The sequence below is a fragment of the Girardinichthys multiradiatus genome, chromosome 14, assembly GCF_021462225.1.
Source record: "Girardinichthys multiradiatus isolate DD_20200921_A chromosome 14, DD_fGirMul_XY1, whole genome shotgun sequence".
Lineage (NCBI taxonomy): Eukaryota > Metazoa > Chordata > Actinopteri > Cyprinodontiformes > Goodeidae > Girardinichthys > Girardinichthys multiradiatus.
This window is the reverse complement of record NC_061807.1, coordinates 29,575,291-29,719,469: the sequence shown is the minus strand read 5'-3', so window position 1 is coordinate 29,719,469 and position 144,179 is coordinate 29,575,291. Positions and strand designations below refer to the sequence as shown.

The window sequence follows — 144,179 nt, the reverse complement described above, 5'->3', positions numbered from 1 at the left end:
TCTGTTTGTTACTGCATCATCAGTGATACGTATGCAAGAGTAGCTTGGTAGATTACCAGTGATTACCTTTACAGCTAGAAGGCAGCCAAAAAAAGTTTTTTTGTGCTTAAAAAAAAGTTTTTTTTTTAAAACAATATCAGGAGGATTGGGACAAAAGTTATTGTTAGACAAGAATACTTGAAACGTAGGGTTAGGGTTAGGGTGGGTTTAGGGGTTGCAGTTTAAAAAGTTATTTTACAAAATTCTAAGAAAATGTATAAATGCCTTTTAAATCAGGAAAAAAAAATCTAAAAGAAACGGGGGCTATTATTTAAAAAATAGAAACATTCCTAAGAATTAACTCAGATTTATGTCAGACAATGATGAAAAAATGGTTGGGTGTCTTTTTTACAGTGTATGTAAATATCTGGGCATAACTATATTTCTATAAAATTAGATATGAAGATTATATTTTTTATCTGGTAAAGTATTGTGAGATAACAGTTGGTGATGAAGTAAATAAAAAAAACTGGAATATGGTATCTTAGTTACATGGGGTTTAACTTGCTGTTAATGAATTTATCACATTTACTATACATCTATGCACTGTGTCAGAAAAGGAAGAGAAGGTTGACTTTTAATCAGCTCTCATGGAGGAAAGTTGCTCTGATTTGTTAGTGTATTTACTCTTACCCTTAATTACATGAATATCAAGAATACAAATTTTCTTTAAAGAAGTGAACAAACAGGTTTTAAAAGTATACCATTGGGGATCTAATTCATTTAATCAGAAATTTACTCTGATTTAATAGAAGACGAGGAGAGCGGGAGTAACTTTGAACTAAAGGTCATGCATCAACATACCAAATACTCAAGGGGTTTTATGTTATTTTTTGTGACCGAGCCTATTTGAAATGGATGCCAGAAAAACTGGCTCATATCTATTGGATGTTATACATCTCTCTTGGCAGCACTGTTATATTACATTCAAAGGGCTGAGAGTGACAAATATTTACAAGTTTAATTTAAGACAGAGCTATGCCCACCATAGCGGGGGGAGATTTTGACAAATAGATCTGATGTTAGCTTGAACACAGGGGATATGGCAATTCATGATTAGAAATGTATTTATGTTTCTTTAACCCCAGGTTCAATTACAGAGGTTTTGCATTTGGTCAGGACTGTATCTGCAAATATAGTCAGTTGCAACTCTGGCTTCTTTGTTTTCTCTTCCATCAGGTTTGATCAAGCTGTAATAGATTGCCTAATTGTCTTTAATTATAGAATAAATGCCTTGTTTCTGCTAGAGAAGTTAAATTATCTGTTTTGGGGGGATATCAAAAAAGAGGAGATAATACATTGGATGTTAGTGTTAACGATCATGTTCAGTGCTATAATTCTCATTAGATCCCAATAAGGTTTCAGAAATTTAATTATACCATCAAAACATAATTACTCTGTGTAACACCCTCTGCAATCTTGATAACAATTAAACCAAAAGCATTTGCATGATTAAACCTAAATCAATCGTCTGTTACCTTGGATCTTTTCACGGACATTGTTTTTTCTAAAACTATGTGTCACTTTTTCTTTGTGTTTGTTCTCAGGTGGGGCCACCTTCACCCACTTTTTAAGAGTTTTTATAATTCTAACATGTAAGAAATGTGGTTGAACTGTTCCAGTCTTTGTTTTGGCCACTACACTGTTAACAAATCAGAAATTACCTACTGAAGGCCCTTGACTCTGAGCTTTACTCATATTTGTGCCCCTTCATCAGAGTTCTGCCTTTGATACAAAATATAATATTCTCCTAATCAGGTTAGGATGAGTTGGTTTTTCTGGCTTTTTTACAGGCCTGGTTTAATTTGAACCCCTCACATGGTAAGAACGCACTGTTAAAACATTTCGGATAGTAAGGTCAACCAGTTGTAAGTGGTGTTCCCCAGGGCTCTGTTATATGTCCCATTCTGTTTGCTTTCTGTCTTTTACTCCATGGCCACATTTTTTGGAAATATATCATGTGGATGTGGAAGATGACACCTACCACTACTTATGTAGTAAATATAGATAAGTAGTGCTGGGTCTCCACTGAGTTAAAATAGTCTCGGTTGTGTGTAAAATTCGACAGTGAAAAACTAGAAGCACTCCTGTTAGGAACCTAATCTATTTTGGAAAAGTCTAATAAATTATCTTTGTTAAAAATGTTCAAATCTTTTCTTGTTTTTCCCAAACTAAGAGTTCAGGTGTCATTTCTGGTAGCCCCTACAAGTATAAAAAGAAGATCACAGCCATCATCATCTACAACAAATTTTTGAAGGAGCTTGGATAATATGGGTCACAACAACATTTAATTTCCCTTTGTGATTAATAAACTACCTTTGAATTAAACATTAATTAGACACACTCGTTCCTTTCATCTAACGATATTGTTATTGTTCATGCTCTGGTTAGATCATGACTACTGCTATTCTCTTCTTTTAGTTCACCACATAAAATTCAACATAAAATTCAACTGGTACAAAACAGAGCAGCATAATTACCAGAACAATTCCATTTATTATATTTTTCTACTTTGAAATATTTCTATAACCTCTCACCTCCACATTTCTCTGATCTTTAGCAAATGGACATTCCTTCATGGACTCTGAGATCCACCACCCCTCCTTCTCTCACTATCTGTGCACCTGGCTATCATGGACGTTCGAGCATGGAGTCAACAGGCCGGTCATCTCTGGAACTCTTTCCCACATCAGATTTACAAGTTTTTCTTTATATTTTCCAACTTGCGCTGAAAACAGATCTGTTCAACATTGTTTGTAATGTTTGATTCAGATGGTTTTACCTGTATTTTTAATGTTGTTTTGACATCACGATTGATGAAACTTTTAATATAACAATGTTCATAATATCTGCAGGGTGATGAAGTTGGTAGCACTGTTGCCTTGCAGCAAGAAGGACATGGGTTCGACTCCCGGCCGGGGGTCTTTCTACATGGAGCTTGCATGTTCTCCCTGTGTATGCATGGGTTCTCACCAGGTACTCTGGCTTCCTCCCAAAAACATGACTGTTAGGTAAATTGGTCTTCCTAAATTGCCCTTAGGTGTGAATGAGTGTGTGCATGGTTGTTTGTCCTGTATGTCCTCTGTGTTGCTCTGCGATGGATTGGTGACCTGTCCAGGGAGTACCCTGCCTCTGCCCCTTGACTGCTAGAGATAGGCACCCGCTCCCCTGTAACCACTATGGAATAAGTGGTATAGAAGATGAATGATGGATGAATATCTCTTGGATACTTTTTTTTTTGTCCTTAAAGGTCTTGAAAGGTGCCTTTAAATGCATTTATACAGTATGCTGACAAAATTCTGTACACATCTAGATTGTTTCTAAACAGTCCTCTGAGTATCTTGCAATGCAGCTTGAACAATCTCCAACATGCCTTCTCCAATATCTGTCTTCTTCTAAACACAAATAAAACTAAACTCATGATTTTCAACAATAATTTAACTCAGATTGCCATTTTAAAATCTCCTAGAATGGCACAGCTTAACAACTATTTAGCTCCTACAAGTATGTAAATGTCTGACTTGACAGATAATTTCTTTTGCTATTCACATTAATACATTATCTAAAGTTAAAACAATAATATGTTTCCTGTACTTCCACAAATTATTCTTCACCAATTTTGAAAGGCACACAATCACTGTCCTCTACATTCTAGATTATGATGGTATGATTTGTATGATATCCTCCCAAAACCTTCTCCATAACCTTGATGTCATCCATTATTTTGCTTTCCTTTTGTTACTGGCACAAATTCGGAACTCATCATCTGTACTCACTGTCAACTGGGAGTCACTAAATTCCAGCAGGATGTAGCAACCAGTTCATTTACAAAATGATTATAGGCTACCTAGACTTTCACTTACTTCTCAACTCTTCCAAAAATCACTACAATGTCACTTCCAGTAACTTAATCAAAGTGATACTTCCAAAGGTCAGCGCCTCCTTTGTCTGTTCCTCATTCCAATTTACTGTCCCTAACAATTGGGTAGAGCTGCTGAATTTTCCATTGTCTTCCTTCCAATAACTCATAATGAACCAGATCAGTGCTCCTGCTTCTGATTGCTCTCAGGATTTCCTTGTTATGTATTGTTTAGGTTGTGTGTGAGAATTGTCTCCATGTTTTTAAAGTTTTATGAGAGTGTTGTTAGTGATATGATTGTGTTTTTGTAATTAAGCCTTTGTTGCTTACTTGTGGCCTTGATAAATAAAGGTTAAATTAAAAAGTATTAAATAAAAATAAGTAATGTAATCATTTTGATTATTATCAATTTTATGATTAAGGGTATTCTTCTTTTTTTGGCTGCTCTCCTCAGGGGTTGCCACAGCGTGTTACCTGCCTCCATCTTACCCTATACTTGCATCTTCAGCTGTGATGCCAGCCACCTGCATAGTTCTTTCATTAAGTCTATAAATTTTTTCTGGGGTCTTCCTCTTTCCCTCCTGCCTGGCAGCTCCATCTCCAGCATCAACTTACCAGTGTATCCACTATCTCCTCTTAGAACTTGTCCAAACCATCTCAACATTGCATCTCTAATTTTATCTACAAATGCCAAACTGTAGCTGTTCCATTATGGTTATTATTAAAAATAATAAAATGTTTTATTAAAATGTTTATTATGTTTTTTATTTTCAAAGTGGTATGCCAAAATTGAATCAATCTGAACCTTGGAATGCTCTTTCAAGGTTTTTTGTAATACCAGTATTTGCTCAAATAAATAAACTGCTTAAATGGCTGCCACAGAACAAAAATCTAGAAAAGAACCAAAAGACATCCGTACAATTTTTGAAGGATAGCTTACAAGATTTTTGACTACTACTTTTCTAACTTCCTATAGCAACTTACAGGAAGTTGCTACAGCACTGCACAGTGCTGCAGTGGTAACACTACCTTGTGAATACAACTACAATAAGTAGTTATTTGGTGGGACTTTTTTTTATTTCTTTCCACAACAACATAGTTAACATTTTTGTTAGCATATCTGCCTAATGAATAAAAACAATTCTTTGCTGTGCAAAAACATTGTTGAAATTCTATATTCTTCGGCCACAAGACATGGGGGATACTACCTTGCTAATGCCTAATATCTAAGTGAACACCTTAAGACTTCAGCATGATTTGCTTTGCCTTTCCCCCTGTTAAATAATTAACTATAGTGCTTAAGAAGAAAAGGAGAACTGTCCTCTCTGCACTTGACTATCCATGAATATACTATGGACATCTGTTCACACATAAACATGTCCATTACCAGCTTTCCACCTTCCAAATTCTCATATGCTCAATTCTCTGAAACTATTCATATTTATTCTAAAACACAAGCTCATGATTCCCCCATGGTATGCACAGCCTTTTGTGCCACAGAGCATATGTGCCATAGTTACCATGCACATAGATTTACATCAACGCGCTAACGCATTAGCTCAATGCTTCAATGTTTGAAAAATCTCAAACAGCTATAGGTGTTCTTCTTGATAGTATCATTAATAAATGTTGGATGTGAGCAAAAAAAAAAAAAAGTTTTTATTTTCCCACTTGTGGACCAAATCGTGAACACGTAACACTGTCAGCAGCAGCGAGCTCTTAAATCCCGAACATCATCGCACACAAACAGTCGATGGGTGCTTTCTGCACAATGAAACATTCACTGATAAGAACCACATGCATAATTGAAACCATTACAGTTAAAGGCAGGAGTACAAAAAAAAACATTAACACAGCTGGGCACTTCTTTTTCCTGTCTCAAAAATAAACAAGAACATAAACAAGAGTGGAAACCTGGAAAAACCCGGCATGAAAAATTATTCAGCAGATACAGTTTTGCTTTGCTGAATGTCTTCTCAACAGAGATTTTATTTCTTTCATAGTTTCTTTTTCTTTTCTGGGTGCATGTTCACTTTGTGGGAGGTAGCCTGAACTGCTTCTAATTTTTGCAGTCATAAACACGCTAAACACAAAACAAAGATTAAAGAAAAATATCAGTGAAATGCAAATTCAAGAAAAAAATATTGGAACTTACAGTGAGTACAGCAGAAAACAAAATTACTCTATCGAAATGGTGATTTCACAAATCTTTGCACAGCATTTCGATAAAATCAGGGTGTGAAAAAATCTCTTCTTCATATATATCTTAACAAATCCCTGCAACTTATAAGACCAATGGATCAGGTGTTTTGAGACTCCTCAACCTGCAATAAGCTTTGTAGAAAATTGGAACAAACAGCATGACTATCATACACCTAATTTGCAAAAAGTTGCTTATTTACACCACAGATATCCAGGAAGCAACATTATCATTAAAACCAAGCATCTATCTGTGTGGTGCAGTTTTTAAAGAAATTGCTATTGATTGTTATTGATTTTCTTTTATTGTCCATTTTCTTATTCTATGTAACATGGACCATAAGTCTGTATAATCATCTATATAATAAGCAGTTATCCCTATTCCTTTGTCTTTAATGAGAGTTTTGCAGCTTTATCTTTTAAAAATCTCCCCTCTCTGTACAGAATGCTGACGATTCTCATAGTATGGTGGTTGATCACTGCTGTCAAAATCAAAGCCATGCCTTTAATTACACCAGTACTAACAATTAGTTGTCTAAATGGTTGCCATGTGAGAAAAATCAAAGAATCTACATCTTAAACAGTACTGTGATTTTATAACAGTTGTTTACAAGTGTTGTCAACTGCTACTTTTCTAAATTCCTGTAGCAGCTAACTGTGCTGCAATGCCAATCTTTGGACAAAAAGTAAAGATTTGGTTTCTGTTGTGGTATGTTATTTATAGTTGTGCTCTATAAAAGTGTAAAGCAAACATTTTTTGTTGATCTGCTTATAAAAAAATATTATGTTCAACATGGAGTTAGTGTTGAATTCTATATCCTTTGGCCACAAGAAGTCGAGAAGTGCTGCCCTTGTTAATAACCAGCATCCACACTAACTGAACCTTTGAAGACTCCAACACTGAAAGTCTTGCTGCTCCAAACAATCTTGTCTAGTGCTAAAATGCTAATACAGACATGCTAAGGTCTAGTTTCTTAAACAAACAAAAAGAATGGTAGCACACAGACTGAATCTACATCGGATTTACTGTTTGTTCCTTTGCAATATTAATGACGTGTAGTAACTGCTTAAAGATTGCAGCCACAACAAACTGTGCGCCAGTGATTACATAATCCTCTTTACACTGTCCACCAGTTGTTTTTTTTTCCCTCTGTCTGTTTTGCAGATTTGCTTTCCTCAGTAGAAGGTTATTTGCACCAATAGACGGATGCCATCTGTTCAGTAACCACCAAGGCCATTCATCTGATTTCCAACATAGCTGGCATGTTAATGATGGATTGGCTGATTAGAAAATTGTAATTGGAGAATACTTAACTCTTCACCTAGTTCAAAAAGTGTTGAAAAGTTATTTAGGATGCTTTTAGATTTTATGTGGTGATCCATTTCTTCGGTATTGCTTTAGCTGTGTTAGTGCTGTACATTGGGTTATAATGGCCATACAACCAATGCAGACTTCACAAAATTAGAAAAATGTGTGTTATACAAGCTAGTAAATTTTTTACACAAAGAACTGCTGGGTTATTTGGAACCCTGTTCTCCCACACCAAACCTCTCAAAAAATGCCTTAAGGAAGGCAGTCATAAGCTTTGTCCAAATCCACAAGGAACACAAAGATTGGAAAACGAAACTCCATGACTCCTTAAGCAGTTCTGGAAAGGGAAAAAAAGATCTGGTCCACTGCCTGGGACCACCAATCGGCCTCCCACTCTGCCAGCTGTTGTCATTTTTTTTATCTGATAATTTTTTAATGCTGAAAATCAAAGTGATATGGTTTTCAGAGAACTCGTTGGTACTCTTAACCTATATATTGGTCTCAAAATCCCAACTGTGATGTGTTAAATCAACCCAGGGATGAATCAGTCTATATTTGACCCAAGACTGTGTTAGCAAAATAACACAAGTTGGATTTTTATTTAGCTGAGCATTCTTTAGAGTGTAGAAAAATTGACTTTCCACTACAGCAATTATTTCCTTTTCCAACTGTAATTCAGCACCAGAATGATCTGCAAACAAACTGGAAAGAACAACAAAGGAATCTTGAACTTGGTAGCTCAACTGCAGTGACTAGATCTAGTTGTATTTCCTTTTCACACACACAGACACATCGGCATGTTTTTTGTGAGTGATCAAGAAATGATCAAGCACAAAAGGAAGACTTTTTGTATCCCACTGTTACAATCAAAGTGTTCTGCTGTTGAATTAAATTATTTTTTTGAGAATTTTTGCCACTTTCTTCTTAAACAAAACACCTGGCAAAAAATGTCCTTCCGTTTTGTGAACAAATCACCTCCACAGCTCTTTTGTAGTGTATGTTATAGCACTATAATGTGTAGAGTATGTTGTTTACTCATGATTTAGGGCCAATTTAATTTTCTGCAGGGATCAACGTAATGTCAGTGTTAGAGTGACAAAGAAGAAAGACCAGCTCCAAGTGTGAGTGCAGGAGATGATATTTCTGCCTCTTTTTAATTAATTACAGCACCCTCAACATTTTCTGGCACCCCGGGTGAAGACAAGTAAGGTGTTTTCAAATAACTTAATCTTTTACTGAAACAGTATATTCTCACACTGGAGCAGAATCTTATTGTTACAATCTGTAAGACTGAGTTTTGCTGTAACCTTGATTTTTAGGTTTTTGTTATTTTTATATTAATTCCTATGTATTGTCTTGTGGTTACTTTAGTTTTTAGTCATGTCCTTTTCAGTTACAGTTTTTCCATCCCTGGGTTTACAGTCTGTGAGTTTGACATTTAGTGGATTTTTTTTTGGCTTAAATATTTCCTTAGTTTGCTCTGATTTCTGGGTTTCCCTCACATACTTTAGCAGTCATTCTCTTTCTCATTAGTTTTCCACCGTTGTCTCTAGCCTTTTCATCCCTCACAGCTGCAGCACATTCAGTTATTCAGACTCACCTATCCATTATTTCACTAATCGTCCTTGTAAAAACCAGAACTTTTGCATACATATGCAGAAACTTGCACATATTTCACATTCTAAGACTTTTGCTGGAGGACACCAACAATAGATTAAATTGAACTGAAATGATGTTTTACTCCAGAAATTGTGTTCGTGAGGTTGTTGAAAATACAAAACATTTTGAAGTGTTATGATCAAAACTGTTATTTTACATGTCTCTTAGTACATATTATAGTATTTCTTAAAGTGAATGCTCTTATTCTGTTAGTGTAGAACTCAGAAAGCTCTTGAAATGAATGCACTCTTGTGTTTTCTTGATTACAACATTTTTGTGCATGTCTTGGACCTTGAGCACAAACTGCCTCCAGGCAGGGATTCAAATTATCATGTCATTCAGAACACTCTGATCCAGGTCCACTCTAGTTCATTGAGAGGTATAACAACATGATTATTTCCCCTGCGTTAGGTTAGGTATTTTTTAACTCCAAATTATGGCTGACTGATTTGAAAGAAACAGAGAAAGAGACATTGATCTACTTTTGATGAAGCGAGATCATTAATCAGATGATGATACTCTAAACATTCATTTTTAGTTCATCTCCTAATGTCTTCTTAAATACAATCATGTCAAATAATTAGGACAACCACTGGAGTCAACATGCTTTGACATTTATTATCACGTGTTATAACACTGAGAAATAAATAACAGCAATTAAAAGTTAATACCTTTTAAGATTTTCTGTAAAATGTTATACAAATGCAATTTTTGGTAAGGATTGAATCCCCACTTAAAATGGTTAAAATGTCATATAACCATACCACATCAGGTGGACATAATTAGAACATGGTTACTCTGTTATGATTCTGGCCTGTCTGACTGCTCTGTCTTCATGTAATTGGCTAATCTGCTTCACCTGTCTGCTGCTGCGCTGGAGTGCAATCAATCAAGCCATGCACCTGTTTTTCTGCAGTTATATTCAGCCCTCAGACAGGCAGACGGTGCCAGATTTTCGAAAACCTACCAGTTAGTAGATGTCCAGCATTCCTTCCTGCCTGACCACGTTTTTTGACCACTTTTGCATCTTGGATTTTCCTGTCTTGCCTGACCCTCATTGGATGTCTCCTGCCTCTGGATCACGACCTTGTTTCTGCCTCTCGACCAAAGCCGCCTGCCTCACCCCTGGATTTGTCTGCCTGAGTCTGCCTCCCTGGTTTCACCCAGTTACTGCCCCCCCTTGACCACCGAGCCTTGGATCTTTCCCCCTGTCGGCAATCCGACTTCTGGCTGCGGCGTGTTCTGCACCGACCCCCCCGGTCCGGAGATCGCCAGGACCGCACCCCGCAAAGGAGCCTATTCTGATTCCTCCGCCCTACACGGACTCTGTTAAGTGATCCCAGGTCCCCGGTTGGTGGAGTCCTGAGTATCTGTGCGCTGCTCCTGAATAAATCTTTTAACTTTTATTCTGTTTCTGGCTAAAATTCTGGGTCCTCCGTCCTGAACCTCACATACTCAGCATTTTGAAGGAGATTTGCCCTTTATTAACCTCCGACAACTTTGTGTTCGTGCTCCTGACTGTTTAGGTGAGACCGACCACCATGCTGATTTCAAAAGAACTGTCTGAGGCCTTCAGAAAGACGATTACAGCGGCTCGTGGATCTGGTAAGGGATTTAAAGAGGAAAAGTAGCCATTCTGCTGCCCAGAAAACAGTCTGGGGGAGAACACTCAAAAAACTGCCAACATCTGACCAGGCAAGTTCACCCTGAGAGCAGACTGTAAGATGCTAAAAGACGTTTCCAACCAAAATGTGTTCAAGGTGTCTAGAACAGCCTCTTGTCACTGTTGATAGTGAAAGTGCATGCCTTTACAATCAGAACAAGACTGCACAAATTTAACTTTCATGGGTGGTGTGCAAGTAGACCTTTGCTTTCTAAAAGAAACATCAAGCCCAGCCTGTGACAGAAACTATAGACAAAGATCAGGAATTCTGGAATAATGTTCATTGAACAGATAGTTGAAAACTAAATATTATAAATATCTATCAGTCTCTGCATGGCAGATAGATAAAACATCTCAAGGGGGTAACTTTAGCTATAAAAGGGTATATTTTTCCTATGAACACACTTTTTTAGTAGATATCTTATGTTTACTTTTTGACGTGTATATGCAATTAAATCCCTTTTTCTTCCATAGATACATTAAAAAAGATTAGTCATCAGTATATAAACTTTTTCTTATGAAACACATAAATGTTTGTTGTGCTATCCTACTTTTTTCACCTGACTGTAATTAGCCCCCTTTCCAATGAAAGTCCTTAAATTTAATTCCGTGGATTTTTTGTTTTTACCTGGGTAAAAGGCAAGGTAGTTTGTGTGCCTTCTGTTTCTGCTGCTCTGAAAGGCTGCAAAAGATTTATCTAAATCAGCCCAGTGACGTATGGGGAAGTTGTGAAGAAAACTGCACTACACCTCCAGTCCAGCAGGCGGCAGTAATAAGATTCGGTTTTTGTTTGGCATTTTTTAATACACCCTATCATTCTGTGTCGCTGTCTCAAAGTCCCGCTGAACGTCTTCATCAAAAGAGCCTGGACCTCATCGTCTGTCCACCTATTGTCTGTCCTCTTCCTTTGGTTAAATCTTGATCGCAAAATAGAGCTTAAATATGAATCTTGTATAAAGCAGAAAACAACAACAAGATGCAGCCTCTAAACTGAAATTACTCAGGTAAAATTGTGTGGAAATGCGCAGAGGGCATTCAGAATCCCTGCAATAGAAAAGGCACTATTGCTAGTTTTCTATGTGATTGACAATTTGTTTTCGTTTCTCAACTCAATCATTAAATACATTACTTTAATTACTAATAGGTTTAGTATTGATTCTATAAATGACTTTAATATGATGATTCAGTTATTTCAAGTGTCAACATTGTGATTCTATAAATATATTTTTATAGTATAAAAACCTCAGTCCTTTCAATAAAGTGCCCTGATTCAGAAAAAAAACTGTTTATTCCAAAAGCTTGATTGTTGAAAGATTGGGTGAGTTAATTTTTCATGTATCACCATCATAATATTATCATAAGTCATAACGTTTTTAAATAGCCCCATTAACCGCTGCACCCTGGGGAGTATTTTCCTGGGGATCATTGACTCTTGTTACTATACTCATGTTTTGCCAGTTGCTCTTTTTTGTTAAGGAGACTTGTTGATCCCAAGAAGGTAACTCTTTGCAGTCAGTTGTTTGGGAGGCATGAAAGCTTTTTTTTTTTTGTCCTACCATCACAAATGTAAACCGGTTGAGTTTTCAAAGTGGTACTGGGACTTTAATCGGATAGTGTTCTTTGGTCATAGTAAACTAACAAAAATGACCCTGTGGGGTTTGTTACACTGAGCTACATCTCGGTGGGGCTGCTCCCAAAGCTCCGCTCAGCACCATATTATCACTTGTTGCCATAACTGCTGGTTGGATTTTCATACACACTCAATGTTGTTTTGTTGTTTTGTTTCATTGTGTTTAGTTAGATATTTTACCCTTTTATGTAGAACTTGCATGTTTGATTAGGTGAAGATTATTGAATCGGAAGAGCGTGGTGTATTAGGGCTGTTGATTTAATAAATATTCACGTAGATAAAGAGAAAGCGTTTGTGTTTATTTTGAGCAAGAGTGATTTGTCAGTCAAAATAATGTCGAAGATCCTCCACCTGCGGTGAAACGGTTGATTAAACAGTAACATCTAGTAATAGTTATCAATTATTACTGAGAATTTAACAATTGTAATTATCAAGGGCTTTGAGTCACAAATTACACCAGACGACATCTCTGGTTTCAATGAATAAATAAGGATTTTTGGTTAAGGAGTACATTTTTCTCAAATTATGATTTTAAATTATAATTCTTGATAAATATTAATTAATCAAGAATCATAATTCTAACACCGGTTGTTTAAAAAAAAAGGTGAAAGACCCCTCATCTATAAGGTCCATTAACAGCATTATGTATCACTATGTGATTCTTTTTTTTTCCAGTGTGAGTTATGCTACTGCAGCAAATATAAATTTGTTTTAAGACTTTTATCTTTACCAGAGGTGCCCATAGGTATGGAGAATGCTGTATCTGTTTTTAACATCATTATAAATAACAATAACACATTCACGATAAGCAGTTAACATGAAATATCTCAGTAGTTTTTGCCCACAAGAGGCCAAAGAATGTATGATACCAGATTAAACATGAAACCAATGAATGTGAAGCTCTTAAATCCACACCCCAAATAAAAATGATTTTATATGATCTTTCCTTATCCTATCCTATGCTAATTTGCCCAAGTTGCACATTGGAGTATACAGCTGACAGTTCCCCAGTCAATCTTTTCTTACTTTTTGTCTCCATCTACCCTGTCAGCTGTCTAATATAACTCCTCATTCAGTGGCTGATTGACTCAGACCCACTGACAGACTAGCTGCTGCACTGCAGGGCTAAATTATTCCCTGAATTGAAGCATTTTGCAACCATGGTAAAAGCTCCCAGCCGTTGAATGTAATGCATGCTAAACACTATGCATATATGAGTAGGTTGTACTTTCAGCGTAATGCCATCATAAATATCACTAGTGGAAATGATAAACAGCAGAAGTAAATGTAGATGTGGTTTACAGCTACATGCATAATTAGGAAATGCAAAAGCAGAAATGACACGGTGTGAAGGAAAATATATTTCCAAACTGAGTCAGCTGCCAGAATGTTGTCTTCTCTGTTGCTTTCTGTTTCCTGACATTACCATGCTGAGAATGTATTGCAAGGTATAACATTTAATCCACTGAGAGGATGTCTTGGACTACCACGAGGGGAGAAAAAAGCTGCTTCAGCAAACAGCAAAGTACAGGGGCCTTGACAAGTCACCCCCTTCCAACACACTTTACATAGAAATAGCTGTCAAAATATAATTGCCTATTATGAATAGGAATATGCCCAGGACAAAAACACAAACATATGGAAGGACAAAGCAGCCCAGTGGAACAGACAGCGAAAGCATGAAATAAGATATTAATGTGAATGTAAATTGAAGGACACTGCATTGTGATTTTGCAAATCAAGTAAACTCCTGTCAGTTTCATCATCTTTTAATATGAATGCCATTGTTGTTGATTGTCCTTTCCTGGGTGGCTTCCAAAGCAATGTTCTTTATCAAAAAAACAAAACAAAAAAAACACTGAGACCTCTATGCATAGAGTTCAGTTAAAAACTGATGTTTTGGGAAAAAAGCATGATTAACACTAATATTAATGCTTATTAAATTGGAATATTTTGTTTTAGAAGATAATACTTTTTGTCTTTGCAAGGTTTCTGCAGGATCCTAAAGATTATTAAAAAGCTGTATATTTTATGATCTTTAGGCCTTACAAACTCTTTAAAAAGCACAGGTTTTTCATACAAGTTATTAAAGCACCTTTAATCAGGTCTTAAAGTTGTTGTTTTATTCATTTGTATAAACTTTTTTTTTTAAGTTTTGGAGAAAAACTTTAATTTGTGTCATTTGCTGTTGTGCTGGTTGAGGAATCAAGATATTATTATTCTTTGTCAAAACTCCAGCGCATTTAGTATCATGTGTACACAGCACTGTTGGAAGGAATTTAAAACTGGACATCTAACCCTCTTGTGATCCCCTGAAAAGGATTATCCTCCTAAAATGTGGCTATTGTAATATCTTTAGGTGTCAAGGTTTGCAGTTTAGGACTAAAGCGCAGACAGGATCTCGGGAACAGCATGATGGTTTGAAAGATTTTTATAGAAGAAATGGCAAAGATTTTACTACATAACATGAGGAAAACAGGACATGGAGCATGGAGGAATAAACAGAAAGAAACACAGGGAAAAAACAGGCATGGAGACAGTAAATACAAACACAGAAACGGTAAGAATCTAGCAAACAAGAGAGAATATGGGGAAATAACAAGCAAACCACAAGAGCATTCCTAGTAGGTTCGGAGCAGCTGTGGCAGAAGGAAGGCTGGGAAGCTGAGGTAGAGATACTAATTAACAAGAACTGGACATAGATACAAATAATCTACAAAACATGGGGAAAAAACCGTCACAGTTTCTGTTACTTATATTTAAGTACATACTAAGTACACATGAGATGGAATTTAAGTCTAAGTCGGACCTGTTCCTGGTGCATGTTGGACCCGGGCAGGGCTGCCCTTTGTCACCGGTCCGGTTCATAACTTTTATGGACACCATTTCTAGGCGCAGCCAAGGGCTGGAGGGGGTCTGGTTTGGGGAGCTGTGGATTTTGTCAGTTCTTTTTGCAGACGACGTAGTCCTGCTGGCCCCCTCTAGCCAAGACCTACAGGTCCTTCTCAAAATATTAGCATATTGTGATAAAGTTCATTATTTTCAATAATGTCATGATGAAAATGTAACATTCATATATTTTAGATTCATTGCACACTAACTGAAATATTTCAGGTCTTTTATTGTCTTAATACGGATGATTTTGGCATACAGCTCATGAAAACCCAAAATTCCTATCTCACAAAATTAGCATATCATTAAAAGGGTCTCTAAACGAGCTATGAACCTAATCATCTGAATCAACGAGTTAACTCTAAACACCTGCAAAAGATTCCTGGGGCCTTTAAAACTCCCAGCCTGGTTCATCACTCAAAACCCCAATCATGGGTAAGACTGCCGACCTGACTGCTGTCCAGAAGGCCACTATTGACACCCTCAAGCAAGAGGGTAAGACACAGAAAGAAATTTCTGAACGAATAGGCTGTTCCCAGAGTGCTGTATCAAGGCACCTTAGTGGGAAGTCTGTGGGAAGGAAAAAGTATGGCAGAAAACGCTGCACAACGAGAAGAGGTGACCGGACCCTGAGGAAGATTTTGGAGAAGGGCCAATTCCAGACCCTGGGGGACCTGTGGAAGCAGTGGACTGAGTCTGGAGTAGAAACATCCAGAGCCACCGTGCACAGGTGTGTGCAGGAAATGGGCTACAGGTGCCGCATTCCCCAGGTCAAGCCACTTTTGAACCAGAAACAGCGGCAGAAGCGCCTGACCTGGGCTACAGAGAAGCAGCACTGGACTGTTGCTCAGTGGTCCAAAGTACTTTTTTTGGATGAATGCAAATTCTGCATGTCATTCAGAAATCAAGGTGCCAGAGTCTGGAGGAAGACTGGGGAGAAGGAAATGCCAAAATGCCAGAAGTCCAGTGTCAAGTACCCACAGTCAGTGATGGTCTGGGGTGCCGTGTCAGCTGCTGGTGTTGGTCCACTGTGTTTTATCAAGGGCAGGGTCAATGCAGCTAGCTATCAGGAGATTTTGGAGCACTTCATGCTTCCCTCTGCTGAAAAGCTTTATGGAGATGAAGATTTCATTTTTCAGCACGACCTGGCACCTGCTCACAGTGCCAAAACCACTGGTAAATGGTTTACTGACCATGGTATCACTGTGCTCAATTGGCCTGCCAACTCTCCTGACCTGAACCCCATAGAGAATCTGTGGGATATTGTGAAGAGAACATTGAGAGACTCAAGACCCAACACTCTGGATGAGCTAAAGGCCGCTATCGAAGCATCCTGGGCCTCCATAAGACCTCAGCAGTGCCACAGGCTGATTGCCTCCATGCCACGCCGCATTGAAGCAGTCATTTCTGCAAAAGGATTCCCGACCAATTATTGAGTGCATAACTGTACATGATTATTTGAAGGTTGACGTTTTTTGTATTAAAAACACTTTTCTTTTATCGGTCGGATGAAATATGCTAATTATGTGAGATAGGAATTTGGGGTTTTCATGAGCTGTATGCCACAATCATCCGTATTAAGACAATAAAAGACCTGAAATATTTCAGTTAGTGTGCAATGAATCTAAAATATATGAATGTTACATTTTCATCATGACATTATGGAAAATAATGAACTTTATCACAATATGCTAATATTTTGAGAAGGACCTGTACAGCGTGCGCTGGGGCAGTTCACAGCTGACGGTGAAGCGGCTGGGATGAAGATCAGTTCCTCCAAGTCTGAGGCCATGGTTCTAGTACCAGTTTCTTGTGCAGCAAAACATCTCACACAACATGATGCTTTCACCTCAATGTTGAGATTGTCTATGTTTCTCACTTTTACTCCAAATGTTGTAACGGTCTAAAACTTCATTTCGTTTCATCATGTCAGCACAAGCCAATACATCCACAGGTGTTGGTCCTCAAATGTTGTGAATCAAGCATACAAAGTCATGACATAATTCTCTGGAGTTTTCAAAAGAAAAATACATTGTAATCTAAATTAATGTAACTTCAGAATTTGGAGAAAATAATAAGGAAGTTTGTAAAAACGTCCTTCTTTTATTATTCTGGTGTTTATCAAATAGAACTGAATTCAAACAGAGAAAGTCAAACAGTGAGGAAAATTCATGCCTTTTTTATACATTCCTAGTAAATATCTGGTTTCCACTGTATTGGTGTCTATTATGAATTGTTACATTGATCTCAGCTACTAGGAAGAATAAACTTATTGATGAAGTGTCAAGTAATATAGTGTATTTGTGGGTGACACTGGCTTTAAATAATGAACAGAAAGCCTAAGGGGAATAATTTGAAACAACAGAGAAAGGTCATAACCTCTATATTTCTCTCTGGTTAATGTGAATTGAGTTTTGGGTTTTGTTGATCCACATTATCTAAAAGAAATAAAGCCTGGCTATGTCAAACTTAATTTGCTCGACACTACTGATGGTGGCGGTACCAATTATGGATTATTTACTAAGGGAGTAGGCATAACAAAAAGAAGGATTGCAGAAACCATGCCCTAGGAGTAAAATAACAGTGTGCTTTGAGCATCTTGTCAGTTGTCTCCAGGAACTTTCTTAAACAACTGGTTCAGCATAAAAACGAAGTAGTTTAAAAATGCAGCCTGTGTGACTTAACTGCATGGAAGTATTGGTAATCAGTCATTTTATAGTCGGATATATGTCATGAAATTTCATATTCCCCTTGATGACACATCAATAAAGATAAAGATAAAATAACCGAGTGTATTTGTTATTTCCCAGTAACATCCTGAGAGCTGATGTATATTTGCATTTAGACCAAGATCTCTTGCTTGCTTAGGACAAGTGTGGTCTGGATTTTATCCCAGCTATACATAGAGCAGATATATATAGAGATGGTAATACTTGATCTAAACAGGGTCCTACAGAACCTACTATAAGGACGACCATTGATCTGCCACTGAGCCTGCCATTAGACAAGATTGACGAACCCTATTATGCTTTTTGCTATTGTGAAGAACAAAGCCTTCGAGCGGGAACTACCTCTCAGCACCATTTCTGACAAACACTGGGCAATCCTCATGACTTGCTTTGGCCATGCATGGTAGTACAATCATTATGCTGAAATGATTCTCAAGAGTCAAGAAGGCCCGTTCAAGCTGATTAAAGCATAAAAGGGGCAAATAATTTTATTTGTTGTGTAATTAAATATATAACAAAACAAGATGGTATTGCAGTTGCACTGACAAGTTGATGAAGCAATTATCTTCCATCACAAGTCAGGAGATTAAAAACACTTGGAAGGGGAGAAACATCAGTCACATCTCCCGAAACCCAAGTAGGAGAACCTGCATGCTTTGTTTAGCAATGTTATTTTCTTTTCTTTGTTTCCGACCTCTTCTCACCCTTTTAATCAGTTTCATGGTTTAGCTCAGTGATGTGCTGTAGATCCAAGACAATCAGGGTATGCACATTCAGAAGTCAGAGACATTGCTGTAAAGGCACGTTTACATCAAAACAATAATTAAATGAAATGTCCCTCTTTTGTGCTGCGAATGCTAGAGTAGCTATATCCATATTGGTATAAAAGGAATGAATAATAGATAACAGAAGCAATATTATAGTTGTTCTTTGTGTAATAGCTTTAATTCTCACCAGCTTTAGTACCCAGTTACAGTCTTCTACCACACTATAGACATTTTTATGAACATTGCTTTTTCTGTTTGTATATCTGTCTTTTACATCTAATTTCTTTGCTGTTAATTGCTCTATTTACCAACTTAAATTGGAAAGACGTCACATCCGAGGAGAGCACATTTAAATTGCAATTGCCATTGCATTTTAACAGAAAACTGACAAAAATTTTAAGTGAATTATATTTGAAACCTGATATTTACATGCCTCCTATGGAAATAGATAATTTTTTTCTAATTGTCTTTCCTTAAATCAATACATTAAGAATATTGAGATTACTATTCCTTTAAGAGAATTGGGAAAACTCATGTGAAAATGTAATGGCTTTGTAAGTTCCTGATGGGTCAATTCCCAAAATCTTAACCACAGGGCTCAGACAATACCTGAAGATCTGAAGATTTTTGCTGCTTGAGAAGCTTGTGAAAGTATACCTTAATTGTTTGATCCTTTGTATATGATTTAAAATGTTTCTACTGTAAATGTAAAAAGCCCCAAACTTGGTTTAAATGACTTCAACAGCTCACTGATGAAGAAGCTACATATATATTATACAAATCTGCAGTGAGCTTTATCTGCTGATCCATTGCAAGCAGGTGTGTGATCATCATCAGTGTTATCTGCTGTCCCCTCCTCTCTACTTCCAGAATGAGGCGTAACAAGTACTTTTCCTGCACTATCCTCCTCAGGTAAGTAGTGAGGTACGCTCAGGGTGTCTCTGGTTGCTGTTGTCACAGGCAAATGTTCTTCCTGCTGCTGTGTCATTTCCCTTATAGATTATTGCGATGTACTCAGTGGGAACATATGTTGTTCATCCCTAATAGGTCTTGGCATCATCCTTTCAGTGGGTACTCTTAACCAGTAACCTGCACCCTCGCCATCATCTGAATCACTTTCTGCCTCACTTTGATCTGTTTGGTTATGTGTGTCTACATTCCTTCTAGTGTGTCGTTTCTGTCTTGCTTGCTCAGATTCGCTTCTACTTCGAATCTGAGGTGAACTCAGTTCAACAGGTAAGTCGTTTACTGACAGTAAAAGGTTGCGATGCAAAGTCCGTGTTTTTTTCTTATCTCCACCCTCAGGATACACAACAAAAACGGGGTTTTCAGAAAGTTGCTCTTTAACGATATGAATAGTTTTTTCCCAGTAGGATCTTAACTTGCCCGGACCTCCTCGTTCACTCAGGTTTCGGACCAACACTCTGTCCCCTGGCTGTAGTGCAATCCCTCTTATCTTCTTGTCATATGTCACTTTTCCTCTGGCGCTGGACTTTTTACTGTTTTCGCTAGCAATGCGGTATGCTTCCGTCATTCGCTTTGCCCATTTTCCTGCATACCCCCTTGGTGAGTAGGCCTCTCCTTCTTCAGTTAGACTGAACAGTAAGTCTACTGATAGACGAGGGTTTCGACCATAGAGAAGGAAGAAAGGTGAGTAGCCAGTGGCCTCATGACCTGTACAGTTATACGCGTGCACCACATGTGGCAGACTGTCTTTCCAATGCAATTTCTCAGTCTCTGTCAATGTTCTCAACATCTGCAGTATGGTTCGGTTAAACCGCTCTGCTGGATTACCTTGCGGGTGGTATGGGGTTGTCCGCGAGTGACCCACACCAGACAGGTTTTGTAGTGTCTTGAACAGTACATTTTCAAATTCTCATCCCTGGTCATGATGTAGTTTTAGGGGATAGCCAAATCGGGGAATAAAATCTTGGAAAATACGTTCAGCTGCTGTTTTCCCACTTTTATTCTTTGTTGGGTACGCTTGAGCAAATCTGGTAAAATGATCCAGGACCACCAGAATATATTCGTAGCCCCCACGACTGGCTTCGAGATGTAGATAGTCAATGCACACTAACTCTAAGGGGTAACTAGATTGTATACTTCCCATAGGAGCTCGGGTGTGAGTGACTGGTTTCTTTGACATGATGCATGGACATTTCAGGGTGATATACGTCTCAATGTCCTTGGCCATAAAGGGCCAATAAAATCTCTCCCTTGCCAGGTGAAGTACTCTTTCTGTCCCCACATGACGCATCTCATTATGTAGCTGCTGTAGTGCTACATTCCTATATTTTCCCAGGAGGACAAGTTGCTTTCTCTCCTTGGTCCTTCGGTATAGGATGTCATTTTCAACACATAACTTGGTCCATTCATGTAACAGTCTTCATGCTCCCACACTCACAGTTTCATGCATCTCCTCTGTCAGTTTTGTGTGCGACTCTTTCAGTTTGATAACTTGACCAATATCCAGATCTTCTCTTTGTGCTCTCACCATATCACTCTGACTTATTTTATGTAGATTGGTTTGAGGCAGGGAAGGCCTGTCCGGAGCTGACAGGTTGAGGGCCTCATTTGAAAAACTCTCAGTACACTCCTCCATATACTTCCCCATGTTTAAAGGTAGTCGTGAAAGAGTGTCGGCGTCAGCATTAGCTTTGCCGGGACGGTATCGTATGTCAAACCTAAAGTCTGAAAGTTCACCAACCCATCTGTGTCCCACTGCATTAAGCTTTGCTGTGCTCATGACGTAGGTCAACGGATTGTTGTCCGTGTAGATCGTAAAATGGGGTGCATAATATAGGTAGTCCCTAAATTTTTCACATACAGCCCATTTCAACGCCAAAAACTCTAATTTTCCACTATGTAAGTGATAATTACGTTCAGCTTGTGTCAAAGTCCTCGAACCATATCCGATTACTCGTAAAATGCCCTCCTGCCACTGGTAAAGAACAGCTCCCAGTCCCTCGTTTGAAGCATCCGTGTGTAGTGTAAAAGGCAGATTGAAATCAGGATAGGCTAACACGGGAGGACTAGTGAGGAGCGTGACTAGTTGTTCTAGTGCTTCTTGGTGGGTGCCTGTCCATACAACTGTCTCTCTAGAATGTAACTGTGGACGCTTAATGTTACTCTTACTAGTTGAACTCCGAGATTCGCCTGACTTTGTCTGCAGCAACTCATAGATTGGCTTGACTATCCTAGAGAAATCTTGGATGTACGAGCGGTAGTACCCCAGGAACCCTGTCAGTTTCCTCACATCCCCAACAGTCTTTGGTGTCTTACTGGTCAGCACCCTAACAGCCTCTATGTCGCGCTTATCTATTTTGACCCCATCAGCTGATACAATCTTTCCCACATACCTCACTTCATTTTTAAAGAACTCAAACTTCTCTGGTCTCAGTTTTACCCCATGTTGCTGTAAGGCACGGATACCTTTTCTGAGACACTCCATATGGTCATCAAAAGTCCTTGCGTAACACAATATATAATCTAAATAGGGGAGACAGCATTTGTCTCTGAGAAGCCCCAGCATCTCTTCCATGCTCCTTTGGAATGCTGCAGGAGCGTTTGTTAGTCCAAATGGAATACGGATCCACTCATATAGGCCCCAGGGTGTTATGAAGGCTGTGAACTGGCGGAAACGCTCAGCAACAAACCCTTGGTGGTAAGCCTTCCCCTGATCCAGGATACTAAACCACGTGTAGCCACCCAGTGTGTTTGTCAGGTCCTGTATCCGGGGCAATGGGTGTCGATCAGGTACAGTTTTTTTGTTGAGAAGCCTGTAATCTATACAGAGCCGTAGACTGCCATCTTTCTTACGGACACATACAACTGGTGCGGCATATTAAGACTTTGACCTCACTATCCACCCTTTTAACAGCAGCTCTTGTATGTAGTCTTTCACTTCTTGGAATAATGGCTTTGGTATCGATGAATAAGTTTTCTGAACCAGCAGGTCATCCTTCAAATTAATGGACAATTGCAGAGTCGGTATACATCCAATGTCTGTGCTGTCCCGTGCAAACGCTTCTGACTCTTCAAAAAACATTTTATTTACTTTTTCTTGTTGCTCTTTAGTAAGATGACTTACATCGATGGGGGGTTGCCATGGCGATGATGGTGGAACAACAGCAGAAGTTGAAGTGGTATTGCTTATTGTCACCAGGTGCTCTGATGTCTCAGGTAGGTCCATGTTAATAACTTTGTCAATGCTGTAAATGCTACCTAGTGTTGTTTTCCTATATAGAGCCACAGCGTGTTTAGTGTTGTTTCCAATCGGCAGTAACACATACGGTTTCTTAGTGTGCTTCTATAATGCCCTCCCCGATGTCCAACTCAGAGAGCCGATTGTTACTTTCATCAGGTTCAAACAGGAAAACGGTCTCCGATAAGTTCATATCAGGTGAGATGTCACATTTAACCCAAGCTACTTGGCCTGTCGGGATAGTAATGTCAGTCCGGCCGGACCTGAGTCTTTCATCCTGCTCTAAGGGTTTATCGGTCTGTATGAAGTTCACGAGTAGCTCTGCCTTTTCCGTAGAGATTGACATTGCATTGTGTAGCAGACTTGTTAACGTTGGGACAAGTTTTTCAGGTTGCCTTTGAATCACTTCTTCAAGTACATTGAAGCCTAACACTGGTCTCTCTAAAGTGAAACTACTTACAAGGAAAGGTACATTGATGGATAACCTAGGATCCTTGTTTCCCAACAAGTTGACTGTAATAGCTACCCAACCCTCAAACGGAAGATTATCACCATTCACCGCATAGATTTTTAACTCTTCCTCATCAGTCATGATCTCACTAATCGGCTGGACAGATCTGTCCGGCAAGAGTCTATCTTTCCACTCTCTATCAATTAGACTTACTTGGGTTCCTGTGTCCAACAAAGCAGTCACTGCTAGTCCATTCAGGTTACACTGGGTGAGAGCTTTCTTCCCAATTAGTTTGGCTAGGCGATCACTTTTTGTATCAGGTAAGTCATTTGTTAGTGTCTGTACATTGTTCCACTTCCTGTGGTCATGTGCCACCAGGGTTCCCAATGTGCTGGGTTGGGACTTGGATTGGAACCCAGTCACTGTTTGTCCCTCGGCAGCGACCGGCTCCAGTTTCCCTGATGCGTTACTTTCTTCAAACAGCCCACTGCTCGATGTCCCTCTTCTCCACAATGGAAACAGTGAGGGCAAGTAGGTTTGTCCTCCTCCCAACATTTTGTGCAAGCATTCCGTCTGTCTCTCTGGTGATTTAACTTGTTTTTCTCACCTCGACTTGTTGCTTCCCCTGATGTTTGTAATGATTGTTTCATCAGTTCGACCATGTCTGCTAACTTTTCCACCTTCTCTGTGAGTTGTTGCATCATATTTACGCTTTTCTCAGCTTGTTTCTTTTCACAAAGGTCTTCTTTGTTTACAGGGTTCTGAACAGCATTTGCTTCAACCGCAGTATTCTGCACACTGGCTCCCTTGGAACGGACTACTGAGCCAAGACGTCGTTGTCTTTCGCTTTCATCACTTGTTATTTTCTTCAGGTGTTTAAGTATGGCCTCATCGGTAACTGAGGAATTGGCCAGCAAGAACTTCAGTTCCTGGCGAGTGTTGGTATATTTGTGGTTCAATCCCTGATATACAGTATGTAAGAACACTTCTTGTACTGTACTGGAAGCATATTTAATGTCTGTGTCCACCCGTTTTGAGGCCAGCAGAATCTTCTGTTTGAGACCTATAACTCGGTACAGGAACTGCTGCGGGGTCTCGCTGTCACTTTGTTTAGTGCACATTAGTTCCTGGAACAGTTCGGTATTGTTCTGTTCACCCAGGTGGGAGTGTAGGAAGCCTTTGAGTTCCTCTACTGTTAGCTCATCTCTGTTCATAAGCATATCTTTGAAACTACCTGGTTTCATAACTCTCAAAACAGCCCTGACAATTTCAGTACTGCTAAATTGTTCTTTAAACCCTTCCTCAATCTGGCGACAAATACTATTGTAACTGAGGTCTGACCCCTGGTCCCCAATCTGACCCCCTTGAATCTTAAACTCTCTGCGGTGAAGGTAAGATAGATCTTTCAGGGATACTACCTTATCATGTGTATTCTCAGCCGAGTTTCTCTGTGGTGCATTGGTGCCCAGCAGTCTAGGTTGGATCTTTATTGGTGACTGCACAACTGATGTAGACGTTGTAGGTATGTATTGTGATATTCTTTTACTTAATTCTTCATAACAGGTAAGTAACTGCTGCATTTCTGTATCATTTGTGTTACCCACATTCTGGTTATCTGGCTGAGAGTCATCATTCCTTTCGTTATCAGATGAATCTTCATTAGCCTGGCTATTCCTTCCATTGGTGTTACAAATCTGAGTGTCCGGGGATGGGACATCCTCAATCTCAGGTTCCACTGGTGACCCTTGACCCTGAATCAGCTCATCTATAGCATCTTTAAGTACCAGCAGTTGTGACATCCCCATATCTTCAGACTCTCGCAGTACTTCACTGTTCATGACAGCACTGATGTACTGAAAACACCCATCTTCATCCTCTGACTTGAGATCGGGCTGGCTTACCCCTGGTGTGGGTTCCAGTGACTTGGCGACTTGATACAGCTCCTCTGCAGACAGGGTAAGCAGGCTTCTCTTGATGCTCCTCACCAGATTTCTCCTCTCACTGTCTGCCATGACTAAATCTATTCCCCTTTCACCTGGACGTTCCAACGTAGGTTCTCCCAGATCTCCGTCCTTGACTGCTGTTGTCTGTGTATGCTGCGGTCTTTATTCTTTTCTCATCACTGCAGTTGTGGACTTTGAGTGTCATGTCCTCCTCAGCAGACTGCAGCCATCTTGGATGTCTCCATCTGGGTTGGTCTCATCAAGCTCCTCTGATCTATCCCCGTACGGGCCACCAAGAAACTGTTGCAGGTATTGGGCCAGTGCAATCACCGTTACAGTTTATATTTTATTCTTTTAGGGAAGATCAGGGTCTCTGTAACACAGATAATAACGAGACGGAGATAGTCACCGTTTGTGTCCTTCTTCACGCTCCGCTTCGGACTGACAAACAAGACACTCGATCCCGCTACTGCCACCCGGTGGAGCACTCCAGTACTACACCCCATGTTCACATGTTTTCCCCTTTACTCTTATCAAAACACTAACAAAACAAAACTGTGACCACATATTAGTGTGTGTCACACCTCCATCGGATTCTCAGTTCCATTACCATCAGGCCTCCTCTTCATCACCAGCACCAGATCCGGGGGAAGATAATTCTAATTTTAAGACGTTCATCAAGTTCATGCATTATCAGTATTCATGTCTTCCTCTGGGGTATGAGCGCCAAACAAATAAACATCCATCGTGTAACTTCTCTAATTGCATTTTGTGTTTCTTATTGTGAGTCTCTACAGGATTGAATGTACAGAGAAATTTGACTCCATACTATCTTGGAAACTGTAAACTATATTGCGTTTTTATAAGTTTGTCGAGTCCCTTTGAACAAACGTACTTTGATTTTTACAAGATGTTTATAAATAAGCAAAGAGTGATCGAGCAGTTTATTTTCATTGTTTTAGCAATGTGCCTTTCCTACTTGGGTTGTTTTTTGTTGTTTTTGTTTTCTTATATGTATATTTATAAAAAAACAAACAAAAAAAAAAACAAACAATCAAAGTGAATGTGACACATCAACTAAATAACCTGTTGACACACGAAAAGTAGAAATTAATAGAATAAGGATTGGAAATTTTGAAAAATTTTTTACATTGGGGTTTTATTTTCTCTTTAACTAAAGTGAAACTTGAACCTTTCCAGTATTGTTCACATGGGGTGGCCTCAAGGTTTTGTTTATCTAAAGAGGACCTTGGCCTGAAAAGTTTGAGAACCACTGGAAAACTTCTTCTTTTTTTTTATGTCTTTCTACAACCACTAGTTTTTATTTATTCAGCATACTCCGTGAAGATTCTTGTTGGCCTAAAACTTCAATTCTACTATCACTTAGGTATCTGTCTAGTCCTCACCATATATTTAGTATAGAGACATCGTTTAATGCTGTTACCTGTCTGTTTTGGCCTTGATATACAGTTTACATAACAAACATTCAGAGGTGTTTCTTTCTCATCTCTGTCTCTCGTCATTTCAGTCTGCCAGATGGATACAATTCAAGTCAAAGACACGAGTTCCAGCAGATAGAAAAACATCTATTGAACAGCCAAAATGTTGTAGCACATAATTCCTAGATTCTTTTTTAAAAACTATTTACACTATATGTTTTTTCCCCTGGTACCATAAAATTGTGACTTTCACATTTGGAAATTAAATTTCCAACATTGTGGACAGAAAGAGAAGTAGTTTGAATAAAGGACTACTGTTTAAGCAAATCCTAAAAGCTGCAGTTATTTATTATTACACATACAATGCCTTCATTCATAGCCTTTGAACTATATAACATTTTCTCACGTTAAAGCCAAAGCCTTCAGTGCATTTTATTGGGATTTTATGTGATAGACCAACAGAAAGTGGCAAATAATTGTAAATGAGAGGGAAATTATCCAGTATTTGTTATATATATATATATATATATATATAAAAAAAAAATATATATATATATATATATATATATATATATATACACATATACATATATATATATAAATAAAACTAAACTCTGAAAAGGAGGGTGTGCATCTTTACTCTGATACTCTTTAATAAAATTCATTGAAGCCAAGGCCAAGCCAGGAGAGCATTAGGCTCATGCTTACTCCCAAAGTTAAAGTGGGAGAATCTGTTGACACAGAAACAGCTAGTGCACTACGCCACTAATCCACTAATCTGTTCAGATGAGACCAAAATTGAACCTTTTGTCTTAAATACAAAATACTAAGCACCACAGCACATCACTCTGAATGTACCATCCCAACTGTGAGACAAAGTGGGGGCAGCATCATGATGTGGGGATGCTTTGTGTTAGCAGGAACAGGGAAGCTGGTCAGAGTTCATGCAGATGGATGAAGTTACTGGCCCAGTCAAAGTCATACATTCAACTGAATCAATATCAAAAATTATAAAATTATTTTCACACATGCTCTCCAATCTGACTGAGCTTCAGCTCTTTTGGAAAGAAGAACTGGCAAAAATCATTTTTTTATTTCTACTACTGCAAGTGTAACCCTGTCAGTGCTTATCACTGTTGTTGTTTCATGGATGTAAACATATTTTCCTAATCAGAATTGTTAGTATTATAGTTATTTTAAAAAAAAAAGTGCATTTAAATAGATTTTCCTATCGGTCTGCAAGAAGTTCTGTATTCTCTTGTCCTTGGTAGGAAATCTAATAAGTTCATTAATTATCATAATCATAAGTTATATTGCATTATTTGCAGACAAAACCTACTGAAGCAGGATTTGTTACTATAATGTACTTTCATTGAAGATGTGAGAATGTATGGTATGAGTGAATATTATCTGCTGCTTTGTGCAGGTCAGGGCTTTTTTCCTTCTTTGTTTTCATCTTCAAAGTAGATTGATTGACATTGGATTTCTTTCAAGTATGGCAAGGCCCCCATCAGGATATACAAAGGCATATCTGTCCTGGATGGACAAGGTGTGATTAGGTTGCTGCTTTTCTTTTAAAAGTAAGACTTATGTTTTGGACACTTTTTTTTTTTTTTTCTGTATGATGATTATTTAATTTGAATGTGCCTTACTGGTAAATTGTGCAAACCCCAGATTCATTCAATTCATTGGTGGTTTTCAAAGTCTTTGTCTGTGTCATTATTCACATTCTGCTCCAGCACAGAATCCTGGAACTAGTCAAATATTAGGCTGAGTTTTAATAATTTAAATTCTGTAATCTTGTTGCTACACAAGACAGTAGTAAACCCGAGTGATATACAATTCATGTTCCTCTAAGACAGAGGAGCCTCTCTCCAGTTCCCAAGAGCATCTGTCCTGCATATTTTTGTAGCATCCCTCCTCCAGCACACCTAAACCAAAAGACTGAATTCCCTCATCTTCATGTCATTTAAATCCACAGAGGCCTGGTAATGAGCCATTCATTTGATTCAGGTGTGTTAGAGAAGGGATGCATATAAAAGTTAGGGATAGTAGCTTTCGTGGACTGAACTTGGGCACCCCTGCCTTAAGACATAAATTGGCCTGATTGAACATGATTATGCTTATTTGTTCTTCCATTTTTTTCAGGCTGATGGAACCAGCTCCCACTTTGGGCTCAGCGGGCGGATACCCTCCTTCATTAAGCAACTGATTCCAGTACTGAACCTGACTGGACTGAAATCTGAACTCTCATTACATTTCTGTGAAATCCAGTGGGGTTAAAAGCCACATAGGGCCACAGCCTCTTTAAAATGTCACATAATTTAAAATCTGACGCAACGTTATCACTGACCATTATTAAAGTTATCACATAAGCTAAGATGAATGAGGCAAGAATGGCATTATGTTTGTGATATTCATTTTGATTTTAAGCAACAGCCATATAGATAGAATAATCAAGAAAAATGAGCCGATTATCCATCAAGGGCAATGCTGGAGGCAGGAGCCAATTTATCCCTGACGAGAAGGCTCGAAATGGGCTTAATAAATCATCACGAGGGGATATTTGGCCTCACCAAGAGAAAACTGTAGTGCAAGCATATTTCAAAGCATTAAGGGCTAAAGTTAGCTCTATCCCCTTCCTGCCAATCTATCAAAGGCTGTGCAGTGCTCAGTGCAAGCCAAAACATCAGGCTGAGCTGTGCGCCTCTAAGGTGCCCCTTAGAACCAATGTTTCATTTTCATTAGCTACCAGGTAGCGTGAGCCTTCGGGGCCAGCTAAGCTGGCTTTCTCAGAGTCTGAGTGCAAGCCTCTCTGAGATGCTAACGGATAGAGAAATGTTTTCAACCACTTTCCTGTTTGAAGCAACATAAAAAAAAAATACTAAACCTGAGAGCATGTTCATCTTATTTATTTTTTTTAATGTTTAAGTGCAGTGCCATTGAAAACGATCATCAAAATACTGCTTTCCTCTAACATGTTTCTTCTATGAGCTTTTATCCAGAACAAAAATCCATCTGATGGCATTTTTATATAAGGAAATCAAGCAATTTAGCAATTCTCTCTGATTAGGTAGCTGGTGACAGCCATGCACTTTAGTTGCAGTATTACCAGAAAACAGAGTTTAAATTTAAAGAATTCAAAACACATTTGTTTATGTTAAAAGGCCTGTTTCACCACCTAAAACAAATGTGTTCATATTGAAATAAATATTTTAATCCTATCATTCCACAGCCACCAGCCAGCAGCCAGGCAAAATTACTTATATAAAAAAAGGTATTTGTAAGTATGGTACAGATTCTGAAATTTAACTAGAAATTAGAGTGTAATAATTATGTTTATAATTTATCTGTGTTTGTATTTACTCAGGATTAAAAAATTAAGGCATTTCTCAAATTATGTTTTGAAATAAGGCAAAAAAGTTATCCAAACCAACCTGGCTTATCTGTGATTAATCACTGTTTTTGGTTCAGTTTTGCTTACCACTCTTTGCTTACCCTTATTACTTTCTTATCTCAAAATCACATTTTGCACAAAGCTAAATAAATTCATGAACTGACATATTTTAGTTAGTAAGAAGTTATTTCTTAGGCCTTAGAATTTCAGCGAACCACAGTGAGAGCCGTAAGCCACGAATAGAGAAAACATGGAATTGTGATGATCCTTCCCATCAGTGGCCAGCTTCTAAATATTACTCAATGATTGCAGAGACTCATCCAGGGGGTCATAATAGAACCTAGAACAGGATCTAAAGTGATGCAAAATGGTGATGGTAGTCTGATGGTTAGGGGTGCTTTGCTGCTTTGGGACCTGGATGACTCTACATAAACATGAATTGTGATCTCTACCAGAAAATCTTGGGGGGAATTCTGTAAAGGGGCAGACATTTTGATGATACTGTCAGTGACAAAGTTAGTGTCACTTCGCTGGAACATTTCTTAAAGTAAATTTTATAGAAGGACATTGACTGGACTAACAATTATAATAAAAAACATTGTGACTTTTAAGTATCTAAGATTCCTTTAGAAAAAAAACAGTGGATTTCAGATAAGATAGAAAAAGACATAGCAACACACAGAAGCACTGGGCAATAAAACTATGGGCAAGAAAAACAAGGTGAGTACACAGAGTTAATGTTGGCAATAACTCACTTAGTGCCTCCATCCAAAACAAACAAACAAAAAAAAAAAAACACAACATGTAGGTAGACCACACAACCGTAGCAAAATATGTGTCAAGCCAAATACTACAAAGTGCATTTGAATTTTGTTCTCTTTAATTACCACACAGCAGATCTGATGACTCAGATTTAACACTATCGGAACTAAAAAAAAAAAAAAACCACTTATGCAGAATCTACAGGTCCTTCTCAAAATATTAGCATATTGTGATAAAGTTCATTATTTTCCATAATGTAATAATGAAAATTTAACATTCATATATTTTAGATTCATTGCACACTAACTGAAATATTTCAGGTCTTTTATTGTCTTAATACGGATGATTGTAACATACAGCTCATGAAAACCCAAAATTCCTATCTCACAAAATTAGCATATTTCATCCGACCAATAAAAGAAAAGTGTTTTTAATACAAAAAACGTCAACCTTCAAATAATCATGTACAGTTATGCACTCAATACTTGGTCGGGAATCCTTTTGCAGAAATGACTGCTTCAATGCGGCGTGGCATGGAGGCAATCAGCCTGTGGCACTGCTGAGGTCTTATGGAGGCCCAGGGATGCTTCGATAGCGGCCTTTAGCTCATCCAGAGTGTTGGGTCTTGAGTCTCTCAACGTTCTCTTCACAATATCCCACAGATTCTCTATGGGGTTCAGGTCAGGAGAGTTGGCAGGCCAATTGAGCACAGTGATACCATGGTCAGTAAACCATTTACCAGTGGTTTTGGCACTGTGAGCAGGTGCCAGGTCGTGCTGAAAAATGAAATCTTCATCTCCATAAAGTTTGTCAGCAGATGCAAGCATGAAGTGCTCCAAAATCTCCTGATAGCTAGCTGCATTGACCCTGCCCTTGATAAAACACAATGGACCAACACCAGCAGCTGACACGGCACCCCAGACCATCACTGACTATGGGTACTTGACACTGGACTTCTGGCATTTTGGCATTTCCTTCTCCCCAGTCTTCCTCCAGACTCTGGCACCTTGATTTCCGAATGACATGCAGAATTTGCTTTCATCCGAAAAAAGTACTCCGGACCACTGAGCAACAGTCCAGTGCTGCTTCTCTGTAGCCCAGGTCAGGCGCTTCTGCCGCTGTTTCTGTTTCAAAAGTGGCTTGACCTGGGGAATGCGGCACCTGTAGCCCATTTCCTGCACACGCCTGTGCACGGTGGCTCTGGATGTTTCTTCTCCAGACTCAGTCCACTGCTTCCGCAGGTCCCCCAAGGTCTGGAATCGGCCCTTCTCCACAATCTTCCTCAGGGTCCGGTCACCTCTTCGCGTTGTGCAGCGTTTTCTGCCACACTTTTTCCTTCCCACTGAGGTGCCTTGATACAGCACTCTGGGAACAACCTATTCGTTCCGAAATGTCTTCCTGTGTCTTACCCTCTTGCTTGAGGGTGTCAATAGTGGCCTTCTGGACAGCAGTCAGGTCGGCAGTCTTACCCATGATTGGGGTTTTGAGTGATGAACCAGGCTGGGAGTTTTAAAGGCCTCAGGAATCTTTTGCAGGTGTTTAGAGTTAACTCGTTGATTCAGATGATTAGGTTTATAGCTCGTTTAGGGACCCTTTTAATGATATGCTAATTTTGTGAGATAGGAATTTTGGGTTTTCATGAGCTGTATGCCAAAATCATCCGTATTAAGACAATAAAAGACCTGAAATATTTCAGTTAGTGTGCAATGAATCTAAAATATATTAATGTTAAATTTTCATCATGACATTATGGAAAATAATGAACTTTATCACAATATGCTAATATTTTGAGAAGGACCTGTATATGGGGATCACCATTGCAGTCTTAAATTAACACTTTTGAAAGAGTTTACATTGTTACACCCATTAATGTTATAATGAAATAGCTGTGGTGTATAATATTAACACCATGAGAGTTTTAGAAATACACCAGTTTAGTGTTAAAAGCCCAGATTGGACACTGTGAAGGAATAAAAGGTCAACTCTGAGGGCGTTGCCTTCTACTTCTCTATAGTGTTAGTTCGACAAAAATGAATTAAACTAATGGTAAATATTAATCTGCAATGTACCCTAAAAGGTAACAGTGTTGGCGTTACAGTCTATATCCATTAGTGCAACTGTTTTACAATCTACTGCTCTAACAACTGAAATCTTGTGCAGTTGGTCCATAACATGAAAATAATTAAAATGTTCCACAAATGTTGCCTCCATCTACAGTACCTAAAAATAAATACCATCTCTCAGAAGTATGAACAGAATCCTGATGAAAACAGGCAGCTTGACAAAATCTGTGCAAACAAGACCAGTGTGAAATTCAATACCATTAAGTTTGACCCAAGTTTTGAAATAGACTTCACTTTACATCTCAATTTAAAAATGCTCTGAAATTACGTTAGCGTTTTTTACTGTAGTCAAACGTCTGGATTTGACAGGCCCAGACTCAAGGCCTTTTACAGACTAGGATTTGCAATGATAAGCAACAACAGTATGAGGTTTCTTTGCACAGGATTTAGTTATGTTCTTAATCTTCTTCCTTAAAGAATGTATTTTTCCTCATACCTGAGACTCATTATGTACTAAGTGTCCAATTTGGCATATATACATATATATATTTGGCATATATTCTCTCTCTCTCTCTCTCTCTCTTAACATGTCGGGTTCTGGGAGCCTGTCTGTTTTCTGCTTGCTGCTAGCCTTATTCGTCCAGCAGAGGGTGTCGAGCTACAGGAGGAATGTGGGCAGGTGTTTCCCATCTTCTGATCGCCGTGTACGCTACTTAAGCCGTGGCTGCCTGCTACTCGTCGCCTGAGTGTTGAGCCTATGTGGTATCAGTAACCTTGATGTGCATCGATCCTCTAACTATTCCTCGAGCGCTTGGAGCCTTTTGGATTACCTGTCTGGAATTCTACGTACACTCCTGGACTGAGCAATCTTCACCTTTTACTGGATCTGTGCTACATTACGACAAGCGTACTTCTCCTGCAGACCTGTCCACCCTCCTACGTAACTCCTGCTTCACCTTCCGCTCGCTTTCCACAGAAAGCACGTTTCACTGTGAGCTCTACTTCAGTTCTCCTAAACCCCGTCTCCCCTGGCGGATTCCGTTCACTCTCTAGTAAGAGCATTTATCATTATTCATGATATTTATATTTATATATTTATATATACATTGCCGTCCTGTTTTCTTATCAGTTCTTTTTTCTCGCACAGTTGGAGAGACCAGATCCCTGTCATCCCCGTGTAGAATTTAGAAATAATAAACTTCTTTTCACCGTTTGATGCTCTCTACTTGTGTTCTTTCTGCATGTGGGTCAGATCAGTGTCAAAAATGATGACATAACAAATATCTGGAAATAATTTCAATGTATGAGTAGTACAATATCCAACCTTGAGTTAAATGGCTATATATTAAAACAGGATGCAGATCAAAATAACATACCGTACCCATATGAAAAGTAAAGGAGATGTTGGCATTAATGATTGGTACAGCTAACCGACGCAAGTCAAGACACAATTTTAAGATTAAAATCCCTGCAACAGATGGACATTCAAGTAAGACACCAAATGTAATGACCTTCAACTCCTTTCTGGCCGACTCCAACGGCCAAAACTTATTTTAATGAGATAAATGACCATAGAACTGGACAGACCTCGTGTATCCTGCTTTTGGAATTTGGAAAAAAACAAAAGGTTGTAAACAATGAATTTTGGTTTTATTCCGTCCACCAAAACTTTAAACAAAACCCCATTATCGGTACATTTCAACAACAATAATTGTAATTGACCAAAAAGTGTTCTATAGTCTCCTCATGTGTAACGGATTGTTCAGAAGACCTGAAATTTCAGCTCGACACAACTGACAATTTTAAAAGATATATTGATCTTTCTGGAAGGCGTTCGGCAGGAAACCACCAGCGGTAGGTACAGGAACCTCTTTTCAGAATCCATGAAAGAATCAGGAAACTGAATTTCGTCTCCTCAGTGTGATCGTCAGGAGACAGCAAAGCTGTCAGGTTTGTAAAATCAGTGACTGAGCAGAAGGCGGTGGTAAGGGAACAGAAACAGGGTCAAAGCCAGGAGGACAGAATGAGGTGACAAGATCCGAGAGAGAGGCTTGAATCGTGGGTCGGGGCACAGAAGTGAGGTCATGAACGGGACGCAGATTCAGGCATACGGATCCAAGGGTTAGGCAGAGAGGGTTGGTCAAGAGGCAGAAGCAAGGTCGTTTGTCCAGAAAGCAGAAGACAACGAAGTATTAGACGTGGGCAAGGCAGAGCAGGGAAATCCGTGAATCAAAATGAGATCAGATCAGGCAGACAAGCAAGGAAGGAATGCTGGATACTACTCACACAAAGGCGTTCAAAAATCTGCAACTGGTTGTCTGTCAGAGAGCTGTATATAAATGAGATGAGGAGTAATTAGGGAGTTGGCTGGGAAGGAACAGGTGATAATAATTCTCCTAAAAGCTGCAGCCCACAGCAGGCAGACAAAGGTGATGCAGACAACCTGTGCAGAATCATAACATCATGATCCAAGCGAGGACAAAAAAAAATACAGCGTTGGTGAGATTCTCCCTAAAGCAAACTCGGTCAGGTAGCCAGAGGTTCAAGGTAACACTCTCAGGTGTTGAAAACCATCGGCTCTGATATGTAAGACTCACAATATTCTGTTATCACACTTGTACTGAGTGGTTTATGGTGAATGCAACACTAAAGTCTTAACACTGTAATAAGTGCTAGCACTGAAACATTAACTCCTAATATTTGCTGTGCACCAAGGCAAAGTCAGTGAACATAATAAACCTATAGGCACTATAAAATGTTTTAATTACTAAAACATTTTCCCTATCCAGCACTTCCCAAGCTCCTAATCACATCAGTTAAAATTATTTCCACATTGTCAGAAAAGCCAGAATAAACATAATGTATGCCCTTCCTCAAATGTGACCAGCAATTTGGGCTCAGCAACTTTTCCCCTATGGCATGGTCAGTTCTTGCCTCTACAGTTAAAATAAAACAGACAGCGTCAACAGTTTATGTAATTGGTTTAGTGGTCTGAATAGCAGGCTCAAACACATAAAAAAAGAAACTTAGATCACCTAAATGTGATTGTAAGCGAAAAAGAAGATAAAAATAAACAGAGAGAAAAAAAAATCTTGTGTAAAAATGAAAATCTAAACAGGGCTTTCTTCTACAGAAACAAGGCATGTTTCTCTCAACATGTCTGAGATTACTTAATCTCTGCAACATTTTCTCCTCTTCTGGACTTTGGTGACTTATTTATGAAAACACATGAGCAAAATCTTAAGAAACTGGAATCAGTCTTTCATTGTGCCCTGTGTTTTATCACCGGTTGCGGATATCATGTTCACCATTGTCATCTGTATGCAGCTGCTAGTTATCCTTCTTTTTCTGTTTGCTCACAGACACACATGCTCCTTTTTGTGTAGAAATGTGTTCTGGGACTACATCCCTCTTACCTGACTGCTTTAATGACTTGGCCCCTTACCTCGTATGGAATAGTGCTCTTAAGCTTTTCATCATATGTTTCTTCCCAGAGTTAGAACAAAACTGGGTAAGAGAGTTTTCAAATACTCTGTCTCCCCAACCTGGAATGATTTTCAGCAAGAGTCCAATCTGACAGAGCTAATGACACTTGGTGAGCAAAAAAAGCTACTGAAAGGAAACTAAAATACAAAGAAAGTACACAAAGTTATTGGTAGAAATAACTCTGTCATCATCCTGGACTTTAAAGGATTAGAGAAAGATCTGCCTCCTGTTTTACTTTTAGAAACTCCGAGAGAATGGATCCCTGTTTGGAGCGTGCAGAGTAATAAGACCTTTAATTTAAGACAAAGTCTCTCTAATCGTTACAAGCTATTCCCATTGTTGATCATATCTACAATATCCATATTGAATTCGTGGTCCACAACAGAGCTGAAAATGATGCTTTTGCCTCTTTTTATTTGGACTTTGGATATATGAGATTTCTGCCATAAAGTAATACATGTAAAACCAGGCTTCTGGTAGATAATACTGGAAACCAGAAGCAATAAGTCGAATATTCAGGCCTGACAGATGACTGCTGTTAGATTTCTAATTAGGAAATGTGGTTCGGTGCTGAAAGATTTCCTAATCCCCCCAGTCTGTTGCTTATTATCTTGTGAAACAAATTTTACCTTGGTCGGCTCTGTGATTGGAAGCACTCCCAAGATCACCCCTGTGGTACTTTTTCCTCTCCTCTCCTTTCCCTTCCCCAGCCTTTCAGATAAATCTGTCTGCACAGCTCGCGTCATCATGTCCTCACGGTCAGGGCCAAATTTAGATGAAACAAATAATAAGAATTTAGACAAATGCTCAGATGAGACACACAGCCTTTAACTGCCTAAGGGCCCCCATGTTGGTTTGTTGTTACCGAAAGTAATAACTTTATCTCAGGGAGAGTTATGAAAAAGAAAACCTCTGGTGGTGGTTTATGACAACTATGCTGGAATGAGGCTTTATGTCTGTCCCTTTCCTTTGCGCTGCGCTTGTCCTTGCAAGTGTCACCAAATCCATCGTGTAAATGTGCCATGTGGGTGACACTCAGGCAGATACTGTCAGTTTTTCCTTAGGTTGGGCTAAAGCTTGCACGCTCAGTACAGTTGTATTTTCGAAGGTCATTTATGTTGTTTATCAGGATTTACGCTACCAGTCAAAAGTTTGGACATACCTTTATCATTCAATGGCTTTTCCTTTTATTCATTACTTACATTAAATTTACATAGTGAAGACATCAAAACTATGAAGCAAAAGTATATAGAAACATGTAGCAAGCAAAAAATTGTGCAATCAATCAAAACATCTTTTATATAGCAGATTCTTCATAAAGCCTCCCTTTGCTTTGATTACTGCTTTGCTGTTGGCATTCTATTGATGAGGTTCTTGAGGTGGTCACCTTAAATGTTTTTCAACTGTCTCAAAGGAGTTGTCAGAGGTCGAAATACAAATAAAGACACACCATTAAATCAGAAAGTGTGTCCATACTTTTGACTAGCATTGTATATGCTGCAACATTTAAAAAAATCATATGTTCTTGATAACACACACAAAAAAAAGCAGAAGCCAATTGTAAAATAGCAGTATTCCCACTGAAAAGCACACTTTGTAAGTATTTGTTCTGCAAATTGTTGGTTTTGGTCAAGTTGAATACATAGACCAGCTTCTGGTGTCAAACAAAGTGCTGTGTCCTTATTTCTGACAAATTACTGTTTAGTCAAAACAGTTGATTGGGTTTTTAACAAGCGACTGAACCTGAAATGACAGGTGCGAGGGGACAATTTACAATTTGAAACCCATGTGACAGCTCTGCAATCATTCCACTCTTGACTCATTTGCAGCCATTCATGGGCACCCCCGCCCGAGTGTTCTTGCATGAAAAAAAAAACCTCTCAGACAGCACAAAAATAAAATGCTTGTGTAATTTCCGATACTATTAATAGTCACCTCTTCACATAAAGAGCTATTAATTGCCACAGTGTATAGATGTATACTTTGTTCTCAGAGGTGAGAAGGTTCTTTGAGATTTTACTGAATAGAAATGTTAAGTATAATAAAAAAATCTGAAAAGAAACTTGCCTTTATGTTATAATATGTTTGTATGTTTCATTACCTAGTAAGAATTAAATTTTTTTACATGATTTTGATGTGTAGAATTGGTTTTAGATGGTTTTTAGATGTCTAAATGTACCATCATACCCTGCATTGCACACATAACATGTTAGTCCTGGAATGTTGATGTGTATTGCAACATGGTATTACTGTTGTAAGTGAATTAATTATTTTTTTCCCATTACAAATTAGTCTGTTTTACATACAGAATGCTTTAATATATATTTTCTGAATGCATCCTTTCTGCGTTACCATTGTTGTGCAATGATGTGCACAATATTTTGGTTTGGCTATGAATAACTATTAAGTGCCAAAGGCAATTATTAACAAAGTTTGTAATTTTAATAAAATTGCCAAGTCAGGGCACCAACCAAAAATCAGCTGTCAGTCTTTGTCAGTTAATGTTTTATGAATACTTGCCTAGCGGGTTGGGGTATTATAGAACAATTAATAAAGGAGTAAATTTGTGCACTAGCATTCTCAAAAAGCAAGCTCTGCATGCATACACAGAATAAACACAAACAACTTCTCTTCAAATACAATAATATATTTAAAAAATACTTAAACTTTTAATTAAAATGCTTTATTTAACAAACTCTGAACTAGGCTACTAACATTGAACAACTTAAGTACAAAGGAGAACAGTAAGGAAACAGATTAACTAAAAGAAAAGGAAATGAAAGAACAAAACTGAAACCAACAAATTGATGCAATAATATCACAGTTTAGTATGTATAGGTATATTTAAGAACCAAGGTTTGTTTTAAGGATTTGAAATGAGGTCAACTTAGCTTTAAAACTAATTAAGAACAACAATTGGTACGTGTTCAAACCACCAGTTCAAATGAAATATTATTTTAATAAAATGATGTCTTAAATATAATTAGCTGAATTATAGATCAATAACCTTTTGGACAATTGATACCTAATATTGTGTTAGCTAGCCGTCATTGTCACAGCTTTTTGAATGGAGTGATGAACTATGATGGCTAAAAACATTTTTTGGACTCACAAGATGGCAAACAAACAGACAGGTGATGTCACATAAGGGATTAGCCGATAACAAGTAGTAATGTGCGTATGATTGCTGGGGGCTTGTTACAAATGGTCCCAGTGCAATCAGAACAATCTTGGCTGTAAACCCAGCAGAACTAGTGTTGGCTACCGTTTTAGAATTAGCAGAACTTCAGCTTTGGTATTTGCAGCTGAGACAAACAGAGATATGATTTAGCATGCTTATAAGGAGTATGCAGACATATTTTATGCAGGTTGATGAGATGAATCGAAGGAAAAACACTAATAAAACCGAAAAAGCCCATGTTACTGGACTAGCCTAAGCTCTGTCTTGGTCTAGGCCTGGCTGGACCCAGTTCAAACATCAAAACAAAGCAAAACATAATGAAATAAACTAAATTTGACTCAACTGTTTTATCCTAAACCAATTTTCTCTGCCCAGTCACAACCTCTTACATGAATCATGAACAGGAGGAGGTGGGATAGGGCCAATAAGTTGTCTTGTGGATGGAGAGAGCATCTGCTTAGACTGGTGCATGCGTCAGATGTACAGAGCTGTGGTGGGTAAAAAATTCTTCATCCAAGTATTTAGGGCACACGGTCTCTTCTTGGGGAATCTATAATTATTTTAGATACTTTCCTGCAGGAGCTCAGAAAGGCCTGTTTCATGTGTCTAGTCTTATTTTACACAAACCTGCTGTTTGTGTATCTGAGGTTTCTTTAAAAACACAGTTTTTTACTCGGCTAGAAAGATCAAGACATTCATGTGTGTGTCCTCCTGGATGCAAAGTTTGTGGGGGTTGCAGGTAAAGAGAAAGCGATGCTACTGTGCCCAGAGAATTGTAGCTCTATGACGTCACAGAGATTCCAGCTGTAACTCCTCTTTTCTGGCAGCTTTGCATGAACATGGATTAATGCTGTGCATTTTGGAATTCTGAGTTTTTACCAATCTCTTTTGTTCCCTATGTGTAGTTCAGTCCTTTTTGTTCCTTCCGTGGCTGAGCCCAACATTCCTCCTTTGGTCCAAAGACTTGGGTACTGGTCAAAGCCTTTGGAACTACCAATGGGTCCCTATGCCAAATGATTACTTTTCCAGATTATGTGATCTGGGACAGTAAAGCGTCATTGGATTCCTGTAGGAAGGAAGAGAGTTCAGTATTTAATTTGTCCTTCATACTGTAGGTCTGTGTCTAAACAGGATTGAGGCACATCTGGGCAGAGGACTAATACCATTCTAACAAATGTATATACAGTTCAAATCAAAATCTTCATACCATTTTAATTCTGCTGTTTAACCATTTCTTTCATATTAAAACAATAAGAAAGAAAAGGATAAGGGGAGGGGAGTTCCTGCCTCAAGTGGACGAGGTCAAGTATCTCAGGGTCTCGTTCACGAGTGAGGGAAGAATGGAGCGGGAGATCGGTGCAGCTGCTGCAGTAATGGGGGTGCTGTGCCGGTCCGTTGTGGTGAAGAAAGAGCTGAGCCTAAAAGCAAAGCTCTCGATTTACCGGTCGGTCTATGTTCCTACCCTCACCTATGACCATGGCCGAAAGAAGGAGATCCCGAATACAAGCGGCTGAAATAAGCTTCCTCCGTAGGGTGGCCGGGCACTCCCTTAGAGATAGGGTGAGGAGCTCGGCCATCTGGGAGGGGCTCGGAGTAGAGCCGCTGCTCCTCCACATCGAGAGGAGCCAGTTGAGGTGGCTCGGGCATCTATATCGGGTGCATCCTGGACGCCTTCCTCGGGAGGTGTTCCAGGCACGTCCCACCGGGAGGAGGCCCAGGGGACAGCCCAGGACACGTTGTGTCTCTCGGCTGGCCTGGGAACGCCTTGGGCTCCCCCTGGAGGAGCTGGGTGTCTCTGCTGAGTCTGCTGACCCGCAACCCAGTCCCGTATAAGCGGAAGAGGACGAGTACGAGTACATATTAAAACAATAAGAAAGAAAAGGATAAGACAGGATAGAGGGTGTCAGAAATTAGTCACCATTTCAATACGCTGTGGTGTGATAAATGTGAGAGGGTCAATTCCATATTGTAATGGCCGGCCGTGTCTGTAGGGCGTTTCACACATCTTCACCAAGCGTGGCAATAAGTGTGGCTGTCACTGTATATTTAAATGACCTATTTTAATTTTTCAGACTTTAGTTTGGTGTGTGTAGTAGCAACAATATCTGTTCTAAATTGAACTAAACAAACAAATAGCATTTCTATCATGGTCAAATACACAATCGAATGAAAAGGAAAGACTGTGAGTGACAGATAAAGCAGAAATTGATTCATTTGGCAAAATCGGATTTTGGAATGTAGAGATGAGCAATATGATTAAATCATTTTATCACATTCATCTATGCGGGGAGCCAATAGAAATTCAGCCAGCCATGAACACTGATTTTGAGGTCCAGCACCGACTGTTCTGCCCATTTGGAAAGGCTTTACATTAAGTATGCACACAAGGATAAATTACATGCAATGTGTGGATTTGCCAGTCAATGTGAATGAATTCCAACCATAATTTCTTTTGTCTTAGTTATTTTGTGTGAGTCCGTTGTGTGCAGCAGAGTCATCTAGTGTAGGAAAGACTCAGCCAATAACAACAGAAAACTTTACATAAACTTCACTGAATAGGCTGGAAACATTTATTAAATACAGCAGAAAAAGATGTAGAATTAATCAACCTATCTTTTATGCGGTATTTTTATTTTGCCCTTTCTTTAGTATTCCACCTGTTTAATGTTGTAGATCAGAGCTCATACCTCAGTGCCTAAATTTGACTTAACTGCGGATAAGTTAATATCTATAATATGATCTTTAGGGTAATTTCAGTAAGCCGAGATTTGTCTGACCGATCTTTGTCACTCTTAAATTCTGTATCTTAATTTCTTTATATCTTCTGTTTTTTTTTTTACAGATTTGCTTAAATGTTATAGATAGTTGAAAACAATTATGGTACACTTTAAACACTGAAAAGAGAAACTCCTCCCTAGCAGCTTTATTAAACCCATCGTGAAAATGGTCTAGAAAAGTGAAAACACTTTCTGTAATTCAGAGTAGCTTAGCCAGACTCTATAGATTATTCTTAAAGACAATCAGAGGAAGGAATTAATTGCTACAACATTAGCAAATTATTACTAAACGTTATTGTGGCTATCAGACAAATTGAGCTTCCAACAACCCAATAATTCAGGTAATCTACACACAAGGAAACACCATAAAAAAATTTTAAACTGAGAAAAATGTTGGTGTGTTCAACACTTATTTTACTGGCTGTATTTATAGATATAAATATACAGTCAAATTCAGTACATTATATATGTTATTGAAAAGTTTATTTCAATAACTCAATTCACCAAGTGAAGCACATTATATAGATTAATTACTCAGACTGAAGTTTTCAGGCCTTTATTTCTGTTAATTATAATTCTATTCAATTGAGTTTATTTATATTGCGCCAATTCACAACACATTTTGTCTCAAGGCACTTTACAGTCATTTCAATCGAATCATGCAAAATTCAAGTCATGAACATACATTCCAATTAATTCTAACTATCAAACAGGTCAATCGGATTCAGTTTTTTATTCAAATTAGTTCAAAAGTTTTTTTATCTAAGGAAACCCAGCAGATTGCATCGAGTTTGTACCTTGCAGCATTCACTCCTGGATGAGCATGTAGAGACAGTGGACAGTCGTTTGCGCTGACTTTGCAGCAATCTCTCATACTGAGGATGCATGTAGCGACAGTGGAGAGGAAAACTACGGGATGTATTTGAGGTAGGACCCAGATGCAGAATAAATTCAATTCAATTCAATTCAAAAATACTTTATTAATCCCAAAGGGAAATTAAATGTTGTTATAGCTCATATTATATAGGTTTCTTCAAAGAGCCATTGTAGATGCTGATGGCTGTGGGCAGGAAGGATCTCCTGTAGCGCTCCGTCTTACAGCAGATCTGAAGAAGCCTCTGACTGAAGACACTCTGTTGCTGTAGGACAGTCTCATGAAGATGATGCTCAGAGTTCTCCATAATGTTCTTCATTTTATGAAGAATCTGTCTTTCCACAATGATCTCCAGAGGTTCCAGAGGAGTCCCCATAACAGAGCCAGCCTTTTTTATCAGCTTGTTGAGCTTTTTTAAGTCCCTGGTTCTGTTGCTGCTTCCCCAGGAGATGATGGTAGAAGAGATCACACTTTCCACAACAGACTTATAGAAGATATGCAGCATCTTGTTGCAAACACTAAAGGACCTAAGCTTCCTCAAGAAGTACAGTCTGCTCTGTCCCTTCTTGTAGATGGCTTCACAGTTGCATCTCCACTGTAGTCTGTTGTCCAGGTGAACACCGAGGTATTTATACTCCTCCACCACCTCCACTTCTTCTCCCATGATAGAAATAGTGTTTGACTTATTCCTGTTTCTCTTAAAATCTACAATCATCTCCTTTGTTTTAGTCACGTTCAACATGAGATGATTGTTTCCACACCATGCCACAAAGCGGTCCACCACCATCCTGTACTCAGCTTCTTGTCCATCTCTGATCCACCCCACGACTGCAGAATCATCCGAGTATTTCTGCAGATGACAGGAGTCTGTCTTGTACTGGAAGTCTGAGGTGTACAGAGTGAAAAGGAATGGTGAGAGTACAGTCCCCTGTGGTGCTCCTGTAATAAATAATAAAGTGTAATAATGAAAAGGGATTTAATGAAAAAATTAACTTACAGATGACCAGGTGCATGCAAGTGAAAAACAACATAAACAGGTTGGTAGCAGATGCATGAAAATCCAGGCAACAGACAGGGAAGGACTCAGGACTGGACCAGGGCAAAGACACAGGGTAGGTAACAAGAGGAACCAGTAGGGAACAATGAAGTCCAGAGAGCTAACATGCTGAAGGAAGTGGAGTGTAAACCAATAAGCTGGGAGACAGGCTAATCAGAAGTTATGCTGAACAGGTATGAACCAGGGCTGCAGGAGACTCCGGGGGGAGTGACTAATTGAACCAAATGAGCCGGGTGGTCGTCCTGAAGAGGCACAGTTCTGGAAGATGGCTGGGACGTTGGGGCTTTGGAGGTCGGCGACGACTGTGAAGGAGTCTAGGAGACAGGCAACGAAGCCGGTTGCACCCATGGTGGAGCCCTGGAGAGCAGGGCAGGAAGTGGTGGAGCCCTGACGATCTACAGGAGAGATCCAAATATCTGTAGCGGAGAACTAAAGGTCTGTGGCAGAGCCCTAGAGGCTCTAAAGATGCGGGTGGTTCGTTTGCGAACCCTTCTCAAACTGAAACCACAAGAGGCAGTTTGTCCTCGAACCTCTCCGAAACAGGAACAGGAAGTGAAGGCAGTTTGTCCTCAAACCCCTCCGAAACAGGAACAGGAAATGGAGGCGGTTCATCCTCAAACCCTCCAGAGCAGGAATAACAGGAGGCAGTTCATCCTCGAACCCCTGCAGGACAGGAACAACAGGAACAACAAGAACACAAAGGCACTCCTCTGGAGCAGGAGGCGGTGCAGGAGATGATAATGTTGGAGCCAGAGGTGTAGATAATGAACAGGATGACGTCTACACCAGGAGTGTAGATGAAGATGATGTCTGAGCCAGGAGTGTAGACGATGATGATGATGAGGCTGATGATGTCTGAGCAAGGAGTGTAGGTGATGAGGATGCCAATGACTGAGCCAGGAATGGAGATGAAGAGGATGCAGATGACTGAGCTGGGAATGTTGATGACAATGATGATGAGGATGCTGATGACTGAGCCTGAAGTGTAGATGATGATTATGTCTGATCAGGAGGAGCTGAGGCATTGAGAAGGCCTCCAGCAGAGACTGACGCATGCACTAAAGCATCTAGTTGACCTCCAGCAGAGGCTGAGGTGTTGCTGTGTGAAGAGGAAGCAGAGATGGATTGGGTTTTTGCAGTCTGGAGACAAGATGCTGGCTGGACCGCAGTGCTCTGGGACTCGGCTGCTGACAGTTGCGGACGAGGACAGCTCAGCAGAGGCTCCTGCGGACAGGGACAGCCCGCCAGAGGCGGCTTTGGACAGGGAGAGCTCGGCGGCGGCTGCTGTAAGAGGCAGGCGATGACAGCGCCTATGGCGTGAGGAGGGAGCAGCAACAGGTCGGCAGGGGACATCAGCCAGGTCAGCTGGTGCAGAGGCAGGAGATGGTGGAGGCAGAGAGGAGCAGTTCTGGCCTAGTCCATATCCCAAAAGGTGCCAGCACCAGCTTTGACCCCCAAAAACTTCTTCCATCTCCTCCAGCAGTAGGGGAGAAGGCAGGATTTCTATGTCCTCCCCATAAAGAGTTCTAGCATCCCCCTCGAGCAGATGAACTCTGAGCAAGTTTTTGAGTCTACAGTATGAAAGAGAGCACACACAGTTAGTCACAATAAAAGGTCAGCCAGTAGATATGTCTAGGAGAGACAGGGTTAAACACTAAAAGACAGGGCCAAGTGTACCATCTGTAAAAGGACAGCATTAAGTGGATGGCAGCAGGAGCTTAGTTGATGTCCCCCTCCAGGAAGGTGCCACAGGTAAACACAGAGCCAGGCCAGATATCCCTTTGAGGAACAGAAAAAACAGAGAGAGAAGATAGAGTTAAAAGCTGAAATAACAGCACAAATGAAATAGTTTGAGAATGTAGCAGAGAGAGTGGAAGTGGTCCTTATGTTGTCCTGCAGCTTAAACCTATAGAAGCACAACTACAGCTCAGGATAACCTCAGCCACTCGAACTCTAAGCTTTATCAAAAAGTTAAGTTTAAAGCATTGCTTTAAAAGTAGAGAGGGTGTCTGCCTCCAGACTAAAACTGGGAGCTGATTCCACAGGAGAGGAGCCCGATAACTAAAGGATCTGCCTCACTTTCTACTTCTAGAGACTCTTGGAACCACCAGTAAACCTGCAGTCTGAGAACAATATGCTCTGTTAGGAATATATGGAACAATCAGATATTTGATGTATGATGGAGCTATAAGGGCTTTAAATGTAAGAAGGAGAACTTAATTTAATAAACTAAATTTTATTCTGGATTTAACAGGGAGCCAATGATGGAAATCTAAAATAGGGGAAATATGATCTCTCTTTTTAATTTTCATCAGAACTCTTGCTGCAGCATTTTGGACATTTTGATGCGAAATAATTACAATAATCCAACTTCTGTCACTCCTGGACAGGATATTTCTAATTTTGACAATATTCTGGGGGTGAAAGCAGAAAATCATAGAAACCTGTTTAATGTGGGATTTGAATGACTTGTCCTGGTCAAAATTAACACCAAGGTTTTTACTTTATTACAGGAGGTCAATTTAATGCTGTCCATATCAATTGATTGACCAAGCCGTTTCTTTTTCAAAGACTCCTGTCCAAAGACGACAACTTCCGTCTTGTGTGAATTTAGAAGCAGAAAATTTAAAGTCATCCAAGTTTTTTTCTCTTCACAACATGACTGTAGTATAACTGGTTGGGCTCATCAGGATTTATGAAGAAATAAAGTATCATCAGCATAACAGTGGAAATGTATCCCATGCTCCATGATAATGTTTCCTATTGGAGGCATATATATACAGTACAGACCAAAGGTTTGGACACACCTTCTCATTCAAAGAGTTTTCTTTATTTTCATGACTATGAATATTGTAGCTTCACACTGAAGGCATCAAAACTATGAATTAACACATGTGGAATTATATACTGAACAAAAAAGTGTGAAACAACTGAAAATATGTCTTATATTCTATCTTCAAAGTAACCACCTTTTGCTTTGATTACTGCTCCGCACACTCTTGCATTCTGTTGATGAGCTTCAAGAGGTAGTCACCTGAAATGGTTTTCCAACAGTCTTGAAGGAGTTCCCAGAGATGCTTAGCACTTGTTGGCCCTTTTGCCTTCAATCTGCGGTCCAGCTCACCCCAACCCATTTTGATTGGGTTCAGGTCCGGTGACTGTGGAGGCCAGGTCATCTGGCGCAACACCCCATCACTCTCCTTCTTGGTCAAATAGCCCTTACACAGCCTGGAGGTGTGTTTGGGGTCATTGTCCTGTTGAAAAATAAATGATGGTCCAACTAAACGCAAACCGGATGGAATAGCATGCCGCTGCAAGATGCTGTGGTAGCCATGCTGGTTCAGTATGCCTTCAATTTTGAATAAATCCCCAACAGTGTCACCAGCAAAGCACCCCCACACCATCACACCTCCTCCATGGTTCACGGTGGGAACCAGGCATGTAGAGTCCATCCGTTCACCTCTTCTGCGCCGCACAAAGACATGGTGGTTGGAACCAAAGATCTCAAACTTGGACTCATCAGACCAAAGCACAGATTTCCACTGGTCTAATTTCCATTCCTTGTGTTCTTTAGCCCAAACAAGTCTCTTCTGCTTGTGGCCTGTGCTCAGCAGTGGTTTCCTTGCAGCTATTTTACCATGAAGGCCTGATTCACACAGTCTCCTCTTAACAGTTGTTCCAGAGATGTGTCTGCTGCTAGAACTCTCTAGGGCATTGACCTGTTCTCTAATCTGAGCTGCTGTTAACCTGCAATTTCTGAGGCTGGTGACTCGGATGAACTTATCGTCCGCAGCAGAGGTGACTCTTGGTCTTCCTTTCCTGGGCGGTCCTCATGTGAGCCAGTTTCTTTGTAGCGCTTGATGGTTTTTGCGACTGCACTTGGGGACACTTTCAAAGTTTTCCCAATTGTTCGGACTGACTGACCTTCATTTCTTAAAGTAATGATGGCCACTGGTTTTTCTTTACTTAGCTGCTTTTTTCTTGCCATAATACAAATTCTAAGTCTATTCAGTAGGACTATCAGCTGTGTACTGTATCAACCTCCCGCACAACACAACTGATCATCCCAACCCCATTTATAAGGCTTGAAATCCCACTTATTAAACCTGACAGGGCACACCTGTGAAGTGAAAACCATTTCAGGAGACTACCTCTTGAAGCTCATCAACAGAATGCCAAGAGTGTGTGGAGCAGTAATCAAAGCAAAAGGTGGCTACTTTGAAGAACCTAGATTACAAGACATATTTTTTGTTGTTTCACACTTTTTAACTCAGTATATAATTCCACATGTGTTAATTCATATTTTTGATGCATTCAGTGTGAAGCTACAATATTCATAGTCATGAAAATAAAGGAAACTCTTTGAATGAGAAGGTGTGTCCAAACTTTTGGTCTGTACTGTATATCTATCTATATATATATATATATATAGTAAATAGAATTGTCCCAATCACTGAATCCTGTGGTACTCCACAAGTAAGGAGTTTGGAGATTATTTATCTGTTGCATGAACAAACTCCAATCTGTCAGAGAAATAATATTTGAAATCAGCCTAGTGCTGTTCCCCTGATCACTACAGTATATAGAGCAGAAAATCATAATGATTCTCCACTCAGCAAATGATGGCAGAACATTTAAGATTAGAATATGACATCACACCGATGAAAAACCTTCTATACAGAAATGTGAGCTATAGGAGACATAGAGTCCAAGTGGACCATGCTCTCCGCATCTATTGTCGATGCTGCTGCCCGTAGCTGCGGCCGTAAGGTCTGCGGTGCCTGTCGCGGCGGCAATCCCAGAACCCGGTGGTGGACACCGGCAGTAAGGGATGCTGTCAAGCTGAAGAAGGAGTCCTATCGGCTGTGGTTGGCTTGTGGGACTCCTGAGGCGGCTGACAGGTACCGTGAGGCCAAGCGTGCTGCGGCCCGGGCTGTGGCAGAGGCAAAAACTCGGGCCTGGGAGGAGTTCGAGGAGTTCGGTGAGGCCATGGAGAAGGAGTACTGGTTGGCCTCGAAGCGATTCTGGCAAACCGTCCGGCGCCTCAGGAGGGGGAAGCAGTGCTTCGCCAACACTGTTTATAGTGGGGGTGGGAGGCTGCTGACCTCAACTGAGGACATTATCGGGTGGTGGAAGGAGTACTTCGAGGATCTCCTCAATCCTGCCATCACGCATTCCGTGGTGGAAACAGAGGCTGGGGACTCGGGGCTGGACTCTTTCATCACCCAGGCTGAAGTCACCGAGGTGGTTAAAAAGCTCCGCGGTGGCAAGGCTTCGGGGGTGGATGAGATCCGCCCTGAGTACCTCAAGTCTCTGGATGTTGTTGGGCTGTCATGGTTGACACCCCTCTTCAACATTGCGTGGCGGACGGGGACAGTGCCTCTGGACTGGCAGACTGGGGTGGTGGTCCCCCTTCATAAGAACCATGTTTGATCAACTTGTTTATATTGTACATAGCCCATTAGTCTTCCCTATTCTTTAATTCTGCTTGGTAGTTTAGTTGGATTGTTTTAGCATATTAAAGAGTTTGTTGTTTGAAATATGTTTGACTTTGAGTTGATTTATTTTTGTTAAGAAATTCTTGTATATTAAGAAATTGTGTGAATTCATTCCATATATGTGCAGAGTTTTGCTGTTCAATAATGTCAGAGCTTGGCTCACACCTTTCTATTTTGTCCTAATACCATTGCCTTACTGGGCTGGTATTCACAGGACAACCCTTAACAGACTGAAATATTATTTAATAAATATTAAAGTATTAATATTAAATATTAAATAATATATTCATATTCATAATAACAACACCACCATATGGTCAGACAAAATAAATTAGAGTACTGCAAGCACTCATATACTCCATAAAATGTAATGTGGCAGAGCTCAATTCATAGTAATTTCTGTAGAAGGAACAGAGAAGTGGCAGCTGAGAATCAAGGCATCAAGGCAAATTCTAACAGAACTCGGGAGAGCTAAAAATTAACAATCTGATACTTTAGTGTGTTTGAGCCCACATTTAGCAAATTTATAGGCATAAAATAGTTTTGAGCTCACCTGTCAAATAGTAGTATGGTCATTTTGAAAAAAAGAAAGGTTCTTAAAAGGAATGGAGCATCCATTCAGTAACTTCTCCATTACTCCTACAAAATTAATGCCTCCAATCCTCTCACAAATCAAAATCCAAGGCTGTCAGTGTCATTTTCACTTCAAGCCTGTTGCAGAAAACCACGAGATGCAAAGCAACTTTGTTCTCAAAAATAAATAAGCTGCTCAACAATTCACAGCCTCCTTTTGGGAAAGCCTTGAAATGGATTATCTGTCTTTAAACACCCACATTCCTTTCTCTGTTTCTCTGCTCAGTTCTCAACATCTCCTGTTCTCTGATCCAAATTATAAATCTTAACTGGAGGGTGAAAGATAAAAGTTCCCCCAGGAAAACAGCTTTTATGTAAAGAAGAGGGCGGTATGTGCTATTAGAGCTGCATCTAACCACCACACTGTATTGCAAATTCAAATGTCTTAACTTTTGCGCTGTGAATCATTCATTTGTGGTCTATATAAAGTGGAACAGCAATTTTGGTCTGAACTCCTTGTTATTGTAGCTCCACAGGCTTATCTTTTACCCCGTTTCTGAGGTGCATCTGAGAGCAACTCATTTTGGTACAGTCTCTTTCAATGCTGTTGAGGCACTTCATACCCCGCCCCCCTAAAGGTCAAGGTGTACTAAGTTTAACCCATTCATTTTTGTAGCTTGACAACAATTCTCCAGCGGCGCAAAGACAACATGAAAACGGCAAAAACAATGCAAAACTATTAATGTGATAATACTATTGCAAACACGCGGTACGGTTATGTCCTCCAGGAGCTAAAAGCAGCGCACAGCAATAACATAAGCAGAAGGCACAATGCTACTGCTATGAAAACAATGGCTAGGACCTCATATCAACACACAATAAATTCATGTCTAAAATAAAGTTTGTTGTAATTTTAGCAATATTTGCAGCTTACCGCTTTGCTGTGTCTATTATTTCCATTGACAGAAGGAACTGACCTCTTAATCAGATGAAGTCTTTCAGCAAATCCTTCTTGATACTGGTGGAGGTTGCTGATTACACTCGTCCTTAAAGTTAGGAAATAAAAAATCAGTGGGGACATTGATGTGGGTAGATTTCCATGAAAAATAAAATTTTACCAGGCACTGGTAAACTTTTAGAGGTTCTGATGCTGGGGGATGGTGTAATAACTGTAATAAATTGCATCGGTTAATACACCCAACAACTGTATCAAACTTATCGTCTTGCAGCGTAGACAAACTTGAGCTTGGACTGCAAAATCACAGCAAGAAAAAAATATGGCAGATATGGAAAATTGATCAGCTGGAAGTCCGTGACCATATTAAGATGTTCCGCAACAAATACTATGACGTAAGAGTTGGAAGAAATGTAACAGAAAAAAAGAAAACTGAAAGGTCAGAAAATTATGACCCAAACAGAATATAACGATATCTATACATTGGAGAGACTAAATTCAAATCTCCTGCACTCCTATACATGCCAAGTACACAACAAAATGTCTTTAAAGGCTAAAAAAGTGGATTTTGGATGATATTAAATATCAGACCTTTATAGAGCTTTAAAAGCCAGCTAATATTCAATGCACATATCAATAAAATAGAATATGCATTCCAATGACGCTCATTTGTCAGATTAAAAGTATCTCAAAAAACATATTTTTCATTAGGCCCACAATTCTATAATAAAAACAATTTTCGTTGGTCTGGTGTGATATTCTGATCTTAAATGTCAAGTTTTTATTAACTGTGAAGTGGAAAATAATTAAAATTACCAGAAATAAAAGCTTGGAAACATCTGTCTGTGTGTAATTATTCTACATAATGTTTCACTCAGTGAACTGAGTTACTGAAATCAATGAACCTTTGAATAATATTCTAATTTGTTGGATGTGACTTTACAGTGGTTTGGAAAAGTATTCACACCACATAATTCTTTGGGGATTTTGTCACATAACCACAAAGTTTAATGCATTTTATTGTAATGACATAAAAAAAAAAAAAAACAACACATAGCTGTACATTAAGAGAAAAGTTATTCAGGATTTGCAAATAAATAAACACATCTATAAATCTAAAGTGAAAATCATTGGTATTCAGCCCCCTCTACTCTGATACCCCTAAATAAAATCTAGTGCAACCAAGGTACACAAGGGTTGTGGAAAGGTTTTAAGCCATTTTTAGGTATAGAAGAATATCCGACGCTCTGAACAGCTCACATTCCTCTACATGCTGTATTTATAGTAAATGCCAATTAGCAAGGTTCTACATTCAAGTACAATACTCCAACTTTAAAAATGCGCTAAGTCTATCTGGACAAATACCAGAAGGAGTAGCCATTTATGGCACAAAAAGTTGGACGCAGTCATAAATGTTATTAGGACTGATGTTGATTGGTGCAGTGCTGTACATTTAAACATAAAAACAAAGATCTTGTAACTATTAATCTTTACACACCATATGAGTGTCCTCAGAATGAAGACATTTATTTGAATAGACTTACTTTCATAAACGCTTTTATTTATATCCATCAGATATGCAGACATATCTGATGGACGGTCTCTGTTTGCTAAACATATCTGTCAGTTCTGCGATGATAATATATTGCCTTATATTGTCCAGTCAGCTGATCCTATCAGCACATAGCTATACCTACATAAGTGAAGCATGGCATACAACATTATGGCTTGATCATTGCATTAGCACTGCTGATGCCCATGTTGTTGTAAAATAAATTGAAATTCTGTATGACTGTTCTATGTCAAATCATGTACCATTTTAATGATGCTGGACATTAAATGTCTTCCAGATTTGACAAAAGGTGTAAATAATGGCTCTAAAGTCAAATTGCAATGGTCCAAACTTTCATTTGTATGAAAGCATTTGTATGCTTTCTCTTGAGTAGTTTAGTAAGACTTCCTCTACAAGCTATTATGTGCTCAGATGTTAATTACAATGATACGTCTCATTGTAAAGATCTTTATACTATGCATGATAGTATTGTGGCTGCCATGCATGAGAGCATTAGATCATACCTCACATGTGCAAAGTCTAATAACATCAGCATGTGGCAACGTACCATGCAGAAGCTAAACAGGCATATAAGATGTGGGTGCAAGCAGGTAGACCCAGAAATGGGCCTATTCTGGAAGCACTTTCTGAACCTTGAAAACACCTACATAAAAATTCAAGCATTTTTAAGGACTTCAAGCACCTGTACGAACTCTACACTACATGATTCAGGCACCTAAAATATGACAGTACTATGATAAGCTAATACCTTATGATGTGTGAACAAATTCCAAAACAGAAGCAAATCTACCCAAGATTACTTATTTCTTGCTATATTTAAATTTTAAAACAATTTTAATTGAACCAAGAAGTTTCTTTCTGACAGGAAATGAGACAGTCGAGTTAGTAAAACTATGATAAAGGACAATTGCGATAAATCTGTTTTTATCTACTTTGAAAGATTGTATGTGGAAAATGATGCATGTCTTTCTCAATGATCAGTGGAGAAACCTTATTGGCAACACAGGAATTAAATCCTTTTGATTATTGCAGACCAGCGTTTTGCATGTTTCCATTGGTATTTTGAAGTTTTATCTGTTCTGTTAGTGTCATGGATTAAATGCTCTACTTAGGTCCATCGGCCCAAATGCAATACATTTATTTATATATATATACATTTAGTTTTGTGTCTCTGTCACTTACAACCACAGTATTGTGTTTCCCCAACTTTGTTCAAGCACATAGCTAATAGTTTTCTTCAGCCTTGACTGAAAATAATGATCCTAAATCAGAATTGCATTTTATTGGCCTTCTCTTCCTTATAAGTGCTTCATGTCCAGCCCTGGCTGCCAGTACCCAGTGTTTAATATTGTTCCTATAGTATCTCAACTCTTGTTCAAAAATCTGTTCCTGCTTGTTTGTTTCCTTCCTGACCTCTATGACCACTTGGCAACAGGAACACCTTCATTTTTCATGATGCCTGTCTGTGTTCAAGCAATTTGCTGACTTCATATCTATCCTTAAGTGCCAAGAACTAAGAAAAAAAAATCCAAATGCCATCGCAGTGGTATCAAAAACCCTTATGGAGCAAAAGTTGATCCAAACTTCTTTCCTTCATTTAAAAGCTCATTCTTGGCAGATATGCAGGAATGTAGCAGATGACCTATCTTAATTGGCCTCAATGGAGACCATAAAGGTTTTTTTTTATACATACTTTAATATGCCTAATTTAAAGATACATTTAGATGTGTGATGCAGATCAACACACTAGAGTGAAATTTTCACTGATGCAAAGCCCATACAACAAAATAAATCTTAAAATGGAAAATGTTAGATACACCATAAGGTTTTGGCTTTTGTTTACCACTTTTTTGTTTTCGTCTTTATTTTACAGTAACTGGGACCAAACAAGAAAGAAATCATTTGTTGTTTTTTTAAAGAATGACCCACATCCCATTCTTGTTGTTGAGAACAGCCGAAAAAAAATATTTCCAGAACAAGAAAATAGAAAAGGATTAAACCAAAGAAAAATGTAGGCATTTGTACGTTTTTCCTTTAATAAGGCAAACTAATGAAACATTTATGTTTTAGATCTACCATGATTTACTGATCCACCTACAACAAAAATCAGACTCCCTTTTTTCATTAACTGGATGTATGTGTGGTTTATTGTTGAGCAGACAAAAAACATAAATGATTTTATATTTTAAATGTTGTTTTTTTTATTTAATTTTAGCTTGCATGTCAAATAAGTTTGGACAACAATGAGCTGGACCAACACAACATACTCCGTGAAATAATTTTCGAAATGTTTTTTGAAGATTGAAAAGTGTGCTTTGCATGTGTATTTAGTTCTTCTTAATCAGATATGCCTAAATAAAATCTAGTGCAATGAACTGCCTTCAGAAGTCACCTAATTAGTAAACAAACTCCACCTGTGTGTAACTTAACCTCAGTATAAATCTAGCTGTTTGAAAGCCTTATTAGAGAACATTAGTGAACAAACAGCATCTTAAAGACAAAGGAACAAGGCAGGCAGGTCAGGGAGAAACATGTGGTGAAATAGTTAGGTCACGTAACAATATCTCAAGCTTTCAACATTTCAAGGAGCACTATTAAACCCAGCATCAGCCCAGAGACCCATGGTGTCTCTGAAATAGCTGCAGAGATTCACAGATCAGGTAAAAGGATTTGACAACAGGACAGCTATTAGCTGTGCACTCCGCAAATGTGGGCTTTAGGTGGCAAGAAGAAAGAGACCCATAAGAAATCTAGTTTGCTGTTTGCCACAACCCATGTGGGGGGCACAAAAAGATTTGGAAGAAGGAGCCTTGGTCAGATTAGACCAATATTCCTGGGGTACTTTATCAAGGCAATGCTCATTTAAAGAATGTAGCTTAGCAGTCAAGGTTGACTAATGATACGAATGAAGACATCACAAGCATTAAGATGTAAACCAAGGTTGCAAGACATTTAATCATGTGGATGGTATTTCTTGCTTAGCTGTATGAACATAAAACATGTACAACATACTTTTAACCTTTTCTGAGGGCATCGCCATCCCATTATTTTGCTCTGTGCCAGCAAAAACCTCTCCTCCTCATGCCTTCATAACTCTGTGGGAGTTGATTAATGAAGCAGATTTCCAACTATCAAGCTGGGTGCAAACTGTTCAATTATGCATCTTGGAATCTCCTTATATCATGTTTTAGTAGCCTTGCTAGCTCAGTGGGGCCTGTCTGTGTGTGTGGGGGAGGTCTCGCTAGAGGCAAGCCTCCGTAGCGTGAGGCGTATTTGTTGAAGCGATGACCTTTGCCACGGAGACAAATTAAAGTGGAGTGATTGGAAGAGTACTGTCAGTGTGGCTTCTTCGCGAGGTCTCTGCTGGGGTTGTCACAACCGTCCTGGCAGGGCTCAATTCACATTCAGAGTTAATCAAAATGCATGGCTGGGGAGAGCGAGGAAGAAGCAAGCCGATGCTGTAAACACTAAAGAAGCCTTTTACAGCCCAACCCAGACATCTGTCCTCATCAGGCACAGCTGCTCGGAGGCTGCATTCTGATTGTTTGGTTGCTTTTCGCAGACACTTTCATGTTTTTATACTGGAGCACGCTGTTGATTATGCAGCAATCTCTTTTAGCTAATATAATTCCTGGCAGAAAAAAAGACTGGTGGGCTTTGAGAAACAAAACATATACATCTCGGTGGGTGAAAGTTAGGATTATTATACGTCTTGTAAACACAGGGCTGTGAAGTTCTTATTCAGCACTTCTGAACAATAAGCTTAAAAGAAAACAACAAAGAGCACCATTACTGCTCTGTTTCTGTTTTATCAGCCTAAGCACCTGCTTCTGTCATCTGCAAAATCGTCTGCTAAATCAGGGGTTTAATGTTGAATCTTCTGTTGTTTTATTGTATTTTCTATGTTTTATCAATCTCTGTCCTATTGTGAGAGTAGGTTTGTTTTTGATGCCTGTATTTTTCTGCAACACACTTGTGTTTTTTGCACGTACAAGTGCTTGAGTCTCAAGTATAATTTCATTTAATATCAGTTTCAGAAGACTTTAGAATAAATCCTACATGCATTAATCTGATTCCCATTTGGGTATCTCTAGTCACATGAGTGATAACTTCGAGAGAACATTTGCAATTTAGTCATTTGAAATCATACTAGTTTTAGCCCAATATAGTTAGCTGATGTTTATATGGTATTTTATTCAAGGAGGTTTGCTGTAAATTTGTCACATAGAAAAGACTTCTTCAGGGCATTTTACATCTTTCCTATTAAAATCCTTTCATTACACCAAACTGTAATTTTACTTACTGTGCTGTTTTTTGTGTGCTTTGCTCTTTCATGTATAACTTGTATTTGGTCTGGAAACAATCAGCAGAATTTGACACTGATTTCTTCTTTCAAGAGACCAGTTGCCAGAAGATATTTTGCTTCCTGTTTGGCCATTTCTTTGACACAATATAAGTTGCTTTAATAACACGAAATGCTTTACATATTCATGTTTGACAAAGAGTCAAACTCAGACCGGATAACTTGTTGATAAGACAGCTTCGACCAAGTTTCGGTCAGACACGTGGTCTCTCACTGGACTTTCGAATGTTGGTAGAAGTTCATGATCTGCTCAATATCTGTAATGGCTGTGAAATAAACCCAAATCATCACCTCTCCTCCACCATGCTTGACAATGGGTACAAGGTGTTGTCGTATTTGGATTTATCAACATGAGGCTATGTAACCAAAGGATATTGTTCCAATGATGAATGTTGTTAATTCAACTGCAACTTAGCAAACATAAGTTGTGCTTCTATATGCCATACTGCTGATACACCAGGAGTCATTCACCTGCCAATGCTTCCAAACAAGCCATGCTTACCAAGCGTTTTTCTTATTGTACTATCAAAACCTGTAAAATTGCTGGAAGGTCCATTTCTGCGAAGACTATTAATGGAGATAGCCTTTTAACCTTCTCAGATTGAATGGGGTGCAACAATTGTTTCTTAAAAAGCCTTACTGATATATTTCCCTACATGGCATTGTGTTAACACCTGTATGCTCCAGACCAGTAAATAATAAGTGCAGTTCATTAGCAGCACCTGGCTGTCATTTCACCTCATAACTCGATTAAAAGCAGCAATGGTGCACTTAGTTTATCATATTCCTGTACTGACAGACATTCTGTTTCCAGTGGAAGAGAACTTGACTGAGGCTAAAAAAAAACCATAAAACTATAAACATGTTTTTTTTTTTTTTTAATCCACAGAGGTTTTCTCTTTGAGGCTCTTTGTTTGTGGCTGCTGATGGTTCCCCCATGAGTAATATAACAGGTGGGTGGATAGACAAAACAAAAGATCAAATCAATAGTTTCAACTGCTGCTTAATTGCACATCGGGAGCCAAAGGTTTCTTTTTTTATTACTGCCCTGGTCAAACTTTTAATATACCTTGGCCTCTGGAGAAAGGTGCTTCCACACACCCTGCATTGTCAAAGAAACAAAAGGCATTTTCACAAGTTTTTGTTTATACACCCGACCCTCCAGTCAACTCTGGCAGCCTCCAGTTATCACAAAAATAGTTTACAAACAACACCGAATGTAATGAAGTCACAGCATCTGAATTAAGCAGCTTATGGGATTAAAGTATCCAACCCTCCTACTTTGTTCTGGAAATTATTAGGAAACAAAGGGTTTAGCTAGAAAGGAGGTTTAAACTGAACTGAATATTTTCCTGCTCACTTTACACAAAATAAAATTGAAATGTGTCTCCTGCTAATTTCTGATGTGGTATAATGGCTAATCATTTTTAGAATAATTTTTCGGAAAATAAATCATGTGCATCCATAAATATTACAGGTTAAGTCTACCTCCCTGTTAGTTTGACAGTTTAGTGTCATGGGCTTATGGGATTTTAGAGCCTTGGATAATTTGACAGAAACAATCAATATTAAGAACATCATTAAAAGGTGTTAAGGATGTTTACTGATGCAACCCCACCATGCAATCAAAGGACTAAAAATGATTATGCCCTAAATGCAAAGGAAATGATCCAGGATCTGTGACTGGGGATTACATCTAGTTGATTCATAATCATAAAACTCTTAAATAACTTAAAGTCATAGCTAAAAAATTGATGCAAAGTATCAAGTGTTATTATTCAGGCCTCCACAGCTATGTTAATGTGCTCTCGTCAACTTAAAGTCATTAGTTGTAAAAAGACGCATCTGTCCTGTTTTTGTATAAACATCTTTATCAACAAATTTTGAAGGGTTTTCTGGTTTGAAGATTTGTACCGTTTTTAAATACAATTTATACATTGGTAAAAGTGAAATCCATTATGAATTTGCGATTTTTGATTTCCCTGCACAAATGTCAAACACTGATACAATTTCTCACATGGAAACTATGGTAGCAAATCATTTCCATATTTCAAATGAAAAAGCATTTTCAGAAATGCTTTTTCATTTTAAGAATGTGGCTGCATTGTTTGACTCATAAATGAAATTAGTTATCAATAATCCTATTTGCATTTTAATTTTCTTCTTCAAGACTGCTCATTCTTTCACTTAATTAAAATGAAAAAGAAAAATACTTTTGAGATTTATTTTTCAAAATGTACCCCAGCAAATAGATACCAAAATTCAATTTGAAATGTAAAATTTGAAAATGAAAAAGCATTTCCAGAAATGCTTTTTCATTTTAAGAATGCGGCTGCATTATTTGACCCATAAATAAAATTAGTAATCAATCATCCTATTTGCATTTGCATTATCTTCTTCACGACTGCACATTTTATGCCATAATCAAAAAGAAAACAAAGCAGACATTGCTTTTTCGTTTTCGTGGTCTGCCCGCAAAGTACTGCCCAGAACTCGAAAACGAAAAAGCATTCTGAGCTGCGGGCGCAGAAGGGTGACGTCAGCAGCCGCCCTTCCTCAGCTCCCTGCTGACCGAGCTACCCATCTTGTTCGGTGGGAGGCGCTGTGGACGTCTGCATTGCATTGCAAACGTGCCGAGAAATTGATTGAATTGCAGCAGGACCGAGCTCAATTTGTGGCAGTGGCAGGCAGAACTGGTAGTTCCGGTGGCAGGCTGTGGCGGAACTGCCACAGCCTGCCACCGAAGCTGCCACCGGAACAGCCACAGTCAGCCGCATTCTTAAAATGAAAAAGCATTTCTGGAAATGCTTTTTCATTTTCGAATTTTACATTTCAAATTGAATTTTGGTATCTATTTGCTGGGGCATATTTTGAAAAATAAATCTCAAAAGTATTTTTCTTTTTCATTTTAATTAAGTGAAAGAATGTGCAGTCGTGAAGAAGAACATTAAAATGCAAATAGGATTATTGATAACTAATTTAATTTATGAGTCAAACAATGCAGCCACATTCTTAAAATGAAAAAGCATTTCTGGAAATGCTTTTTCATTTGAAATATGGTAACGATTTGCTTCCATAGAAAACAACTGTGCCCTATGCTAAAATGTAGTTGTGTTCAAAGTATTAGCAGTGTGTTTAAAAAGTGAGCAAAAGTCAAATTACTTAGGATAGCTTTTATTTATACACAATGTATTTTAACACTGCCCATTGTTTTCCAAAATTCAAAATATGAACAAAAAAGTATCCCTTTTTTTTTATTTATCATTTTACAGAACACAAATTTTTTTTTTAAACAAATTCAAATATTTACTGTATAAACTGAAAAATGCTCGAGGTTTTAGCTCTCCTGTTAGTCATTTTACTAATATTTAGTTTCACATCTGTATTGCATGGATCCAGCCACCTTCTAGCACTTGTGAACAGGTATTCCATCCCAGGATGATTGGACTGCATTCCAAAATTCCTATCAATTTCTTGGTTTTGCCTCAGAAGCTATGGAGGACCAATCCTGACAAAATTAAAAATAAAAGCAGAAATATATATATTTTCTTTTTCCTTTTCCTTACACATGCCTTTGTTCTTTTTACATTTCCTCGTCTCTCTTTTTCCTTTACCGTATGTATTTCTCTTTCATTATGCAAATGAGGAGGGCTGCCTTCTTCTCTCCAGCTCCTCTCCTATTGGTCAATATACAGGAAGGAGGAGGATCCATGTGCAGGCCAAGGGTGTGTCCCAATTCAGGGGCTGGATCCTTCCAAGTCCGTACTTGTGGGCTGAAGGTCTGTCAAATGCGGCCGGCAAATGTGTCCTTCTTTTGCCCGATTTGAAGGATGTGTTGTGAGTATCCTTCGCGGTCCATCTTTTCCCATGATTCATTGCGGGTCGAAGCGGTTTGGTCAAACAGGGGCAGCCATGGCGGACCACAGTGGCAAAAGCTGTGAGTAAACTGAGAAAAATTACACTTTCTGTGACACAAATGAACTTTTACAATGTTTTTAGTGCGGGAATATAGCTGTGTAGACGTGAAAAATCTACAGTTTTCCGCTCCCACCTTAGTAACTGCCGGCTTGCTTCGCCAGCCCTACCGGCGGTGGGGCGTGCTAGCCCGGTAGAGATCTGACCGGACTATCGGCACTGAGCTCCTGCTGCCAGTCATCACAGTGAATGTTAAACACAAGTGATTTCTAACAGTTTGTGTTAATTTGTTCATATAAGTCGATTTGACATTACAGGTGATATTAAAGTTAACTTGTGAGCTGATTACGTCACAGCGCGGCGCAGAAGGTCTGTCAAATGCGGCCGACAAATGTGTCCTTCTAGCACCACCAGAACATGACTACTGTATGCAGGCAAGTATAATATTATAGATGTGATTAATGTTTGAGGCGTATAACTAATTGTCATATTTTGTGAGCACCATCTTCTAATTCTGCATATTTCTGATTACATCTTAGTGATGTGGTCCAGCCAGCGCTTTAAACTTGATGGATGAAAGAGGCATCACAAACATCTGCAGAGCACCTGTGTGATGCTTCGCGCACCATCCAGAAAGACAGACCACAGGTCTCAGTTGCAGCATCCCATCCATGTCTCTGACCTTGTGAGAGATTTAGCCACACCGCCAGAGACTTTCTGTTCAGAAAGACATCTGCCTCTTTGTTCTTTTGAAGAGGTTTTTCCAGGAACCGGTCACTCAGGTTGATCTTGCTGTCGCCATTGGAAATACTTGTACATAGTTTTATTTTATGCCTTTTGTCTTGTAATCTTGATTTATTTGAATGTTGTTTTTTTCCACATTCTGTTTAAAATGCTATTTGTAATTTTCAAAATAAACTGTTTAGAAATTTAAATGAAGTTGATGTATTGTTAGGTCAAATGGAAATAAAATACATTGGTGACAAAAACAATTTAGAAATTTATTAGAACAGCTTAAAACTTTAAGAAACTATCTGAACAAAATATTTATTTATTTCTTATATAGCACCTTATTTCAGTACCATTCTTTCTAAGATGGAAAACAGTCTGTCCATTCTCTGTACCCTCATGTCCTCCGTGATCAACTCCATCATCTCTGTCCCTCTTTCTTTTCTGACCCCTTCCTGCTGGCTCATTGTTTTCCTTCTCCATCTGGTTGCCCACCGCTCCGCTTGGCCCTGGAGTGTCCTCAGGGATGGAGGCAATTAGGACAGGAGGTGTTGTGGAAGACCTCTGACCCAACACCTCATCCATAAGGACAAACCAGGGCCAAGTAGCAGCAGTGGGCTTTTCACTGACTCCCTCTCCTGACCCTGGATACTTACAACCCTAAAGTTAAAAGGAAGAAGAAAAGAGTTAACTAAACAGATAAACCAATAAGACTTTGAGAAATATATTTTATTTGTGTGTGACATGAGAAGTTCTGAACAAACTTTATATTTCCTTTTCATATTTTCCCACTTTTTTTTGAGCCTGCAAGGGGGTGACCTTCCCCTGTTGGACCGTCTTCTCCAGAATTGTCCTAAACAAACAAAAGGAAAGAGGGAAAACCAAAGAAGTATGTTAATCACTGGATGGATATTTATGAAAGTTAGAAAGATAGAGTTTTGGAAACTGGACAGAAACTGACTGCAAAGAATGTTGTTATTGTACCTCCAAGCCACGGTGGCTGAGTTTTTAGCTCCAGTAAAAAGGTGGTGGTTCTCATCCCTGAGATTAATAAACTGGCCCGTCTGCTCCTTTGTCCCTAAACAACAAAAACAAAAAAAAAAAACCATCTTGCTTATTATCAGTGTAAAACAAGTCTTTTTATTTTATTTTACATTTGTCTTAATTTGCAGAACATATTAAAATATTTCTATGCAAATGCCTAAAACAAGCTCTTTCAAACTTTCACTTCTTTACTGAGATTTGCTTGCATTTGAAAGTGTGTTTCTCTTCAGCTGTACCTGGAATCACAAATTATAATGCTAGCTGAATTATAAATATACTTTTAAAAACACATATAGCATATTTCTTCATCAAAAATAAATATTTAAAAGCTTATTTATTCTCAATCACACTCTCCAGCAATACGGTAGGATTACATAAAATCGTCAATTTATTCAGGTTAACTTTAATATCACCTGTAATGTCAAATCGACTTACATGAACAAATTAACACAAACTGTTAGAAATCACTTGTGTTTAACGTTCACTGTGATGACTGGCAGCGGGTCTCAGTGCCGATAGTCGGGTCAGATCTCTACCGGGCTAGCTCGCCCCACCGCCGGTAGGACTGGCGAAGCAAACCGGCAGTTACTAAGGTGGGAGCGGAAAACTCCGAACACGTCGGAGCACGTTTGAAATTAAGCGATGTCTTGATAAATCAAGCAGATTTTTCACGTCTACACAGTTATATTCCCGCACTAAAAACATTGTAAAAGTTAATTTGTGTCAAAGAAAGTGTAATTTTTCACAGTTTACTCACAGCTTTTTCCACTGTGGTCCGCCATGGCTGCCCCTGTTTGACCAAACCGCTTCGACCCACAATGAATCATGGGAAAAGATGGACCGCGAAGGATACTCACAACACATCCTTCAAATCGGGCAAAAGAAGGACACATTTGTCGGCCGCATTTGACAGACCTTCCGCGCCGCGCTGTGACGTAATCAGCCCACAAGTACGGACTTGGAAGGATCCAGCCCCTGAATTGGGACACACCCTCGGCCTGCACATGGATCCTCCTCTTTCCTGTATATTGACCAATAGGAGAGGAGCTGGAGAGAAGAAGGCACCCCTCCTCATTTGCATAATAAATGAAAAAGAGAGACGATGAAATGTAAAAAGAAAAAACGCATGTTTAAGGAAAAGGAAAAACAAAATATATATATTATTGCTTTTATTTTTAATTTTGTCAGGATCAGTCCCCCATAAAAACAGCATGGTGGGTACCAATTGTAAACTCTTCAGCATGTCCCCCCTCGAGAAAGAATTGACTAGAGAAGATATACAATACAGAATAGGATTTAGTTAAATAAATAACTGATGCGGTGCTGCTGTGAGAACCAGGAATCTACAAGCTGAGTAAAACTGAAAGATAAACAGAATACATACAGAGGAATCCACAGGAAAAGGGTACAGGAAACAAAAAAAATTGTAAAAACCAGTAGCAGAACACAACTAAGTACAAGAATGAATTAAGACACCAAAGCTAACAAAAAAAGCTTAGAAAATGGGAAAACAGGAAGTAAAACTAAACATACACCTCAAGAAAATACAGGTTTTAAAAATAAACAAGAACTATGATCTGCAGAACTTAACCAAAACATAAAACATCCAAAGTAAACCGAAGTATCATTATCAAAATAAAAATCCAAAATGTATAATTTATTTTGGAAATTAGATATTTCATGTTTGTACAAGAGTGTACAAGAGCTGGTGAAATTTTTACATGAGTGTTTTCTAATGGAAGATGTTGGTTGTTAATGCTGACCAATTTAACCTAACAAGCCACAATTAAAAAAGAAGTAAGTAGGTTTTTATTTACTTATCAGATTGACTAGCTTTCATTTCAATAAAACATGAGCATTCGCTGTTTAGCAGCAGGCTACAGCTACCTTCTGATGCAATTTTCTAAGCACATATGAAACATCTGAAGTGTTTGAAAAGTATACATTATTAATTTGAACACATCATTGAAGTGCAAAGAATGATTTAGAAAATAGAAAGACAACAAACATTTGAATGTCTGTGTCACATTCATTGCTAACTCGAGCTCAAATACGGAAATAGTGCAGTGAAGCAATTCCAGCCAGCAAAACCTAAAATAAGTGGGTAGATTTTCACTAACAACACAGCTCAGTGGTGTACATGTTCTAGAAATAGTAAATGTCTCTACCATATTCTGCTAATCCCCAAAATTATTATTGGTAATAGAAAAGTGTTCAGCACACTGATGAGGGCTCATCTGGGGAACCAGGGATATATGTATCAAATATTGAGGTATTTCACAAAGCAATAATAATTACGAGACTTATTAAAAAAAAACATGAGAATGTCAAAAATACAGGTTTTAACAGTAAAAGGTTCAGTACGTCTTCACCGTGTCTATGAAACACCAAAACCATGTGTCATATTCGGGGGGTTTTTGTGGACCAAAGTGCAGAGACAGGCGAGGAGACGGCATGACGAGTAGAACGAAGATTTATTTATTAAGTTAAACTCCTGCTTACAGAAGGCAGGCAGGCAGGTGGTAACAGAGAGTTCAGGAGGCCAGGTCTGACAGAGTAACGAGAAAACAATTGAAGAAGTTGACGAAACAAATCAGCAAGGAACAAGGAAAACAGACCAACTAATATACAGAGGGAAATTAATGTGGAACAAAAGACAGGTAATCAATAGAACCAGGGACAGGTGTAACATGGCAAGCAGGGAGGCTGAAGGACAGTTGAAACTAATACAAAACTAAACCATGGAAGAAGGGACTAATTAACAAACTCAGAGAAACTGATCTAAGAAAACCACAACAAGCTAAGATATAAGAACCTGGCAAATAAGAATTAACAAAAGAAATCATAAAGGAAACCTTAACTAAAAAGTAAACAAACCCAAACAAACACTGACTGAAACTGACTGGGAAGGGAGCAGAGAAAGCGAAGACTAGAATAAATGCAAATCAAAACGTAAACAATAAGTGGAACTAAGTAAAGCAGCAAACAATAACTACAAGCTAACCTATAGAAGGAACTGAAACAATATAAACCAGCATGGGGAACTAAACTAGGGATAAGGCTGAGAAGAACTACAAACATAAAAGGGAAACGAACACTAAGTGAATAATAACTGAAGGGGAACAAATGACCAGAGGAAGAACAGGGCAAGGAAACTAATAAACTAGAAGAGTCTAGCAATAACAAATAACCTAACAATAAACAAGCACAGAAACACTAAGCAGGAAACTAAACTAGAACCCCCCAAAGAAGCAAAGGGTACTGTAATAATAATAATAATAATAATGATAGTAATAATAATAATAATCAGGAGAAAACCATTCTAAGTAATAAATAAATGAGAAAGCAACCACCAAAGGAACTATGGGCGACGGGAGAAAGAACTTACTAAAACTAGGAGGCAGGAGAGAGAACAAAACTATCAGGAAACAGAAGGAAATAAACAAACATGACTCAAAAACTCAAAGAAATAGAAACACATAACAGACGACTAAACAAATGCAAAACCACAACAAAGTCCAACATGGCAGATCCTAACACCACGTTCCACAACTTTACTGAGGTTGTGGCACGTCCATGATGCAACGGGTTGATGTCATGAAAAAACCCCATGGGAGCCATTTACGCTCAACAGCAACTGACCAGCAGTTAGGTAAAGCTATCCAGTTACTTGTTAACACAGATAGCACATCTCCCAGTTGCAATACAGAGTGACAACTAGAACTAGATGTGGTGAAGATGACTTCCTGAAGATCAAAACGAGCATCAGTATGGGTAACAAAAAGAACCTTTTGATTTAATATGTTGCTTTGGAATTTTTTGAAACTGCTTATCTACTGGGATTTTCATGTATACAAATATCTGTGGTTTACAGAGACTGCCACTTTTGTCAACTTAGAACAGGAGACTGAGGTTGCAATCACTATTTCACTAAGCTGGACAACAACAGTTTAGGGAAAATGTCAGACCTCATTAATCTCCATTTCAGCTGTAATATTTAGATTTTCAGGATTTTATCTAAACAACATAAAAGCATGGATAAATCCTGCCTTGTATCCATGCTTCATGCTGGCAATAGTGGTGTTGGCATACTTCGGTATCAGCCAAGTCTCATTTGTAACCACAACCTATCTGAGTGTTGTTGACCATGTCCCTCTCTTTATAACCACAGTGAATGCATCTTCTGATGGTTGTTTTCAACAGGGTAATGCACCATGTCATCAAGCTCAAATCATCTCAAGCTGGTCTCTTGAACATGACGATGAGTTCACTGTACTTCAATGGCCACCACGGTCACCAGATCTCAACCCAATAGAGCAAACGTGGAGATGTGATAGAATGGGAGGTTACCATCACGGATATGCAACAGACAAATCTGCAGCAACCCTAATGAATGTTTCCGTCACCTTTTTTAAGCTATGCCACAATATTAAATAAGAAGGTTCTAACACAGCACTCAAAAGGAACACCTAAGAAGGGCCTTATACTTCTGGATGTTTTTTCCTCCTGGTCTTTCTACCAGAAGCTTCATTGTAACTTTGAATTGCTGGATCAGTTACTGTTTTTCTTTGAGAAACATTCCACACATCAAAAGCACTGACAGACAGCAAAAATAAAGAAGTAGAAATTAAATTCCTCACAGAGATATTGTGCCGCTGCTAGTGCGGTGTGTGGCTTTTAGCTTGACAGATGGCTAACCGGTTCCCTCAGTAAACACTTAAAGAAACTGGTCTATCAGTTTTGCATGTTTAAAGTGAAAACTGTAGATCAAAAACAAAGAAGTTCAAAAAAAGTTCTCATTTTCTGAACAAACATTGCCAAATCCATGAACATATATGGTATTAGGATGTAGTTAAGATGTTCTGTTATTGTCTCCATGGGCAAAAATAGCTACAGTTAGAGATAACAAAAGATACTGACTGTTGTACTTTTAAAGGAATAACACAGCGATTGGTGCATAGTTCATAGTATTAACCTCAGTTGAAATAACAGAGAAAAAATATTTATTTCCCCTTTACCTTTTATTGCCTAAACAAGTATAATAATGACTCTCATCCAACCTACACACTCTCTGAAGACAAAGATCTTCTTAAGTTTAGAAAAAAGGAGAACAGAAAAGAGAAACTACAGCTCCACATCAACTCACTTTACATAACTCCGGTTTGCTGCTTGCTGCTTGCTGTTTGATTTGGATTTGTTTTATGCCAGCCCCTTTCTGAGTAATGTTGGATTCAGAGGTGCCTGGTGTCCAGCGTCTTTCCCCTCCAGCTAACAGATGTGTGGGCAAGGCGCAAACAAGCTCCTGATGCTTTGCTTGGTCCATAAATAACCTGTTTCTCTTAATCCATCAAGTTTGTGGATGTTGGAACCGGCTGCTCTGCAGCAGAGAGGGAGCACAGTGCCTGCAGATGCCTGCAGTGGCATGATGTATAAGCTTGTTCGATGCATAGGGGTCCGGCCTACTTCAGGGACCAGACATTATGCCAAGCTAGTGCTACACATCGATCATGCTTAAGGACTGTACAGCCTATTTCACTTGGCAGTGAGCCATAGCCACCCCGTGTGCACTTATTTCCATACATAAAACTATGGATGTGATTTATACATAAGGTCGAAGTGTTCGGAGGAGCAGTTAGAGCCTCAAAGGGATTTTTGTTTTGACAATGTGAAAAACTCAATCCTACCTTTAAATTGGCATCTACAGTGCCAGGAAGACATTTTTTGACCCTTACATATTTCCGCTGTCCTTGCTTCTTTGTCACTCCTAAATGTTTCTGATAAGGAGAAAACATTTAACATCTGAAAAGATGACCCTAATGAATATAAAAGCAGTTTTCAAATGATGATTTTATTTATAAAGGGAAATTAGCTAACCATGGTCAGTGGTCCTTGTTTAACAAAATAACTGGGGAAAATGGGAAAATGTTCTGTGGACTATACAGACAAAAGTAGAAGCTTTTCAAAAAAAGAACATCAAACCGACAATCAAGTGATGATAGTGATGGTCTGGGGTTTGCATTGCTGCTGTCGCGTTCTGAGGTTTAGATTGACCAAAGCGCAGACAAGAGCTGGGCAGCAGCATGTTTAAAGGAGTCTTCTTCTTTATTCAAAGAATAATCCAAAACGTAGCAAAAACACTGCAGGTACAAACACAAGACGAAAATCCAAAAACTTACAAAGTTTATTCTGCAGGAATATTGTAGACACCGTACTTAGGTGAGGGTAATGAACGGGAGGAACCAGTGAAGAACAAACAAAACCAGAAAGCTTATGAACAGAGGGAAGTGGAGTATGGACCAAAGTGAATGAGAGGTAGATAATCAGGGGAGATGAAATTCAGGTGTGGACCAGGCTATAGAGAATTGAGGGAATGTGAATAGTTGCTAAGGTGACCAAAACTAGAAAAGGGAACGAGAGAGGAACTAGACTTAGAAAACAAAACTATAAGTAAACACTGCATAACAAAAACTCAGGGAAACAGAACTAAGTGACTCTATGGACATAGATAGATAACTAAAGAAACATAGGAACCTAAAATAGTCATTAATGAAAGTAAACTGAGAACTAGAGGAAATAAACAATATAAATATTGTAAAATAAACAATAACTAAACCAACACTGACTGAGATAACTGGAAAAGAAACAGAGAACGAGAGAACTAGCATATGTGCAAACCAAAAGTAAACAATAACTAAAGCTACCCTATAAAGGAGGCTGGAACTATAGAAACTAAACCGAGGAACTAAACTAGAAAAGGGAACAAGTAGCTAACATAATAAAACACGAGATACTAAATGAGAAACTAAACAAGAGAATCCAGGGAAGACAAAGAATATAATAATAATAATAATAATAATAATAATAATAATAAAACCACACAAGGTATTAAGAAAGCAACCACCAAGAAACTAAGAATGAGAGGAGAGAAAACAACACACACTAGGAAGCAATAGAGAGAACTAAGTTATCAGGGATAAAAGGAAATAAACAAACATGACTACAAAACCCAAACTAGACAAAAGAGTAAACAAACACAGAACCAAAAAACAAAGTCCAAAATGTCGCACCCCGACAGCTGCTTCAGGACCTGGACAACTTGATGGAACTATATAGGAACTGTGCCAGAAAATGTTGAGGGAGAAAGTCTGGTAATACATTTGTGACCTTGAGTGTACATGGGTTATGCAGCATGGCAATGACCCAAAACACATCAGCAAGTCCACCTCTGTATGGCAAAAAACATATATAAGAAATACTAAACAAAGTTTTTATAGTAGCACAGTGAAAGGAACTAAGTCTAATTGAGATGCTTTGTCAAGGGTGCCTAAATTATTTAGGTTTAGGGAGTACTAACTTTTGTTCTCATATGACCACGTTTGTTTGGATAGATCACAAAAACTACTTTTTGCATTTACTCAGGTTATCTTTGGCTGATGGTGAAAATGTTTTGAAGATTTTAAACATTTAGAAAAGCAAAGACTAAGGTAATGTGTAAGGTGCCAAATACTTTTTAACAGCACTGTATGGGGTTTCCAGTATAAGGGTAACAGTTCTCTGAATTTAGTTTTTATTAAAGAAAAAGTACCACAGCAGCAATGAAAAACAGACCAAATTACAAGAAAGAAGGTCAAAAAAACAAAATCTACCCTGAGAGACAAATTATTCAGGTCTTACCTTGAACGAGGTGGCTGACCATTTTCATTTATTTTTCTGTGTGTTTGAGATTAGTTCAAAAGTACCAGCCAAATCTAATGAAACTTGGTGCAGTACTGGAGCAGAGCCAAAAGAAAAACCAATTAGATTTTGGCAGATCTGGTCCTACACAAACTGCAGAGTAGGGTATCGGTCTTGGCATATAATGTGTGCCTTTCTAGTTAGCAAAATAGAGTTTAATTCAGTAAATTAGCCCCAGTAACCTTTGGGTTTATGCTTATTGGTACATGCTAAGATTGCTAAACTTGTGGAAGCATATTACGGTGGTCTATATTGTGGATAATTTGACCTCTGTATTATTGATTTTTTTTTTCTTTCTTTTTGATTAGGAAATGGTGAGCTCCTGGAAACACTGCCTCCAACCTATACAGTTTTATTTTTTAAAGTAGTTGATAAGCAACCAAAAATTAATTAGTAAATAAAAATGTAAAAGTATATTTTTTAAGTATATGTAATTTCTAGAGCTTCATTGTAAAGAAAATGTTGCTGCATTTGTTAAACAAATTAATACAAACACCAGTATTTTACCAAAACAATCATCTTGTAACCTGTTAACTTGCTATAAAATTATTTTACATAGACAGAGAGGAACACACATTTCAGACAGGGAAATACCAGAGAGAGAGATAAGGGGAAGACATGCAGAGAATGTCCTGGGTTCAGGAATTGTACCCTGGACAGCTGCATCAAAGTTGACCTTTTCCAGGTGTGGGTCTTACTCTGCCAGGGTATCCCATGGTCACCAATCTTGCTTGCAATGAACAGGATCTCAAGGCATGGTCATGGAGAGTGTCTGGTTTGAGAACCTCAGGGTCTAGTGTTTGACTTTTATAGATCATGTGATTCTGTGGGCAGCTTTAGGCCAGCGGAGAATAGAGCAGTTCACAATGAATTATGAAGCAGCCTGGATGCGAGTCAGTTTCTTTAAGTCTGAGGCCATGGTTCTCAACTTGATAAAGGTGTACTGCCCCCTTAGGGTCGAGGATCTGGCTCTGCTTCAAGTGGAGCAGTTGACACATAGTGGTGTCTTGTTCACCAATGATTGTATATTGATACGAATAGATGGATTGGGGTCTGGTCTGCAGAAATGTCAGGGTTGCTGTCATGGTGAAGAAAAGCTGAGGCCATATGAAAAGCTCCTGATCTATTGGTCTGTGCAAATTCTAGCCAGCACCCATGCTCAATATGGATCATGACCAAGAAGGCAAAATCAAAGACTGGATGCCCCCTGGGCCAGTCCCTTTGGAGGTTTTCTGGGAAATATTCCACTTAGAGAAGACCCCAATGCAGAGACACAACCCTCTGGAGAGACCGTATTTTTTTTTTCTGGCATTCAAATGCTTTGTAATCTTCCAGAATGAGCTGGGGAGATGAATGTTTGGGTTTCCCCCATAGAAAGATTATGCTCATGACTTGATAGGCGGTAGACAATAAATAGGTAAAAGATGCAGTAAAAAAAACCACTGTAAAATAGACAAATCAATTATAAACTGGCTTTATGGCAACATAGTCAATGTTTTTGGAATGGCCATCATAGATTCCTGATCTCAGTCCCAGAGAAAATGTATTGGCAGAGCTGAAGGGTGAGTGTGTGTGAACAAGGTGACCTACAAGCTGACTGGATTACACCAGTTCTGTAGGAATCTTCTGGAAGGACCAAACCAAAAGGTTTACCCAAGTCATACAGTTAAAAAGGCAATACCACCAAATATGAAGGAAATTTATGTAAACTTCTGAATGTAAAACAAAAACTCATACCCAGAAATAGTACACACGATGTATTTTATGTCTTTTGGTTAGTTTTACGACTTTACATTAGAGCTCAGTTTAAAAGCTGTGTTTTAATTGATTAATATTAAACAATTTAAACTAACTTTATACACGGCTAAGCTGCCATTGGAAAACTTCTTTGAAAAGTAACTTTCCACTACCAAAGGAAGACTGGCTGCTGCTTTGAGTGTTGCATAATTCTTATAACTCCAAGTAATTTCAGATCCAATTTAATCCAGTAGTTTATTCCTGTTGCATTGCATAAACCGTGGGGGTTCACAAGCCGTATACCTGATTTATAAGGTCTTTATTAGCTCCTGATTTAAAGGTTTAGCTTTCATAGCATGATAAAAACCATAAATATCAAAGAAATCAGGATTTCTCATTTATAGACCCTCATAAATAATTCATAACTTTTTCACATATGTCATGTTCGACTCACAAACTTAATTGTATTAATTTGGGATTTTATATAAAAGACAAACACGAAAGAGTGTTTAATTCTGAAATGGGGACAAACGTTTCATTGTTGACCATCTGGTGATTGTGGAGGCTATTGGAGTGCAAGTGAATTAATTTGCATATTCAAGAAAATCAGTTGAATGATTATTTGAGCGTATTTGAGCTTTGTGACATGGTGCTGCTGCATCCTGCTGAAAGTAATCATCAAAAGGGATTGACATGGTCAGCAACAATATTCAGGTAGTCTGTGGTGTTTTAACAATTCTCATTTGGTATTGGAAGGGCTAAAAGTGTGCCAAGAAATTATCCACCACACCATTATACCAACACAATCAGCCTGGACTGTTGATACAGCAGATTGCATCGAGTCAGTGACTGATACAAATCACTGACTTGATGCAATCTGCTGGGTTTCCTTAGATAGAAGGAAAGGATTAATTGGAATGTATGTACCTGACTTGAAATCTGTATGATTCGATTGAATTTCCTTGAGACGACATGTGTTGTGAATTGGCGCTATATAAATAAAACTGAATTGATACAAGCAAGGATGGATCAACTGTTTTATGCTGTTTGCACCAAATTCTGCCCCTAAAATCTGAATGTTGCAGCTGAAATCAACTTGTTGGACCATGCAATGATTATGAGTTTTATCTGACAGAAGTGGCACCTGTTGTGAGCTTCTGCTGCTGTAGCTTTTCAGGCAGAAGGCTGCAGCAAAACTCTGGTACAAATGGTGTTGCTGAATCACATTAATATCTATGAACATAATGTCATCAGAAAGTGGTAAAAACGTTCTTACCTGGTTATATTCTTCAGAGCTTAAAACCAGTCAGTCAGTCATTTTCTACCGTTTATTCCATAGTGGGTCGGTGGGGAGCTGGTGCCTATCTCCAGCAGTCTATGGGCGAGAGGCGGGGTACACCCTGGACAGGAGCTTAAAACCATCTTCAACTAAATATGACACACTTCACTTACAGAGAAAAAAACAGACCTGTTTTCTTCTAAAAAGAACCCTCCACAGTCGTTTCACACTCTGAGCAGGAGTGTTATTTTCTAGTTTCTAATTATATTCTTTTATCAGGTCACAGCATGATTGGTTTTGGGTGATAAAGCAGGAGTCACCCAAAGAAAGAAGAAAAAAAAGGAAAACAAGCAATCCTAATGTTGAGAATTAGGAGAAAGCTACTTTTTTGTTATCTCACGTGGGAGCCAAAGCGAGACTTTAAAAATGTTCCTCTCCTAAAAGGTGACAAGTTACGACACGGCAATCAGCACCTTGTCTTTTCAGGAGCTTGCAAGCATTTTCATTAAACTCTGCACATGTTGTGTGGTTGGCAAGTATTTTCCTCTCAAATCCATGAGGAACTTTGTTAAAAACTGGGATTGGTAGTTTTTAGAAACTTAACTGTGAAGTTTGCAACCTTTCATGAAAATCTCTTTGCCGATAAAGCTGCTGAATGATCAAGACTTCTAGGTTTCAGAAGTGTGTCGTTGTATCAGCAACCCCTCTCAAGGGGGTAAATTTCTGTACGAGTGCTCTTTTTACGGTAATTCACGGAGGACTAGGTAGGCAAATGGGAGCAAGGGTATATAATTAAAGTGAAAGTTTTTCCCTTAGACATCACTTTGGGCCTTGTTTGCATTGCCAATAAGTTGAGCTGCATTGCAAGACTATAACCTTGTGGGGTATGTCTCTGTTTTCACTGCAAGTATTGGTCTTTTTGGTACTTTTTGATACTTGACTCCTGTTGTCCTCATTTTCTGTATACACCCTGGGTCCTCCGGGTCAAATGACCCGTCTTCACTAAACCCCCAATATAAGCAGCTTAATTGAATTTTAAAGACCAAATTTCATCTTGCATATTGTCATTCAGCTCAAAATGTGTGAATACTTGAGTTTTCCCTCTTCACTTGAATTTCTATAGCTTAAGAAAAGAAAGAAAATATGCAAAAAGGAGTTTTAAATACATTTTTATTCATCCCAATGACTCAGTTTCATTTTTTTTCTCCAGTGAACAATTTAAGACAATGTACAATAAACAAAATATGACCTTTCCTAGCTGCTCCAGGAACAACCTCCTCTTGTTCTGCTTATGCAACATCCAGGTTGGGTTGATCTCTCTCCAAATCACAAAAGCATTGTAGGAGGAAACATCAATGATGTTGTGGAAGATGACCAGGGGCCAGCGGGCAGTCCTTCTTCAGCAGCTATATGTTCCAATCAGCTTATCCAGGTTGTCCACACCTCCTTTGTTGCGGTTGTAGTCTAGGATGATGATTGGCTTCCTGTCCTCACGATCGCTAATGTCACCGTCTGTGTGCAGTGTGCTCAGAAGAACTACATTCTTGTTTTTCTTTGGGAGGTAGAAAACTAGAGTGGTGTTGGGCGTGAAGGTAAACTTTGAGGAGAAGACCTCTCTCTCCTTTGACGCAAGCAGTGCAGGTGGTAGCTCAGGCTTATTCTTTCGAACTGTACCAACCATGGTGATCTTCCTCTTCAGGAGCTGCTGTCCGAGTTCATAAGAGGTGGAGAAATTGTCACATGTCACATTGTGACCCCTCAGTCCCTCTGTCACATCAAGCACAACTCGCATCCCCTGGTTCTTCTCTGGGCATCCACTGGTCAGCTTCCCAGTATAGACTTGCATTTTCCAAGCATAGCTTGATTTGGCATCGCAAGCCACCCATGACTTGATCCCATATTTTGCTGGCTTGCTGGGCATATGCTGCCGGAAAGGACAACAACCTTTGGACAAAAGACATTAGCATCATTGATTAGTATCAGTCACAGAAAACAGTCAAAGTAATCAATAGTGAAAATCACTTTTATTACAAATATGAAAACAGATTACCTCTAAATGGGACCAGTTGCTCATTCACTGTTACGTCAGGCCCTGGATTGTAGGGGTAGGGCAGCTGCTCCACCCACTTGTCCCATACCTCTCTTATGGCTGCAAGTTTGTCTGTCACACGTCTTGCTGGTCTTGACTCACGGTCATCAAATCGTAGGTGTGAAAGACTTTGAGTGGCATTGTGGCTCGGAAAATTGGCCTTCCACTCTCAGCATCCCATAGACTAGCTGCAGCCTCACCTCGGGACCTGTATACACTTGCTAAGATTAGCAGCCCTAAGTAGGCCTGTAGGTCAATCTCATCCATCTTTTTCCAGCTTTTTCCAGCTGTCTCCATATTTGTCATCCCCAGGATTATTTTTTCTATTGCTGGTGTGATAAACAGGTAGAATGTAGAGAGAATATCATGGGCATGAGAAACGGCATACCTTGTGGGTCCTGGGGTCATCTTTATGATGTTTTGTTCTGCATGCCTGCCGTATGCTGCTGAGGACCATATTATTTTGCCATTTTTTGAAAGGAAAGTCTCTCTTTCAGCTTCAGGGTTTTCTTCTTCTTCTGAAGATGATTCATCATGCTCTGGGTTGTATTCCTCCCCATCTTCTTCTTCGGATACATCCTGCACTTCCTCTTCTGAATCAGAGTTGTCTTGCTGGACATATGAGAAAATCAGCTCTACAGCATCTTCAGCAGTATAACGCACAGTCATGGCTTCAGCACAGACAGAATTCGGGGTCCTGTTATCTGAAGCACCTTTATAACCTCTGGAAATAAACATGTGGTCTTCTGAAGCCTGCGAGAACACCACCTGATTTTCCTTGTTTACTTCTGCTACTGATTGATCTCAGACACAACTAAAACATTGTAACATTCTGTTGTTTGTAAATAACTCTGTGACATTGATTTCAACTCTATTTGTCTCACGGGTCATTTTGACCCAAGACCACCTTTGTACCTTTTTTGTACACCTTTTATGGAAATGGGAATAAAAGCAACATTTCACTTTTTCTATTGTTGGGGCCAATCTAGGAAAAGTCATACAATTTCAAGTAAAAAAAAAGCATTTAATGAATTTTCGGGGGGTTTTAACACAGGAGGGTTAAGAAAACAAAACATCTTATGAGTAAAGACTGCAACACATCCCAAAATCCCCGAAAATGGATGACTGCCTTATTCATTTATTATTCATTTGTACACAAGAAAAACAATTATACTTAATTGTATGGAAGAGAAAGAAGCATAAAAATATTCTTTCAATTTAGCACCAGTGAGTTGTTACCTTGTAGAACCAGCACCTTGCTGCTATTACAGCTTTTAGTCTTTGGGTTATGTCTCTTCTAGCCTTTTACCCATTCTTCTTTACAAAACACCCCATGCTAAGTCACACTGGATGGAGAAGATCTGTTAACACCATGTTTCATGTCTTGCCACAGACTTTCAACTAGATTATGTTGGGACTTTAAATGAACCATTCTAACACATTTATATGTTTTGATCTAAACCAAACCATGTAGTTCTGGTTGAATGTTTAGAATTGTTGTCCTGCTGAAAGCTGAAACTCCACCAAAGTCTAAAGTCTTTTCCAGCTTCTAACAGTTTTTTTGTCCAGGATTGCCTCATATTTAGTTCCTTCTATCTTCCCATCAATTATGACCACCTTTCCTGTATTTTCTGAACACTCCCTTATCAATTTGAGTTACATTTCAGCCCTTTATTGCAACAGTAGTCTTTACAGGTTTTAAATGTTATTGATTGTGTCTTTCTAATTGTTCACATTGGGATCTTTGTTTCTTTTCTACTAATTGGACTTTTAATGGCTTTGTTTACTCATTTAGGTGATTTCTGAAGGCAGCCTATGACGCTGAATTTTGTACAAGGGTATCAGAGTAAAGGGGGTTGAATCCATACGCACGCCACAACTTTCAGATTTTTATTTCTGAAATATTTTTAAGAAGCATGTATAATTTTCTTTCTGCTCCACAGTTATTTGCTATTTATTGTTGTTTCATCACATAAAATCCCAATATAATAAAATAAAATTTGTGGTTATGGTGTGACAAAGTTTGAAAAAATTAACTGGGTATGAATACTTAAACCACTGTATGTCACATGCAGGATAATCCTCAACCAGAACTAGACAAAGTAAATTGGCTCTGTGAAACCTGCAGAAACTCTGGAACGGTCATAATATTTGTTTTTGGATGCCCAAAAGGAACTCCAGATGCTCAGTCTGAAAACAGAATGTAACACAAACATTTGCTGTTGTTTTTTTCAGCTCCCAGATAGTTGTAAATGACTTTGCAATGCCAAAGAACATTGTTAGGAAGCTGATGGATGCCAACTGTTTTTGAAAATTGGCTTGAAAATTACTTAGACAAACATCTGAAGCTGTCTATAACAAGTCTCTCTGTATATCAAAGATACACCAAGTAAGTGTAATGAGAACAAAATGGAAATTAAAATGCAATCTCTTGACTCCTGTTATTCACAGGTTTGTTAGGTACCACGCTGCAATCCAGTTGGTGTTGTTTCACCTTGTTATCCAGCCTTCAGTTTCAAAATCTAGCAGAGTGTGGAGAGATGCAGACAAATAAACAGGCTTTCTACAGTGAGTGAAATTAAAACGGTTTGCATTTTCACATACTGCATATGGTCTGACGGAGTGTTCTACTTGGTTTCCCTAAAACATTCTCATGATGTTATTTAACCACTAAAATACACAGATTTTCAGATGAAATTAAAGTTTTGGCAATGACACAAACGTGTTTTGCAGGTTTTTGAAGGGAAAATACACCACGCATACCAATTTATTGCAAATCATTCTACTCCAAAAACAAAAGTAGCCCCAGAAACCGCAATGAATGTAGGTTTTTAAAATTCAAATCAAAGAACAAAAACATTTATTCAATATGTTCAGTACAGAGCTGTGAAACAGAATTTGTACCGAATTCATTTTATTTATTATTAGAACTAAGCAATCTGAAATAATCTGGCCCAATTCAAAAAACAATCACCCCTTGAGTATTTAATGAGTGAACTGTGATTAAGCATATTGTTTCAAAAACCTGAGTTCATTTTTACTTCCCACAGCTGGACTGATTACTGCCACACCTGTAGAATCCTGAAATCACTTAAACAGAACCTGTCTAACAACATGAAGAAGGTTCTAAGATCTCAAAAAGCAGTTTTTGCTGTTATTGATGAACCCGTGAATCCTTATCTCTACCAGAAAATCCTTAGTGGAAATGTCCGAACATCTCTGCAGATCTAAGCCTAATAAAATCACCACTTGAAAACAGCATTTAGTATTTACTGAGGTGATCTCAGTTTGACATAAAAATTTGATTGTCTGGATCATTTAAGTGTGACAATAAAAGCAAAAGCCGAAGAAATCTGTGAGGAGAAAAATCCATTTAGTTGCACAATTCATAAGAATGTACAATGTCTACCCCTCCAGGATCTCACAATGCTTTGTGTACCATTTGCTTGCTTTATGCATACTATTTTAGACATTTAAACGAATCTCTCAGCACCTTTATTTTACCTTCATATTTGAATAGTTTGCAGGAGTAAACAAAAGTTGTCATCCTACATATGCAGTATTACTAATATTGAAATACAACAAGCAAGCTATTAGTTATTTTTGTAGCTCTTAAGAAATTATAGTAATTTTCTCACACTGTTACTGTTTTAGAAATACATTCCATAAAATCCAAACTGAACAACCTCAGAGCTTCATGAATCAAAACAGGCTTCTGGTTTAATAAATATTAATGGTTAATTCTGTAGTTTTAGAGTCAGTTCTGCTTTAGTTCGCTCTAATGTCTACTTTTCAGAAAACAATACCACACATTCTTCAGGTATTGTAAGAAAGCTTGAAATAAATGCATGTTTTGTTTTACTTTTTCCACTTAGACTCGAAGAACATATTTCAAGCGATTTATCAGAACATCAAAAATACAGCAAAAGTTCAAGAAAAGCATAAAGAGTAGTCTAAATGCCCAAGGACAGGTTATCGTTTCCATGCTGCCTAGAAGATTGATATCTGTAAATTCCTGGATGTGTTTACCACTCTATCATCATGGGAGCTCGTTTACACAAACAAATCTGAAAACAGCATCTGAGAATATACTAATGGCTCATCCTTGCAAGACCCACACGGGTCAAATCGATGGGATGCTTTGGCTTTGAACAACCTTCTAATGTATTGCCAAGGGTTTTCCCATGTCGCCCAATTTACAAGTTGGGAGATTTGTATATGCCAATAATGCCAAGCTAAAACTTTAGATTTTTTTTTTCTCTTTTTAGCTCTTACTCATCCTAAAATTGGCTTTAATAGAACATGACTGACTCTAAATGCAGCTTTTAAGCATGAGCTTCTGTTTGATGCAAATGTTTGCTAATCTGTCATGGGTGTGTAATTGGCTTAAGTATGAACACATTCTCTGTATTTGTGGTAAAATGTGAAAAAGCGGGATTGAAAACCACCAGCATCTTTTCCGCCTCTATTCTCCTCTCATTTGAACCCGTTGAGACAGACGGCCGCCCACCAAGAGCCTGATTCTGGAACACGACTGGAGTTCAAATCTGTCATCAAGTGTTTGCTCAAGGGGAAATTCTTTGGTTTCTTTCTTTATGCCCCAGTCAAGCTTTTTAACAGGCATTATTTAGTACAGAATGTAAATATGAACAGTAAATGTAACGAAGCTACGGTCCTCATGTGTTGCTAAAAATACAAATGTTACAGTTTTTAATGTTAACGTTCACACTGTAGAAATTACTTTATTTTACTTTAGTTACTTATTAATTACTTTAGTTATTCATATTGAACAAAAACGTAACCAAGGTTTTGCAGTGGTAAATGAAAATCTAAGATAAAATGAGGTACAATACATGTGAATATTTTTGGGGGGCTCAGAGCTGTTCCATTCTTTACAAATATCTATAATAATGACACTTCTTGCTAGAAACTCTAATTTTCTTTTATACTTTAAATCGTTGGAAAAAGCCTCACGACATTTATCTTCAGAGGCTTGCCTCTTTTGATATTCCAAGGTTTTTATTCTAATGGTCTTGTACCAATCTAAATAAAATAAACAACAGCTTTACTTTGTATTGGCATCGTCTATTGGTTCAAATGTAAAACAAAATCATAGAAAATCCTGTGTTTTTATTAAATGATGAAAATAGTTTTTTGTATATCAATTTGTGTTTTAATGAAGTTTAGTGCAGGTTTTATTAGGTTTAATATTTTAGATTTTGAAACTCTTTAAATCTTTGCTCAGTGAAAAATCGCAAATCATATACCAACTACATCATTAGCCACCCTTCAATCCATGAATGAATAGATGGATTGATGGATGCTCACACTGCACAGCACAGACACAATATGGAACAATTATAAGTGAAGGTTATGTTTTGCAGTAACTGTCTCAATGTCATGATTTGAGGGTGTTTGGGTTTTGTCCGGGTACTTGTTATTCTTGTTTTCAGTTTACGTTTTGGATCTTGTTTCTGTTTATTATTTTCCTGGCTGTGCTCTAGTTTATTGTGTTCTAGTTCATGTTCTGTACGTTATGTTTTCCTGATAAGTTTGTATCCTTGAATTTCTGTTTCGTCACTCTCAATTCATGTCTTGTCCTTTGCTCATGCCAAGCCTGTCTTGCCAGCCTGTCCATGTTTGTTTTTTGCTACCATCTTCTGAAGTAAGTTTATTTATTAAACCTGTTTACTCACCACCAATGCTTCCTGCTCGTCTGCATTCCAGGGTCCTCCGCTACAGCAACCCTGACAGTCAATACCCTTCTCATGCGATCATAACGGTGATATGTTTGGTAAAGAGCAAAGAGAGTTATCTACAGCAGGTAAGATGGTTACCTCTGTCTGTGGGAATGGAGGATTTCTTAAGTTAAATAGATAAATTTGCGATTACTTTTTGCAAATTTGGTAAATTCGTAATGCAGACATGGATACACTAGGAGCTTGGTTTTGACAAGTGTTGCTTTAAAACATCGATTTTTAATAGATGAAATGCTAATAGCGTTCGAGTAGCGCAATACAAAATTTGCTTTTTTTTTTCCAATGCAAACTTTGTTTTGCATGGCCGGTTTGGTGGCTATAAGAAACAAGTCGGTTGGAAATTACAGGGCTACTAATAATCAACAGGTCTGTTTGCTTCTGATTCTGCACTAATTTGCACTCCTGAGAGACTCCTTTGGTCATTACCTAAATGAGCTGATTCCACCTGTGATTGTAGTTAGACCCAAATCTGGAACTGATTTCGCAGTATTTGACACTTCCAAAAGCGCTAGTACTACAAGCAGGTGTTAAATTGCCTGTAAAGTAAATCTGTCCCCAACAACTGACCAAATAGGTTGTAGATTTGAAATTATTAACATTGTCTGTGGGAATGGATGATTTCTTAAGTTAAATAGATAAATTTGCGTTTATTTTTTGCAAAATTGGTAAATTCGTAATGCAGACATGGATACACTAGGAGCTTGCTTTTTAAAAATATTGCCAAAAATTGTTTTCTCACTTAGAGGCTACCTCTCACACAGTTTGCTCAGGCAGAATTTCCTCTTTAATTGTGTAAATATTGTGCTTGATTTTGATTTGTTTCTTGGCAGTTCTGTATAAGTTTAAATTGACTAAATCATCCATTTTAAATTATTCAGTGTGTCTCAATTTGGGATTAGCTGCAGACGTATGTTGTTGACCTGAATTGTTAGTCAATCAGTCCTTTTCTACCGCTTATTCCATAGTGGGTCATGGTGCCTATCTCCAGCAGTCTATGGGCGAGAGGCAGGGTACACCCTGGACAGGTCACCAGTCCATTGCAGGTCAACACACAAACAACCATGCACACACTCATTCATACACCTAAGGGCAATTTTAGATTGACCAATTAACCTAACAGGCATGTCTTTGGACTGTGGGAGGAAGCCGGAGTACCCAGCATGCACTGGGAGAACATGCAGACTCCATGCAGAAAGACCCCTGGCCAGAAATCAAACCCAGGACCTTCTTGCTGCAAGGCAACAGTGCTACCAACTGTGCCACCGTGCAGCCCTGACCTGAATTGGTGTTGTTAATATTACCAATTTTACCGTTGCCTATAGATTTGTTTATATGCACCAGAACCAGTCAACAGGCTGATTATATCCATCCATCAATGTTAAGGGGGACAGGAAGCCGGGTCAGAGTTGACGTAAACATAGATGGAAAATTCAGGGCAATCCTGGACGACAACCTGTTACTTTCAGGATCTGTCTTTGTCTTAGTTTGAGTTTTGGTTCATTTATTCCGGGTATGGTTCTATTTACCTTTAGTTCTGTGTTTTGACTTGTTAATTGGTTTCAAAAGACCTGATACTGGGGTGAAGGACCGGGGTGCCTCCAGCAGGACAATGACTGAAGTATACAACCAGCGGCAAATGTCCAGGGCTAAATCCAATTAAGAATTTGAATTACACTGTTACACCCTCTTAAATGACAAATATGTTGTCTGGCACAAAGTGTAAAACAAAAAAACACTGAATAGTTTATGTCAGTAGAAAACAAGTATTTACTTTACAATTAAGGCAAACTAAGTACATAACAAATGCAAAACAAAAAACATACTCAGGGAATATTTAAACTTCAGGGTCTCTGAGGCCAAAACAACAAACAAAACACCCCTTTCTAACTATGAAATAAAATATAGCTTTATCAACACGACAACAAGAAAAGGTGCAATGGCTGACCTACCTGTCTAACCACAAAACTGGCAGAGAACCCCTACCAGCTTTTACTTTGAAAAAATACACTCGCCTTTTAGATGTACACATTTACTCACATTCAAATCACACCATTAAGCACAAGGTTACAACTGTTACAAGATCACTGCAAATCAAGGCCCTGGGAGAAAGGGGCGTGACACTTTGAGATTGCACTCCTTATGCAGCGGCTTCTGAACTGCAACACATCTCAGCTGTGGCAGTTAGGCAGACCTGAAAGAGTGTGTTTTACAGGTCAATGACTCTAACATACACAGAAAAAGGTTTCTTCCCAGGACATATGCATCTAAACACCCTAAATGTAAGATTTTTTTCTTCTAAACATGAAGTAGTGATTAAGGCATTTATATCATTACCACATCAGCAATTTCCCAACTCAGGTAGAACCTGGCAAGAAAAACTTTACTCTCGAATTAAATATTCATAAATGACAGAAATTCAACTTAGGAATTAATTTGCTGTACGTCATACTGAGTATGTATTGAAACTGTCAAGGTTTTAAGTGATTTTTTTTTCAGTTTGTATGTGTAGAAAGAGTGATGGAGCACACATGTAGTACTTGAGGGTCTCTCAACAGCATCTTTCGCCTCTCGCTGTCACTCATTTCCTTTGCTTTAGGAGTTTCTCTTCCCTCGCGGACTCTAGAGAAGCTAAAAGAACCTGTGGTTTGTGTGCACTTCATATCTCCGCAGCGATCGTCTGCAGGGGGACCCGGACTGATATCCCAGCAGAGAACTACACATCATTTTCTCTTGTCAAGCCTTCTCTTAGGGCTCATCACAGAGAACAGGCACTCAGGATCCATGATATTATTAGTCTCCCAGGGCAAACTGTTCATTTGGTTTTCCCTAGAACATTACGCTGTTTCACGGTTTCTCTGTGTGAAGTTAAAACAAGTGGAAGAAAAATACGCGAGGCTGGTATTAATCTGTTTCTGTGTTGAGATGTGTTTTTTTGAAAATAAGGTGATTTAATATCCACCATCTTTGCAGACGGTCTGTTGAAAGGTAATGGAATGTTCTCCCCTTGTTCTCTCTTACTCTTGCATCTGATGATTTTACACTTCTGCCTATGGGTCGATCTTGATTGTAGTTACATGCTGTTGCAGAACTGGGAGATCAGGGGAAACCCTTAAGTCTTTCATACAATGCTGCAACAGTGGAGGGAGATTACCCCACCACCCCCTTGATGCAAATATTTGCACCACAGTGGAAGGAGGGCAGGTTGCATGCAAACAGCTTTAGCAAAACAGCAAAACTCTGTTTTTACCTCCTACATACACCTGGTCCAATTTGAGATGTTAGAAACAAACAAAAAACAGTGCTTGGCTGTATTTTGTTGTGCTGCGCAGTTCAATCCCTACTCTTATTCTCAGAGCCTGAGGCTTAATCTCCTCAGTGGTGAAGGCGTTTGTCTGAGGATCGACCTCACTTCTTGTCTGTCCTTGGCCTGACCTTCAGATAAGCTCTCACAGATCTTCACTCAGGATTTCTTTTTAAATCAAGGCTCATACCTTCATATTTATTACCCAAAGCCTGTATATTAAGCGTCAGCACAAAGAATTGCTCTTACTTACAAATCTGCACTTTGATAAAGTAAACTCACCAGCCACTTCATACCAGCTAGTACCAGTTTGGATCGCCGTCCGCCCTCAAAACTGCCTTAATTCTTCCTGGCACAGATTCAATAAGGTGGTGGGAACATTCCTCAGGGATCTTGGCCCATATATCGACATGATAATATCACAATTTAAAATTAAAATCATGACTCTTTGAACCAGTGGTGGAAGTGTAATAGTGCAGGGGTAAAACGTTACCCATATTCAGAGGCTTCAGTCCTCGACGCAGCCATCGACGGTTCAACTCTTGGCCCAGGCGACCTTCGCTGCATGTCTTCCACCCCTTTCCTGTCAGCTTAGTGTCGGAAGAATGTGAAAAATAAAGGCCACTAGTGCTGCAAAAAACATAAACACTCATGGAACCAGATAAAGTTTTTCCAATGTTTTACTGCCCAGTTTTTTTGACCTGTGTGAATTGCAGTCTCAGTTCCCTGTGCGGGCACCCATTGTGTTCTCCTGTTGCTGTAGACCATTTGCTTGAAAGTTTGAGGTGTTTTCAGAGAGGGTATTCTGTGTACTTTGGTTGTAACAAGTGTTTATTAGCTACTGGTGACTTACCTCGAACATCCCTTCTATTCTCCTCTGATATCAATAAGGCTTTTTTTTTCCACACAGCTCGCTTTCTTTTTTTTTTTGGACCCTTCTGTGTAAACCTGAGTAATGGTTGTGTGTAAAAATTTCCAGAAGATCAAAAGCTTTTGAAATGCTCAGACCAGTCAGATTTTTACTAAGAAACATTCCATATTTGAAGTCATTTAAATCTGCTTTCCCTCCATTCTGAGTACTCAGAATGGAGGGAAAGCAGATGTTCATCAGGTCTGCTTTTTCACGTCTAGACTAAATGCATTGAGTTGCTGCCTTTTGATTGTGATTGAACAGCTACTGTAAGTGGAAAGTGAATTTATGCATGCCAAGTTTAAATGTTATGGTTGAAGACATATTGCTTTCTTGGTTTTAATCACTCCTGCTTTTTTGTGTCAATTTTCAAAGTAATAAGTAGATAGGACAGACTGAAATTCTTAGTGTATTCTGGAAAAGCTTTGTATGTCAGTTTCTTTTTTTGAGGTGGAGTCTGGATGTATATTCAGAGGAAACGGCTGATCTTTTTATTTACCAACTGATTAATTTCACTGGTTGATGGAAAATAATATATGAAATCAAAGGCATCATCATACAGTGACGCCCACCGGAATAACATCGGCCACTACAGTGCCCCCCTCCAGATGTGGCAAATTGTAGGTTTAATGACAGAAGCTGAGTTGTTCATCAGCAAATACCTATAACTTTTCCTTTAACCAACTGTTATTGCACTTTTGTTCATGTAGCAGTACTTTTAAAGGTCTGCACTTTGGAATTCATTTAACAGTGTGGTTGATATTTGTCATTGTTACCCAGTGTTTAGTTAATAGTTTTTATAAAGAATATTATTTATAGTGTATACATTTTGAATACTTTTGCAATGTTTTTCACTTGGTGAAAAAAAAATACTGTTATTTTTAAGAGATAAAACAATTGAAAATATTTGTAGGCTGTGAAACTTTACATGCTCATTTCTAACTGGTCTGAAATATAAAGTTTTAAAAACAAAATAAAAGACAAATGGCCTCGTTTTTTTTTGTTCCTATTATAAAGTAATAGTAACACATCACATCATTTTTTCAAAGTCAGGCATTAGTTTGGATTTTGGTGTGCCACCCGAGATTTGTAATGGTCCCAGGTGTCAAATCCCAACCCCTCACCCCCTAGTGAAAGATCTCTGGGGGCACCTCTGCCTTCATAGCTTTAGCCATGTCAGAACCCTTAGATGTCAATCCTAATCTAAATAATAAAAATAGTGTCTAATAAGTTGAGTAATATAATACTTCCCAGCTTTAAACAGAAAGTAATCAGCTGATTAAATTGTATTGGAACATCAGCTTTTGCATTAGAAAATAAGAGTGACATCCCTTACTGCAAGAAAGTGTATCATAATGTACCTTTATGTCAAATAACTGTCTGACACATACAGGTCCTTCTCAAAATATTAGCATATTGTGATAAAGTTCATTATTTTCCATGATGTCATGATGAAAATTTAACATTCATATATTTTAGATTCATTGCACACTAACTGAAATATTTCAGGTCTTTTATTGTCTTAATACGGATGATTTTGGCATACAGCTCATGAAAACCCAAAATTCCTATCTCACAAAATTAGCATATTTCATCCGACCAATAAAAGAAAAGTGTTTTTAATACAAAAAACGTCAACCTTCAAATAATCATGTACAGTTATGCATTCAATACTTGGTTGGGAATCCTTTTGCAGAAATGACTGCTTCAATGCGGCGTGGCATGGAGGCAATCAGCCTGTGGCACTGCTGAGGTCTTATGGAGGCCCAGGATGCTTCAATAGCGGCCTTTAGCTCATCCAGAGTGTTGGGTCTTGAGTCTCTCAACGTTCTCTTCACAATATCCCACAGATTCTCTATGGGGTTCAGGTCAGGAGAGTTGGCAGGCCAATTGAGCACAGTGATACCATGGTCAGTAAACCATTTACCAGTGGTTTTGGCACTGTGAGCAGGTGCCAGGTCGTGCTGAAAAATGAAATCTTCATCTCCATAAAGCTTTTCAGCAGATGGAAGCATGAAGTGCTCCAAAATCTCCTGATAGCTAGCTGCATTGACCCTGCCCTTGATAAAACACAATGGACCAACACCAGCAGCTGACACGGCACCCCAGACCATCACTGACTGTGGGTACTTGACACTGGACTTCTGGCATTTTGGCATTTCCTTCTCCCCAGTCTTCCTCCAGACTTTGGCACCTTGATTTCCGAATGACATGCAGAATTTGTTTTCATCCGAAAAAAGTACTTTGGACCACTGAGCAACAGTCCAGTGCTGCTTCTCTGTAGCCCAGGTCAGGTGCTTCTGCCGCTGTTTCTGGTTCAAAAGTGGCTTGACCTGGGGAATGTGGCACCTGTAGCCCATTTCCTGCACACGCCTGTGCACGGTGGCTCTGGATGTTTCTACTCCAGACTCAGTCCACGGCTTCCGCAGGTCCCCCAAGGTCTGGAATTGGCCCTTCTCCACAATCTTCCTCAGGGTTCGGTCACCTCTTCTCGTTGTGCAGTGTTTTCTGCCACACGTTTTCCTTCTCACAGACTTTCCACCGAGGTGCCTTGATACAGCACTCTGGGAACAGCCTATTCATTCAGAAATTTCTTTCTGTGTCTTACCCTCTTGCTTGAGGGTGTCAATAGTGGCCTTCTGGACAGCAGTCAGGTCGGCAGTCTTACCCATGATTGGGGTTTTGAGTGATGAACCAGGCTGGGAGTTTTAAAGGCCTCAGGAATCTTTTGCAGGTGTTTAGAGTTAACTCGTCGATTCAGATGATTAGGTTCATAGCTCGTTTAGAGACCCTTTTAATGATATGCTAATTTTGTGAGATAGGAATTTTGGGTTTTCATGAGCTGTATGCCAAAATCATCCGTATTAAGACAATAAAAACCTGAAATATTTCAGTTAGTGTGCAATGAATCTAAAATATATGAATGTTAAATTTTCATCATGACATTATGGAAAATAATGAACTTTATCACAATATGCTAATATTTTGAGAAGGACCTGTATGATTCAATTTAAACACATGTGAGCACAACTCAGTTTACAAGGCTATTTTTGTGTTCACGTGTGGTGTCAAGTGAAAACCTACCTTTCCCAGTTTTAAAGCTCCTCTGCTGCTTCTCATTTGTAAAATACAGCTTCCACTGGGCTAATTCATTACTAAAGCATTTCAGCTGTAGTTTTATCGTGCGCAACAATTACCTTTTTAAAGCTTCAAAAGCATTTTCCATTTAAGTGGGTTTGTGTGTAGTCATGAGCAGTCAGTATTTAATTTGTAGCAGATAGAGGTCACGCAGATATCAGTCTGGAGAATAAGGAAGAAGATCGGGAGAAGGTCTCACCGAGGAGTAAAGCTAAAAGCTACACACACAGGCCTAAATGTCAGCTGTCTAAAACAACTGAAAATACTTAACCTTGCCACTTAGGTGAACACTATAGTAGATATGTTTCCACCATATTTCCTTGACATGACAAGTTTATTTGAGTTTTCATTATTTTTATTTTTTTTCTAAACAGCACGGGTGCAGTTAGAGTTACAGTCCTATGAAAAAGGATTTGCGCCTTACAGATTTATTTTGGTTTTTGCTTTTTTGTTACACTTAAATGTGGCAAATAAATTTTAGAATCAGACAGACAAAACTTAAGTAAATACAGAAGGCAGTTTTAAAATTCTGTTATATATTTTAAGGGATAAAAGTTATCCAAACCCACCTGGCTCCATCTATGTGGATGAATCTTCTTTGTAGAATTGTGTAAATTCAGCCCTAATGGTGGCTTTTCAAGCATAAGCAGTCTGTTTAAGGCCCTGCCACAGCATTTCAATTGGATTTTAGTTTGGACTTTGATTAGGCCACTACAAAATATTGATTTTTTTTTTTTTTTCATTTGAGCAATTTAGAGACGGACTTAATATTGTGCTTAACATCATTGTCCTGCTGCCTTTCCTTGACAGGTTGAGCTTAAGGTCACAAGCTGATGATCACATATTCTCCTTCAGGCTTTTTTGCTAGAGAGCAGAATTAATTAATTACAGCAGTTGACCAGGTCCTAAAGCACCAAAGCTCGGGACTCAAATACTGTGTTCACTTGCTCAGGCAATAATCACAATTATTTCATAATTTGACAAGAGGCAAGATAAGGCCAGGTTGGTTTGGAAAGCTTTTTCTCTTAAAAGGATAAAATTGTCATTTAAAAACTGCATTTTTTTATTTACTCAGATTACCTTTGTCTAATATCGACATTTATTTGATAGGGGTGGTGCATGGTGTGGTTAAAACAGGTACCCCATATACGAATGCTATTAATTCTCGATGCAGCTGGGGTTTGAAACCTCAGAACCTTTGTTGTATGTATTTGTCACTTCTCTCTCAGCCCACTTCCTGTCTAAAACACAAAATAAAAGGCAACTGATCCTATAAAATCTAAAAAAAAAAAAACTATTAGCTTGATTACCTGATACATTTCCACCTACCAGAATAAAACCAGCCTAAATATGACCTCCGGGAGCACAGTGACCATAGAGTTTAGATCAGTGGTTGAATCAATGGCCTCAGCATGATATCCCATTGAAAAATGACATCAGTATTTGGTCCAGTGTGGTTATTGGATCAGATGGATCCCATTTCTGGTACATATGTAGACTAAGCATTTTTGTTTATTTCTTCATTATCACAGACTATATTACCATTGACAGAGGAGATTAATAACTGCTCTTAGTATGGCTCACACAAAAAACAACCTTCTATGCCAACAAGCAGATATGATGCTTTTCTTGTTAAGAAATTCTGCTGCCTAACCAGCCATTAAGCTCCTTCTGTTGCCGTTGGAAAGAAAGTACGAAAGGATGAATGATGTCTTTATTCAAATTTGACATGCTTAAAGGAAAATCGCTGACCATTTGGAAGGAATAAAAGTGGGAAGTGGCTGAGGGAGATGCAATCTTACAATGATTTTCATTCATATTCAGCAATTTCAGAGCAAATGGGTGTTAGACTGGAGGGTTTTTATATTAGATTTTAGCATAGCTTCTCATCAGCCTCCCCAGAGAAATCCCCAGTGGTCTCTGAAATCAGGCAAGCAATCCAAATCCTTGCATCATTTTTCATCACTTTTCACTTAAACCAGATATCCAGTGCTGTTTTTTAAGTCTTGCATTTAAGATAATAAACAGCCAAATGCAGATTTCTCCTCATGACTAACTATAATTCCAAGAGAGAAACTTCCAAACTGCAGACGCAGGATTTAGTGATATAGAGTTGACCACTTTCTCAAGGTGTTGAAGCAAAAGCAAAGTAAACATTTTCTGTGTGTTGACAGGCCAGAGAATATGAGTTCCTAATTCCTCAAAATGTGGGCTGACACACATGCTATATACATCGAATGCTAGAGGAAGGAGAAGAGCTGCCAGTGATTGATCGCTGAGCTGCAGAGCTGAGCTGTGGAAATGAGGACTGGGAAAGCTCGGATTTGCGAATATGCCAATAACTCATCTCCAAAGAAATTAACATCAGTTGCATTTACAGCAAACTAGAAGTCCTCTTTAATGGAAAACATGTTTATTTCTAGATACAACTGCCTGATGACTTATACATACAAGACAATCAAGTTGTAAAATCACTCTTCTCTGGTGTAATAACAGTAAATCTGCTCACAAACATATAATTGAGGTGTCAGTTTGATCGATCTTCCCCTTTTTACACAATCATTATAATTCAGTGTGAGGATATGGCTCCTGTAGAAGATCTGATCCTTTAACGATTAATAACACGTCTCACTCTGAAGACTGACAAAGGCTTGACAGCTTCTGAACGTGGCAATAACGAAGACCTCTGGGGTTTGTAGCATTTATTCATTTTCAACACATAGTCCCAAAGTGGAGTTTCCAATTTTTGGGAAGTCCTAATGGTATAATGCAGATCTAAGTCGATAACTGGCTGATCCTCACATCTTTTGAAGTCACTAAGTTATACCAAAAGGTCATAGGCGTTCCACAGTAGTAGAGGAGCAGGGCAAATTATAGCGAGATTTAGTTTGTTTCCTGCTATGAGGTGATCACTCAGTGGCAAATGACCTTGCAGTGATAGCAAAGTCTTGAAAGTGAGTACTGTTAGGCGTAGACTTTATTGTGCTGTAAAACGCATTTTCCCCCTATTAGATTTTGTTTTTGTGTTTGACAGCCTACCAAATTTACATCAAAAGCATGTCGACAATTCATCCAGGAGGTCACAAAAAAACCTAGAACAACCTCCAATGCACTGTAGGCCTCACTTGCCTCAGTTAGAGACAGTGTTCATGATTTAACAATAAGAAAGATACTGGAGAAAAACAAAAAAAAAACACATATGGCAGAGTTCCAAAAACAAAACCACAGTTGATCAAAAAGAACAAAAAGGCCCATCTCACATTTGACCAAGAACATGTTAATGATCCCTAACCTGTTTGGAAAATATTCTGTACTGATAAGATAAAAGAGAAACTTTTTGGAAGGTGTGCATCCCATTGCATCTGGTGTGAAACTGACATAGCATGTCAGAAAATGAAAATCATACCAACAGTTAAACATGGAGGTGGTAGTGTGATGGTCTAGGGCAGTTTTTCTGTGACTTATCATAATTGATGAATCCATACTTCTTGCTCTTTACCAGAAAATCCTGAAGGAGAATGTCAGGCCATCAGTTTATGACTTTAAGCTAAGGAGCACTGAAAAATCTGAACCAAACCAGCAAGTCAAGCTCTGATTGGCTAAAAGCAGAAAACCAAAATGAGGGTTTGACGTGGTCTAGTAAAAGTCTGGACTTAAATCCAATTGAGATAATGTGATCCTGAACACAACATTAATGCTTGGGTCTCTCCCAGTATGGCTAAATTAAAGCTATTGTGCAAAGAAGAGTTGGTCAAACGTTTTTCTACAATGAGGCAATGACTGATTGCCAGTTCTCCAAAAATACTTAATGACAAGGGTGGAACAACCAGTTATAAAATTTAGAGGTACATTGCCTTTTCCCTTAGAGAAAATGCAATTTTCACTTCCTTTAATAGCTGAAATCATAATTGGACAAATGTGTTTTTTATTTACTCAGTTTATCTTAGGAATGACATACTCATGACAAAAAAAAAAAAACAAAAAAAAACAAACACTAAAAACACGAAAGGGATAAATACTCATTCACAGCACTGTAGTCCTTCTCATTACCTGCTTTAACTGCTTACCAAACATGTTTGCAGATATCGGTATTCCATTATCTGTAAAGTTAAAACAATCAGGGAATGAGAGAAGAGGTGAACTTATTCAGATGAGAATGCAACAGAGCAAAAAATAAAAAAGAAATACTGTTCAATTCTGATTTTTTGTAACCAGAATGTTCATTTCTTTACAGAAACCTCTACACATCAGTTTAATAAACTACCACCAGTTAAATGCTTTTTATTCAAGTAACATTCAATAGGCAAGTCTTCCCTGGTATAGAAACTTGTTGCTATTTATTAAATTATCTCATTAGTAAATTAGGATAATACAAGAATGCCATAAGTAAAAATCTGTGTCTTTATTCTTTCCTCTTCCTGGTATCTAAATGATTTGAGTCGTTTCTCTTGCAGTAAATTCAGGAACAAGTTGGCGTTCAGTGAAGCAATTCGGTGCCTGCTCAGTATCAGAGGTTACTGTGTGGCTCAGAGAAACCTTTTTTCACGCAAGAACAGCTTCGTTTATGCCTGGGTAGAGCTTTGACACTACTGTAAAACAGGATACTGCAGTCATGCTGGTGGCAAGGTGTGTTTTGCTGTTTGCTCACCTTGCTGTGCCATTACACTCTTGCAAAATGAAAAACTGGATTTGACAAGCTAAAGGCTTAAAATAAAAAAATCTTCTAAATTAGTGACTTTCTGAAGCTTTTACGGTTATAGTTTTAAAAAAAATGAAAACACAAATATTTAATTTTAACAAATATCAGTAGACATGACTTCCAATTTGTAATGCAAGATTTTTTTGTAATTATATCATCAAACAGAGTTATTTAATAATAAAGAAAGAAGAACTTGCAAGGGAATCGCAGGAGGAACAGGTCTTGGAACATAGGCAGAAAAACTGAGAAAACAACAGGTAGTGAAATTGAGCAACAGAGAAACAGGCAGTGTAATAGAAGGACCTAACAATGAACAATGAGAATCAGAGAGCTATACTGATGGAGGACCAAGGATGACATTGGATGCAGGTGGGTGAATCAAGGTATAATGTGGAGCAGCTGAGAAGGAAAGCAGGAAGACTGAAGACTAATTAACACAGAAGGAGTTTAACTGAGACACAAAGGCTATGTTTACACAGCAGGTATTGATGCTCAAATTGGATTTGTTGCTTAAATCCGGTTTTTTGGAGGGCAGTCTTTCATACAAGTATTTAATTGTGACCACCATCCGACTTCAGTCTGAACGTTTTTTCACCCCAAAGCAACCCACATGTGGAAAAGGAGAATGTAGATGTCATGGAATAGCACACTGTTTACGGAAACAAAAATGTATGTTTCTGTGTAGCATTTTTCATGTTGCTGGGCGATGGGAGCTGACAATATTATGACCACATCGTAAGATGAAGGAAGGTATAAAAAGAGAGCACAACTATTAACCTGTTAAGCCTGAAGATTCCCCCCCCCCCCCCACTTTTCTCCGGCCGTAAAAGTGGTTAAAACACGGTTATGTTTTTATTTTTCTAAATAGCTCGGAAGATGAGGCTTTAATGTTGATAAATCAAGTCGTCAAACATGTTTTTCACAAATTCTTTTGGTTTTACAGCACTTTAAAAACAAAGGAAGTTGTTTTAAGGTCCTACCGGAAGTGGTGTTTCTTTCGGGAAAATGCTTCCGTACACTGACATAGTACTGTCCGTCCCCACTTGACCAGTATGTACGGAAACTAGAGACCCTCACCTTTCAGACGAGGTATGTCATGTTTTTGCCCGATGATTTCCTGTGGCATAATTTCCGTGCGCAACGGAGGTTATAAAATTGGCAGTCTCAGCTGCTTCGCGCACAGGCGTCATTACGCACAGCTGTAGACAAAGTCAGCTTGTTGTTTTGCTTTGGCTGTGTTTTTTTTGTTAGATTTCTTTTATAATAATGGCGCAGAAGAGGCAGATGACCGCTCTGGAAGCGTTTGAGGAAATTACCAGATTGAGCGATATTGACAGAGGATTCTTCAGACACAACTGTGGATTTTGGTGAGAAAAAAGATGAGCAACTTCTTCTCATCAACCTGATTCATGAGTAAGTAATACCGTTACTTTTTATTTCCAGCGTCTTTATATTACATGGCTGTTATTTCAAAAACAGATGATATGGCATATTTATTTTAGTTTTGAAACCAGAAAACTTGCAATGACCCTGCGTCCCTCCCCCCACTCGAGCACAACAAAGAAATACAAACCTGTCCAGTATGGTGACAGGCTGAAAGCTTCTTATGAATCTGTTTTATTATTTACACCTTACCAATTACACTACTGTTTTATAACATTGCTGTTATGTGTTATTTGGCTATTTTTGGAGTACAGTAGCAAATAATTTATCATCTTGTAAACAGAAAACTTAGCTATGAACTAATCTATTTCTATATTTTTACAGCCAGGATGCAGGGCCATCCGGCACAGCAAAAACCCTGCCTCCTACCGCTTCAGTTGAGGCCTTCTCTTCTTCGAGCTGAGAAATTTATTCTGCAAACCATTGTGTTTACAAAAGAAACATAATGTGTCATCAAAGTGTTAGCATTGTGTTCATAGGCCTATTATAAGTCATTGTTAGATGCGACTTCATTTTTAGCTTGCCATTTAGATAAACAGAGTCAAAGTTAGTCATCAACATATATCTTTCTGTTTCCCCAGTGAAAATAGTGCAGAAGAAGATGAGATGTATCAGCCACCTGCCCGTCAGCTACGGTCCGCCTCAAGACCCGTGAAGCGCAAGGTTGCATCTGCCACAAACAAAAGGAGCACTTCAACCAGGCCAATCTGTTTTTTCAACATTTGTTTACACAGTTTTTTATAGATAATTGTTTTGTTTACATTTGTTTAGATTGTTTTCTATTGAAAATTATTGTTAATAATAATTCAATATAATTCAGCTTGTTTTCTATTCATTATATTGTTATTATGCTCTGCACAATGGTACATTTTGATGATACACAGGGTAAATGTCATGACCAAAGGTTATGTCATATGCAGAAGGAGTCCTACAATGGAAATCCGCACATGTATTTGATCAGATTCCCTTTTATGAGGTGAAAAACACATTTGGCACAGTCTTGCCACATTTGGCTAAATTGTGCCAAAATTTCCCACTAAAACCTTTATAGAAAATAAATGCTTCAACTGATTCAGTCCAAATTTGCTGCAGTAATATCCCGGATGTTGATGAATACAACCTGGGGGTTCTCCAAGAATTTCCAAAGGATTTTCATGGTGTTTTACAATGTTTATTTAGAAAAACATTTAGGCGAGGGCCAAAAAATTGAACATTTTCTTTTTTCAATCATGAATAAATCAGACATAGTAACAGTTGCAACAGTGGTTCCACTGGAAATATATAAATTTATGTCATGGAGTTTAAACGAAATTCAACATGGACGACTCACCACCCCACCACGTCCAATCACTCCTTACTGGCTGTTCCAATCAACAGCAGGTCCGCACTCCTCCTCATCTCCCAGGGCATCATTTTTAAAGACCTTCAGCATGGAAGACACCGCTCTTCTGCTGAGCTTCGATGATCAGCTGCGACATGTCCGACTAGTTTTAGGTGACTTGGTGGTTCCTCGCACTGTTTTGTGACGAATTCTGCCCTCCTTCCTTCTCCTCCGCTTGTAGGAGCGTTTGATTGGCCTCCTGCCTTTTCACTCATTATGCATTATCTTCTCCCCAAAGGCATCTCAAAACATTGCATTCCGCAATGTGCATAATTCCCCAAGGATTCGGTTTCTTTAGATGAGGTTGCCACTCTGACCTGTCTTTCTGGTCCTCTCTCCTGCAGAACTGGAACGTTTATCTTTCTTTAATGGTGACGTTGTCACATCAGCAGATTTCATTCAGTTTTCACGGACGCAGCCCCGTCCGTGGGTTTTGCTGTCTTTGTTTGCTGTCTTCTGGCCACCTTTCTTTCCACAATCCGAATTATCAGCCTCTTATGAAATAATCCCCATCACTATTGCATGCTGCGTCTGGGGCAACCAATGGAAAAGAAAACGCATAGCACTTTATGCGACAATGCAGCCGTAGTCGAAGTAATAAAGGTCGCTCCTCTTCTAAGTCAATCATGCCCTTCATGCGCCGTGTTGTAGAAAAATTTGTTTTTACCAAGACAGAAGTATTGTCAAGTTAGTTTTTCACATACCTGTCATCCATTGTCTTTTTTTCCTATTTTTCTCTTATGTCACTTCCTCAGTCCTTTTTAATACTGTAGAGCTGCTAAAGTTTTAACCCTTATATTGATGCACTTGGTGCGTTGTGGTCCATTTTTTTCACATGTTTCTCCCTGGGGAGGAGGAGGTAATCCCTTAGAACTGAACCCATACTGACAGCCTTGCCACACTGGGAAAAATCCCAGATCCCCTTTGTCCCCAGTAGAAAACTGTCTTTTGGGTTTTTTGTTTTTTTCCTTTTTTTTTTTGCGTTTCATTTAAACTTTTAGTTTTAGTCTATTAGAACCATTTGAACTTTTGAAATTTAGAATCTTTTATAATTTGAATTTCAGGCCTTTGGTTACTAATCACAAAGGAATTAACTTATTTGGAAACACCTTTGAATTTGTGTTTTGATTATTTCTGAGTTTTTTATTATTGTTTAAAAAGTCTAACACAAACGAAGACCAAAATCCAAGCACCTAAGAATTGTAACAAATAGTTTTTCAAATATTCACTGAGGTTCTATTAGAATAAATGTAGAAATTTAATTTGTAGCTTGCAAAGCAATAACTCAAACTTGTAGATTTAAGTGCCAAAAACACATTTTATAAGTGACCAATAAAACATTTAAGTACTTTTGAAATCATGTACTTACAACTCTGTGATGTGTAAGATTTGGGTCTTAAAATATTTCTTTGTAAATTGGACCTCAAACTTCCACAGCTCAAAAACAAAACTATGAGACCATGATGCATCTTCTGGATTTTCAGGTTTCTAGTAGAAACCTGAAAGTTTTGTGTGGAAAGTGTCTGGTTCTCGGATCAGCGTTGAAACATCTTGTCGTATAAACACTGAAAGATATCACGTGTACGACTGACTAAATGTTGCATAAATAATCAAGAACTCCTAAAAACATTAATATTAAGAACATTTTACTACTATTGATGCGAGTAACAACCACCCTGAATGTGGAAGTCGCGCATGGTTGTGTTGCCCTGACTATACGACATGTAATTCTGAATTTTGTGGGCGCTCCAGGTAAAATTTCTTACTTGGAAGTCAGAATTTCTGACAAATGGAATGTAGCGCAAGTACCTGGGTGTTGTCATTGACAAGAAGCTGACATTCAGTGAAAATTCTGATAAGGTCCACAAAAAAACAAATAGAAAGGGTGAAAAGTTGATGACTATTTTTTACACTTCCAATTATAGAATCTGTCCTTACATTTGCTATTATTGCTTGATTCAGAACCCTATCAGTTGGAGATGAAACAAATAGTCGCCAGCAAAATTATGGGTACTAAATTACCTGAACTAACAGAAACATTTTTAAAGAGCGTCACAGAACACGCGAACAACATTATACACTCCCTTTATTACCCATGTCATGGTGAATGTAAGCTCGTTACCATCTAGAAAGAGACTCCATCAATGACCAGCAGATGCAAAAATACTTTTATTAATTGGACCATTATTCAGATAAATTTGAAATGCGATTGGGTGTGATTGCTTTGTCATTTTAGTTGAATTGTTTTTAATTAAACACTGATAGAAAACTATCAGTGTTGTAGAGTGATTGTGCTTTTTATGTTTTTCACCTGGCTGCTAGGGAGAGTTGCCTTCAGGGACAACAATAATGTTATACTTATAATGAAATACTGCCAATCATACTGTAAGATGGTCTCCCACAAAGGTTTTGGGAAATTTTATATGGAGCAGAATGGAGATTGTTTTCTCATTTGCAGGACACGACCAGTACTTGCCAGAAGGTTCAACAGATTCTTGTTTATCTCTGATCAATTTCCATCCTATTAATTCATCAGTTTTAAAAATTAGACAGCTTTTGTTTCATCCTCAACTCTCTCCTATAATTAACCCCCCCCCCTGGAAACTGGGAAGCTCCACTCAAGTTGGCAGCAGGTTGGAGTAGCTCTGTTACTTTTGATTCTGATTTATTCTTTTTTGGGAACTATTCCTCTTGTGGTGGATACAGTTGATTTTTTTTTGGATGACTGTCCACTCCAGTGTCGGATGCTGTGCAGCTTGGAGGATTTTTCTTAATACTTTCTATTTTTGGACATTTGTTATGATGCATTGCCATGGCAACGGGGTTGTTGTTTCTTACAGCAGCTGATTAATATCTCAAAAGCTCAAATAATACTTCAGCTACAACCCCAAATCCCTGATGAGTTGAAAAGGAGACACTGTGGATGCAGAGCAGGAGCTAAGAGAAGAGAGAGAAGGAAGAAGTTCAAACCATCTCTTCCGTCGATTTTGATGGGCAATGTGAGATCGTTGGGAAACAAGTTGGATGAACTCCAAGCCCTACAAAGGACCCAGCCAGAGTACCGGGCATGCAGTATCATGTGTTTTACTGAGACATGGCTGCAGGATCATATCCCCGACTCCAGCGTCTCTCTGCCGGGCTTTTTAACCATACGAGCAGACAGAGATTTAAAGAGGAGTGGCAAATGTAAATGAGGTGGACTGGCAGTACTTGTGAACAACAGATGGTGTAATCCAGGACATGTAACTGTGAAGTGTCATCTCTGCAGTCTAGATATTGAACTGTTGTCAGTAAGTTTTCGTCAATATTATTTACCCAGAGAGTTCACCAGTGTTATTTTGGCAACAGTTTACGTTCCACCTTCCGCTGTTGCTGACACTGCATGTGATGCCATCAGCTCAGTTGTTGCTAAGCTACAGACACAAAACCCCAATGCTTTTGTGGCAATTTCTGGTGATTTTAACCATGCTTCACTCTCTGCTACACTTCCAATGTTTCAACAGTTTGTCAGCTGCTCTACCAGAGAAAACAAAACATTGGATTTGTTTTATGCAAATGTCAAGGACTCATACATCTCTACAGCAAGACCTCCTCTAGGCAAATCAGATCACAATCTTGTTTTTCTCTGCTCGAAATATAAGCCCCTTGTTCAGAGGCAACCTGTAATAAAGAGGACCGTGAGAAAATGGTCACAGAAAGCTGAAGAAGCTCTGCAAGGTTGCTTTGAGGCTACAGACTGGGACGCACTGTTCCATCCACATGGAGAGGACATCAATGCCATGACTGAGTGTGTAACCGACTATATAAACTTATGCGTGGATAACATCATCCCCACCAGAACCGTGAGATGCTTCCCCAATAACAAACCTTGGATCACCAGTGACCTGAAGGACCTACTTAACAAGAAAAAAGAGCCTTCAGAGAGGGAGACAGAGAATTATTGAGGAGTTTACAGAAGCAACTTAAAGTCAAGATAAGAGACAGCAAGGAGGTGTACAAGAAGAAGCTGGAGAGCAAGCTCCAGCAAAACAATATCAGAGATGTGTGGACAGGGATGAAGAAGATCACAGGCTTCAAGCAGAAGGAGGATCAGACTGATGGAGGTCTGGACACAGCCAATGAACTGAACACATTCTTCAATAGGTTCAGTTCAGAAACAAGCTTCGCATCCTCCTCTCCTGCTCACAGCCAAACAGACATTCCTCCTTCCTTTGACCCACAGGACCCACAACTGTCCAGTAACACCTCACATTTTTTATCTTCCACCTCAGCCCTAGACCCTTCTGCTTCTACATGTTTGCCTTCAACCATATCAGAAGATGCTGATACTTCCTTTGCTTCCCCCTTCCACCTGTGTGTCTCAAGAAGTCAGGTGAAGAGACAACTGGAGAGACTGAATAGGAATAAGGCTGCAGGTCCAGATCATGTCAGCCCTAGAGTCCTGAAGGCCTGTGCAGAGCAGCTCTGTGGGATTCTGCAGCACCACTTCAACCTTAGCCTGGCCCAGAAGAAGGTTCCGGTGTTGTGGAAGACCTCCTGTCTTGTTCCGGTACGAAAGAAAACTCACCCATCAGTCCTCAATGACTATAGACCTGTTGCCCTGACATCTCACATCATGAAGGTCCTAGAGAGACTTCTGTTGGCCCACCTGAGTAAGCAAACAGTAAACCATCAGGACCCCCTTCAGTTTGCTTATCGCTGTGGAGTTGGAGTTGAAGATGCCATCATACATCTGCTTCAACAAACCCACTGTCATCTGGACAAAGCCAATAGCACTGTGAGGATCACGTTCTTTGATTTCTCCAGTGCATTTAATACAATCCAACCTGATTTGCTTTGTCAGAAACTCCAGAAGACTCAGGTGGAGGCCTCAACAATCTCCTGGATCAAAGACTACCTGACAAACAGACCACAGTTTGTGAGACTGAAGGGTTGCGAGTCTAACCAGGTAGTCAGCAGCACAGGAGCACCACAGGGGACTGTACTCTCACCATTCCTTTTCACTCTGTACACCTCAGACTTCCAGTGCAAGACAGACTCCTGTCATCTGCAGAAATACTCGGATGATTCTGCAGTCGTGGGGTGGATCAGTGATGGTCAAGAAGCTGAGTACAAGAAGGTGGGGGGCCGCTTTGTGGCATGGTGTGGAAACAATCATCTAATTTTGAACGTGACTAAAACAAAGGAGATGATTGTAGATTTTAAGAGAAACAGGAATAAGCCAAAAACTATTTCTATCATGGGAGAAAAAGTGGAGGTGGTGGATGAGTATAAATACCTCGGTGTTCACTTGGACAACAGACTAGAGTGGAGATGCAACTGTGAAGCCATCTACAAGAAGGGACAGAGCAGACTGTACTTCTTGAGGAAGCTTAGGTCCTTTGGTGTTTGCAGCAAGATGCTGCATATCTTCTATAAGTCTGTTGTGGAAAGTGTGATCTCTTCTGCCATCATCTGCTGGGGAAGCAGCATCAGAGCCAGGGACTTCAAAAAGCTCAACAAGCTGATAAAAAAGGCTGGCTCTGTTCTGGGGACTCCTCTGGAACCTCTGGAGATCATTGTGGAAAGACGGATTCTTCATAAAATGAAGAACATTATGGAGAACCCTGAGCATCCTCTTCATGAGACTGTCCTACAACAACAGAGTGTCTTCAGTCAGAGGCTTCTTCAGATCTGCTGTAAGACGGAGCGCTACAAGAGATCCTTCCTGCCCACAGCCATCAGCATCTACAATGGCTCTTTGAGGAAACCTTCATAATGAGCTACAACAACATTTAATTTCCCTTAGGGATTAAAGTATTTTCGAATTGAATTGAATTGAATTATTGCTCATACTTCCCTTACTTAAACATAAACATGTGTGGTATCCTCTGAAATATCAGACTCTTGGCTAAAAGCTGATATAAACCATTTCTACGAACACCAAACACAGTTAAAACTACAAGCAGTTAAATCAGAAAAATGCAGGGAGTAAACACATTGTCCAAAATGGATTCACCAGAAGTTCCTGATTGGTGGGATTGATGTGAAAGATGTGGAGATAACTTTATTCTACTGGCTCTAAGGATGAAAAGAAGGGGTCATTTTTGCGATTCGGCAAATCCATACGTTATTGGCGTGCGTAATGTAGGTTGTTTGTGTAAACACTGAGTACGCTGTACCGCAAGGCGGAGTCACTACAGCTGTTACGCACCGGACGTTCCTACCTGTTTATGTGCTGTGGTTATCAATTCGCGTGTTTGAGTGTTTGTTTTTGAAACACAATGGCTTCCCGCACAAAGTTCTACACAATCAGTGAAGCTTTGGATCTAATTACAATGGACTGCGGTACTGAAGTCTGTGCAGATGTTTCCTCATCTGAAGACGAATACCTTATTTATCCCGACAAGATCAATGATGAGCTGGATCATGCAGTTCCGCCGCTTGAAAGGTATGTGATTTTAGTTTTATTGCAAAATACTTTTAAAGATTGATTTTCTTTTTACACTAGTGCTTCGTGATGTCCCGTAATAAATGGATTTGTAAGCCACACAGTGGAAGATAGCACCGAAATGTTTGCATCTGTGTGCCCCGGCACACCCACCCCCATCACCAACTGTCCGGTAAACAAAGGTGTTGTGAACACATACATTCATTCCTAGTTGTCAATAAATTGATGTTATTTTAGTTTTAGCGATGCTGTTAAGTATTTTATTGCGAAGATTGGTGCTTCCTGTTCAATAAATTAAAAGTGCTCCAGTATGATTCAACATAGCATTTTCTTGTTCTATTGAAAATTATGAAAAAAAAAACAGGCTGTTTTAGACATGTAAAAAGTAGTTTATTACATTTTTCAAGTAAAAACACAAGAAATCTCCACTTTTGCAGATGGTGCCTAAATGGGCCATATGGTGCCAAAAGTAAAAACGCCTATATATGTCTTTACTAAAACCTCTGTAACTTTGCTTTAGTTTATCTCAGCTGCATGAAACATTGCACAGGTAATGTCCACAAGTGGATTTAGGGTTTTCTTAAGTTTGTAGCCTTCCTTGTGATATTTCTAAGAGGTTTATATACTGTACAATGCAGGCAAAATTCAGGCGAGGGAAAAATGTTTTATTTTTCTCTGTGTGCCATCCTCATTATCTCTGAAACAATACAGGTCCTTCTCAAAAAACCAGCATATTGTGATAAAGTTCATTATTTTCCATAATGTCATGATGAAAATTTAACATTCATATATTTTAGATTCATTGCACACTAACTGAAATATTTCAGGTCTTTTATTGTCTTAATACGGATGATTTTGGCATACAGCTCATGAAAACCCAAAATTCCTATCTCACAAAATTAGCATATCATTAAAAGGGTCTCTAAACGAGCTATGAACCTAATCATCTGAATCAACGAGTTAACTCTAAACACCTGCAAAAGATTCCTGAGGCCTTTAAAACTCCCAGCCTGGTTCATCACTCAAAACCCCAATCATGGGTAAGACTGCCGACCTGACTGCTGTCCAGAAGGCCACTATTGACACCCTCAAGCAAGAGGGTAAGACACAGAAAGACATTTCCGAATGAATAGGCTGTTCCCAGAGTGCTGTATCAAGGCACCTCGGTGGGAAGTCTGTGGGAAGGAAAACGTGTGGCAGAAAACACTGCACAACGAGAAGAGGTGACCGAACCCTGAGGAAGATTGTGGAGAAGGGCCGATTCCAGACCTTGGGGGACCTGCGGAAGCCGTGGACTGAGTCTGGAGTAGAAACATCCAGAGCCACCGTGCACAGGCGTGTGCAGGAAATGGGCTACAGGTGCCGCATTCCCCAAGTCAAGCCACTTTTGAACCAGAACCAGCGGCAGAAGCGTCTGACCTGGGCTACAGAGAAGCAGCACTGGACTGTTGCTCAGTGGTCCAAAGTACTTTTTTCGGATGAAAGCAAATTCTGCATGTCATTCGGAAATCAAGGTGCCAGAGTCTGGAGGAAGACTGGGGAGAAGGAAATGCCAAAATGCCAGAAGTCCAGTGTCAAGTACCCACAGTCAGTGATGATCTGGGGTGCCGTGTCAGCTGCTGGTGTTGGTCTACTGTGTTTTATCAAGGGCAGTGTCAATGCAGCTAGCTTTCAGGAGATTTTGGAGCACTTCATGCTTCCATCTGCTGAAAAGCTTTATGGAGATGAAGATTTCATTTTTCAGCATGACCTGGTACCTGCTCACAGTGCCAAAACCACTGGTAAATGGTTTACTGACCATGGTATCACTGTGCTCAATTGGCCTGCCAACTCTCCTGACCTGAACCCCATAGAGAATCTGTGGGATATTGTGAAGAGAACATTGAGAGACTCAAGACCCAACACTCTGGATGAGCTAAAGGCCGCTATCGAAGCATCCTGGGCCTCCATAAGACCTCAGCAGTGCCACAGGCTGATTGCCTCCATGCCACGCCGCATTGAAGCAGTCATTTCTGCAAAAGGATTCCCGACCAAGTATTGAGTGCATAACTGTACATGATTATTTGAAGGTTGACGTTTTTTGTATTAAAAACACTTTTCTTTTATTGGTCGGATGAAATATGCTAATTTTGTGAGATAGGAATTTTGGGTTTTCATGAGCTGTATGCCAAAATCATCCGTATTAAGACAATAAAAGACCTGAAATATTTCAGTTAGTGTGCAATGAATCTAAAATATATGAATGTTAAATTTTTATCATGACATTATGGAAAATAATGAACTTTATCACAATATGCTAATGTTTTGAGAAGGACCTGTATGTTTGTGGTTTTTTTTTAAGTTGAGACAAAGTTTATTTAAAGGGTGATTTTAAACAAAGAAGATCGGCCATAACATGCTGTCCGCACTTATGCCTTTTAACCCTTTTACTAATGGTATTTTAAAGGTAAGTGTTGGATTCTGATGATAAGCTATAAGCTTCTTTTGTTAGCTCCAACCGCTAACAGCTAAGAACACGTGCTTGCCTACTAAAGATCATTCACCCAAAAAGGTTGTTGGTTTTCAATCTAGGAAATATTTCCCTAAATATTATTTTACTGAACTTGATAACTGGTGATAACTTAAGTTGATAACTTAATGGTAAACACCATTAAGCCCAATTTCTCCAGAAAGATTTGGTTCTTAAATAAAGGCAGCTAATTAAACACTGTTGAGAATTGGTCATCCAGAAGGTTGGTTTTATTCAGCAAATCATTCTTTAAAATATGATCTGATGTTGCATTGTGAATGGTTGTTTAAAGGCATACCAATTATTGCCTAAGTTAGTTCTAAGACTAACTTAACTTCAATTCCAGATTCTTCAAGGTAATCCTTGGTTCTCAAACATAAATATTGCATGATAATATTGCATCACTCTTTCGGTCATGGTTTCAATCATCTTTGATCAACTTGTTTATATTGTACATAGCCCATTAGTCTTCCTTATTCTTTTATTCTGCTTGGTAGTTTAGTTGGGTTGTTTTAGCATAGTAAAGAGTTTGTTGATTGACGTATGTTTGACTTTGAGTTGTCTTATTTTTGTTAATACATTTTTGTATATTAAGAAATTGTGTGAATTCATTCCATGTGTGTGCAGAGTTTTGCTGTTCATCAATGTCAGAGCTTGTCTCATCCCTTTCAATTTTGTCCTAATACCACTGCCTTATTGGACTGGTATTCACAGGACAACCCTTAACAGACAGAAATATTATTTAATAAATATTAAAGTATTAATATTAAATATTATATTCATATTCATAATCACAACACCACAATAAATAGCAGTCGTTCCAAACTTCAGTCTTTCTAGGACAAATAAGTGATTTTGGGATACCTTTAAAAGATGTCTTACCAATACAATTGTAATTCTAGATCTCTTTACATCTTTAATTAGTAATAAAGGTATTTTGTAGCAGTAATGACATTTTTGCTTTCTACAATGGGAATTCAAGATGGGTATATTTTGTGAATTAATGTTATGGCTTGCTTATATTAACTTGTTGGAGTCAGTGATTGTCTATAAGCAGCAGAACAGGAAGGGAAGGTGATACTCTGCACCATAAGCAAGATAATTTATAAACATCCGAATTCAGTGGGTGCATATTCCATATTCTGCTGCAGCATATGTACTGTCTGTTAAGAAATAAATAAATCTTGTAAAATGATCCAATGTTTTAGATGACACTGACTTTAAATTTAGCCCACTACTTCTGACTGAAGTATAATTTAAACCTTGATTTTTAAATATATTTAGCTAAAAGAAGCTGATCACTAATCACCCGGTGACCGATTTAAATAGTGTGGCCGTCAAGACTCTCACATGGGTTCTCTCGCACATATGTGTCAATGTTTGTATCAAAATCAAAACAACAATAAATACTGTATATGTCATAGACAACAATATTCATGTTTTAAAATCCTCATATCATTTAAGAAGCAATAACGTAATAGTTGCTGCTTTTTATGATTTAAATGAAATCAGACAGCTAATGCATTATGGCTGAGGGTAATATATTTAGGTAGAAACTCTTATCAAAAGTAAAATGGTGTGTTTTAACAGTTTTATATGTGAAAACATTATTAGTGCTAAATTAAATCATGTGCATGAAAATAGTACTGTACAGCTAAAAGACGACCAGCTTGCATTCCTGAGAGTGAATCACATCAAAGTGGAAATAAATTGTGTTTGACATGAGAGAAGAAAGTTCTGAGCCGTGACGCCTCAGAGGAAATGAACATCTGTATTTGATCCATTTCATTTCTCTTTTAAAAGTATTTTCCATATCCCTGCGGGCTGAGAATAAAACTTGTCGAGTGTTGTTTGTTGATGTGTTCCTTTCAAACCTCAGCAGCTCATATGTACATATTTGAACTGACAACATCGTGAGGATGGAGTCTGTTCAACTGTCCAACTTGTTGAGAGTTTAGCAGACAAGGTCGAAAGTAATTTCTGAGCTTTGATGACTGCAACGGTGCAATATAAACGTCTGAATCACAGAGAACGAAAATACAGTACGTCTGATTGAGGCCTGGTTTACTCGCATAGCTTTGTTACTGTATCTCCTTCACTCCCACGCAGCACTGCTGCATAAAGCCGATAGTCCTCTGAGTCAGAGTTGATGTAAACAACAAGACAGCTTCATGTCCAGCCAGAGCCGAGCAGGATAATGGATATCAACCCGGCGACATGCGATTTGCATAGACGGCGCATGGGGATTAGCGTATGATCTGTTGCGTCTCTGGAAGTGGCACTGCTGTAATTCACAAACAACTGAAAGCTCCCTTGGATTTTTTTTCTTTTTTTATGTGATTCCAAGCAGCAAATCCTGATCAGACAGTTATCCCGATAGGAGGAAACAAACATCCCAGCTTCACATTTCAACATCTGTGCTCGCAACTTTTATCAATGACAGACAGACAACGGTATGTCAAGCAAGCATTATTTTGTGTTATCCACTCCTTCCTTGGATATCTGTTAAAGAACTGTCAACACACAAACAACAGGTCTTTTTGCTTTTTTATTTTATTTAAATTCAGAGTCGTTGGCCCTTGACAGGCCTGCAGGGAAATCATTTTTTTTGGGGTGTCTATCTGCTTGGGTTTATTTTTAAAGGTACAGGCGAAGCTGCTATCATAGCTGCTCTTGCTCTGCTTGCTGAAGGGGAATTCCCAATGGCACCTTGTCGAGCGGCCATGTCAACAGTTTGTTTGCATACCGAATGGCTCCGGGCGTTATGCTGTCGAGCTCTGAGAATAAGCAGCTCATCCCTACCCAAGGACCATCATGGAATGTGAATGTCAACCAGGAAATATTCACTGGAACTGACAAGAACGTACCACGCTTTGCAATAGTATTCCCATCTTAAACTTTTTCACATTTTGTAAATTTTTAACCACAAACTTTGATGTATTTTACTGGGATTTTATGTGATAGACCAACACTAAGTAGCACATAATTATAAAGCGCCAGTAAAATAATACAATGTTTTGCAAATGTTCTAACAATAAAAATCTCAATAGTATTGAGTATTCTGTTTATCTTTACTGGGATACCCCAAAATTCACTTGTAAATAGGTTTAATCTGTGTGTAATTTAATATAAGTCCAGCTGTTCTGCAAAGGCTTCTGAGGCTTGTTAGAGAACATTAGTCAACAAACAGCATCATGAAGACTGAAGAACACAGAACAAAGGTCAGGGAGCAAGATATATATATATCCACCCTGCCTCCCCTATAATCAGTCTTCCCTGCAAAACTGCTCAGGCTCAGTCAGATTAGAATGACTGCAACTCGGAACATTGTTCAAGTCTTGGTCCACACATCATAATGCTGCTACCACAATGTTTCACCCTGGGGATTGTGTTATGGGTGATGTGCAGTGATAGCTTTTTACCACATGTATCATTTTTGCCCACAAAGTAACATTTGTTCACATCTGGCCAGAGCACCTGGTTCCACTCTGTAACTTACACAGATGGTGGCAGACTGATAGGGCTTTTTGTAGCTTTCTTTTAACAAAAGCTTTCTCCTTGCCACTCTATAAATAGTAGATTCCGACTGGATCTTCTTCAGAGTATCAGAGAATAGGAGGCTAAATACGATGGACATCACACTGCAAATTTGTATTCGTAAAACAGTTTAAGAAACCATGTATCATTTTACATGCATAAATGTAAGTAGGGCTATTTCTTAAATCTTACTTTACCCTTTTGCTTAACTAGGATGCTTTAAACATTTACTTTGAAATATATTACCTTGTGTTTCTGTGGGGTCAAAATATGATGGGACAGGATTATTTCAAAGAGGTGCAAAGAGGACTGGGCGGTAGATGAAGATATCGACTAGAAAGAGTCGGCTCTCCTCCATACACAGCGTGAGCTCTGGAACCGATCTCCTCGAGTGGGGCTGGACTCTCTTCTACTCTGGAATGGCCCAGGGGGAGAGGCGGCAGGCCGGGGTGGGTTTGCTTGTTGCCCCTTGGCTCAGCCGTCTCGTGTTGGGGTTTACCCCAGTGAATGAGAGGGTCGCATCCTTGCGCCTTCGGGTTGGGGACAGGTCTCTGATTGTCGTTTCGGCCTACGGGCCGGGCGGTAGTGTGGAGTCCCCGGCCTTCTTGGCGTCCCTGTCGGGGATGCTGGATAGTGCCCCTCCCGGGGACTCCATTATTCTACTGGGGCACTTCAGACTTCAGGCTGGGAGACTGCTGACCTCGAGTGGGGACATTATCGGGTGGTGGAAGGAGTACTTCGAGGATCTCTTCAATCCTGCCATCACGCATTCCTTGGTGGAAACAGAGACTGGGGACTCAGGGTTGGACTCTTTCATCACCCAGGCTGAAGTCACCGAGGTGGTTAAAAAGCTCTGCGGTGGCAAGGCTTCGGGGGTGGATGAGATCCACCCCGAGTACCTCAAGTCTCTGGATGTTGTTGGGCTGTCATGGTTGGGGACAGTTCCCCTGGACTGGCAGATTGGGGTGGTGGTCATCCTTCATAAGAAGGGTGACCGGAGGGTGTTCTCCAACTACAGGGGGATCACGCTCCTCAGCCTCCCTGGTAAGGCCTACGCCAGGGTATTGGAGAGGAGAGTCCGACCGATAGTCGAACCTCGGCTTCAGGAGGAGCAGTGTGGTTTTCGTCCCGGCCGTGGAACACTGGACCAGCACTATACCCTCTACAGGGTACTTGAGGGTTCATGGGAGTTTGCCCAACCGGTTCACATGTGTTTTGTGGACCTGGAGAAAGCATTCGACTGTGTCCCTTGTGATGCCCTGTGGGGGGTGCTCCAGGAGTATGGAATCGGGGGCCCTTTATTAGGGGCCATCTGGTCCCTGTACGAGCAGAGCAGGAGTTTGGTCCGCATTGCCGGCACTAAGTCGGACCTGTTCCCGGTGCATGTTGGACTCCGGCAGGGATGCCCTTTGTCACCGGTCCTGTTCATAACTTTTATGGACAGGATTTCTAGACACAGCCAAGGGCCGGAGGGGGTCTGGTTTGGGGACCAGTGGATTTCATCTCTTCTTTTTGCGGATGACGTGGTCCTGCCTCTAGCCAAGACCTACAGCATGTGCTGTGACGGTTTGCAGTCGAGTGTGAAGCTGCTGGGATGAGGATCAGCTCCTCCAAGTCCGAGGCCGTGGTACTCAACCGGAAAAGGGTGGCTTGTCCTCCTTAGGTCGGAGGGGAGTTCCTGCCTCAAGTGGAGGAGTTTAAGTATCTCGGGGTCTTGTTCACGAATGGGGTAAGAACGGAGCGGGAGATCGACAGACGGATCGTTGCGGCTGCCACAGTAATGGGGGCACTTGTGGTGAAGAGAGAGCTGAGCCGAAAAGCAAAGCTCTCAATTTACCGGTCGGTCTACGTTCCCACCCTCACCTATGGCCATGAACTTTGGGTCATGACCGAAAGAACGAGATCCCGGATACAAGCAGCTGAAATGAGCTTCCTCCGTAGGGTGGCCGGGCAGTCCCTTAGAGACAGGGTGAGGAGCTCGGCCATCCGGGAGGGGCTCGGAGTAGAGCCGCTGCTCCTCCACATCGAGAGGAGCCAGTTGAGGTGGCTCGGACATCTATACCGGATGCCTCCTGGACGCCTTCCTCGGGAGGTGTTCCAGGCACGTCCCACTGGGAGGAGGCCCAGGGGACGGCCCAGGACACGCTGGAGTGACTATGTCTCTCAGCTGGCCTGAGAACGCCTTGGGCTCCCCCTGGAGGAGCTGGAGGAGGTGTCTGGGGAGAGGGACGTCTGGGCGTCTCTGCTGAATCTGCTGCCCCCGCGACCCGGTCCCGGATAAGCGGAAGACGACGAGTACGAGCCTTGGGCATAAAGGCTAAAACTCTGAAAGGATTGAAAAGAATGATGATTGCAAGTTGTATAATTCAATATGAGGTCTTATAACAAATGTTTCAGTCTTCCTTAGATTTTCTTATTCATGTTTTGAAGACATAAACTAGACAAATAAATCAATACAATTTTCACATTAGCCTTTGTTATCAGAAATATTATTGTTTGGGTATAAAAAAGGTTTTCAAGGTATGATAGCATTGGGTAAAATTACCAAAGTTTAATGGTAATAATGTTATTAATTGCATTTATGGATTTATTTTAAACATAAACTCAATGGACACTTAATTAGGTACATCATGCTATTACTTGGTTGTACCCTCATTTATCTTGAGCTTACTTAATTATTTGCTGCATAGATTCAACAAGGTATCTGAAAAATTCCTTAGTGGTTTTCATCCATATTAATCTGACAGCCTCACACAGTTACTGCAGGTTTGTGAGATGCACATTATCCGTGATAAAAATCTCCTGTTTCACCACTTTCCAAAGGTGCTCTATTGGATTGAGATCTGGTGACTATGAAGAGCACTGGAGTATGGTGAAGTCATTGTAATATTTAAGAAACCAGATTGAGATGATCTGAGCTTTGCAACATGGTCCATTATCCTCCTGGAAGTAGCCATCAGAAGACATGGCCAGCAACAATGCTCAGGTAGGCTGTGGCATTGAAATGATTTTCAAGGGGACCAAAGTCAGCCAAGAAATACCCCTCATACCCCTACACAACTACCAGCCTGAAGGTTTGATTCAAGGTTGACTGGAATCTATTGTGTAGTTTTTATGTGATGCCAAATTCTGACCCTACAATACAAATGTTGCAGCTTGAATCAGGCCTCATTATGCCCAAGTGTTCTGAAATACATAAATCACTACATCTGGCACCAACAACTGTGCCACATTCAAAGTCACTCAGATCCACTCTCTTTGCTCTGTTGGACTATGGCAAGTTCTTTTCATCATTTCTAAAAGCCTAAAGTTGCTTTCATGTGATTGTCTGATTCACTATTTGTGTTAAAGTTGCAACCGAGTGGGTGTACTTAATAAAGAGGCCAGTGTGTGTTCATACTCATTCGTGTCATTCAATCATGTAATCATTACAATAATTTCCGTATTGGTTTCTTTCAGGCAGAGAGGTTTTATAATGTAAATACTAAATTCTACTTCATTCAGAGAAGCAGCACCATAAAATTCAGTTGGTGTCATCTGAAACAGTGAGTAATTTCAAGAATTAGTGTAGAATATTACACCTTTTTGCCATTTTGCTTTTTATAAAGGAACACATGTTTAACAAACTGAAGGAAGCTGGTTAATTGGTCAGGCTATCTGCTGGGCTAGAGGCTGCAGTCGGCTGAGCAACAGGCATGCCTGTGTTAGCTTGCTAACCTTCCAATTTGTGTTATCTTAACAAGGGTGACGCCAGCACTCTTTCAGTTTCTATGCCATGACCTTGACCACCAACCAAACAAAAGAGTAGGAGCAGCTGGATATGCACAGCAAGATGTGCGGGAGAGGGAGCATGCCGCCACTCTACGCCCCACACAGCTGGAGAAAACTATAGTCATTGTAGTCTTTTAAAATGAAAAGATTTTACTCAATAAAAGCTGAAGTAGCCGGACATTCCGTCAGTTTTTAAGCCATATATTTTCAACCTTGCACTAGCAAGATACTGAAAACTAGCGCTTGCTTAGGTTGGCACTAAACTGTGCCTTACAAACATGGTTATTTATTAAGGCATATTCAAATTACAGGCATATTATAAAGGCGTAAAGTACAGGCTCACAGCTTTAATTTGATGCCCATGCTTTTAAAACTGGACAGTTTAGGAAATGCATCTCTAATATGTTAAACCCCCTATTTCCAAAACAGAATTAAAAAGAAGTTTAATACACGTCTGTTATTCTTATAGATTTTTTCACCGCCACAGCCTCCTGATAATGGTGTGCCAAAAGCCTGAAATTAAATTCAACTCTGATTACAGTAACATAATGTGACAGTGTGACACTGTTAAAGGAGCTCTTAAGATCGGGACCCAAATGGCTCTGACATCTTCTCCATTCAACACCCCCCGGGCCAAAGCCCTGCTACTAAACCAACATCTTCCAAATGCCGCAGCGCCCCACAACCTCCTAATCTATCTCCTCCTAATCAGGACCCTCAAATCACTTCTCTGTGATACAGTCTGGGCCCCAGTGGTAACTATCAGAAATGAGCATGTCCAGGAAAAACTCGGTCCCCTAATAGGAGATAGTTGTAAAATCTCTGTGCTTATATGTGACAGAAATAACAAAGCCAAAAGAATAAGAGACAGTAATAAACAATCAAACTTAAAAGCCATAAACTGTCAGGTACAACCAGACACAGAGTTAATAACAGCAACTAAGTCATATAAACTGGCTTTACTGAACATTAGATCTCTGTCAGGAAAATCATTTTTAATCAATGACTTCATTACTGACCACGATCTTGATGTTATGTTTTTAACAGAAACATGATTACATAAATTTAATGAAGCTCCCATTCTGATAGAGTCAACGCCTCCCAACTACAATTTTCTTTGTGAGAGAAGACAACAAAGAAAAGGTGGAGGGGTGGCCACTTTGTTTAAAGATTTACTAAAGTGTAAAAAAGTATTTCTGGGCAAATTTGACTCTTTTGAATATTTGGTTCTCCAGTTAAAGAGCCCGGTCCGAACCAAGTTCTTGAATATTTACAGGCCTCCTAAGTCCAAAACAAACTCTTTCAGTGATTTTAATGAGCTTTTATCTGTAATATGTGTTGATTATGACTGTTTAATTATTGTGGGAGACTTCAACATTCACATGGACAATCCTGAAGACAGATGTGCAATAGATCTATGTGACACTTAGAAATTTTGGTTTGACTATACATGTTAAACAGCAAACGCACAAACACGGACATACAGGGGTTGGACAATGAAACTGAAACACCTGGTTTTAGACCACAATAATTTATTAGTATGGTGTAGGGCCTCCTTTTGCGGCCAATACAGCATCAATTCGTCTTTGGAGTGACATATACAAGTCCTACACAGTGGTCAGATGGATTTTAGGCCATTCTTCTTGCAGGATAGTGGCCAGATCACTACGTGATACTGGTGGAAGAAAACGTTTCCTGACTCGCTCCTCCAAAACACCCCAAAGTGGCTCAATAATATTTAGATCTGGTGACTGTACAGGCCATGGGAGATGTTCAACTTCACTTTCATGTTCATCAAACCAATCTTTCACCAGTCTTGCTGTGTCTATTGGTGCATTGTCATTCTGATACACGGCACTGCCTTCAGGATACAATGTTTGAACCATTGGATGCACATGGTCCTCAAGAATGGTTCGGTAGTCCTTGGCAGCACAGTATTGGGCCATGGGAATGCCATGATATGGCAGCCCAAACCATCACTGATCCGCCCCCATGCTTCACTCTGGGCATGCAGCAGTCTGGGTGGTACACTTCTTTGGGGCTTCTCCACACCGTAACTCTCCCAGATGTGGGGAAAACAGTAAAGGTGGACTCATCGGAGAACAATACATGTTTCACATTGTCCACAGCCAAAGATTTGCGCTCCTTGCACCATTGAAACCGACGTTTGGCATTGGCATGATTGACCAAAGGTTTGGCTATAGCAGCTCGGCCGTGTATATTGACCCTGTGGAGCTCCCGACTGACAGTTCTGGTGGAAACAGGAGAGTTGAGGTGCACATTTATTTCTGCCGTGATTTGGGCAGCCGTGGTTTTATGTTTTTTGGATACAATCCGGGTAAGCACCCGAACATCCCTTTCAGACAGCTTCCTCTTGCATCCACAGTTAATCCTGTTGGATGTGGTTCGTCCTTCTTGGTGCTATGCTGACATTACCCTGGATACCGTGGCTCTTGATACATCACAAAGACTTGCTGTCTTGGTCACAGATGCGCCAGCAAGACGTACACCAACAATTTGTCCTCTTTTGAACTCTGGTATGTCACCCATAATGTTGTGTGCATTTCAATATTTTGAGCAAAAGTGTGCCCTTACCCTGCTAATTGAACCTTCACACTCTGCTCTTACTGGTGCAATGTGCAATCAATGAAGACTGGCTACCAGGCTGGTCCAATTTAGCCTTGAAACCTCCCACACTAAAATGACAGATGTTTCAGTTTCATTGTCCATTCCCTGTATTTCACTTGGTGAATTGAGTTACTGAAATAAATAACTTTTTAGCAATATTCACATTTATTGAATATGACTTCTGAAGGTTTTGCCTATGCAATTCCTCTATGGACAATGAATTGGGTTTTTCACACATAAGGCTGGTTCAATTTAGCCATGAAACCTCCCACACTAAAATGACAGGTGTTTCAGTTTCATTGTCCAACCCCTGTATTTTGGACTTGATCATCACTAAGGGTCTAAACATTTCCAAGGTGTCTGTAACTGATGTTGCCCTATCTGACCACTTTTCTGTTATTTTTCGAAGCATCATCTCCAATGGCTCAGTTTGCTAAAGAGACATTATAAGAAAACGCATCTTTAAGGACGGTGCTGCTGAAACCATTAACCAGATTTACTCTTCTACCTCCACTTTGCCCTGTAACACTGTACAGGTCCTTCTCAAAATATTAGCATATTGTGATAAAGTTCATTATTTTCCATAATGTAATGATGAAAATTTAACATTCATATATCTTAGATTTATTGCACACTAACTGAAATATTTCAGGTCTTTTATTGTCTTAATACAGATGATTTTGGCATACAGCTCATGAAAACCCAAAATTCCTATCTCACAAAATTAGCATATTTCATCCGACCAATAAAAAAAAAGTGTTTTTAATACAAAAAACGTCAACCTTCAAATAATCATGTACAGTTATGCACTCAATACTTGGTCGGGAATCCTTTTGCAGAAATGACTGCTTCAATGCGGCGTGGCATGGAGGCAATCAGCCTGTGGCACTGCTGAGATCGTATGGAGGCCCAGGATGCTTCGATAGCGGCCTTTAGCTCATCCAGAGTGTTGGGTCTTGAGTGTCTCAACGTTCTCTTCACAATATCCCACAGATTCTCTATGTGGTTCAGGTCAGGAGAGTTGGCAGGCCAATTGAGCACAGTGATACCATGGTCAGTAAACCATTTACCAGTGGTTTTGGCACTGTGAGCAGGTGCCAGGTCGTGCTGAAAAATGAAATCTTCATCTCCATAAAGCTTTTCAGCAGATGGAAGCATGAAGTGCTCCAAAATCTCCTGATAGCTATCGGCCCTTCTCCACAATCTTCCTCAGGGTCCGGTCACCTCTTCACTTTTTCCTTCCTGCAGACTTCCCACTGAGGTGCCTTGAGGGTTAGGGTTAGGCACTCCGGGAACAGCCTATTCGTTCAGAAATTTCTTTCTGTGTCTTACCCTCTTGCTTGAGGGTGTCAATAGTGGCCTTCTGGACAGCAGTCAGGTCGGCAGTCTTACCCATGATTGGGGTTTTGAGTGATGAACCAGGCTGCGAGTTTTAAAGGCCTCAGGAATCTTTTGCAGGTGTTTAGAGTTAACTCGTTGATTCAGATGATTAGGTCCATAGCTCGTTTAGAGACCCTTTTAATGATATGCTAATTTTGTGCGATAGGAATTTTGGGTTTTCATGAGCTGTATGCCAAAATCATCCGTATTAAGACAATAAAAGACCTGAAATATTTCAGTTAGTGTGCAATGAATCTAAAATATATGAATGTTAAATTTTCATCATGACATTATGGAAAATAATTAACTTTATCACAATATGCTAATTTTTTGAGAAGGACCTGTAGATGAGCTTGTAGACAACTTTCATTCTAAAATCTTGGACATCATTGATTCAATTGCTCCAATTAAAGTGAAAGTCGTTTCTGGGCCGAAAATGTCTCCGTGGAGAAGTCCTCTACTGGTCAGAAATGAAAAAAAGGAGTGTCGAAAAGCTGAACGCAGGTGGCGAAAGACTGAACTCAAGGACCACTATATTATCTATAAAGAGAGACTATACAGATATAACCTACAACTGAAAAATGCAAGGGAATCTTTCTTTCCTGAGATCATCAGCAAAAACATTAACAATGCTCGTGCATTATTTGCCACGGTCGACATGTTAACAAACCCTCCTGTAACTGTAGCATCTGAACTCTACTCTACCAGGGCCTGCAATGAATTTGCTAAATTCTTTACTGAAAAAAGCCAAAAGATCAGAGGGGCAGTCAGTACACCACATCAACTCCAGTACCAAAGTTGTCTCCAACTAGAACTGATTTTGACAAAATTTCCCAATTTCACCAAATTAACTACAAAAACTTAGAAGAGATCATACAGCAACTAAGCTCTTCTTCCTGCTGTCTCGATGTTTTACCCACAACTTTCCTTAAGAAAGCTTTGCCCGTAAACATCTGATTTAACACAAATAAGAAACACGTCCCTTTTGTCTGGTGTTTTGCCACATGCCCTGAAAACAGCAATTATCAAACCTCTATTGAAAAAGAGCAAGCTGCTACTACACAACTGCAGGCCTATATCAAACCTCCCCTTCATCAGCAAGATTTTTGAAAAAGCTGTGTTTCAACAATTAACTTCCTAACAATGACCAACGACTTTTATGTCTTCCACTCAGGGTTTCTGCTCACCACAGTACAGAGACTGCTCTTGTCAAGGTGTTCAGTGACATCCGTATAAATGCAGACTGTGAAAGAACCACAGGGCTGGTATTATTGGACCTTAGTGCAGCATTCGACACTGTTGATCACTCCATTTTATTAGAGCGCCTGGAAAACTGGGTCGGCCTTTCTGGTACAGCACTCAACTGGTTTAAATCCTACTTGAAGGACAGGGACTTTTTTGTGTCAGTAGGTAACTTTACATCAGAGACCACAAAAATCACATGTGGTGTTCCCCAAGGGTCCATCTTAGGCCCCCTCCTATTCAATATCTACATGCTCCCCCTAACTCAGATTTTAATCAACAACAACATAAGTTATCATAACTATGCAGACGACACACAGCTATATGTTACGATGTCACCAGGTGAACCCATTATGAACCCATTCAAGCGCTGGGTAAATGTTTAGAAGAAATCAATGCTTGGATGTGCCAAAATTTTCTTCAACTGAATCAAAACAAAACTGAAGTAATAATCTTTGGACCAAAGGAAGAGCGTTTAAAAGTTAGCACACAGCTTCAGTTAATACAGCTAGAAACCACCAGTCAGGCTCGAAATCTGGGTGTACTGATGGACTCAGACCTGAACCTTCAGAGGCACATAAAGACAGTAACAAGGTCAGCCTTCTATCACCTAAAGAACATCTCCAGGATTAAAGCACTAATGTCTCAGCAAGACCTTGAAAAACTAATTCATGCATTCATCTTTAGTAGAATTGATTATTGCAATGGTGTCTTCACAGGTTTGCCTAAAAATTTGATGAGACAGCTGCAGTTGATCCAGAACGCTGCTGCCCGCGTCCTCACTAGAACTAAAAAAGTGGAGCACATCACCCTGGTTCAAAAGTCCCTACACTGGCTCCCTGTAGTTCAGAGAATAGACTTTAAAATACTTCTGTTAGTCTATAAATCACTGAATGGCTTAGCACCAAAATACAATACAGACTTGTTGTCAGTGTATCAACCACCCAGCCCTCTCAGGTCTTCTGGCTCAAATCTACTCTGCATACCCAGAACCAGAACCAAACATGTAGAAGCAGGTTTTAGTTCATATTGCTCCACTAATCTGGAATAAATTCCCAAAAAACTGTAAAAGCGCCTAAACCCTAAATTGCTGTAAATCAAGATTAAAAACTTATTTGTTTAGAGTGGCCTTTGAATGTGTTATCTAAACATTATTAGTTACGTTTTCAGGCCAGTTTTTCTTTCGTTTTCTTATCCATCATTCTATTCTCTTTTTTTAATTACCTTTGTTGTTTGATTTTCTGTATCATTGTATTGTTGTTCCTTATGTAAAGCGCCAAGAGTGCCTTGTTGCTGAAAAGCACTATATAAATATTGACTTAACTTGACTTGAATGAAAACCTTAGAAAAGCCTTCCTTTAATTTCTGTGTGTTCATACAGCGAGAAAGAAAACCCATGTTAAGTAATAAAGATGTTTAACAGAATCAGCATTGCCACTCTCACTGGTTGCCCTAATAATAAATAGAAAATAAATGCAACTGAAGCTTTTTCTAAATTTCTACTCTACCCTTTAAGTTAACCAGGCTTTCTGTAAACATTGAATTTGTAATATATGATTTCTGGGGTCAAAATACGATGGGACAGGATTAATTTCTTTCAGACATTCTCCAAAATAGGCAAAAAAAGTGTACAGGTAAAAAATAACTAATTGCCTTAACTAAACCATATCTAAAGTGAAAGCAATAATTAAATGTTAAAAGCTATTGGAAGTGTGACAAAATGTCTGGACAAGGGCCAACATTTATCTTGAAATATGGTAGAAAAACTTTCAAAACTCACTCTTAAAGAACTGCAGCAAATGTTAAAGGAAGATCATTCTATTACAATAAATAGTAGCAGTTGTGAAAACCGATGCCTAGCAGCAAGTGGGTCCTGGGTTTGATTCCTCGCTGGGGGTCTTTCTGCATGGAGTTTGCATGTGCTCCTTGTGCATGCATGGGTACTCCCCAGGTATTTTGTCCTTGTCCCACAGTCCGAAAACATGACATATGTAAGTCTGAGTGTTTGTACATTGTTGATTAACCTGTGTCTCTATGTTGCCCTGTAATGGACTGGCGACCTGTCCAAGATGTACTCCAGCTCAATGACAGCTGGAGATAGGCACTAGCCCCCCTGGTACGCTAGTGACCCTGGAAGGACAAGCGGGATTAGATCATGGATGTCTCAGAATAGGCTTATCGTGTTTTATGTCATTTAGGATTAACAAAATGATATATACTTCTTATAATTTTTTCAAAGTCAGAAGTTTTCATACACCAAGATTACTGTGCCTTCAAAAATCTTTGGCAAAACCCAAAAGTTGATGTCATGGTGTTTGACACTTTAGAAAAGCTGCTTTATTATGTCACATCATGAATGGATGGGTTCTGTGTCTCACAGAAGATTGAGATTTGGTGGAAAATGTCGACATCAACCACAGAAAAAAACATAAACAAAATACCCATGTTGCTGGCTGAAGCTGGTAAGAGAGTGCCATTATCTACAGTAAAATGAATCTGTTACCAGCATGGGCTGAAATGACATGCAGGGAGGAAGAAGTAATTACCCCAAAGGCATCACAAAATCCCATGTTACAGTTTGCAAATACAATTAGGGAGAAAGACCTTCATTTTTTTACTGAAAAAAACAAAAGCCATGAAATGAAAGCTAGAGCAACAATAAGTCTATTAAATGGAAGAACTCCTTCACAAATTGGCTTAAGAAGTTCGCTTAAGCTGCTATTTATTTTATTTGTATAGTTGATTTTTAAATTTGAGACAACATGTGTTGTAAATTGGTGCTATGTAATAAACTGAATCAAAGCTCCTTGATGTCAATTCTATAGAATTTGCATGTGTACTGAAAAATTAAGACAGTACCTTTCACATCTTGCAAGATAACCAATAAATGCTGATTGTTAATTAAGATTTTTTACACAACAATTTACCCCCAAAGCCTTATCAGTTGAAACACAAAGCTAAAAAGTTGTGTGCGAACTAGGTAGCCTACAAACCTGACTCAGTTACACCAGTTCTGTCAGAAGAAATGGGCCAAAATTCCAGCAAATTATGGTGAGAAGATTGTGGAAGGATATTAAAAATGTTTAGCCCAAGTCAACAGTTCTACCAAATACGAAGAAGCTGTATCTAAACGTCTGACTCCTTACAGTATGTGCTTTTAACCATATACATTTACCAGGGGTGGAGGGCAGTTAATGTGGATGTAATAGGTTTCAACTTCATTCCAAGAAAGACACATTCATATGTGGTTGCCACAAAATTGTGCATCAAGAATCAGATCGTGTGTAGTGTTGATGCACATCTCAAAGATTGTTGTTTCAGATAATTACAGGGCCTTAAAACAGGTGACATTAAAGTAGAAAAAATGAAATAAATTCTTAAACAAAGTTTTAGTCTTCCCCTTATGTCTACGACAAAAAGGAAAAAGGAAAAGATTGACATCAGAAACGTGCAGCATGTAATGTAATGACACCATCACGCATGGGAAGATTGATAGAATTGGACATGCTATGACTTCAGGTGGCAGCTGAAGATGAGTGCCTTCTAGTTGTCTTTGTGGTATGACAAAAACAGCTGGATGAGTTTGAGAGTGGACACAATGTCTTCTCGAAACATTCCCTACCCAGAAGGTTATGGTAAAGTAGTAGAATGCGAGAATCAATCCTTTTATTTTTGGCTGGTGTTACAATCAAACAGTAACACAGGGCTACTGCAGCAAAATCCTAGCAAACAAACCTGTGAAAAGACATATGCTTTGATAATGTGTCAATCTGTCCAGTTACATTTGAACTCTTGTAAAAAGTTCTGTTTAGTGTTTTCTTTAAATATGAGTATTTTCCTAGTACCTATTAACATTTTGTGAGTGGCTTGGGTACTTTGCTGGCTTAGAACACAAGCTAATGTAAAACTGCACCCAGAAAAATCATGCAACTTTCTAAATTTGATTTGACTCCTTTAAGATTTGTCAATATGACACGATGCTTCCAGCAAAGTAGGCCTTGGCCTGATACCTAAAGACACCAACAAGGACAAAAAAACTGGTTTCCAAATGAAGCCTGTTAATATTCATAAAAACTTGCTAGCCTCCACAAATTGTGATACATCCAAATGACACATAACAACTGATACTTTTTCCTTTTTCTTTTTTTAGCCACTTCTTGTAAATATACTCTTTATTAATTTGCATTCATCACATAGTTTCTTCATTTACTTCCTTCACTCCAGGGAGTGTGCTTGTGCTGTGTGACTGGTCCTCTGGGCTGCCAGCTACCTTTTCTCTGGGGATAAATTCTAGTGTTTCTCGTCTCAAAACGCTACTTACAGTGGCCCTCTGGGACGTGAGCCTGTAAGGGGCCCCATCTGTGGGAAGAAACATTCAGCTTTCTTTAGCTTGACTGCCTCTAAGTATAAGCAAAAATGACAACCTGGATCTTGAGTTATTCTCCAGGCACATGTCTTTTCTGATTGTAACTGAATATTAAACATCAGTCTCAGTCAACTTTTACTTATATAGGGCATGTATCGACAATGCTTCAGGAACTCAAGGTCTTAGTGTGAAAGACAGTTATATTTAAACATATTTTAAATATGAAACATAGATATAAATATAAAGTTTGGTGCACTGAAACAAATAAATTACCAAAAACAGTTAGCTCTGGAGGAGGACCTGGAGGTCTCCATATCCAAGGATGAACCTCAGGTGCCTACAGAGAAATCTCAAATCTCTTGATAGAGAAGCTATGATAGGAGAACCTGTTTGCACCTCATTAAGTATTGGGTAGACTATCCTTTAACCCCTTATAGTCCTTGGGAGAAGTCTCTGGATGAGGCAGGATAGGTCTATGGGTGAGGTGACTTGTCCTCTACCCCCTCAGGAAACATAGGAGGGTGGAGAAGCTGGTCATTCTCAAACCCCTCTGGGCGTACAGGGACCAATTGTAAGCCAGTTACAGACCGTGTCTATGTTCAAAGGTTTTGATGCCAGACTGGGTTTCCAATCATTTAGAGCCTAATATTCACATTCATTGAGGCTCAAAGGTTGTTTAAAATATGTTTTATGTGTTTCTTTTAATACCAACAGTCAATATAACAACTGAACAATTATTTGTACAACAAACACAAGAACATGTAGTTTTACACTTTTTATTCCTATGTTTCTGGGCTTTTGGTGAACATTTCCAAGCCTCTTTGTACAGGAAGGCTGCAAGTTGTTCTCCTTGCAACATTCTCATACAGATGGCCACTGCATGTTGAAATTATATTCATCAGCGTTACACTTTAATTAGGATCTGCATGCATGAATCTCTGCATGCAGATAATTGGGAGGTCTCATTAATACATAAGCCTTTGGCTTGTGACAGAAAAATATCTCTTAACATTGGCACCTCGATAACAGCAACCTGAATTTCTAGCATTTCACACAACTTGGAAATGCTTTAACTAGCTTTATGTGTGAAAAACCCAATTCATTGTCAATAGAGGAATTGCATAGGCAAAACCTTCAGAAGTCATAGAAGACGTGACCGGACCCTGAGGAAGATTGTGGAGAAGGGCCGATAGCTATCAGGAGATTTTGGAGCACTTCATGCTTCCATCTGCTGAAAAGCTTTATGGAGATGAAGATTTCATTTTTCAGCACGACCTGACACCTGCTCACAGTGCCAAAACCACTGGTAAATGGTTTACTGACCATGGTATCACTGTGCTCAATTGGCCTGCCAACTCTCCTGACCTGAACCACATAGAGAATCTGTGGGATATTGTGAAGAGAACGTTGAGACACTCAAGACCCAACACTCTGGATGAGCTAAAGGCCGCTATCGAAGCATCCTGGGCCTCCATACGATCTCAGCAGTGCCACAGGCTGATTGCCTCCATGCCACGCCGCATTGAAGCAGTCATTTCTGCAAAAGGATTCCCGACCAAGTATTGAGTGCATAACTGTACATGATTATTTGAAGGTTGACGTTTTTTGTATTAAAAACACTTTTTTTTTATTGGTCGGATGAAATATGCTAATTTTGTGAGATAGGAATTTTGGGTTTTCATGAGCTGTATGCCAAAATCATCTGTATTAAGACAATAAAAGACCTGAAATATTTCAGTTAGTGTGCAATAAATCTAAAATATATGAATGTTAAATTTTCATCATTACATTATGGAAAATAATGAACTTTATCACAATATGCTAATATTTTGAGAAGGACCTGTACAGTGTTACAGGGCAAAGTGGAGGTAGAAGAGTAAATCTGGTTAATGGTTTCAGCAGCACCGTCCTTAAAGATGCGTTTTCTTATAATGTCTCTTTAGCAAACTGAGCCATTGGAGATGATGCTTTGAAAAATAACAGAAAAGTGGTCAGATAGGGCAACATCAGTTACAGACACCTTGGAAATGTTTAGACCCTTAGTGATGATCAAGTCCAAAATACAGGGGTTGGACAATGAAACTGAAACACCTGTCATTTTAGTGTGGGAGGTTTCATGGCTAAATTGAACCAGCCTTATGTGTGAAAAACCCAATTCATTGTCCATAGAGGAATTGCATAGGCAAAACCTTCAGAAGTCATATTCAATAAATGTGAATATTGCTAAAAAGTTATTTATTTCAGTAACTCAATTCACCAAGTGAAATACAGGGAATGGACAATGAAACTGAAACACCTGTCATTTTAGTGTGGGAGGTTTCAAGGCTAAATTGGACCAGCCTGGTAGCCAGTCTTCATTGATTGCACATTGCACCAGTAAGAGCAGAGTGTGAAGGTTCAATTAGCAGGGTAAGGGCACACTTTTGCTCAAAATATTGAAATGCACACAACATTATGGGTGACATACCAGAGTTCAAAAGAGGACAAATTGTTGGTGTACGTCTTGCTGGCGCATCTGTGACCAAGACAGCAAGTCTTTGTGATGTATCAAGAGCCACGGTATCCAGGGTAATGTCAGCATACCACCAAGAAGGACGAACCACATCCAACAGGATTAACTGTGGATGCAAGAGGAAGCTGTCTGAAAGGGATGTTCCCAAAATTCCTATCTCACAAAATTAGCATATCATTAAAAGGGTCTCTAAACGAGCTATGGACCTAATAATCTGAATCAACAAGTTAACTCTAAACACCTGCAAAAGATTCCTGAGGCCTTTAAAACTCCCAGCCTGGTTCATCACTCAAAACCCCAATCATGGGTAAGACTGCCGACCTGACTGCTGTCCAGAAGGCCACTATTGACACCCTCAAGCAAGAGGGTAAGACACAGAAAGAAATTTCTGAATGAATAGGCTGTTCCCAGAGTGCTGTATCAAGGCACTTCAGTGGGAAGTCTGTGGGAAGGAAAAAGTGTGGCAGAAAACGCTGCACAACGAGAAGAGGTGACCGGACCCTGGAACACCTCCCGAGGAAGGCGTCCAGGAGGCATCCAGTATAGATGCCCGAGCCACCTCAACTGGCTCCTCTCGATGTGGAGGAGCAGCGGCTCTACTCCGAGCCCCTCCCGGATGGCCGAGCTCCTCACCCTGTCTCTAAGGGAGTGCCCGGCCACCCTACGGAGGAAGCTCATTTCAGCCACTTGTATCCGGGATCTCGTTCTTTCAGTCATGACCCAAACTTGCACATACGTAGCAGGGTATTTAAAAAAAAACGAATAGCTCCCCTACATCGTTTTTAAAAATAATATCGTACACACGTGAGGTTTTTCAGAAAAGTTTTCATCCAAAACCTGCAGAAATATGCCACTAAGTGTTGTGTTAAACACTCCAGACGCGTGTGGGGCAGTATACCTCAAAAATTAAACCTATGTCAGCCATTCAGAATCCTTCAAAACAATCAGGACTTCCTCTTAGGTATAAAACATGGCGCCTGGAGGTTCGTTTGTGTGGACAGAAAAATAAGTTGAACTTCTTTAAATAGTTTTAGAATATAAAGCTGAAAAAACACAAGATAGTGTCGACTGGGAATTGTTCATCATTCATTTTTACTCCACTGTACAAACGAGTCTATAAACAATGGCCGCACATTTGACGTCAGTGCCACAATATTTGTCAGCGATGTGCTGAACCGTAAAAGTCAGTTTGATCATGTACACACGCAGGCTCAAAAACTGAGTTTTTATAAACCTCCACTTTGGCCGGAGTTTTCAGAATTATTCGTTTTTAGTGATGTAAAATGGAGTTTATGCATCGATGAAAGGCCAAACGCATGAAAAGTTATTCGTTTTCCCAGATATCCGCCTACATGTGGAGAAGGCCTAAGTTAAAGGCCTATGTTAAATTACACTTTTGTGCACACTTGAACACTTCAGCTCAGTTTTCTGTCACCTTTTAGACCTGGTTTAGGTTTCAACAAACTTCCACTTTAAAGTACCTCTGACAGTCATCTCTTACAGTGCACTCACAAACTTGTCTGTTATATTTTTTCTTATCTTGTTCCGTGCTAAACAGGTGGTGCTCCGTGTGTTGTTTTAGGAGTTTCTTAGCTGAAAGCAGCTGCCTGCTGTGGCTGAAAACAGCCCAGTGAAAGCAGTTGTGTGTATTAAAACAGAAAAACAGGTTTTAAAACAAAAGCAATGAGAGGAAAAGAAGCTATAAAGCTTCACGGAGCGGTATAGGGAAACTGCAGGGTTTGGTGATGATTCTGTAAGAGTCAATCTGTCTCAGCCACCTCTGTTGTGGACTTTTTTTTTATCTCTGCAAACTGATTTGTCTGATCATGTAAACAATTGCTAATAAATAGGAGATCCCAGCAACACAAGTAAAACTTTTACACTCCTTTTTATTTATGTGTGTGCATTCTTTTAAATGCCGCCAACATCAGTGCAATTAATCAATGTATCCCCTTCGGCTTCTCCTCTCCCGCTTGCTTACTGGTGCTCGGCGCTCCTCTCTGCAGTTCAGTTGCCCGAAATATCCCAAGATAATTTGATAGGGAATTTATTTCGTTTACACATCATACCACACCAGCTGTAATTAATTGTTTTGCTCAGCGTACAATAGTTCACTAACTCCTTTGTATGACTTTCGGGGGCTGTTGCTGTTCCGTGATGTGCGGGTGCCATACTGAAATTGGGAACAGATGTTGTTGTCATCTGACATGACCACACAGATCACTCCTAAACAAAGAATTCCTGGAATTAACAAACAGAACGCCTGTTGCAATACACTGCAACTCTGTATGACAGTGGGCCTCATTAGTGGAATACAATGTTTGTGCTCTTTTTGTGTTAGGGCAGACATGTAAGGAGAGAAAAGGTTTGTTTTTCATTTAATCTAACCTCAAGATTGATGAAATCTTCTCTGACATAAAAAAAAAAAAGGTTTTCACAGCGGTTGAACTTTTCCACAGTTTGTTACATTGTAGCCTCAAACTTCAATGTTTTTGTTGCAATTGTATGTGCTAGACCAACACAAATTATAAATTGTGATTGTTATTTTATTTACTAACCTTTACTGTGATACCTTTAAATAAAGGCCAGTGCAAACTACCCTCAGAAGCCTTTATTAGTGAAGACCTATGTATAAATCTAGCTGTTCTGTGAAGGCCTCAGAGAGTTGTTAGAAAATATTAGTGAACAAATAGCATCAGGAAGACCAAGGAACACAGTGGACAGGTCTGAACGAAAGTTATGGAGAAGTTGAAAGCATGGTTAAGTCCCAAAAATTGCAATGAACTTCGCACAGATATTCAATCCACCATTTGAAAAACGGCAACTGCAAACCTATCAAGAGATTGGCTGGACACCTGAAATGGCAGGTCAAGCAAGGAGAGCATTAATCAGAGAAACAGCAAAGACGCTCAAGGTAACTCTGGAGGAGCTGCAGAAATCAATTACTCAGGTGGGAGAATCTGTTGATAGATCAGCTATTATCTGGGTTTAACATACCTGAATAAAATGGCTGAATTACCTCGTCACCAAGTGGTCAAACACTACAGACTCCTACCTTAATTACCAAATTAATTGATTTTGGTGTGTTAAAGCATATCCAAGACTACATTTCCACAGTAGGCATTTGCGACCCATATCCGATTTTTTCATGGCAGTCAGAATGTTCAAATTCCGACCTTTTGACCTCTAAAAAAAAAACAGAATTGTGCCACTTGGTACTAAATCGTATGTGTATTTGATAGCTATCAAAGTGTCTGCAGTCTGAACGGTCATTTCACATTTCATTTGATTTTCACGTCATTGTCCTAGCTCTGACTTTGCATCCACACAGGCTTCTCTACAGAGGAAGCAGTCAATGCTCCACAAAAGGCCACTGATAATAGTTGTGCTCTCTTTTTTCTCACCTTTCTTCGTCTTGTTATGATCTGGTCATAATATCGTCAGCTCCCATTGTTCAACTACTTAATAATAACACAGAAATGCCGACATCCAATATTACATCCTTAAACAGTGTGCTGCTGTGTGACGTCTACGTACTACAGTCTGATGGCGGTCGCATTTAATTAGTTGTTTCAACCCTCGATACAAAAAAATTGGATTTCAACAAAAAAGCTGAATTGAGCATCAAACCCTGCTGTGGGATCATAGCCTAAAAGTTGCAGGACACAGGCCCTCAAGGACTGGAGTTTGACAAAACAAAGAGTGGGGGGGCCTATCACATAAAATCAAAAAACAAAGTATGTTTTAAGTTGTAACATGACAAAATGTCGAAACGTTTAAGGGGTTTGAATTCCTTTACATTCTTGTGTTGATTGAATTCAGACTCTATAACCTGTAAAATAACCTACAGTGTTATCATACACTTGCACCATGTTTGACATAGTAGGTGTGAAAAGTTACCTAAAGAAACTGTTTGCAGCTATGTTTAATTAGAAACAGGTGGAAGCTTCACCTTGACTGCAGTGTTCAGGCAGTGTTAACACATCATATTTGGCTGCTGTATTGAATCTACTTGAAATGCCCTTCAGACTTCACAGCTTGTTTAGTTGAAGCTCTTTTTCTGAACAGTTTGCTGGTTTGTGGTGTGACACTGCTTCGCCAAAGAAACAAATGTCCTTCTCGCTCCTAAACATGCTACTTGACTGTTGCTTTACTTTGTGGAATCTGTTCAATTGTAAGCACTGAGCTATCCCGTCCATTTTCCAACTGCTCTGTTCTCTGTTAACAATGAAACACTTTTACTTGTGTGTCCTTGGGTTACGAAAAATGTTTTATGTAGTAAAACACCTTTTTCTTTTTAATAATATGACACACTGTATATTTTGTACAATTGAAAAAAAAACTAATATGTAGTGGGAAATATTTACAAAAAAAAAAAATTCTTGATTGCATAATTATTCACCCTGTAATAACAATGCTCTGTTGAAGCACCTTTTGCTTCAATTTCAGCATTCATTGTTCTTACGTACTCATGTTCCAAAACACATAGACTGTAAAAAACCTGAAATAAAGTTCAGATGTTTTAGTAAGATTTTTGCATCATCACATTGAAGCCATAGTTAGCGGAAAGGTTCCAAAGCATCAAAAAGATGTCATTGTTCTAAAGTAACAGGAATGTTTGTCAAAAAAAACTGTGGAAAAATCAGATGCAAACCAGCCAGCAAGATCACCAAGAGGGTTCAACATGTGAAAACATTCTTATGTATTTTCTATTTGTCTGGATTAAGGAGTATGGTTACAAGACAGAAGTCTTTGATTCCAACAAAATATTAACATGGATTGAAAATGAATTTAAAACTGATAATGTTAGTTGAACCTTTGGGCCACAATTTCAGCTGTATGCCATAAAAATAGCACAGTTTATCGTCGCAACATCGTACACACAGTGAAACATGGCGATGACAACATCATGCTCTAGAGTGAAGATGGATAAAAATAAGATAAGATATCAGTGAGTTTGACCCTTCAAGTATATTTTTATTATTTTATTCAAAAATTAATACATAGATAGCTCACAAAGCAAACCAACTAAAGAATAAGCAACAACAAAGACTGACAAATACTTTAGCATACAAAACCTTAAAAAGAAATATGTATAAAGCCCCAGTGATTGGAGAAGGTGCCTTCTGCAATCGCTGATTTTGCATTGTTTGCTTTGCTGCAGAGTTGAATTTAAACCATTTGAGAAGTTTTGTATGTGTACAAAAGCAAGCATCCCGCTGTGTTTCTGACTGTGCCTCATAACTCATCACTGCATTGTGCGGTTTGTCTGAACTCAGGCATCTTAAGAAGCAAAGTTTCAGCGCTCTTTGGCAGACACATAAAGTGACTTTGTCACTGCTGTCGCTGAGCTGCGGATTCATTGCTCACTGAAGCAAGTTTGACAAAAAAAGGGAGTGGAGGTCGCAGGAAAGGCGAACCGTTGTGGGAATGGAGCTTAATACAAGGTCTGTTGAAAACTTATTATGAGGGAAGTGACACAAATTAGTAAGAGGGCCATCTCATCTGTGTGTTCCATTGTAGGCATAGTTCACAACAGGGTTTTGGTCCCCTGCCATTATGGACTGTCATCGGAGCAGGGATGACAAGAAAGGACGGCACTAATTAGCCCTTGTCATCCAGATGACATTCTAATCACGTGTTTCTGGTAATTACTTAACTTTACAATATCCCTACTTATCTTAGGTTGACATGATAACTCTTGTCACTAAAATGAACATTTTAGATCGCTGGATAAAGCCGGAGAAGATGGGAAAGCATGGACTCCACTTTTAAGTTCTTGTGTGCATGAAGAAAAAAAAGTACATTTGTTGCAGACAGTGGACTGGCATTTTCCACATTTTGTCATCGAACAAGCACTTACGTAATTTATTTCATTGGAATTTTATGATGTAGATCATGTCAAAATGAGGTGAGATCCTTCCATGTATCCATGCAGAAATTAATTAAACCCTCATAATTAGATCAATGAAATATACAGCAGTAAATGTTCACATTTTAAAGCTATAGTCTGGGGGGCCCATTTGGTGTATGTTTTAATTCTTCTTTCTTTTGCAGAAGTGTATCACTATGATTGAGTTAACAACAATCACATATGATATGATATGAAATGCGAGCCTAATCTTTAGAGTATCAATTAAATAATGATCATATTACATGGATAAGATGTCATGAAACAGTAAAATGAGTATATCTTCACACTCTGGAACTGAGGACTGAAGAGGCCTGTATGGAGTCATACATTAACTGTGACTGTCTTATATTTTTCAGAAGTAGAAAACTACAAGTATAATCAAAGAAAAATGTATGATGATTTTCTATGTTTCTACAATTATAAAATGTGATGAAGAGGGGTAATATTAATCAACTGTGATGCATGAATAAAAATGAAGTGATGTTTTTGTTTTAGCTATAACTGGTGTGAGGGCTAGGAGCAGAGAAATACTGTGTTAGAAAGCTTGAGGCTGAGCATATAAGGAGGGCACCATGTTCTAGGAGCCAGAGGCAAAGTCATAACATCAGGACAGGAGGGGCAGAGGAGAGCCAGCTTCACGGGAACTGGGGATGGATGGAAGGTCAACGAGCAAGCTCAAGTTATAACAAGCATGGAAGCGAGAAACGAGAAGCCAGTTGCACGCTGTTTTTCATCAGTCTGAAGTTCGAAAAACAGGCAAAAGTCATGGCACCCGGATGGGAGCGGGAGTCGTGAAGGTCGAAAAACAGGCAAAAGTCGTGGCACCAGGATGGGAGCAGGAGTCGTGAAGGTCGAAAAACAGGCAAAAGTCGTGGCACCAGGATGGGAGCAGGAGTCGTGAAGGTCGAAAAACAGGCAAAAGTCGTGGCACCAGGATGGGAGCAGGAGCCGTGAAGGTCGAAAAACAGGCAAAAGTCGTGGCACCAGGATGGGAGCAGGAGTCGTGAAGGTCAAAAAACAGGCAAAAGTCATAACATAGGGAGCCAGCTGCACGCTGTTTACAATTCTGTCTATGGAGGCTGGGAGACGGCACCGAAAAGTCACAGTGACCACGTAACTCAATGATGGGATATCTTGCCCGGCAACAGGGGATGAGCAGTGAGGCTATCTGCAATATAAAAACTGTGCCAAACAAAGAAACGGGGTTGTTTCCTCGCAGAAGACCAGCGAACAAGATTGGACGGAGAAAGAAGCTACAGATGAATCAGAAGACTGGAGACGCAGCCCACTGACAAATTCTACATTATAAAGAAGATCAACCCGTATGCCCTGCGAAGAGCTGCAACTCAAAATTGATAATCTGAATTTCATTGTTGCATTTTTACCAAGACAACTGAAGTGAACTTGGTCAGTGAATAACTGGTTGCTCTAAGTTTCAGGCTACTGGTAGTCCTGAACCAACCTCAATTACATCTCAAAGGTTTCCTTCAACTATTGAGCCTCTGGAAGTTACCGACCTTTGAAACATATGCCAACAAAGTTTCTGTTTTTTACATTTAATTTTTTTTTTTATTGTTTTCCAACTTGACCATCGAATCCCCGAGCATCAGCGCCTGTCCACTTAGAGGAAGAGAACTGAAGATTTGCCTTTCACCCAAGAAGACAATCACTAGTTGCCTACTAAAGAAATAATTCCAGTCGGATCCATGGTGAGCCTCCGTCTCCAGAGCCTCTTCTGCCTTACCAGTTTCAGCATTAGGAAAAGATAGGTTAGATTGATTGATTTATTTTTATTATTCAAATTATTAAGTTTTTGTTAAGCTGTTACTGACCCCTGCAAAAGCATTACTAATTAAAGAAAGCATATAAAATTCAAGATCTATTTTGAACAGTCAATTATTTGAGTCACCTTATTTTTGGGTTTTTCAGTGGTGGTAAAAAGTCGTGTTGCCTGGTTCCAAATGATTTTAGGAAGTTTTTATGGGTTGCCTTAAGCCAAACTTGTTAAACCAATGCCCTTGGGGCTCGTGCTGAGCCACTAAAATCAACCTAACCCATATACCAATTGCAAGTTGTAAAATAGGGAATGAGCAGCCATTAATGGAAGTGACTGTCGAGGAGTGGATGACTGCTGTGGGCTACTCAGTTTTCCAGACCACCAGTCGACGAGAGCGAGACTTTTGGATGCAGGCTGTTAGAGGTTAGGCGTGTCATTTCCTGACACCAGCTTAAACAGATTTTCCAGTAAACCTGCTTAGTAAAACCTTCCAGGTTTAGGGAATTCCAGATCCGTTGGATGGAGAGCTGGATTGAGCAATCCCCTTAGAAATAGGGAAGTAGGAGGGAGGGGTTATCACATCGGACAACGAAAATCAACACAAAGTAGTGAAGAAATGTGAAGTTGAACCTTTTCCAGATACAAATTGGAAAAGTGTGTCATGCATTTGAATTGTGCCCCTTTTACTCGGATGCCCTTAAATGAAATCAACTACAAAAGAAGTTGCGTTTTTAAAACATGGACTCCACATATATGTTATTTAATCTCTGCATGAATCCAGCTCTCCTTTGAAGGCCCCAGATGTTTGTTAGAGAACATTACTGAGGAAAGTGCGTCATGAAGACCAATGGACACAGCAAGCAGGTCCAGAAGAAAGATGTGAAGATGTTTGAAACAGGGATAGGGGATTTGACATTGCAGAAGAATATCATGAAGAAAGTCCAAGACATCAACGATCCTAAACATACAGCCAGAAATAATGGGATGGTTTAAATCAAAGCATTTTCATGAGTTGGAACGAACCAGTTACATTCCATTGCTAAATCCCATTCAAAATATTTGGCTAAACTTAAAAACTGATCTTCACAGGTGCTCTCAATCCAGTTGGATGGAGCTTAAACTATTTTACAAAGAAAAATGGCCAGACATGTCAGTCCCTAGATGTGTAAAACTGGTAGAGACATAACCAAAAAGACTTGTAGCTGTAATTACAGTGACAGCTGGTTCTATAAAGTATTGACTCAGGGGACTGAATGTAAATATATGCCACGTCTTCAGCTTTCAAGTTCAAGTAATATGAATACGTTTTCCTGAGAGGAAGCATTTTTAAACTAAACGAGAACACTGGCAAGTATGTGCTTATCAGTCTGCACACCTTTCTGGTTGCTTCAGTTGATGCCTTCACAAACCTCTACCAACTGAGCTGGTTATATGCAAAATTAAAAAAGGGGATTTATTAAACAGCTAGCTGACAATAAACATGGTTCCTGAACACAGGTACTTGAGAGCTACTCATTTACATCTTGTCTCATCCTGCAGACAGATTCAATCATGTATCCACATTTACATTAAAGTGAACTGGACTTTTTTTGTGAGAACGGGAAAAATAATTCCGGTTTTACGTTTTTTTGTTGCCCAAGGAGATTATCACATTTCATAGAGGAATCTTTTTCCAGACTAGTGCCTTCTGACATACAAAAAGTCCTTGAATTTTCTTCTAAGCAGACCTGCTGTGCCCTGTATAGCAAAACAACTCCCTAACTATTCCTAAACCTCTCCCTGTAGGTAGCCATTAGCTGGGACACTTGTGACATCATTTGGATTGGTGACCTTGCAGCCCATGAGGGACCCCCGGCTCGCTAGACACATCATTGAATAATACGCACCTCTTTTTCTGCGTGAAGGTTGGGGAGGAGCATTATGTTAAAATATGTATCCTTTTCCATTGTGGTCCACCGTGCCTTGAGTGGCTTCTGTTTTTTGGTGTCGCAGCGCCTGTCTCGGCTTCTCCTGGGCTCGCTCCGTCTCCGCAGCTATGGCCTCATTATGTGTGACAGCGCTTTGAGGAGGCAGGTGGAATAAAAGGAGAGAAGGGAGGAGGGCTTGCTGAGAAGGGATAGGCCTTCTCCTGCTCCTGATATCATGGATGAATCAATTGATGCTGCTTTGTGCACTTTTTCTGCTGACCCAGCAAAACAGGGAGTGAAAAAATATTCGGCCAGTTGCCTGTGGCATGACAGCTAGAGTTTGAGTTTAGCTTGCTCTGTCACTATTATATCGCCCCTCCCCACTCCTTGTGCTCATTGTTACTGTGTGCACACTCACAAGGCAAGGAAATTTGTGCATACACTCCCTCTCTCACACACATCCCTTTGCTCCAAAATGCATTTGTCGCCTGTAGAGTTATGGCATTAGACTGTCTGCTAGATATTAGGGTAGCAGGGGTAAATCTAGATGATGGATGATTTTTGTTGTGCAGTCAGAACTAGTGCTTGATAAAAGGACAACACAGGACTGATGCTGAGACAAACAAATGGTGGGGAGAAAGCAAAACTCCCATCAATATCTGCTTCTAACCAACTGATCCTATTTGAATTGGATGCTCCCACTACAGGGCATCACTATTGCCTATCAGAGAAAGTTTATTTAGAATGCCACCATGCCAGGTATTTTAAAGATATCTGTTGTTTTAAGCACACTGTTCTCTGCTGCATTTGAAAGGCAAACTGTTTTATAGATGCTCAGTCAAATGCTTCTCCGGCATCTTTAGCTGTGCAGAGAACAAACCCACTGCTGTCTTGTCTGTAAGAGGAATAAATACTGATACGCTCCAGCGACATAGTATGTTAATTAAATACATGCTTATTGAAATTCAGTGACAGCTGGATTTTCACAGTGAGCAGGGGGCTCTTGCTTCTCCCCAAGAGTTTAAAACATAATTGGTTGACAGCAAAAAGTAACACACAATTAGTTTGGAAGGTTTAATTAATATTATTCAAGCGAGGTCCTGGATGCGCCCTGCAAGAGGGCTGACTCTCGGTAGCGGATGCAGCACATGTTGATGGGTTAGGGCAGATGGTCAAACTGTGATCTGTGGTTGGAAACATAGCATTTGTTGTAAATAAAGTTACCTGACATGGAATTATTTTCTGATAACATTGGCTGTCTTACATTTTGCATGTTACCTTAAATTACTGCTTATTATTTAAAATAAAACATAATCAGCCAACAACCAGGGTTGCCAGCTTAGCGATTATATACAAATACCTCCCTCACACCCTCACAACCATAAAAGTGACAACCAAATCTAATGACATGCAGTTCCTTCCAGCTCAACTCATTATATTATTTTGAGATAACCCCTTATGTCAGATACAGTGCTCTGAAAAGGTATTTGCCCCTTTATGGACTGCTCCTTCTTTTACTTTTTGTCACACCTAAAGATGTACATAAGAAAACAAATTTTAACTAGATAATCCTCCAAGGCAATAGGGCCATTGGGCTATCGGCTTTTTTTTTATATATAAGCTATACTCTGGATGACTTCTGGCCACTGTACGTCAGCTGCTGACAGAGTGACGAACCATTTGGAAATTCCAAGTTGACGAAATGATAAGGAATCCTTCAAAAAAGTCCTGAATCCAGATGGTGCTCAGCATAACCACCAAAATCTAGTCATCTGTTCCTTGTCCTAATACTCACCTTGTCTGAAATATTATTCTAAATCTGTTCATATTATTATTATTTATTATTTATTTTTAAAAAACAGACAGAGAGACAAACCACCAGCGACAAAAACATAACCTCCTTGGTGGAGGTAATAATTGTGAAAGATAACCAGATTAAATACAAAAGGCAGTTTATTTTTTAAATGTGATTTTTTTTAATACCCAAAAAAGGCATTCTATACCATCCTGGAGCATTGTGAACACATAACTGCCCCTAAACCTTATAACCAGTTGTGCCACCCTTGGTGTCAACAACTGCCCTCAAGCATTGATGCCTCAAATGAGTAAAGCAATGAGTCTTTCACATAACTTTGTCCCACTTTTCTCTGCAGCCACTTGGGAGGGTTTTCAAGCATTAACATCTTTTAAATCCTAAGGCAGCAAACCATGATGCTACCACCACCAAACTTGGCTGTCAGTACGCCGCAGTAGTGTTATGCTAGATGGTAATGGGACACATACCTTTTTCACAGAAGTTTCCTAAATGTCTTGGGGATCACCATTTGTTTTTTTTTTTTTGCAAATATGAGCTGGGCTCTTGGGGTGTTTTTTCTGCAGCTCTATTCACTTTAAAACTCTCCATAGCTATACGTTTTGCCCAATCTCTTTCTTATTGTTGAATCATGAACACTAAATATAGCTGAGCCAAGTGAGGCCTGTAGTGCTTAAGATCTTATCCTGTTTTCCTTAGTGACCTCAGGATGTATTAATCTTGGTAGACTGCTGAGAAGGTTCATGACTCTTCTATGTTTTCTCCATTTGTGGATAACGGCTCTCACTGGGGTTCCAAGATTTAGAAATTGCTTTGTTTCTTCTCTGTTTAAGAATTGCTTTAGATCAGAGCATGATGTGTTGCTATTTGGGATTTTGTGGCCTACTTCATGTTGTTAGCGGTTCTATGAAAGTGACCTCTTGATTCTACAAGCCGGACAGTAATGAGCTCTGGATGTGACCGATGAAAGTGAACTCAACTTTTCATAAAATGTGCTTAATCACAGTTAATTCTTGTCTAAACAAGGGGGGGGGTTACTTCTTAACATAGGGTCATATCTTTTCAATCAAATTGTTTTGTTGATCTGAAACATTTAAGTGTGACAAAAAAAAAGCAAAACCTGACAATTTTTACTGCACTGTATGTATTTCCAACAGTTTCTGACACATTCATAACTATCTTACAGCATGCATTTCCCAGCTTGAATTGACACCTTCTTGTGATATCTTTCAACATAGTTTATTCACAACAAACCTTATAATAAAACAGTCATGTTTTATTTAGGTTTCATTCAAATTGACTACACAGTTTTATAGAAATACAGAACCTGTCTACCTGGATAGACCAACTTATTACCCATGCATCACATACATACTGGAAGAAACCCTTTGTCTTGTGTAGTTAAATCAGACAATAAGACTAATTCAAATCCAACTGTTTAAGCCAAGCTAATGTTCAAGGGTTTTGTATCAGGATAGACACCCATGTACATTTACACTTGGATGAGCCAATTCAACTTACAGATCCCTAAACCCCGTCTACTTAAAACAAGTTCAGCTACACTATAACTCTGTTCCTCTTTTTATCCCTTTGTGACTTTGACACCTGGATACCTCTGTGAGCCATGTATCAAATTCGCTTAAATGGCCTCAGATGGCCTATGAACAACAATTCGCTTTGTTTTGGGCTATTGTACAAAGCATTAAAAAGCTATTTGCTGGCAGACTTCTTGTGCAGACCTGCAATTGGTCGCCCCGACGTCACTCCCCTGGTGGATGGTTATTGTCGCTGAGTGGTTGGGGGAGCGAGAAGAGAAGGGGGCATGAGACAGTGGGCGGTTGGGAAATTACAAGCTTTATTGAGCTGGGCTCCACAAGAGGCAAATGGAAGTGAATTAAAACTGAGTAACAGTGAGCATACAGACACATAATAAACATTCAGCATTTATTTATGCCTGAATCATGTATACGAAGAAATAGTGAAGAACCAGCCAAATAAATACACTAAGTGAAAACAATACATCTTGTTTGCATTTTAATGTGTTATTCTAAATAAAAATCATAAATATGGTCAAAGGAGTGAAATTACCAACATTCAAAAAAAGAGAACTGGGTGTTTTACCTTATCTCAACTCTAACATGTAACTTTTGCAATATAAAATTGTGTTTTGTGTTTGAATAGTTTTAAAACACATAGTTTTGTCCTAAAATACAACATTTTAATATATATATTTTTAAACTGTGTCCTGTCCAGCAGAGTAGCGCTCAGAATTGTTGTCAGAATTCCAAGAAAAAGCCCAACAGATTAACTTTCACAAGTGGAGCATTACAGCTAACGCTTTAGAGCTCTGCTTGATATTTATAAAAGAGACTTTATGAGAAACTGCTTTGGGATCATTTCAATTGTTACGGAGATAGAAACGAAAAGGAAAAATATAAGAAACACGAAAGAGAGAGAGGTGGGGCAAGAAGGAAAAGGGGAGAGAAGGACAAAAGAATGGAGGAGAGAAAGAAGGATAAAGAGAATACAAGATAACACCCTGCTTGCTTCATCATCTGCAGAAACATTCATATTAACAGTTTTTTCACCAAAAAATGCACGGTACTAATGAATGCAAGATATATTTAGTGGTAAATGCGGCTCAATATCGAACATTTGTGTATATGTTAACACCTGAATCTAAACACCTGTGGGTCTGAGTGTGAGCGCACTTGTGTATATAAGGTTTCTCCATAAAAATATGAAATAGCGAGTGTGAGGAGCTACAGACTTGCCCCCTTGGACCCGGGACAGATACGGAGGAGAATCGAGCCATAGACATCCAAAGGCCCCCATGAGCACAGGAACCCCAGGAGAACCGTCGCCTGGACTACTGCTACCCCCTCACAGATGAGCAGGGGAGACTCCCAGGGGAACCACCCAGCAGCCACACTGCAGAAGCCCCAGGGAGCTGCAGCGACGAGCCCACAGGCCCCGCCAGCAGCCGTCTACGCCCGAGCAGATCCAGCCATGAACCCAGAGACCCAAGACCGTGGGACATGTCACTCCCCAAGCAGAGGCCTGACAGACTCCAGTGATCCAGGCCTCGGCAAGCAGTGTGGTATACTTTTTGCAGTGAGCCGGCACACACCAAAGCACCGAGAACCACAAGTACACCAGCGGGCAGAGACACCAACCACCGGCAGGTAGTGTGGCAGGAAGGAAATAGATCTAAACTGATCCAGGAGGGAGCAGTCCAACAGCCAACCTGACAAAAAAACAGGCACACAGTCATAATCACACATTCCCATCCTCATGTATACACATAAAAACAACAAAAGACAAACAACAATGGACGTCGTACACTCACTCACACTCCCCATAAATACTCTATATTCCCAGGTCCAGGTGCCCATACCCCACAAGGGCAACCAGCCCCGGACCCAGGAGGTGGTCCCCTTCCCTCTGGGGTGGAGACCGCCCAAGCACCTGAACCTGGGCTGGGCTAGCCTGGGCTTGTGCCTGAACCCAGAGCGACCCTGGCTCGGACCCCAGTTCCCAGCGACCCCCATCCTAATCTGGAGAGGGGGCCATGTACAAAAGAGGGGTTACATGGTCCAAACTAGCCCGCCAACCAGAGCCGCCACAGGATGAAACAGTCCCAACCCCCCAATGAATTCCGATCCTAACTCCACGAGTCCCTCACCCCCAATGAACCCCAACATGAATTTCCACACAGGGCCACCCCCCAACCAGGACACAGATATCGAACACATACCCCCGAACCTAAACACCATGAATCTCCTCGCCACAGCACTGGGGCACACCCCCACAGGTGAGCTCCATCCCCAAAAAGCCAACAAAGCCACACCCACACAGCGCAATTCCACACACAGCCCCGCTCCAAGCAACCTTGCCGCATCCTGCCCCACACCACACAGCACACCCCGATGGCAAGGCAAGGGCCCCACGCAACGCTACTGTAGCCCCCGCTCACAGGCCCAGCAGGGCAGACACCACCGAGCACCGCACCCACAATGGAGCCCCCTACCCCACACCAAGATGGGACAAGCTCACCCAGCAAGAAGTCCCAGGCCAGCGGCAAGCAACCGGGGCCGGCGTCCCCCACCACGCCCCCCCGCAACCACACAACACACTACATCAATGCCACTGCAACGATAAACAACGATGCAACAATTTTTTTTTACTAGTTTTTACTAGAAAAACTTAAAACTTTACTTAATTTTAGTGGGTTATGATTGCAAATAATTTCTGCTTACAACTCCAAAACAGTAGGTGGCAGTATTGTGTCTATGTGTACAAAGTTGTATGTTGCAGACTGATTTCTTTAAAAGCCACTTGAGCATTTATAGCTACTTGCAGAATCCAAGAATTTAGAAATGTTCCTAGGTGTGCTAAAAGTTCATTACAATCAATTTGTGTATTGTACTAGTATAAAAAGTAGCTGTAACTACCATCAAAAATTAAGTATCTCAAAAGGATACTGTACAAGTTCAAATAGCCCAAGGAAATTGTTAGTTCATCACATTTACTCATACACATCTAGTGGGATTGAGACTTGGTAATTAAGTAACAGTAAGGTAAATGTATCATGATCACCCAAAATAATTACATTTAGGTCACTCAACAAAATTATTTATTGCTAAATGAAAGCATTTTATTTAGGTCGCAATTAGTTCCATAATTTGTTTACATTACGCGAACAAGTTATTTATTTGTGCAAATCTGGCCCTTTTCCAACTTCATATTAAGATAAGAGATGGATTCCAGTCTTTATAAACCTCAATCATCATGAGTATACATAGTCAATATCCTGTGTCAATACTTTGTCAATCCACTTTTTACTTCAATTACAGCAGCAAGTCTTTTGGGGTTTGTAAGTCCAATCTTTTACACCTTGAAAAAGATTTTTTTGCCCATTTTTCCTTGCAAAGTATTTTAATCTCCATTCAAATGGATTGAGGCCAACTTTGAGGATACAATTTCAAGATTTGCCACGATTTCTATATTTGATTAATGTATGGACTTTGACTGGTCCATTCTAACTTTAATATGCGATTCCATTGTTGCTCTAGTTGTATGTTTAGAGTCACTGTCCTGCTGAATGGTGAACATCCACCCAAATCTCCAGTTTTCTGTGGCCTCTTCCTGGACTGCCTTTATTTAGCTCTGTCAATGTTATCATAAACTGTGACCAGCTTCTCTTTCTCTGCTGCAGAAAAGGGTTAGCGTAACATGATGTAGCCACCACTATGTTTTACAGTAGTGTTCAAGGTGATCTGCAATGTTAGGTTTTCCTACACACATAGCATTTTACATTTTGGCAAAAAAAAGTTCTGTTTTAGTTTCTAGACTAAGGCACCTACTTTCATATTTTTGTTGGGTTCCCTACATGGCTGCACAGGGGAGTTATTTTGGCTGACAAGGGTTTTCTTCTTTCCACTCTCCCATGGAGGCGAGATTTGTAGTCTGATTAATGTTCTCACTGCGTAGCCTGTCTGCTTAGCTGGACTGCTGTGTCTTGGCCGGATGAGGATTGAACAATGCTGGTTGAGGCGACAGAGCTTGATGAATTCCATTATACACAAAACATACATTGAACCTATTTCACAACTTTATCCCTGACCTGTCTGCTATGCTGCTGTCTGTTCACCAATCTTCTCTTACAAGTCTCTGAAGCCTTCAAAGAACAGATCAATTTTATTTATGCGCACCATATTAAAAGGGGATACATATAAATGCAGGATAGATTTTTCAGATATTTCTTTGTAAAAAAATCTTGTTTTCCACCCACTTCAGAGTTAAAGGCAACGTAGTTTCAGTTGAGGTTAATAAAAGCACAGAAAACAATTACATTCATTTTATCCCTGACCTGTCAAACAGGTACGGTAATACACAGCTGCAAAACAGATGGTATTTCAAATGTAAGCTATTAGATCAATAAAATGCAGATAAAGTTAAAGTATTGGTCTTAGAAAGCCTTCTTGTCTCCCAAAGGTTTATTGGCCACAATGAGCATCCACAACAAAATTCATAAAAAGCTCTTATAAATAATAAGTAAAATAACTGCAAACCACACAATTTTATTGTAAAAAACACATTAAACAACTGTCTATCTAAGACCAAAAAACTCTGGAACCAAGGATGTTCTCAGTGCTTATGGTGCATAAATGAAATTCAGTGAGATAACGTACTTCCAAAATGTGAATAAATTATTTCAATTCAAGCTCAAAGTCTGATTCTCTTTCCTTTTCCTAATCTGAATCCATGGGTAATTCAGTCTGTCTTGGAGAGGTTGACTATGGATGGCCACAAATGTTAGCCTTCACTTTTTACCCTCGATGTTCTATTTCATCCCTACTGTCAGAGGCGGTGCTTCAAGCACTGAATGATCATTGTTGCGCATGCGCAGGTCGAGAATGAATAACAACAAAGTCACCTGACCTACTGATGACTCTCGTGAGTCTATATAGTCACATGTCACCGGGAGCTCAGTCCCTTCTTTCTTCTTGCGTGCAGGTTAGTTGAATGCAGGTGTTGTCTTGTATTCATTGTTCCTCGTTACTCTTGCTGCTGGTAGCCTCGTCATCAATTGTGGTCAGAGCTGTGGGTGGATCTTGCCCTCCAGAGGCTGCACAAGCTGCTTTTCCTCCAGACTGGCTGTTGTCTGGTGAGATTGTTTGGCTCTCCAGTGGCGTGCTGAGTCCATTTGATTTCTTCGACAGTGGTTTTGCTGTTCCTTATTTCTTGATTATTGACTCACCATTAGCGTTTTCTGCTCGTGCTGAGTTTGTTTTATTCTTTCAACAGAATTACTGTTAGTTTTCATTCATACATTGATCGTTGACTCGCCAGTGGCGTTTTCTGTTCATGCTGAGTCCATTTACTTTTTTCGGCAGTAGTTTACTGTTTGCTTTAATTTATTTCTTGTTTGTTGACTCGCCAGTGGCATTTTTGTAGCTTAGTGCTGTTATTGTCGCGACAGGGTCTCGATGGCATTTTCTGCCCATTTGACCTCTCTGTTGCTGCCTGTCTGACTCAGGTGCCCAGGCTAGGGCGCATACTCTCGACGCTGGTCCATGCTCGGCACCATGTGTGACTGGCGCAATCATCTTAGACTGAGCCCTTTAGGAGAACACTGAGGGCTCTTCTGTGGTTCCGGGGGAGCTCTTTGGCTCAGCTGAGCTTGAGGCCTTGGAACGCACAGCCCAGGTCTCCCAAATAAGGCAGCAGCTGGTGAGTCTCCAAAGGCCTACCCACCGGCATGTTGCTGCTGGTGCAGCAGCAAGCTTGTTCGGGGGTCCTTCCCCCCTCATGTTCCTTTCTTGGGGTCCACAAGCACGGCTCCTACACCAAGACCAGCTCGGGCCCAGGGGGACCATGGTCGGAGCCAGACTTCCCGCCCAGTTTGGGCCGCTCAATCTGGTCGGCATTTCCCCAGGCCTTCCCGGGGCCAGAGGGCCCACCGGTAATGCTTTGGAGCCGGCGGTCAGATTTTTGTCCCCGGGACAACTCCGTTGCTAACTACTTGTGGGTGTTGTCCACTCTATCCCAAGGATATCGTCGTCAGTTCCGCCGCCAGCCTCCTGTCCCCAGCCGGGTCAAGTTGACGGTCATCTGCGACCCAATGAAGGCTCAGGCCCTGGACCAAGAGATCTGCACATTGCTGGCCAAGGGTACGATTGTCCCAGTGGACCCCCTGGAGGATCCAGAGGGCTTTTATTCAGATTATTTTCTGGTTCCCAAGAAGACCGGCGGTCTTTGTCCAATGATAGACCCCAGGGGTCTGAATGCTTTCCTGAGGGTCATGCCCTTTCACGTTGACCACCACCAGGGACGTCCTGCAGGGAATCTCCCAGGGCAACTGGTTCACGTCTATCGACCTGGCAG

The 144,179-nt window shown here is 39.5% G+C and overlaps 1 pseudogene; it reads right to left on the bottom strand.

Moving 5' to 3' along the window:
- Positions 1–44,536: 44,536 nt before the first annotated feature.
- Positions 44,537–143,555, bottom strand: LOC124880325 (annotated as a pseudogene).
- Between the last annotated feature and the right edge of the window lie 624 nt (positions 143,556–144,179).